Source organism: Bos grunniens, chromosome 17 (genome assembly GCF_055505025.1).
Source record: "Bos grunniens cultivar Pamir isolate PY7600 chromosome 17, Bosgru_T2T1.0, whole genome shotgun sequence".
Taxonomy (NCBI): Eukaryota; Metazoa; Chordata; class Mammalia; order Artiodactyla; family Bovidae; genus Bos; species Bos grunniens.
In genome coordinates this window covers 45636989-45781167 of record NC_141181.1, presented here as the reverse complement: position 1 = coordinate 45781167, position 144179 = coordinate 45636989, and the positions used below count along the sequence as shown (strand labels likewise).

The 144179-nt window shown below is 46.0% G+C and overlaps 1 protein-coding gene and 2 long non-coding RNA genes across 31 annotated transcripts; 1 reads left to right on the top strand and 2 right to left on the bottom strand.

The window, feature by feature from the left end:
* Positions 1-18655: 18655 nt before the first annotated feature.
* Positions 18656-26093, bottom strand: LOC147355287 (uncharacterized). Of its 9 annotated transcripts, none has more exons than XR_015143966.1 (5): positions 25639-26093; positions 21856-21951; positions 20926-21068; positions 19497-19637; positions 18656-18965 (listed from the first exon to the last, which is right to left on the bottom strand). It is a non-coding gene; the product is annotated as an uncharacterized LOC147355287 (long non-coding RNA). The 9 variants fall into 9 exon arrangements; XR_015143968.1 differs by lacking the exon at positions 25639-26093 and adding an exon at positions 24304-24508 and having other exon boundaries at positions 19497-19546; XR_015143964.1 differs by lacking the exon at positions 25639-26093 and adding an exon at positions 24304-24506.
* Positions 26094-54122: 28029 nt separating this feature from the next.
* Positions 54123-57049, bottom strand: LOC147355286 (uncharacterized). The gene is made up of 2 exons (XR_015144416.1): positions 55699-57049; positions 54123-54254 (listed from the first exon to the last, which is right to left on the bottom strand). It is a non-coding gene; the product is annotated as an uncharacterized LOC147355286 (long non-coding RNA).
* A 226-nt stretch (positions 57050-57275) lies between these two features.
* Positions 57276-138299, top strand: SFSWAP (splicing factor SWAP). 21 transcript variants are annotated; one of them, XR_015144412.1, is made up of 20 exons: positions 57276-57645; positions 60179-60348; positions 60930-61061; positions 65243-65328; positions 73380-73605; positions 74510-74622; positions 75510-75645; positions 95169-95409; positions 96358-96489; positions 97060-97153; positions 97910-98081; positions 104873-105103; positions 106154-106344; positions 117721-117785; positions 117977-118242; positions 122886-123028; positions 124283-124408; positions 136148-136303; positions 137578-137650; positions 137983-138299. XR_015144412.1 is itself a non-coding variant. In XM_086347229.1 (19 exons), exons 2-19 carry the CDS (start codon positions 60292-60294, stop codon positions 138046-138048), a joined length of 2607 nt encoding a protein of 868 aa, XP_086203355.1. In that variant the 5' UTR covers positions 57276-57645; positions 60179-60291; the 3' UTR covers positions 138049-138299. The 21 variants fall into 21 exon arrangements, 14 of the variants coding, with proteins under 14 accessions (XP_086203355.1, XP_086203352.1, XP_086203356.1 ...); XR_015144411.1 differs by having other exon boundaries at positions 122886-123041; XR_015144409.1 differs by lacking the exon at positions 117721-117785.
* Positions 138300-144179: the final 5880 nt, after the last annotated feature.

Sequence of the window (144179 nt, the reverse complement as noted above, 5' to 3'; positions counted from 1 at the left end):
CAAAAACTTTTTACAAAAGTCACATCCATGATAAAGCTAATAAAGTGGGCATGGGGAAACATACCTCAACATAATAAAGGTCACATATGACAAACCTACAACCAACATCACACTCAGTACTGAAAAGCTGAAAATACATTCTCTAAGATCAAGAGCAAGGCAAGGATGCCTACCATTACCACTTTTATTGAGCATAGTATTGGAAACCCTGGCCACAGAAATCAGAAAAGAAAAAGACTAAAAAGAACCCAAATTTGAAAGAAAGAAGTGACTATCACTGTTTGCAGATAATGATATTATTTAGAGAAAATCCTAACGATGTCACCAAAAATCTGTTAGAACTAATAAACTAATTCACTGAAGTTGTAGGATGCAAAATCAACTTACAGAAATCTGTTGTGTTTCTATACACTATAAATGAACTATCAGAGAAATTAAGAAAATAATCTAATTTACAACTGCATCAAAGAGAAGAAAATACCTAGGAATAAATCTAACCAAAGAGGGGGGAAAAACCTATACTCAGAGAACTGTAAGATATTGATTTAAAAAATGAAGACAACACAAACAAATGAAAAACTATACCATGACTATGTATTGGAAAATTTTATATTGTAAAAATGACTATACTACTGAAGGCAACCTGCAGATTCAACACAATCATTATAAAAATACCAATAGCATTTTTCACAGAACCAGAACCAATCATTCTACAGTTTGAATGGAAACACAAATACCCTGAATAGCCAAAACAAATCTTGAGAAAGAGAAACAAAGTTGGAGGTATCATGTTCCCTGGTTTCAAACTATACTACAAAGTTACAATAACCAAAAAGTATAGTGCTGGCACCAAAACAGATACATAGATGAATGGAACCCAATAGAAATCCCAAAAGTAAAGCACATATGGTCAATTGATCTATGACACAGGAGGCAAGAATATACAATAGGGAAAAAATAGGCTTTTCATAAATGGTGTTGGGAAAACTGGACAACTGCATGTGAAAGAATCAAACTGGACTACTTTCCTACACTATTTGCACACACACAAAAAAATCCTCTAAATGAATTAAAGATTTAAATGTTAAAATGATCTTAAACCATAAAACTCCTAGAAGAAAGCAGACAGTCTGCTCTTCAACATTGGTCTTAGCAGTATTTGTTTATATGTACCTGCAGACAAGAGGGGCTTCCCTGATAGCTCAGCTGGTAAAGAATCTACCTGTAATGCAGAAGACCCGGGTTTGATCCCTGGGTTGGGAAGATCCCCTGGAGAAGAGAAAGGCTATTCATTCTAGTATCTGGCCTGGAGAATTCCATGAACTGTATATAGTCTGTGGGGTCACAAAGAGTTCAACCCAACTGAGCCACTTTCATTTTCACTTTCAGACAAGAGAGATAAAGCAAAATAAATGGGACTACATCAAACTATAAAGCTTTTGCACAGTGAAGAAAACCAACAAGACAAAAAGGCAGTCTACTGAATAGGAGAAGACATTTGCAAATGTCCTGAGTCGCTAAGTTGTGTCCCACTCTTTGTGACCCCTTGGACTGTAGCCCGCTAAGCTCCTCTGTCCCTGGGGATTCTCCAGGCAAGAATACTGGAGTGGGTTGCCATTCCCTCCTCCAGGGAATCTTCTCAACCCAGGACCAAACCTAGGTCTCCCACATTGCAGGCTAATTCTTTACCAACTGAGCCACCAGGAAATAACACATCAAATAAGGGGTTAATATCCAAAATATACAAAGAACTTGTATAACTCAGCATTTGAAAAAAACAATTTAAAATTGGGCAAAGGTCCTGAATAGATATTTTGTCAAAGAAGACATTTAGATGGTCAACAGACACATGAAAAGATGCTCAACATTAGGGAAATATAAGTCAAAACCACAATGAGATATCACCTTAGACTTGTCAGAATGGCTGTTATCAAAAAAACAACAAATAAATCTTGGCAAGGATTCAGAGAAAAGGGAACCCTCATGCACTGTTGGTGAGAATGTAAAATTGGTATAGCCGCTATGGAAAACAGTATGGAAGTTTCTCAAAAACTTAAAAATAGAACTAACATATAATTCACCAATTCCACTTCTGGTTATTTTTTCAAAGAAACAAAAAGTCTAGTTCAAAAGATACATGCACCCCAATGTTAACAGCAACATTGTTTATAATAGCCTAAATATGGAAACAACCCAAGTGTCCATCGCCTGATGAATGGATAAGAAAGATGTGATATGTATGTGCAATGGAATATTACTTGGCCATAAAAAGAGTGAAATTTTGCCATCTGCAACAGTGTGGGTGGACCTGGAGGGTATTGTGCCGAGTGAAATAAGTCGGACAAAGAAAGACAATCATATGATTTCAACTGTATGTGGAACCTAAAAGCTCAGATAAGAATGAACACAACGAAACAGAAGCACAGACACAGAAAACAAAGCTGTGGTTGCCAGAGGGTAGGGTGATGTGGGGATAAGTGAAATAGTGAGGGAGATTAAGAGGTATTAACTTCCAGCCATAAAATAGAAAAATCACGATGACATGATGTACAGCATAAGAATATACTCAGTAACACTGTAATTACTGGTACGGTGACAGATTGTAGATAGACTTTACAAGGTGAACAGTTTATAATGCATAAAAGTATCAAATCACTATGTTGTACACCCAAAACTAGTATAATATTATGTCAATTATACTTCAATTAAAAAATAATAAGAAATCTCAAGAAAATAAGGAAATTGTGTTAGTCAACACTCAGTTTTACTTTCAAGTAGCCATATTCTTCTCTCTCCAAATTCTCTTTCTGTCTATGTGCAAACTTTGATTTCCTTTGCCTCATATTGACTCTTCCCCACAGACCACCTAAACTGCTATAGAGACTCACACTTTCAATATAATCCCTCAATATATAACAGATAAGATCCTTCCCTCCATGATTCTGATTCAGAGGTCTCTACATGTTCCAGTGGGTGTCAGCAGCCCAGCTTTAGACCAGTTACCACAGCTAGGAAAGGGAGTCAATTAAGAAGGCTGAAATTATGTTTAAGAGAAGCACCTTCCAGAATGAGGTGGTGTGATATCTTACTGCATCATGTATGTGGATGATAAATGCATGAGTGACACCCACATGCACCCCTTTCCCAAGAGTTTTTCACATGATATCCTATTTCATTCTCAAAACCTCACTGCCAACTACTTCAATTTTGCAGGTGAATAAATTAACATTCAGAGAGAAAAATTAATTTTCCATACTGATTAACCCACTGGGTGGTGGGGCTGAGATTCTAAAACACATCTGACTCTTAGTGCCACCTGCTTTCTGTGCCACTGATGACAAGAACAGTGACTAAACTTCTGCTTTCAATAGTCTTTCTAGGACACTTGAAAGTTATTTTTCCCCATAATGATGTTTCCTAGGTTCAATCAAAGGTCTCTTCTAAGATTTCTCATCTTCCCTTAGCATGTACATTGATGGCTTATTTGAAACATTTTCATGGGCTGCAGAGAATTACACTGTCAACCACATCTAATGGACCACTGCTCATCATATGCTTCTGTCACAGGAGGAGACAAGCATGTGACTCCTGACTTTGGAAGGAAAGGTGAGCTTTCACCAAATGCATACACACATAACACGCTCACATATAATCACACTCAAATATACATATACACACTCACAAAGACACATGTATGAACACATAGTCACCTTTGAGAAGTCACCCCAATATGCTCTTTGACATGCATCTTCCTCTCCCCACATCTCATGGAGCCTGGGTCTAGGCACTATGTCAGTTCTGCCCAGAGGAAAGAAGTCAGGGCACTTGTGCACATTGAGCTGAACACAACTGCATATTTCATTACGGAGCCTGAACAAGTCACTGCTTCACTCAGAAGAATGGCATCCTAGTAGTGGAAAGCTACCAGATGGACAAGGAGATCATTTTGATCAGGAGCTAGATCTTCCTTCTGCACAGCATCACACTACTTGGATTACGACTTATATGCCCTATGCAAAGTTGGTCCTGAATATGTGACAATGACACCTGAAGGGCAACCTACCATCCATGTGTATGACGTGGGTGAAGAGGAATTTCCAAGTTCAGCTGGTGTTCAGCTTTCCAGGACCATGAGATTACACATGGCTAAGTCCCTGGAGGGCTGTGGCATCATTACACCATCCATCCATCCATCCATATTAACCAAGCTCCTAATATGTGCAAGGAAATGCTACATTTTTAGGTAAGCAAATAAGAGGAGAAGAATTAGAGGTACAGTAGTCATAACAGGCTGAACTGTGCTGCATGAACAAGATCAAATTTTCATTAGTTTAGAATATTAAAGAGTTGTTCATCACTCATGCTACATGTTCATCATGAGTCATTGCAGGTGGACCAGCCAGCAACATAAATGCTGGCAGTTGCCAAGAAGAAAGAGAGTCCTTGAGAGTTTCACATTGGCAATTAAATGCTTTGATTGGACGGGCATGTGTCATTTTCATTCAAAACTCATTTGAAGTGCAGTCTCCTTGTTTGCAGAAGGGTGATGAGCAGATATACATGGTGAACATCACTGTGACATCACATTGGGACTGTCTCTTTTATCGTGGTTTTGCCCTCCAACTTTTCCAAGGCTTGCTTCTGGCTCAGACCTGGAGTTTAGGACATGGAGCATCTTTATTCACCTGTAGTTTTGTCCTAGGGACCTTTCTATGGAGAATGAGACTTGACATTGCTACTTCCCTGTATCCACCATCCTGTAAGGACTAGATAACAAATCCTTACTGATGATCTATAGATAATGAGTCACTCACTTGTGATGGAAACTTTAGCAATGCCCCACCACCCACTCTTGTGGTATAGGATTTCCTAAGATGCTCCTGAGAAACTACTTCTTACTGGAGGACAGGTGCTATCGGGTGACTAGGATGACCATATATATGGAACAATCTTCCAATGACTACGGACTTTCCTTAAGGCAGGCAATTCATCTGCGAGGAAGGAGATGAATTTGTAAATCTGAAAAGTTTGCAAGTGTCACATTTTTTAGTTCACATCACAATACTCGCTTTTATGTTTCTCTAGAGCACTAGTTTTAAAAAAAAATATGTCACTTTCTATTCCATATAAAGGGAGGTGGACTTGAGACTGAACATCATGGGATTTTATGTCCTAATGCTCTCCAGTATTTTGGTTGAGGTTTTTGGTTCACAGGTGTGGGCTCTCCTTCCATGGAAGGCAGCACAGGAGATGCCAAGCCCATTATCTCTGGAAGATATTCCCTCTTGGCTGAACAATGACTTTGGCCAATCTTATACAGGATACATGTGTGAAAAGCATAAGTCCTTGTCCACACTGTTTAGGGTTAATTACTTTATGACTTCAGTTTTCGGGGCTCCAAAATCACTGCAGATGGTGATTGCAGCCATGAAATTAAAAGACGCTTACTCCTTGGAAGGAAAGTTATGACCAACCTAGACACCATATTAAAAAGCAGAGACATTACTTTGTCAACAAAAGTCCGTCTAGTCAAGGCTATGGTTTTTCCAGTGGTCATGTATGGATGTGAGAGTTGCACTACAAAGAAAGCTGAGCACCTAAGACTTGGTGCTTTTGAACTGTGGTGTTGGAGAAGACTCTTGAGAGTCCCTTGGACTGCAAGGAGATTCAACCAGTCCATTCTGAAGGAGATCACTCCTGAGTGTTCATTGGAAGGACTCATGCTGAAGCTGAAACTCCAATATTTTGGCCACCTGATGCAAAGAGCTGACTCATTTGAAAAGACCCTGATGCTGGGAAAGATTGAGGGCAGAAGGAGAAGGGGATGACAGAGGATGGGATGGTTGGATGGCATCACCGACTCAATGGACATGAGTTTGGGTAAACTCTGGGAGCTGGTGATGGACAGGGAGGCCTGGTGTGCTGTGGTTCATGGGGTCGCAAAGAGTCGGACGAAACTGAACTGTGTTCATAATACCCATTTATTTTATATAAATGATGTCAGTGGTTTATACTCTTCTTTTTTAATATTAATTTATTTTTGGCTATATTGGGTCTCAGTTGCCACATGCACCATCTTCATTGTGGCACAAGGGCTTCTCTCTAGTTGTGGCATGCGGGCTTCAGAGTGTAAGGGCTCTATGGCTGTAGCTCATGGGCTTAGTTGCTCTGCAGCATGTGGGTTCTTAGTTCCCCAACAAGGGGTCAAACCCACACCCCTGCATTGGAAGGCAGACTCTTAACCACTGGACCACCAGGGAAGTCCCTATACTCTTCTTTTACCTTCCACACCATGGTTGGAAGAACCATGGCCCAGATACATATAGGTTCCATCTACAAACTGCACTTGCCCCTGAGTCTTGGCCAAGCCATCTAATATCTGTCGAGATTCAGGGTTCTCCTCTGATCAATGACATCATAACGCTTAGCCCTTGCGGCTGTGGGGAGGGTTAGCAAGGATGGGAGTGTGGGGTGGATTTCCATTCTTCTTCCTGAAGAAGAGCAGGACCCTATGGTCCTTGCCCCTCCATGTCCTCTGCCTGCCTTTTGCCTGTGGAAAAACTTCAGTCAAAAAATAAGTTTAATTAGAGAAGTGAGAAAATGCAGAAGCAAAATAAAACAGGACGAAATAATAATAGTTTAGCCATTAAGCATAGTCAAGAACTTTTAGTTCCTTCTCAAGGGCTAAAGATAATATTCTGAGCCATACCCTGTGAGCTGTCTTATAGATACTGAAACCCCCCACCAGGTGGAATAAATTAACTGCATGAAGACCAGACTGTAGCCAAGACATTAACTGCCACAATTCCAAGAACTGGCCTCAAAGAAATGGGAACAAACTGATCCTAGAACTGAAGATTAACTGTACTTAAGACAATCAAGAAAACACTGCTCAGAACACTGATGACCAATTTCAAGATGACAGTCAGAGCTGACTGTGCTGTTTCTGCATGTAGCCTTCTCCCTTTGTCTATAAAAGCTCTTGCCCACTGATTGTCATCAAGGGGCTGGAAGGGGTTGGCCTTTGGACATGAATTCATACTACCCGCCCCCACCCCAGTTGCCAGCATCCAAAATAAAGCAAACTTTCCTTTCCACCAACCTTGCCTCTTCATCGGCTTTTGAGTGGCAAGCAGCCAAACCCCTGCTTTCAGTAACGTTACCTGTGGCTCTGGCCTGAGAGGCGTGGAGGCTGTGGAAGCCCAGAGGTGATCCAGAGTCTCTTTTTGTCCATTTCCTCAGGAGACAAGACCAACTTTACCTGCCTGGGGTCAGGAACCTGGCTGGGATTCTTGGGCAGCAGTTGGTTTTTTTCTTACATGCTTTTCACCTGGCTAGGATTTAGGTGCATGGTTTTTGAAACATTTTTGGAGATTAAGGAGGAGTGCCATACAGGACACTATACCCATGCAAAGTTCCAAGAACTGAGAGAAACCCATTTACTGTCATGTTTCATGGTGAAACATCAGTGTTTTCCCACTGAAGTCAGGAAAACATATAATGTCACTGACATGGACTTTTGTTGAAGGATCTGGGTAATGAGTGGCACAAGAAAAAAAGTGGTAGAATACTGCAAAGGAAGAGATGCAACCATTCACATGTGCAGAATAGACAATTGTCTATATGCATGCATGCCAAGACGCTTCAGTTATGTCTGACTCTGTGTGACCCTGTGGACTGTAGCCTGCCAGGCCTCTCTGTCCATGGGATTCTCCAGGCAAGAATACTGGAGTGGGTTGCTGTGCCCTCCTCCAGGGGATCTTCCCAACCTGGGGATTGAACCCATGTCTCTTACTTGTCCTAGCATTAGCAGGCATGTTCTTTATCACTAGCGCCAACTGAGAAGCCCAACTGCCTGCACAGAAAACCCAATAATGTATTGTATACCCACGATTCCAAACCACTTTAGTTTTTATTACTTCAATAAACTACAATATAAAATGGTAAAAAAAAAAAAGAAAACCCAATAACGAATATCACAAATCATAAGGACATAAAGAAAAATTCAATATAAAAAATCAAGATTGTCCTCATTATTAGCAATAATCAATTAGAAGACTCAATGCAAAAGTAATTTTCAATTTACAATAGCAGTGAGATTTTAACATACATGAGTGAACCTAACTAATGTGCGAGATCTTTACAAAGATGATGGCACATCCCTGCAAGACACCGAAACTCCCTGACAGGAGGGAGCAGCAATTTGCTGCATCCCTAAATAGGAAGCCTCAACATTACATGGCTGACTTTCTTCCATTTTCATCTACGTGTTCAGTACAATACCAACCAAAAGCTCAACATAGATTTTTAGAGATATTGACAAAATTCATCTTGAAGAGAAATGGCAAGAACAGTAAAGATAAGTAGTGTTAGTCGCTCAGTCGTGTCTGACCCTTTGCGACCCTGTAGACTGTAGCTTACCAGGCTCCTCTGTCCATGGAATTCTCCAGACAGGAATACTGGAGTGGGTAGCCATTGCTTTCTGCAGAGGATCTTCTGACCCAGGGATTGAACCCAGGTCTCCTGCATTGTGGGCCTTTCCTGGTAGCTCACCTAGTAAAGAATCCACCTGCAATGCAGGAGACCCTGATTCAATTCCTGAGTCAGGAAGTTCCCCTGGAGAGGGGATAGGCTATGGACTCCAATATTCTTGGGCTTCCCTGGTAGCTCAGCTGGTAAAGAATCCACCTGCAATGTGGGAGACACCAGGTTGATTCCTGGGTCAGGAAGATCCCCTGGAGGAAGAATAGTCTACCCACTCCAGTATTCTTGCCTGGAGAATCCCCATGGACAAAGGAGCCTGGCAGAGTACAGTCCATAGGGTCGCAAAGAGTCAGACACGACTGAATGACTAAGTACAGCACAGCACTCCTGCATTGCAGGTGGATTCTTTACCATCTGAGCCACCAGACGGAAGCCCCCCAAAGATAAGAAAGGAAGAAGAAAAAGAGGAAGGTGGGGGAGAGGGAAAAGGGGGAGGATGGAGAGGAAGAGGGGGGAAGTGGTGATTCTCTCTCCAGGTTGGGCACATAACAAAAGTACATAAGAAGGAGTGGTGGAGCTGACTGAGTAGAGCAAACAGATCAAGCAGGCATAATGAGAAGTCCAGAAACAGATTCATTAACATACGTGATATTAATATACAAAAAAAGATATGTATCGAATCCTCAGGGATCAATGGCATTAAATGGTGTTGAGACACTTGTCTACTATTACGAAAGAAAAATAAAGTTAATCTTCAGCCTCACACCATTTCCCAAAGTGATTTCAGGTGAATTGCAGACCTAAATGTAAAACAAAACTATAAAAGCATTGGGCAAAATATAAGAAAGTATAACTTGGAGAGACAAAAGACCTCAAACAAGACACAGAAGATGCAAAGGCTAAAATACAGAACACATAAGCTTGACTACTTCAAAATTTAAAATCCCTATACGACTCAAGATACAGTTAAGAATTACCCACAGACTTGGAGAAAACACTCACACAATACAAAACAAAGGATCACAAATGGAACATGTCATCCCTTTCAAATAGTAATATGAAAAAGATAAGATAAGCAACTGGTAGAAATTCAGGCAAAGGATATAAACACACAATTTGTGAGAGAGAAATTACAAATGACCAACAGACATGAAAAATTCTCAGCTCAGTAGGAATGAGGGGAAAACACGTTAAAACAAGATATCCTTTCTCACCTATTTGATTGGCAAACCTGTGCAGGACAGACAATAGAATGTGTGAAACAGGATTCTCACATGCTGCTGGTGAGAATGTAGTTTGAATGGGTTTTTGTGGAGAGGAATCTGGGCACATCTATTGGCACAAAGACCTCACACACCCTGGCTTCTCCACCTCCCAGATCTAACCTGGAGACATGCCCATACGTGTGCAAAGTGGGTGAGAGAGCATTCCCCACGACGTTCCCTGAAGGAGTCAGAGCTCGGAGAAAAAATTAAATGTTTTGCAGCAGAATCAATGTAGAGGAATCTGGTGGTTACGGTTCACAGAGCCTCGGAAGCCTGGGGGAGGGTTTGCTGTAAAAGGATATGTGAGATAGTGTGGTTGTCAGGGAGGGGCGTGCAGCTGCCCACCCCCGAACTATGACGCAGTGAGGCTGGGTTGGGGGTCTGTAAGTCTCACAAGGTGGTCATCACTGCAGGATGGACAGCGAATCTCAGCAAAGTAGTGCCTGTGCTTCCCTGGCTGGGCCAGACCCGCCCAGTGGGCAGCGCCCTGACTTGTCAGTGTTTGCACCATACCGATCCTTGTGGTATTAGGTTTATGGGGCTCTCTCACCTTTCACAAGGATTAGCTGGTGTTGGACTTCAGAGACACAGGATGGAGGCTGTGGAGACATGGCTACCAGGTCCATGATGAGAGTGCATCCTGCCCACAGGGCACTGCAGCCTGGTTCAGTGTAGACCCCGTTCCTCCCTTATCACCAGCACATTGAAACATGCCTCCTGACCCAGGAGGCTGCAGGGGTCCTCTCCCCTTGCTGGTCCTGGGCCTCAAACACATCAACCTCTGAAGTTTGCAACCGAGAGAGATTGTTGAGTATATTTAGATTCTTCTCTGTGAATGCAGGTGAAATTGTAATGAGCAAGATTAGTGATGCATGGGGTATTGTGTGATGCGTACAGAAGAAATTACCCCTCTGCTAAGCCAGCTCTGTGCTTTCATACACATTGGATCGATACTGGGAAAACAAACACAGGCACCAGGCATCCTGGGGACCCATCCTGGGGGAGAATCCATGGCAGGAAATGCTGCACTAATTAGCAGAGGAAACCACAATGGTCTGTCCTCAGGGGTCCCTCAGGAGGCTTTGTGGAAAGGACCCGGGACATGATGGGTTACATGGGAACCCCCCAGGGTTCTGAGCATGGGCCCCGACCCACAGGGGAAGACACAGGGGTTGCTGAGCCCCTAAAGTTTTGCTACTCAGACTGGGGTCTGTGGACCAGCAGCATCTGCATCACCAGCAGCTTGTTATAAATGCAGATTCCCAGGCTCTCCCCTCCACATCTGCCCTATGGTTGGAAAAGAACCCTGAGCATGCTCAGGACACATGGCTGCCCAGGGTAAAGACCACACTTCCCAGCCTCCGTTGCAGCCTCAGAGGCCGTCTGACCAATGGATTTGAGTTCTGACCAATGCACTATGAGCAGAGGTCACAGGAACAACTTGTGGGATACCCTGAGAGGATGGAGGGGAGCCCTCCTCTCTCCCATTCAACCCATTCAATGGCTGAATGAGGCCCAGTCAGCTTGGGTCAGCTTATTATCCAGGCCCAGGAGGACCCAAGGGAAAAGGAGATTTTGTGAACTTTGGAGAAATGTGACCTGCTTCACGTGGTGATCAATTAGACCCCTGTGGCGGGGCTTCCAAAGCTGTGACATAGGGGTGATGATGGTGGTGGTGATGGTGATGGTGATGAAGATGGTGCCTTTTGCCAGGGAGATGAGGAGCTGTGATGAGGGAATGGCACAGCTTGGGGCAGGAGATGCATGTGGGTCCCCCAACCCTATATTACTGGCCTCACTGAGCCTGGGGTCCTGGAAGGTTCACTGACATAGCAAACCCCATTGCCTGCACAAGATCAGTGGTTCCCGTCATGCGTGGCTGAGGGGAATCAGAAATGGACATCAGCGGCAGGTGCTGGGACACTATGCTAATGGGGTTGATGTTCCCACCTCCTGGGAAGTTTCCAGGGAATGCATCAGAGCCATCCCTGCAAGGAGGTGGGCTGGGGGTCCCCCGGCTGCTGTCTACATTCCAAAGCACATTAGCCTGGATCTGGAGGCAGAAGTGTCACAGACCTGCCTGAGCATCTTGCCTCGTGTTTAATTGCACTCTCCAGTCCTTCTCTGTGAATGCCTATTCCTAGCATCCGCCCACTTCTTTGTCAGGTTTTCTCTGCTTATTATTGATTGGTGGAAGCCTCTTAGATGGTTCTGTGCCAAACCTTTGTCTGTTAAACATGACAAATGTCCTTCCACGTCTGCCCTGTGTCTTTGCCCTTGTGTGGGGGGTGGCGTTCTCCCTTGAGGATCTACAGTTAATCACAAGCTCTGTGAAATGAGTTTTCTCACCTGCCCCTCCACTCTGCTCTCTCCAGCAACCAGTGGACGTTTCTCAACTAAATTGAATTCAGGGCAAGGCTTTGGAGAACTCAAGCCATCAGGAGGAAGAAAGTCTAATAACACAATTTTCCTGGCAGTTTCTGTTTTGACACATTTCCCCAGGAGATGGATTCAAGCTGGAGGCATTTGTGACCAGGCCGATCTTTGCCTGGAGACTGGGAGGCACCCGTCCCTGCAGGCGTCCCTGGAGCCCCTCCCAGTGGAGGTGAAAGGCCGGAGGTGGAGCTTGGGGGAATCTTTGAAGACCCCCAGGAACACAGGCTCTGGGGTCAGAGCTGTGGCATTTAGGGGGAGCCCGCAGACCCCAGCTGTTTTCTGGGCCCTGACCTCCCTGCTCCGGGCTGCCCCTCACTGAGCATCCTGCTATCGGGGTCCAGGTCTGGAGGAGCACCCCTGGACTTGTGGATCTGGGGCTGTCTCAGCGTTCAGGTCTCTCCTAAGGACTGGGAGAGCAGCAGTCCTTCCCCTTCCTGCCTGGACCCCATCTCTGTAGGATGAATAATGCATTTCTCTAAAGCCTGTGATGAATGGTGAGGGCAGAGCATTTGCCCTGGGCTGTGAGCGGATTTGCTGCCCTGCGTGCTCATGAGAGAACCTGACTGAGAGCTGCGAGCTGGGCCTCCTGTGGGAGCTTGGGGGTGGGGTGGGGAGGGGAGAACCAGGAGCCCCAGGGACAACACAGAGCAGGGGGGCTGGTGGCCATCGGAGCCAATGTGCATGTCACCTGAAGGCTGCCCTCGCCCCCAGGGGTCCCTGTGCCCCTGCACCTCCTGGTTCCATGCCTGGGGGCCCCCCTCCACCTCTCTCAGGCCACAACCCCCGAAGTCAGCCTCCAGAGTAGCCTCAGATATGACCGTCCTCATTCAGGTGGCTTCCTGTATGACTCAAATGTTCATATTTGCATCTAAACTATTGTAAATATAAAAATGAGTAGCAAAATTTATGCTAACAACCTAAAATTTTAATTTTATTTACATACATAAAATAGCAGATGAAAAAGCCCATGGCAAGTCTAGAGCGACCATGGAAGAAAGAAAGAGCTCACATTTCAGTCCCAGTAACAGTGATTCTTCCTGATTCTAGAACAAGGGGCTCTGCAGTTCATCTTGCTTTGGGCCCACAAATCTTGCCCCTGACTACTCCTGAGAGCCCCTGGGGGGTTGCCATGTCCCCAGGCTCACCCTCACCCCCAGGCCTGCACCAGGCTCTCGGTGGGGTGGCGGGGGAGGCGCCAGTCCATGCCTGAACTGTGTCCCTGGAGACCCCACTTCTCTGAGGTCAGCTCTGCTGGCTCTGGGGCTTGGGGGATTGTCTAGGCTGCTGGGGAAAAGCTCTGCTGTTTGGGGCACGTGTGACCCTCAGAAGGGGCTGGGGGACTGAGGACGAGGGGTCCTGGGGGGTCTTGAAACAGGAGGCCCAGGGACAACTTGGAGGCCCCTCCAATCCCCACCCCTTGTGCTGAGGCCTCTGTGGGGCCCCAGGATTGCAGGTCCCTAGAAGACAGGGTGATCCTGCAGGAAGTGTGGGGAGGCCCTTGCAGAGCCCTGACAGGCTGCCCCTCCCCCTGCTGAGTACACTCACATTCCCAAGGGCTGTTTGAGCCAAGGGTAGCACTTAGCCCAGGTCTATGGACATAGGTGAGCAGAGAAGCTGGGAGCATCCATCCTGGGGTTCATGCTGTCCTGTCCCCAGGATGGATGCTCAAGGACAAATTGGAATCATCACCCAGAGTTGTTCTCCGCAGGGAGCACCCTCCCAAGCTCCTGTCAATCACACACAGTTTAGAAAGAAATGCATGAATTAAAACATTCGACAAGCTGTGAGTTATGCACATGGTGCCCAACGAATTGAAAAGAAAATCTTGAAAAATGCAGGCCTTACTTCATTCTGCACCACAAAAATGAATGTGCTGCTCAGGCTCATAAATTTTTGGAAAGGTATTTTTGTCAAAGAATCAGAAACATTCTATGCTCTCACAGCTATGACACAAGATCACAGCCTCCTCCAACCAGGAGAGACTCCCCTCAGTCCCTGGAGATGCCCAGGGACCTTCACCCATGGGACCACGTGGGATCCTCAGCATTGAGGGCTTGGATGGTCCCAGAGCTGGGATGGATTGAATTTAAGAGGATCCCTGGAATGCCAGAATTCATAGACAAGCTTGTTGATCGTGGAGAAGCCAGAGGTGAAACAGCAGGAAAATGGGGTGCCGACAGGTGACAAAGGGTGTCACACTCTGGAGCATCAGGAAGATGGGTCTTGCCCAGTCTTCCCTGTGTGAGTTCTTCCCACCGCCATGTACATGCCAGCTGTCCTGTGTGTCTATGGAAAGATTTATTGTGAGGAGTTGGAACAGATACTTGTGGAGGTCTGTGCATCCAAAATCTGCAGGGTAGGCTGGAGACCCAGGAGAGCTGATGGTGAAGTCCCAGTCCGAAAGCCATCTGCTGCAAAACTCCCCCTTGACCTTAGGGTGGTCAATCTTTTGTTGTATTCAGGCCATCACCTGATTGGATGAGGCCCACCCACACTAGGGAGGACAATCTGCTTTACTACTCAGCGTCCCCTGATTCAAATGTCGATCTCATCTAGAAATACCCTCACAGAACACTGACCAACTACCTGGGCACCGTAGCCCTGCCAGGCTGACACATAAAACCACACCTCACAGCCCCTCTCTCACATGTGCCCAGGCCATCCATGTCTGATGTCTCTACTGGGGAAACCATCCTGATGTGAACTCAGGACCAGGGGTAGGAAGGATGCAGGTGTGCAGAGGGTGGAGGGTAGTGTTGTTCCTGGCCTCAAGGTGTGAGCAAAGCAACATTACAACAAAGCAGTGTCCTGTTGGAGGTCCACAGGGAGGTCGGGGGTGAACAGGCCAGTGAAGAGGGCAGGGGCAGACATGGGGTGGAGCTCACGGATGGGGAGCCCTAGTGGATGTCAGCTCCTTCGGGCCCAGCAGAGGGGCCCCTTCCCAGGTGCAACTCTCTACCCTCCCCTTGGTTCATGGGGGTATGATTCTTTGTGTCCACTCAACCCCTGAGAGGTGAGGGCTCATCTACCTACCATGAGCGAAGCTTGTGGAGCAGGCAGGTGACCCATAGGAGCCCATTAGAGACAGGCCATATCTGAGTTAGAACCTGGGGAACCCAGGGAGCTCTCATCCCACTACCCAGGACCCTAGAAGGTTGTGGCTGGAGCTGCTGCCACCACCTCATCACCTTGGAGATTTTTCAAACTCATTAACAAGCTTTGAACAAGTAAATCGTGTTTTCTTTTATAATAGCAACAAACATTAAGGCCCATTATAAAAGTGGAATAGAGTCAATGTTCCATTGTAGAGAGGAAAAGATGACGGTTTAGACTTTCTGTAATAACCAAGAGTGTATAAACAAATATCATAATGATGTGAGAATTGCACTGTGCCAAGAGCATCGCTTATTTCCAGCTGTGGCCATTCCTGCTCCAGAAAGAACACCCCCCAACTGGTAACTGGCTGCTGAGGAGACCTCTGTGGCCTCTGCCTGAGAATTTACAAGGTCACTGTCACGAGCCGCTCGTCCACCTCGTGGTGTAGACAGGGTGAGCATAGAAGTGTTTATGCTGCTCTCAGAGTGACCTGCTAAGTGTGCATTAAATAACATCAGCTCGCTCTGCATCGCTTGCCTTGGAGTAATTTTAATAACAAGCTAAGTAGGTAAAACAAGTGGAGAAATGAGCTACTTCCTGCTCCCTCCCATCAGCTGCCCCCATAGCAGCACTGAAGTCTTCATTAAATCCATAGCTCTGGAACGCACTGAGGATAAAATCCAAACTCCTCCCCGTGACTGAGTCAGAACACACTGCCTTCCCCACCTCCCACATCTTCCTCCTCCTGCCCCCTCCCAGCCACACTGGCCTTCTGTCTCTGAGCCCCTGGGTCCCTGGCCTCAGGGCCTTTGCACATGCTCTTCCCTCTGCCTGAGCACTCTTCCTGCCCGTGGTCCGCTGGCTCCTCCTCACAGTGCAGGTCTCCCTCAGAGGAGCCTCAGACCAGCCAGGACAGAGACCCCGTTCTGCCTGCCCAGCCCCCTAGAGCCTTGTCGTCTTTCACTTCTCAGCCCTAGCACTGTGGATTTATTTGATGTCTGTGTGCATGCTCAGCCGCTTCAGTCATATCCAACTCTTTGTGAACCTATGAACTATAGCCTGACAGGCTCCTCTGTCCATAGGAATTTCCAGGCAAGAATACTAGAATGGATTGCATGCCGTCCTCCAGGGAATCCTCCTGACCCTGATATTGAACCCGCGTTGCAACAATTCTTCACCCACTGAGCCACCTGGAAACCCTGTCTAACGTCTCCATGTACTCATTTCCACAGGGTCCTCTACCTGTCCTGGAGTAAACCAGCACCCGGCACGCAGCAGGTGCCGCAACCAGTGTGTGTTGAGCGAGTGAACGCGGGCCTTGTTCAAGGTGACGGTGGGCTGTGAGAGGTCAGTTACCAGGTCCAACTTAGATACCAAGGCGAGCAGAGGAGGAGAGTCTAAGGTCATGGATTCACAGGTGGACCCAGAAAGACTGTTTCAGCTGACATTTACAGCATATCACAAACAGCAGGATATTAATTATTAAACTCTATCAAACTCATTTACCTTTAGGCAAAGCCAGAAATCAGGCTTTGCAGTCACCTATCCTTCTGTAAATTGCATTCTCAAGACAGCTCCCGAGAGCAAGTGAAAGCTCCATCCCCCATCACGTTCCTGTCGCTCTGACCTCCACCCCCAGTTCTGAGCTCCTGCTTTTGTCCACCTGGGATCTGAGCACCGCACACAGGACAACAGGTGGGACCAGGACTTCTCAGACACAGATGTGCGCCCGCCCTCCTGGACTCATGAGAACCATTCCTGCCGCATCGTGATCACCACCCCAGAGCTGTGGTGTGAGAACCCTGCGGGAACCACACAGCCCAGCTGGGCCCACATGCACCTGTCCTTCGGGCTTCCCTTCGGGTGGCGCTAGCGGTAAAGAATCCACCTGCCAAAGCAGGACACAAGAGACGAAGGTTGGAAATGGCAACCTGCTCCAGTATTCTTGCCTGGAAAATTCCATGGACAGAGAGGCCTGACGGGCTACAGTCCATAGGGTCACAAAGAGTCAGACACGACTGAGTGAGCACACACCTGTCCTTCTTTGACCCTCTTTTCTTTTCTTTCTTTTTTTTTTTTCTTTTAAAATCCCTGACATAACTCTAGACAGCTAACATGCACAAGTCCGTCGAGACCCGGGTGCGTCCTGCCCGCGCTGTGCACGCTGGCGGCTTAGTCAAGCTGGCCACATTGCTCTTTTCATCAATGTAGACAGCTTTTAGAACCAGTGCCTCAATTATTGGAAATCACAATGCACTCAGCTTAAATGACTGACGACTACGCGAGTCTGTCCTCGAGCCGAAGGGGCACCCGTCTTCCTCCACCTCCGGCGCCCGCGGCCCGCCTGCAGCGCAGAGCCTCGCGGCCCGGCCGCCGCCGCCGCCGCCGCCCTCCAGAGGGGCCGCACGGGCGCTCTTCGCTCGGCGGGACCCGCCTGCCGCCGACCCTCTTTTCTTGACACAGCCTCCTTGCCTCCAATGAACCCACGTCTGGCACCGACAGCCCTTCCTTCCAGGCAAGTGGGCTCCACTCCAGCATCAGACCCAACTTCCCGCTGTGCCTCTTGACCGAAAGGGACACTCCACCCACCAGCTGCCAAGAGAGCCATTATTTCCTCAAATAAATACCCTGCGCCTGGAATCACCCTGCACCCTCACTTTTCTCAGCAGGAATGTTGAAGCCGAGACCCCCTCCCTCCAGACCAGCTGTGCGGGCTCTGGGCTCCTGCAGCTCTGAGCCACCCTGCCTCTCCCAGGGGTGCACCAGGGCCAGGGCTGGGTAGCCCCGGGGAAGGTGAGCGCAGCTGGTGCAGGTTGGTCTGGGGAACAAGAAGCACTGCCTTTAGGAGGGGCGGATGCTGTTCTGTTCTCCGCAGTCTCCACCCACCCCCATGACTCACCTCCAGGCACCTGCACTCCTCACATTCCTGTGTGTCCCAAGGACACGTGAGTTCATGGCCTTGCCCTCAATCATTGTGGGGAGCTGTGGGTTGGAGCTGGACATGAGGGGCTGAGCTGCCTGGAAGTGAGGGTCCCACACTTTGTGTCATCCTGGCAAGATCCCCCTCTTCCCAGGGCTCTGAGCCTCCTAGATGGTTTTGGGTAAATTAGAAATGGACCCTTCCTCACACTTGTTACTGCCATCTGCCGGGAAACCATCCCAGTGTGTGTGACTCCTACATGACTGTGGTGTGAGCTGTGCTGTTTGAGTGACACAGCACGCAACCTGAACAACAGCGCCTGGCAGCCCTGCCTCCTCCTCTGCCGTGCCCCCTGCTCCTTCATCCTTCCCCAGGGTGCCAATCACCAGCCGACCTTGTATATTTTATCTAATAAATGTCTGTTTCACCTTTTGAATATATTCTCCATGAGGGCTGAGAGTTCGGTCTGTTTTATTCAAGATTGCGTTCCAGAGAATAAAACTGTCTAACATAAAGTAGGGACTCAACAAATATGTGTTGAATAAATGAACAAATGAATGCAGGAGTAAGTTCTCCTTCTTTCCCCTCTGCATCTTCCGTTGTCACCAGCAGAGACAGTGAGCAGAGGTCACTGAGTTATGTGCTGCCCTGACCAGCCTCAGGGATCTTGGGCTTGATCCAGGGGAGATGCTCAGAGCAAATTTGGAGCAAATTCCTGTTTGTAGAAGCTGCATCTGGGCACAGCTGCCAGGGACTCAATTATGCTGTTAAGTGAAGACAAAGAAAATGAACCAAGTTAGTTTATTAGGTTTGAATGACTGCACAGCTGCCGAGGAGCCACTAGTGAAAAGTCAAGCTTTGACAGAAGTTTTGACTTCTGTAGAATTAAATGTTTACATTCAATATTAAATTCCTGAGCAGTGGAGGTGGGCTGGGAGTGGTGGTGCCTGAGGGAGGAGATCACTTCCTAATTAGATGGAGGGAAGCTGATTCCATCTCGTGGGATCCTATTCTAATAACATAATCTCCACCCCATGACCTGGCGACTCTGTGAACCTCCAGAGAAAGAAACAGTTTATTTTCATTGCTTTAAAGATGATAAAATGTATAAAACATCCCACTTCTGCTCCAGTGAAGGGTCAGTGAGCTCAGGGGTCTGTCACCTCCTCCCAGGTTTATCCTGAGGCTTTTGCACACACAGGATAGGGGTGTTAATCCAGCAGTTGTTGGTGCTCAGACAGTCGTTGAGGGACAATCACACCCAAACTGACTTTAATCCCAGGAGTTCTACTCACATGACTGAAGCTGCAGGGGCAGGTGGGGGCCAGATTCCAGTTGGCAGGTCCTGGAGTTCAAGGGACGTTGTTACCGGGTCTCCCTGAATCAGACACTGTCTCTGTCTCCAGTGAGTCCTCATCCAGGGAGCCTCTCCCCTCCTGGAGTACACCGTCCACTCCCAGCTTAGGACTCATATGCTCTCTGCTGACCCTCCTTTCCATTGTTCCAGACCCTGGGGTCCCACATCACATGCCCAATGCAATGGTTCCTCATCCTGAGCCCCTCCCTGTGACCTGGGCCCTGGGGCCACTCTGGAGCCTGGCAGCAGACACGGGGGTAACAGTTCCACCCTAGGTCCACACACCAGACAGGAGGGGGACTGCCTCCAGGGATGGTGGGAGTGGACCGTGCTCACAAACCAGGAGACGCCAGCACCCAGGACCCAGGTGAGCAAACAGGGCTCCCAACAGGTGACTGAGCTGCTGGGCCACACGGCTGGCAGGAAGCAAAACTGGGGTCCCAGGGGCTTCCATCTGTCTATTTGTGTGCCTGCGGGGCCCTGTCCTCACCAATCCCCCCCAGGCTGTGTGTGCAGTGGCCACTCCCACTCGAGCATCTCTCCTGCTCCCTGAGTTGGAGGTAAGATGTCATGTGGATGTTCTGTGTATGTGAAGGGAAATGATGACAGGGACTCAGGAGGAGCTGGGCAGTCTGCTCCTCAGAGATGATGGAACGACATGTGGCCACAGAGTGAAACAGATACACGGCTCCTGGGTCAATGCAGGAACTTGCTGACCCGAAGCCCTCTGTCCCAGATGGACTCGCCCCCCCCCCCATCTCCTGGGGTGCAAGGCTCCGATGGGTACATCTTTCTGGTAGAGAAATGGCAGCTCCTGATTGACTGCTGTGCAGGCAGAGAGGGAAGTGGAAGGCACAGCAGGGACTTGGAAACAGAAATTCAGTAAGCACCCTGATTATAAAGGCGAGAGCTGAGAGTCAGGGGAGGGCACCCTGAGTTTGGCCACAGAGGAAACTACTGCCACAAGAGGGCTGGAGAGTGATTACTGGGAGGGGTGAGCAGACCAGGGGCTGGGTCTCCATCAAGTCCAGAGGGTCAGGCACAGGTGTCCAGAGTCCTCTCCCCGAGAAGCCACCCAAGAGATCATGCCAGCAGGTCATGCCAGCACCTGTGACATGGTGTCACCATGGAAGCTCATCAGACACTCAGTGCCCAGAGTTGCACTGGGGGCTGGCCAAGTAGCCACCCTCTGCCTGACATGTCCTCAAATCCCAGACCCAGGAGGGAAGCAGGTGCCCAGCATCAACCATGTTGTCTTCACAATGGTTTAGATGGGAGGATGGGCATGGGGGAAGTCCTCTTTAGCAATGAGAAAAAATTCCCATCCATATGGGGAACTCTCCATGGTCCTGCTCACAGGCCCTTACCCAAAACAACTTTGCCAGCAGCCTTTCTAAGAATCGTGGTTCATGTGCCAGGTTAACTCTTTTCTGTACATTTTCTCAACAGGGCTGTTCAAGGAACAAGATGGAGGTCCAGAGAGTTCACAGGCCATTCCCACAAGGGGACCCTGCAGAGAGTTAGTGCATCCAGAGATGAGGACAGGAGGGAGAAAGAGGAAGACTGCACCTGACTCCCCACAGAAAAGTCAGCTTGAAAACAACACACGGTCCACAACCTTCATGAGATGGTTACAACTGGGTGAATAGACACGAAACATATGGAGATGTCATTGTGACATGGATGAGATAAAGCAGCAGGGGGGTTTGTAAAGAAGTAGGGGTTTTATGAGTCTCCAGTCCAGGTTCGATGCACGATACTGGATGCTTGGGGCTGGTACACTGGGATGACCCAGAGGGATAGTATGGGGAGGGAGGAGGGAAGAGGGTTCAGGATGGGGAACACATGTATACCTGTGACAGATTCATTTTGATATATGGCAAAACCAATACAATATTGTAAAGTTAAATGAAATAAAATTTAAAAAAAGAAATAGGGGTTTTGTAGGTAACTGGAGGTAAGGTGTTATCAGTTTAAAATACACGGTTATGTCTATAAGATGTCTTCTGTAATCCCATTGGTAACCACTCAGAAAATACCTATGGAGGATGTACCCAAAAAATGAGAAAGAAATCAAACATATGAAAAACAAAACACAGTGGAAGGCAGTAAGAGACGAAAGTCACTAAAGACATACAGAAAACAATGTATAATGGCAATAGAAAGCCCTTCCCCATCAGTAATTTACATGTAATTTAATTACATGTAAACGGGTTAAACTCCCCAGTCAAAACGTATTGAGTGGCTGATGAATAAACAAACAAGATCCAAGTATATGCTGCCTACAAGAGTCTCACCTTAATACACGAGGATGGGGACTTCCCTGGTGGTCCAGTGGATAAGACTCTGAGGTTCCAGTGCAGAGGACATGGGTTTGATCCCTGGTCAGAGAACTGAGTTCGCATGTGTCATGCGATGTACCAAAAAAAAAAACAAAAAACAAATTAGACTCAGGGACAGACACAGGCTTAAAGTAAAAAGATGGAAACAGATCCTCCACCAAACAGTGACCAGAAGTGAGCAGGGGGAGCTATACTTATACCTGATCTCACATTATAGACTTTAAGTAAATACAGTCACAAGAAACAAAGAACATTGTATGATGATGAACGGTCAATTCAGGAAGACAGAACAATTGTAAAAATATATCCACGCAACACATAGTTCCAAATCACAGGAAGCAGCATTGGTAGAACTGAGGCAAGACATAGATAGTGATGCAGTGACAGCAGGAGATACAGCTCACTTCCAGTGAGTGATGGATCAGCTGGACAGAAGTTCAATAGAGAAACACAGGCTAAAGCAACACTGCAGGCACACGCAGAGCATTGCACCCAATAGTGGCAGATACACACCCTCCCCCAGTTCACATAGCGCATCCCCCAGCAGAGACCACACACTAGGGCACAAAATGAGCCTTATCCACTTCAAGAAAATTGAGATCATACAAGTATCTTTCCTGACCAAAGCGGAATGAAACTAGAAATTGGCAACAAAGAAAAGCCAAGAACTCACAAACACTTGGAAATTAAGACACAGTCTCTTTAACAATCCATGGGGAAAGAGGGAATCACAAGGGAAATTAGAAAATATCTCGAGATGAATGAAAATGGAACTCCTCATACCAAAACTTATTTGATCCAGCAAAAGCAGTGCTAAGAGGGAAGGTTATAGTAAATGCCTACATTTAAGGAGAAGAAAGCTCTCAAATGAGCAACCTAACATTACACCTCAAGGAACTAGAAAAAGGAGAGCAAATTAAACTAAAAGTTAGCAGATGAAATATTTAAGATTACTCCAGGAATAAATAAAATAAGAATAGAAAAAATCAATGAAAGTAAATTTGTTTTTTAAGAATCAATAAAATTGGCAAATGCTTAGCTAGAAGAAAAACAGAGAAAAGACTTAAAAATCAGAAATGAAACAGAGACATTATAACTGATGCCATGGAAATACACACAATCATGAGACTTTCTTAAACAATCACATCCACAACTTGGACAACTGAGAAGAAATGGATAAATTCCTAGAAACATACAACCTACCAAGACTGAATCAGGAAGAAATAGAAAATCAGACTTCCAATGAATAAGGAGGTTGAATCATTAGTCCAACATCCCAACAGAGAAAAGCCCAGGACCAGGTGGCTTCAGTGGTGAATTCTACCAAGCATCTGAGAATTAACACCAATCCTTCTTAAACTCTTCCAGAGAGTTCAAGAGGAGAGGACACTTCCAAACCCATTCCATGAGGTCCATGTTATGTTGTTAAATCCAAATCAGACAGAGATAGTATAGAGAACTAAACCAATATCCCTGGTAAATATTGATGCAGAAATCCCAGCAGGCCCTAAGATCCTCCAGAACCCCTGGAGAGAGGCTAGAAATGAGATGGCTGGGACCCACCTCCTTCCCATCCACCCCCCTTCCCTGGCCTCATGGGACCCCGGGGGCCCTCTTGTTTGGACAAGAAGCCAGCAGCATCTGATGCTGGTCAGGCAATCATGCTGCAATGAAGACTCCAATGGAGCTGATGAGGGGCCAGGTTGGAGGGGCACCTGCCTTCTCATTAGCTGGCCTAACGAGCCTGCACCCCATGGACCCCATCTCAATGAATTATCAGCTGCTAATCAAAGGGACAATTGCCAAAACCACCCCACTACATCGTGGGAGGGAGCGAGTGGGAGACTCCACCCCACCCCAGCCTCCAGGGACACCTCAGATGTGATTAAGTACATATCCTGAGACAGACAGAGGTGAGTGTCCTCCTCCCATCCCGACTCCCAGAGCCGAGAGGCCAGCAGAAGTGCCCAAGTCCACTGGTGCTGGATTTAGTATGAAAAGGTCTGGGCTGGGGGAGAGGTGGTTTTAAAGACAAACAGATTGTATAGCTTCCCTGCTCCACACCCTCCAGTGGTTTCTTGACATCCTGGAGCAACACAGTTTCAAGCTTGATTTTCAAGGCCCCTCTGATGCCCTCAGTTTACTTCCCCACTCCCCTCCCTTCTCTCTGTGCAGCTCCCACTTCAGGACTTTGCACCTGCCATGCCCACTCCCAGGACAGCCCTTCTACCATCCTTACCGACTCTCTCCCTGTCTTCTCCCAGTCATCTGCAAAGCACCGCCCCTCAGGAGCTCTGTCCTGACCCAGGCCCTGCCCTGCACACCCACTGCCCAGTCACCTTGCTCCCTTTCCCCATGCATTTCTGTTCACTCCCCTACACATGTATTGCTCTGTCTGCTCACGGATCTGGGCAGCTCCATCTCTGAGGTTCCTGGGACTGCTCAGGGTCATCCTTGGAAGTTCCCTTCCTGAGCTCTGACCCAGGAGGCTTCCCTCCGTTTCCCTTGCCTCCTCCCACAGACCTTTCCCATCTGCCTTTCAGGAGCCTGGCCCAGCTGCAAGAGCTCCTTAGCCTCCCTTGTTCCTCTGGTCCAGGCCACGATCAGGTCTGAACTTCTAGCTCTCCCTTCACTTGCTGGGCCCTCAGCCCAGGGCAGCAGAGCTAGTGGACATATCCTCTGTCCACTGTCACTTGGAGACAGGCGAGCCCTCACACCTGGCAAGGACTTTGTTCCTCCATTGCCAGGAGGTCACGCAGTGATGCTAAAAAGTCAACAGTATGGAACTGGCCTGACCATTTAGACTAAGATACTGAGGCCAGTGGTGGTGTTGATGGTGTTTGATGTCCCTAAAAGCTTTTTTAGCACAAGGGTCTGGGCAGGGTCATGTCCCCTCACAGCCAGGTCCTGGATGGTCCAGTTGCACTAAGAGCCCAGATGGAGTCTGCCATCCCAGGAGGGCTGTCACCAGGGCCTTAAAGAGCTGGAACCCTGCCCATCCTTCCCCAGGGGCAGCACAGCCACTGCGCCCTCACACCTGTAGGGGGCGCCATTCATACATGCACCCCTCTCCCCTTCAGATTCTCCCTCTTTGATGGAGAAACTACCAGGTTGCAAGATCCCATCAGCACCTGCCTCTGCTGCTCATTCTCACACTCACTTTGAAATTAGAACACGTATTTCTCTTACGACCGTGTCCATTCTTGGTTTGCAAATCACTCTGCAGAAACTCCCCATCCAGTAATTTCCCTGCCCTGCTTTTCCCTGGTAATGATCACCCACAATTAACGAGCTATGTTGGATTAAAGTCATAAAGAACAGAGCTCATGTGAGCAGGTCCTGGAGGAGTCGTTCCGTGAGTGAATGGAGCAGCCTCAGGGAAGGGCCCGCTGTGCCTGGGCTCCCTCCATGGGGAGGCTCACCCCCTGGTGGATGCGCCATTTCTGGAACTTAAAATCCCCACGTGGGTACCCAAGGGGCTGCTTCAAAGGTGGTTCTGGATGCCGGGACCTCCCTAGCCCCTCTGCCCAGCTGCCCCAGCTCCTCTCTGCCCCACCCTTCAGGTAGACCATGACTCAGGGACCCAGGACTGCTCCACAGGTGACACAGCTCCTGACACCCAGCCAGCTCATGGGAGCAGAGAGCCCATAGAAAGGCTGGGCTCCGAGGCTGCTCCTGGCTGCACTCGCTCTCCCGGCTGACCTCCAGGAGACTCCTCGGACACCTCGTGACCCTCACCTGCTCTCAGGGGCCCAGGCCTGGCCACGTGCACATCTCATACCCTGGCCGCCGCCTTCGGTTCAGGGCTGGACACAGGCCCCGAGTCAGAGAGGTGAGACGCTGTCGCAGACGTCTGCCAGGACTCTGATCACGTGGAGGGCCTGCTTTCTCCGGGGCTGGAAGCTGCAGGACGCCTGCCCGCGCTCAGTAACCGCGCCCGCTCAGGTCCAGGGAGACAGTCTGTGCGCAGAGATGGGAGGGGCGGCCTCAGGCTGCTGTCCGAGCTTGGTCACCCCAAGGATGCTCTGCCCGGGACTGTCAGTTACAGAAGACGGCGCTCGCTCTCTGCGCTCACCTAGTGTGTGATGAGATCCTGTGACTTGTGACCAAAACCTCTGGACACTTGACCGTTGTTAACATTGAACAATAACACAGTTTTATCTGAGCTGAGAAGGAGGAACTGAGGCCAAAGCAAGGAAGAAAAGCCCTCCCTGTCCCCACACCCCCTCGGGCCCCTCCCCTCTGATGTCACTCTTCCTGCAGGGACAGCGGGGACAAGAGACGCCTCTTCCTCCAGATCCTGTTTCCATCACCCCTCAGCTGGCCCTGGAGTCATGCCTCCCCACCCTCTGGACACAGCAAGTCAGCCTTCTCACAGGTTTGCAAGCTCAGAGGAGGGACAGGCTCCCAGGGGGACCAGCTGTGGCCCCACCTGAGAGAGAGGCTCCAAACAAAGTGCCATTGGGATGGGGTGGGGTGTGTTCCCTGCAGGGGCTTCTACAGACTGGTTATTAGTGTTATTGCTCAGACCCTGGTCCTGCATCCTTGGGGAGAAAACCACGTGTGTCCTTAAAAAAGACAACAGAAAGGTCAGGAAATCAGAGAGACCCCAGGAAAGGGGCATCTGCCTCAGGAGGACTTGGTTGAAGCCAGTTCTGGTCCTTCCCGGTCAGAGCTGGTAGCTTTGGGAGATTCAGGAAAATGAGATGGAATCTGGGGCACAGAATGGGAGGTGGGATGGGGCGGAGGAGCAGAAGGCTTTTCCTGTTTGCGTCACCTAAGCCAGAGCCGCTTATGCGATAACAAGATTCACTAGTCTTTTATGTGGTTAATCTGATACTGCTTGGAGGTGTTTGAGTAACAACTTCACTAAGTATTAAAAGAGAGGAATCAAGGACTTTCCTGACAATGCAGTGGTTAAGACTCCACCATTCCACTGAAGGAGGCAAGAGTTTGATCCTGGTCTGGGAGCTAAGATCCCACATGCCATGCAAGGTAGCCAAAAAAAATTTTTTTATAAAGGGGGAAGGGCAAAGAAATTTGTTGGCTTATGTATAAGGGCAATTCATGGGATGAAGGCTCTGGGCACAGCTGGACCTTGAATTTGCCCCTGCTGTATGTCTTTGTGTTCTCTGTCTGTCTTTGTGTCTCTCCTGACATTACCAGGCAGTTGTCTCCCTGTGTTCACACCGGGGGGCACCTAGCACCTTCAGGCTTATACTTCCCAGATCTCTCTCTCTCCTGAGGGCAGAGAAGGGGACACCATGGTCCAATTTCCCTGTGGACCACAGAGTGTTCCCTGTGCCCAAGAAATGGACTGTCCCCAGTCACCAGACTTGAATGACATGCCTCCTGCTGAGTGTATAGCTGGGTTCTGCCCCCTCGAGTGAGGGACTGAGAACATGGTTGTGGTTCCCGAGGAGATGCTGGGCGGGTGCATGTGTACACACGCTCATCTGCACTCACAAATGCCATGCACACATATGTACACACACACCTATTCCAGACGGAACAGAGAAAGCCCTGGACTGGGAACTGAGAGCTCCCTTTCTGATGGGGAACCCCAGGCCGGCACTTTCTGGGGGATGCTCACCGCCCACCTGTTTATCAGGGTGTGGTGAGTGTGGACTCTAACCAGGTGGGACCAAGATCAGGACAGGACAGGTCAGGCAGAGGGTGAAGGGCAAGTGGATGGTCCATTCTAGTTAAGCAAATGGGGAGCAGGGTGCAGGAATGTGACCACATGGCTTCTAGGTCAGCATCCACCCACCCTTCCCATCCTCCCCACTAGTGAAGAGCCACACCAGCTTCCTGTCCAGGGAGGACTTGGAGGGAGGGATGGGGCCTCAGGGGGATAGAGGCAGGGGCTGTGGATACTGAGTGGACCAGACTAGCCTCCAGCGAGTGAGGCTCAGGAGGACTGGCAGGAAGCCATAAGAGGTTTCCTCTGCTCTCTGATCCCCCAGGGAAGCTCTCTGGGGTACTAGGGGCACACACAGCTTTCCTGTGTGGACAGACAGAGATGGGAGCCCCCCAGGTAGGGTCCATGGAGAGGAGATGAGTGAGACCCTGCAGTGCACACCTGGCCCCATGGCCCTGGGCACATGTAGAGAGGAGGTCAGGGCCCTGGGTGTCCCCAGGAAGCGGGATCAGGGGACAGAGGTGAGGCAGAGGGTCACATTCCTCATGCATCCTGCACAGCTGACTGATGCTGGGTACTCCCCTCCACAGACACACAGTTGATGTAGGTCACTGGGCACCTGGGTACCATGGTGACGGTGCCATAGCAACCCCCACCCCTGCAGTCTCCACACCAGTGCAGGTGGAATTAATGAGTTTAGATTCATTTAGTAAAGTAATTGACCTGGGGAGTCAGAGTCTAAAGCCACTTTGGATGCTAGGCTCTGGCCATCCAGGACCCACCATGAGAGGACAGAGAGAAGACGAGATCACAGGTGGAATCAAGAAGGAGCCAGAGCTCCACGACTCCTGTCTGCCATCACCGCTGCCTCTGTGGCTGTGGGCAGGGGAAGAAGGAGGGGCCAGGGCTGAAGGTGTGGGGTATGTTTACATGGTCCCTGTGGCTGGCAGCTTGCACGTTGGGTGGTTCACACTTGGGACATCATCAGGACCATAGCAACCCCGAGTCCCTCCCAGGCTCCCTCCCACTTCCTCCCAGGTACCATCTCCTCAATCCTGCCTCCCACTTCACCGTGTACTTGTTTTTGTTTTAACCCCCTTCATGCATCCTTCACACACAGAAGTGACTGTGATCACTCTGCACATTTACGGGATGTAATCATACAGCCCTGATCCCCTGTGACTTGCTTATTGTGTTCAACTTGAGTTTTTGAGCATCTCTGTGTTAAAGGGCCTATTGAACATGCATTCTCAAAGCTGTATACAATTATTTGTACCACAATTTATTATCCATTCGATGGCTATTCATTCCGCACATTTATTGCTTTGTTCTGTGAACAATGCTTCCATGTAGCTTGTCGAGAAGATTAAATTCATCTATCTTATGTATCCATCCATCTTTCTGTCTACCTACACTGAGTGCCGTGCCTGCCAGACAGAAGGAGCCGCAGGTGTGTCATTACCATCCCTCACTGTAGGATCAGAGACAGTGCCTGAATTGGGCATTGTTAGCCGTGGCATGTGAATACACAGGTACACTAATTCACACACTCACATTCACCCTCACACAAGCATACACTCCATGGCTGGATGTTATCAAAAGACACCGTGGACTGATGTGGAGAATGTGGCCCCACCCCCCATCAGTCTCATCTCTGACCTGTGACAGCTACACAGGGAAATAGACCCCAAGCAAGTCCAGCCAGGCTCTCTGGACAGACAGAGGTGCAGGGCTCTGGCCTAGGGGAAGGGGTGAGAAGGAGAGGCTAGGAGAGGTTTTCTAGGGCTAGAGGGAGGTGAGATTTCCCCAGACCAGAGAGCTGGGATCCACGGGCATGAGGTGTCAGAGGTTTACCAGCTGTCCACCACTAGGGGAATCTGAGGGCTCCATGGAGACACACCAGCACACCTCATCCCACGGGGAATCAGTAGTGAGATGGCTTGCTGACCTCAGCATGGGGCCCCAGACTCATTCCCACAAGTCTGGGGGCCGCAGCCGGGTGGTCCAACGACCTCTGAGAACATAAAGATCCAAACACACTGCTCCAGAGTGAAGCTGACCCGAGGTAGCATCTCCTGACCTCCATCCTGCTTCGGTCTCCACCCCAGAAGCCAGAGCCCCTGCCCAAGTTCCCTAGAAGGTCTGGGGGAGGGGAGGAGTCTGGGGATGAGTGATTTGTTTATGAGCGAGCTCATTGCAGGATATTCTCCACAAAGTGGTCTTTTCCTGTTTTCCTCACAGATGTAAACCCACTGCTCAGGGCACCGTGGACACATGGTATGTAGTCAACATACCAGCAGGATGTGGCAGGACTCACAGGTCTCCCCTGGGAGGTGGGGCCCTGCTGGGATAGGGTCCAAGGGGCCAATGAGCAGGCAGGAGAAGCCGGCGCTGAGATCAACCCAGAAAGAGGAGTTCCCACTGTAACCAAAATTGGGGTCCAGCTGTTCACTGCGTGAAAGCCAATCAAGAGGCCAGGTTGGTGGAAAGGAAAGTTTGCTTTATTTTGGATGCTAGGGGTGAGAGCAGACTCCTGTCCAAAGGACTTCCACTGACCACCAGCGGGCAAGAGCTTTTCTAGGCTGAGGGAGGGGGCTACATGCAGAAACAGCATGGTCAGCTCTGCCGGTCATCTTGAAACTGATCATCAGTGGTCTGACCAGCATTGATTATTTTAAGTAGTTAATCTTCAGTTTCAGGGTCAGTTTGTTCCCATTTCTTGGAGGCCAGTTCTCAGAACTGTGGAAGCTTATGTCATGGCTACAGTCTGGTCATCATGTAGTTAATTTCTTCCACCTGGTAGGGGTTTCAGAATCTATAAGCCAGCTCACACGAGATGGCTCAGAATATTGTCTACAGCCCTTGATGCTGCTGCTGCTGCTGCTAAGTCGCTTCAGTCGTGTCTGACTCTGTGCGACCCCATAGACGGCAGCCCCCCAGGCTCCTCTGTCCGTGGGATTCTCCAGGCAAGAACACTGGAGTGGGTTGCCATTTCCTCCTCCAATGCATGAAAGTGAAAAGTCAAAGTGAAGTCGCTCAGTCGTGTCCGACTCCTAGCGACCCCATGGATTGCAGCCTACCAGGCTCCTCCGTCCATGGGATTTTCCAGGCAAGAGTACTGGAGTGGGGTGCCATTGCCTTCTCCACTACAGCCCTTGAGAAGGAACTAAAAGTCCTCTGTGTTGCTTAATGACTGGAGTGTTATTACTTGGTCTCCTTTGACTGTTTTCCTTTGTTTCTGTATTTTCTCACTTCTCTGGTTAAATTTATTCTTTAGCCAAAGTTTTCCAGAGACAAAAGGCAGGCAGAGGGCATGGTGGATGTTGGGGGGAGAACCATAGAGTCCTGCTCTGCTTCACTGGGAGCAGCAGGACTCAAGATGAGAGAGGGAAAGAGCACTCCTGCTGAAGGAGGCTGGGGTTGTGCCTGTGTTGCTTTAACGAGGTTATCTGTCTACTCCCCACAACTCAGTGATGCTAACATGATGGCGGTCCCCATTTCACAGATGGGCAAACTGAGAGTCTGGGCAGTGCCATCATTGTCTCATGTCTCAAGGCTGTGAGGTAGATTCTGGCTCAGGTTTGGGCAACCTCTCCACCTGTGCTTTTCACGTCCTTCTGCCCCAGAGGTGGGTGTTCTGCTGGCACCTCCTGGAGTCCTTGGCATATGGAGACCATGGGGCCTCCTATCCTGAATCCCAGGTTCTTCCCCACCCACTACAGCTGAGGTTCTGGCTTTTCTTTCCTCCCCCTCTCCCACCAGCACAGATGCAGACCTGGGGGCAGCAATTCATAATGTCAGGGGAAAGCCACCTTGGATGGCACCTGGTCAGGACCTTTCTGACTCAGTCTCCACAGACTCTACATCACCAGCAGATAAACTTTGGTGGGAATCCTGGGGCAGTAAACTGCAGTAAGCTCACTACCAGGAAGTAAGGGCACAACTATGGCTCCAGGGATGTGAACCTGAGTGACAGAGCAGATGAAGCTTTATCAGGAGCCCAGCATCCCAAGTCATCAGTCTGCAATCCAGTTCTCATGGGCTGAAGACTTAATTTGTCACTCAGGTGTGAAATAGGCAGGGCTTTCAGCCCTTTTTCCATGGTGTGGGCATGATGGATGATGTTTGAATGCACATCACTTTCCCCAGGGCTTAACTAAAGTCTGACAAGCCCAGAGAGCTTGTACAGAGGGTGAGTGGACACAGCAGTTCTTGAACCCCACACGACGACCTTCAATGAAAGTCATTCTCATAGAAACTAACAACATTGTAAAGCAATTATACTCCAAAAAAAAAAAAAAAACCTACAAACCACATTTAATGTTTGCTTAATTGAATCAAAATTCTAAAAGTCAAACATTATCACAGAGTTAAACTTTTTGCCCTCAAATTATCCATGTATTGCTTTCAAAAGTCAAATAAGTTACTTTTAAAAGGCCGAAAAATTTGAAAATATTATTTTCCTTAGTTTGGGGAACTCATAGTACCACTGCTGGTTTTGAAGTTGGTCTGTGTTTGTGCATGTACGAGCCAAACACAAGATCCCATGTGTGCTGTGCTCAGTCACTTCAGTCGTGTCTGACTCTTTGCAACCCCATAGACTGTAGCCCACCAGGCTCCTCTGTCCATGGGATTCTCCAGGCAAGAATACTGGAGTGGGTTGCCATGCCCTCCTCCAGGGGATCTTCCCAACTGAGGGATCGAACCTGTGTCTCTTGCATCTCCTGCATTGTAGGCAAATTCTTTACCACTGAGCGACTGGGAAAGCCCATACAAGAGCCTATAAGCAACTCTTAAGTTAAAATCTAAAAGAAAAAAAAAAAGGTTACTCTCCACCACTGGCTCTGAGCTTTTCCTCCCACCACCCCTCCACCTCTTTTGTGAATGGCTTTCCTTTAGGGGTTGACCCCCATATACCCCCCATCAGTTCAGTTCAGTTCAGTCGCTCAGTCGTGTCCGACTCTTTGCGACCCCATGAATTGCAGCACGCCAGGCCTCCCTGTCCATCACCAACTCCTGGAGTTCACTCAGACTCATGTCCATCGAGTCAGTGATGCCATCCAGCCATCTCATCCTCTGGCGTCCCCTTCTTATCCTGCCCCCAATCCTGCCCAGCATCAGGGTCTTTTCCAATGAGTCAACTCTTCGCATGAGGTGGCCAAAGTACTGGAGTTTCAGCTTCAGCATCATTCCTTCCAAAGAAATCCCAGGGCTGATCTCCTTCAGAATGGACTGGTTGGATCTCCTTGCAGTCCAAGGGACTCTCAAGAGTCTTCTCCAACACCACAGTTCAAAAGCATCAATTCTTCGGCGCTCAGCCTCCTTCACAGTCCAACTCTCACATCCACACATGACCACTGGAAAAACCATAGCCTTGACTAGACGGACCTTTGTTGGCAAAGTAATGTCTCTGCTTTTCAATATGCTGTCTAGGTTGGTCATAACTTTCCTTCCAAGGAGTAAGCATCTTTTAATTTCATGGCTGCAGTCACCATCTGCAGTGATTTTGGAGCCCAGAAAAATAAAGTGTGACACTGTTTCCACTGTTTCCCCATCTGTTTCCCATGAAGTGATGGGACCGGATGCCATGATCTTCGTTTTCTGAATGTTGGTTTTTAAGCCAACTTTTTCACTCTCCACTTTCACTTTCATCAAGAGGCTTTTTAGTTCCTCTTCACTTTCTGCCATACCGACCCGTATGTCAGTGCTTGTGGTCTAGGGAGGCCCTTTATGTTTTCCTACCTGTGAATCGTATGACTTGAGTCCAGGTAATAAATTAACAGCATCCCTTCTCACAGCATTATTTGGGGTTTGGGCATGTGACCCAACCTGGACCAATCAGAGTCTTATCAGGGCTGTTGCAGGAGCTATTTGGGGAAGTCAGTTGCTTTCTCTGGAGAGCAGATGAGGTTGGAGGACCTGCAGCATTGATGAGGCTACAGCCAGAGGGGGTCTAAGGGCCATCAGGGGACACTGGGGGACCTGAGGTTGAAACCCACACAGAAGGCAGAGCTCAGAGGATAGACAGATGACTTCCATATGGTATCTTCAGAGACACCAATGCAGTCACACCTAAGTCCAAGTAAAATACATAGATTCCTCTATTACATGAGCCCTCTAGCTACTGACTAGAGTCAGGGTTTCTGGTGCCTTCCACAGAAAGTGCCCTCTCCACAGCCATGAACAACTAACCTCAGGGTGGTGAGCAGATGTCACACTGGCTGGAACCTTAACCTTCCCCCACCCCACAAGACTGCAGATGAGTGTACAGCTAGTGAGAGCCAAGTGACCAAAAGTCAGTTACTCTAGTAAATCCTTTTATTCGTTAAAAACTAAAAAAAATTCCCAATCTTGATGCCTTGCTATATATAAAAAGTTGCTTTTAAGACTGCACAAAAAAGATAGTGACACAGTGGTGTGTTTTAGAGGTGGGATAAGAACAACTGAACATGGGACTTGCCTAGTGGTCCGGTGGTTAAAATCCACCTGCCAATGCAGGAGACATGGGTTCAATCACTAGTCCGGGAAAATTGCACATGCCGAGAGGCAACTAAGCCCATGCACCGCAGCTACTGAATCAGCGTTCCAGGGCCCCAAGAGCCACACCTAATGAGCCCTTGAGCTGCAACTACTAAGGTCTGTGTGCCCTAGAACCTGTGCTCTGCAACGAGAAGCCACCACAATGAGAGGCCCGTGCACCACAACAAGGAGTAGTCTCCTCTCACTGAAACTAGAGAAAGCCTGAGCAAAGCAATAAAGACCTAGCACAGCCATATAAAAAACAATTTTAAAAAATGAACAGAACCAGTTCTACTAGTAGAGTCTGACGCTGCTGTGAGCTGTGTCCTCCTGCTTCAACCATCCTTGTCCCCTGCTTCCCTGCAGGAGAACCCTGGCTTGATTACTGTGTCTCAGTGTGTTCCTACTTGGGTTTATCCTGCCTGGGACTCTCTGTGCTTTCTGGACTTTGTTGACTATTTCCTTTCCCATGTTAGGAAAGTTTTCACCTATTATCTCTTCAAATATTTTCTCAGGTCCTTTCTCTCTCTCTTCTCCTTCTGGGACCCCTATAATGCCTGTAATACCAATGGTGTGTTTCATATTGTCCCAGAGGTCTCTTAGGCTGTCTTTTTTTTTTTTTTTTTCATTCTTTTCTGAAGCAGTGATTTCTACTATTCTGTCCTCCAGGTCATTGATCCATTCTAATGCCTCAGTTATTCTGCTATTGATTCCTTCTAGTGTATTTTCATCTTTGTTTGTTCTTTACAACTGTTCTTTACAAAAAACAGTTTGACCTGTTCTTTGCAGGTCTTTGGTGAACATTTCTTGCATCTTCTCCATTGTTTTCCTGAGATCCTGGATCATCTTCACTATCATTATTCTGATTTATTTTTCTGGAAGGTTGCCTGTCTCCACTTCATTTGTTTTTCTGGGGTTTTCTCTTGTTCCTTTATCTGGGACATAACTTTCTACTTTTTCATCCTGATTAACTTTCATCATGATTAATTTAGCCTCCTTCTTAGATGCTAAGAGCCTTGTGTAAGCTTCCTGATGGGAGTGCCTGGCAATGGGAAACACTGGCTTTCTCTCCGGTGGGCAGGGCCTTGCTCAGTAAAACTTAAATCCAATTATCTGCTGATTGATGGGGTTGTTCAGCTCAGTTCAGTCACTCAGTCGTGTTTGACTTTCTGTGACCCCATGGACGGCAGCAGGCTTCCCAAGCCATTGCCAACTTCCAGAGCTTGCTCAAACTCATGTCCATAGAGTCAGTAATGCCATCCAACCATCTCATCCTCTGTCGTCCCCATCTCCCCCCCACTTCAATCTTTCCCAGCATCAGGGTCTTTTCCAATGAGTCAGTTCTTTGCATCAAGTGGCCAAAGTATTGGAGCTTCGGCTTCAGCATCAGTCGTTCCAATGAATATTCAGGACTGATTTCCTTTAGGATGGACTGGTTTGATCTCCTTGCAGTTAAGGGACTCTCAAGAACACCACAGTTCAAAAGCATCAATTCTTCGGCTCTCAGCTTTCTTTATGGTCCAACTCTCATATCTGTATGTGACTACTGGAAAAACCATAGATTTGACTATATGGACCCTTGTCAGCAAAGTAATGTCTCTGCTTTTTAATATGCTGTCTAGGTTAATCATAGCTTTTCTTCCAAGGAGCAAAGCATCTTTTAATTTCATGGCTGCAGTAGCCCACACCCATTTGTGGTGCTTCCCACCAAAGTGTCTAAACCAGCACACCTGGGTTTAATCACATGGGAGATGAGCCCCATGGTGCCTGCAGAGGCTTCTTGAGTGGGAAGCAGGAGGGTCGTTGGGTGAGCGCATGAAACTGCAGGAACAGCAACTGTTACGTCCTCTTGAAGCCTTTGGGTGGTATTTGGGGGGCTCTGAAGAGCTCCAGTACCACAGTCCTTTATGTCTCAGCACAGAAAAGATTTCAGCCAGAGGCAAAGTGATAGATAAGAAGTGATTTACTAGAAGAGGACACTTGTGAGGCTTACAAGTGGGCAGGTGAGGAGGTGCCTTGACCCAAGAACTTACTGGGCTACAGTTTTATGATCATGGGAAAAGTGGGGAGAAAAAGAACTTCATTGTCTTTCTTGTGTAGACATCATGCTTCCAACATCAGCTCCTCCTCCAGGTTAAGCTGAGTTTTCTTTTCCCTGCATGGTCATGCTAGGTCTGTGTACAAACAACATGTCCTAGGGATCATTAACTTACTGAGCAGGATGTGGGTCTCCTGCCACCATTGTTTTACTGTTTGGAGTGCACATCTCATGCTTCTGTTGCACAGTTTTGTTGCTAAGCAAGCCTGCTTGCTTGGTTTTGTGTTTAAATAAACATGCTTTTGGAGTAATCATTACCTTACAAGGGTCTCCCATATTTTTTCTACTTACAATCCCCTAATGAGAGTAACTATTTAATCATCTACTTTATCCCTTTATTTTGTCCCTATCATTCTGGCTTAAACAACACCATAAGTCACATCATCTAAGGGTCATTCAGATGGGGGTCTCCTCCCCTCCCCAGACAGGGGAGCATGGAGTTCACTCCCAGTGGGTGCATCCTTGTGCTCATTTCTGCCCTGTGAACATGGAAGTTATATTCACCTATATTATGCTTTAAATAGAGCTTGAAATGTGCCCAATTGAGGAAATATTTACACATGATCAAGGAAATGTGACAGAAAAAAAGGTTCAACTGCAGGAAATGGCCCTGTTCTTGGAAGGAATCCAGATAGGAGTGCAGGCCTTGCGTGATGAGGCCACTGCAGAGACTTCATCCTGCACCTTTCCCTTCCCTGCCTCTGGAGCCATGTCCTCAGGATGTGCTTCCTTCCTCTGTGTGGAATACCTGCTGAGCCATCAAAGAGAGGAAGGGTAGTGGGAGACGTGGCCACAGGTCCTTCCTGAAATGCCCCCCCATTCCCCTGAATGCCCAGAAGGTGTGCAGTGACCCTTAGGACCGAACACAGGCTGGGCAGGTGTCCTCTCAGGTGCCCCACAGGTGAGGGCAAGGGGCGATGACGGGGATGGGCACAGAGGCTACTCCACGTCCTGTTACTTCTCAAGGAGGAAGCTTTCCCTTCTGCCTGTGCCCAGTAATGGAGTCTGCACACAAAAAAACTCTACATCCTCTCCAAGACATGTCAGGCATCATGGAACCATAGCTTCCCACTGCGCTTGCTCGTGACACCAAACACCTAGTCTACGCCCATGGAATTGTCCACTTCTGGTAGCAAGCTGGCCAGCACATCCTCTCTGTGTCTAAAGGACATGGGGCAGCTCTTGTCGGTCCTGAAACTGATTAGTGTCATTTCTGGGGCCTCCAAAGAGCTCCGGTACCACAGTCCTTTATGTCTCAGCACAGGAAAGAATTCAGCAAGAGGCAAAATGATAGATAAGAAGTAATTTATTGGAATAGGATGATTGTGAGGCTTACAAGTGGGTGGGCAAGAGAAGGCATGCCCAATAACTTACTGGGTTACAGTTTTAGAATCAAAGGAAAAGTGAGAAGAGGGAAAATTTTTCTTTGTCTCTTTTGAGATGTCATGCTTCCATCATCAGCTCCTCTTCCAGGAGGAAGCTGGCATGGGAGTTTGGGCATGGGAGTTTTCTTGTCCCTACATGGTCATGTCAGGTCCACAAACAACTGTTTTTCATGTGTGCAGAGAGCATGTCTTAGGGACGGGATCATCACTTACTGAGCTTACTGGGCAGGATGTGGGTTTCATACCACCACTGTTTTATTGTTTTGGGGTATATCTCATGCTTCTACTGGAGAAGGCGATGGCACCCCCACACCAGTAGTCTTGCCTGGAAAATCCCATGGATGGAGGAGCCTGGTAGACTGCAGTCCATGGGGTCGCTAAGAGTCGGACACGACTGAGCGACTTCACTTTCACTTTTCACTTTCATGCATTGGAGAAGGAAATGGCAACCCACTTCGTATTCTTGCCTGGAGAATCCCAGGGACGGGGGAGCTGGTGGGCTGCCATCTATGGGGTCACACAGAGTCAGACACGACTGAAGCAACTTAGCAGCAGCAGCAGCATGCTTCTACTGTATGATTTTGTTGCTAATCAAGCCTGCTTTCTTGAGTAATTATTACCTTAACAGGGGTCTCCCACATTTTTTCTACTTACAATCCCCTAGGGGGGTTAACTATTTAATCACCTACTTTGTCACTTTACTCTGTCCCTATCAGTACCACAGTCAGAAGAGATGTAAAGGTGAATGAGACCTGAGATGCCTCCAGTAGGGATGGAGGCAGGACCAAGATTATATGAAGATCTCCCAAGACCCCAGGGGCAGCTGCTGTGGATTGACCTGGCTAGAGAGGGTTACCAAGTCTAAGCTCGTACTCCTTGCCACACAACAGGCCAATAATTGAGAGAGGAGTTATTGGGACAAGGAATAGTGACTTTATTGGGAAAGCCAGCTAATGGAGGGAGAAGATGGTAGGCTCATGCCCCAAAGAACCATCTTGCCTGAGTTAGAATTCAGGCTCCTTTTATACTAAAAGTGGAGGAAATAAGGTCAAACACTTCATGGTTCCCATCAGCCTCCGGATGGGCTGTGTTAATTACGTCCTCCCTGCAGTCACTCACAGGTGGACCTGATCAGGCTATTTCTTGTGAGCCAAACATAAGTACTTTAGCTTAATGCTCATTGCGTGGGAGCTGGGGTGCCCAGAGATGAGCCATTATGTAAAATTTAAGCTTATTGGCAACATCCCCTCAGTGATTATCCTGTAATAGAATACAAAGCGTTCTTCCCTATTACAAGAGGACAGGAGAGGGAGGAGGTGGTGAGCCTGGACCCCAGGAGGTGACTGGTAGCAGAGACAAGGGAGTGGAGTCATAGAGGGAACTCCTGGGAGGGTGAGCTCCCCACCCCAAGCTCAGGGGGTGAGGGTGAGATCTAATGCACATTTTCTATCAACTGATTAAATTTATCTCTTAGCTCCAAGCAGCAAGGGACACTCACTGGTCCAGCGTCCTCTGTATCCTGCTTCTCCTCCTGCATCATGTGACCTCACATGCCACAAACCGAAGCCCACAGCTCACAGGGGATGGAGCAGGCATGGTTTCAGTCTCTCTGACCCTAAAGTCACTGATCACTTCCCCGCCCTGGTGGGGAAGCAGGGACTGGACATAGTGGGTCCATTGGTCTATGAGGACAAGGGTCCAGGGCTCCTGGGGAAATAGCTAACTCTGGGGCTGGAGCAGGAAACACACAGGTGAGCGGGTAGCCTCTGGTGGTGTCAGAGATGAAGGAAGTGTGAGCACATGTGCACACACACATAGGCCCATGTACATAATCACAGGACAGCACAAACGGTCCACTGGAAAGAGCTCCCATGGCCAAACTGGCAGAATTTGAACAAGGAACGTAAACTTATATTGCCTTGTAACTCAAAGTTTGAAATAAACACCATGAATTTATACTGATATTGAGTAAATAAATGGTGAAGGATATTCAAATCTCCAGTGCAGAAAAATCCCCAATAAAGTAAGTAGATCTCCCTCCTCAAGCAGGTGGACTTTTAAGTGTGGGCTGAGTCAGTGACTTCCTTCCAAGGAGGACAGTGTGGAAAGGAGGGAATGGTAACTGTACAGGAGAAACCCTCAGACACTGCCTGGCCAGGCAATCAAGGTCAACATCAAGTGATGAGTCATGCTGATGGGAGGTGTTCTGGCTGATGGGATGGGAGGGCACTTCATCTCTGTACACCCATCACCCCAGGGTAATCATGAGAAAAACACCAGACAAATCCCAGCATGAGATGTCCCACAAAGCACCTGACCAGCGCTCCTCGAAACTATCCAGGTCATCAAAACTGTCCAGGTAATCAAAACAAGGAAAGGGAGAAACTCTGAGCCAAAATAAACCTAGGAGACACATTTAAATGTAGTGTGGTCCCTGGAAGGGATCTGGGAACAGAAAAGGGACATTCGGGGCAAGTGAGGAAATCTGATGAAGTGTGGAATTCAGTTAAAAATGTATCCATGTGAAGTCAACTATACTCCAATAAAAAACTATTTTAGAAATTAATAACAATATCAGTTGCACCAAAAAATGCATCAATGTTCATTCATTGATAGTGACAAATATACAATGTCAGTCACTGCAGAAGCTGGCTTGCAGTAGATGGAAACCATCTGTACCATCTTTGCAATAATTCTGTAAATCCAAAAGTGTTCTAAAATGTAAAGTGTATTAAAATTATATGAATACATACAGTGGGCACTGGGGTTGTGGAAAAAAGGGTGAAGATCCATGACCCTTGAAGTTCATTTCCAGCATGAAGTTGGATGTTGCCATGAGAACCCCAGTCCTGAAAGATCTGCTCATCTCCCCAAGGCAACCAAAGCACTCTCAGCACATTATACTTGTATGTGTGGTTATGCTTCGTTTACTTCCACCCCAAATGAGGTATGTGATGCTTGAAAGCATGGAGTATATAAAGGGATTCAGTAGGGGGACTTTCTTCTTTGTTACTTTGGCCACAAAGCCTCCTGATAGCCTCATTGGAGATAGTCAGGATGTAAACAAGTTTATACATATATATGGATGTATATCTATAGGGCTTTCCTGCTGGCTCAGATGGTAAAGAATCCACCTTCAATGCAGGAGACCCAGGTTCAATCCCTGAGCCATGAAGATCCCCTGGAGAAGAGAATGGCCACTCACTACAGTATCCTTGCCAGGAGGATCCCAAGGACAGAAAAGCCTGGTGGGCTACAGTCCATGGGGTTGCAAAGATTCAGACACGATTTGAGCAACTCACACACATACATGTGTATCTATACATACGGTTTGTCTACAAATGGTAACACATATATATTTGTATACTATACAACCTTCCTTTTCTCAATGAACAAAAATCTCAAAGATTCTTCTGCATTAGAACTACCTGGCCATCACTATGGTCCAAGCCTGCAGGGCATCCATGGTTCAGACGCCCACGATTCACTGAAGTGATTTCCTCTCTGCAGACATTTCTCTCTGTCTTTTGTTACAACAGACAAGCCTGCAGTGAACATCCTGGCACTGACGTCCTTGTGCGCATCACAGCACTATTTTTAATGCCTGCTCAGAGAGCTGCGGGAATATTGCATGATCATTTATATAATGGATCCCTGTTTTTAAACATTTAGATTGCCTCCAATTTTTCCACCATTATAAATAGCATTGCTATGATCATAAATCTTCATACACACCCCGGAATATTTCCCTGGGATGAATTTCTAGAAGGAGGTGCTGAGTAAACAGGTTTTAACCTTAAAGCTGCTTCAAGTTCATTTCACAAGAGCTGAGTCAGGCCTGCTTTGTCTGGTGGTGCAGGCTGCACACTGCTGGGAGGTCTCAGAAGGAGCAGGAAGGAGCCCCTGGTCCACTCCTCAGGTATCCAGGTGTCCCCTGGAGCAGAGAGCTTTTTCTCATCTGCACAAAGCCACTGCAGATGCTAGCAGGGCTCTAGCTGAATTGTCAGAGTTTGAGGTCAGAGGAGCCTTCTGAGTGGAACCACCTGCCTGGGCGCCAGAGCCCCAGGGAGTGGGGTCAGTGCCAGCAACTGGTCTCATTTAGGTGGCCCTGCGCATCACCTGGGGTGAGGGGCAGTGAGATCTCCCTTCTATCAACAGCCCTGGGCCTGTTACCAGCAGCAGGCACAGAGTCCCCCACTGGTCCCCAGCTGAGCGATGCTTCCCTGGGTGCTGAGGGCTTGCCCATCCCCATAAAACACCCCACGTGGACTGTCCATGTCCTGTGGTCCTGAGAGCCTGTGGACCCCAGAATGGAGGGCAGGGCCTGGGCAGCAGAGCGATGGTGCTGGGGGCAGTGGGGAAGTCCCTGCCCCTGACACGGGGGTTGGATGGATGGGGCTGGGGGTGCCACTGAGCTGTGGGGCCCCGGTCATGCCCAGCACAGGGTGAGGTGTCAGAGTCCCGAAAGCAAGCTATAGAAGGGAAATCAGGGTAGTAGGGAGATGCAGACAGACACTGTTTTGTGAAAACCCAGTCCCCGGGCTGGGGAGCCACCTCTGCCTCCAGGGGCCTGCTGGGGGTCACCCAGCACCTCTGCCATGAGGGTGGGTGTCTCAGCTGAACTCTCCCAAGGTTGTCATGATTATACTTTCTAGTAAAATCCTGGCAGAGAGGCAGCCTCCATCCACAGCAAATAACAGCAGTCACCTAGGAGCAATAGAGTGGATCTAAGTGGATGAAAATACACTTTGAGTAACCTCTTCTATGACGATGTTCCAGACAGGTTTGCAGGGTCTGAATGAAAGCAGCCCTTCCAGGCGACCCTGTGATGGGAGAGTCAGGACCATATTCACCGCAGAGGCAGCAGCGAGAGTTCAGGAGCTTCCAGCAGCCTTTGATTGCAGTTAATGCACTGACCTTGTTCGATTTCAAACCCCTGCTTGGTGCAAAAGCGGCTCTTCGGAGACGATGGGCTTTTAATGATCACCCTTGACCTTGTCAGTTCTGTGACTAAATTTACGAGAGAGAGAGAGAGAGAGAGAGAAACAGAGAGAGGGAGAGAGAAGAAATGGCATCAGGACTGTCTTCTGGGAGGTGCAGGGCGGCCCTGCCAGGACCCTAGTCTCTAGTCCTGTGAGGTGGAGTCTGGGCAGGGGAGAAATTGGGCATTCTCCTTTTTCCTTCCTTTGCAAAGAGAGGAGGAATGAGAGCCAGAGGATGGGGGCGGAGAGAGGAAGAGAAACATCTCATGTCTGCTCCGGGGTCGGGAAGCACTGATCCCAGTGGGCACGTCCACGGGTACCCCTGATGGTGTCAGACCGGATCAGGGAGAGAGCAGGGCAGCTGGGCAGCTGGAAGGGTGGTGCTCATGACACAGTCAGCTGCCACCACCTCCCAACCCTCCCCGCCCAGTGGCTTTGAGCTCACCTGGCCCCTGACAATTGTTAGCGTTGAAATAACATGAATGAGTCTCCAGATGTGGTGAACAGGTACTGCCCCAAGTTCCCTAAGTGCCCAGCCTTCTGCCAGGCTCCCACATAGATCCCTCAGGACCCAGTGACTAAGGGGTTAATGCCTGGCGAGACTGAGTCAGGGAGGGTTTGGGGAGGGACACACTGAGTCCCCAGGGAAAGCTACTCCCCAGCCCCACAACAGTGTTTCCCCACCAGAATCACCAGAATGTGGCCAAACATTCCAGTTCTTTGAGAGTAGTTTCCAAATATGTAAATATTGCTTCAGACTTTTATGTACTTTTTTTTTTTTTTTTTTTTTGGCCAAACTATAAGGCATGCAGAATCTTAGCTCCCCGACCAGGGTGAAACCCATGCCCACCCCACCTGCAGGCCCCCAGCAGTGGAAGGCAGAGTTGTAAGCACTGGACCATCAGGAAGTTCCCAGATCTAAAAAAAAACCCTCTGTGGATCAAACTTGACCCATTCCAGACTGAATGCAGACCGTAGGCAGCAGGGAGAGCTTTTTGGTCCAAAACCCACCTATGTCTTCAGTTCATTTCAGTTCAGTCGCTCAGTCGTGTCTGACTCTTTACGACCCCATGAACCACAGCACACCAGGCCTCCCTGGCCATCACCAACTCCCGAAGTCCACCCAAACCCATGTCCATTGAGTTGGTGATGCCATCCAACCATCTCATCCTCTGTCATCCCCTTCTCCTGTCCTCAATCTTTCCCAGCATCAGGGTCTTTTCCAATGAGTTAGCTCTTCGCATCAGGTGGCCAAAGTATTGGAGTTTCCACTTCAACATTAGTCCTTCCAATGATCACCCAGGACTGATCTCCTTTAGGATGGACTGGTTGGATCTCCTTGCAGTCCAAGGGACTCTCAAGAGCCTTCTCCAACACCACAGTTTAAAAGCATCTGCACTCAGCTTTCTTTATAGTCCAACTCTCACATCCATACATGACCACTGGAAAAACCATAGCCTTGACTAGACGGACCTTTGTTGGCAAAGTAATGTCTCTGCTTTTTAATATGTTGTCTAGGTTGGTCATAACTTTCCTTCCAAGGAGTAAGCATCTTTTAATTTCATGGCTGCAATCACCATCTGCAGTGATTTTGGAAAATCACTGCAGAAAAATAAAGTCAGCCACTGTTTCCACTGTTTCCCCATCTATGGGTCATGAAGTGATGGTACCAGATGCCATGATCTTAGTTTTCTGAATGTTGAGCCGTCTGCTGCTGCTGTTGCTGCTGCTAAGTCACTTCAGTTGTGTCCAACTCTGTGTGACCCCCATAGACGGCAGCCCACCAGGCTCCGCCGTCCCTGGGATTCTCCAGGCAAGAACACTGGAGTGGGTTGCCATTTCCTTCTCCAATGCATGAAAGGGAAAAGTGAAAGTGAACTCGCTCAGTCAAGTCTGACTCTTAGTGACCCCATGGACTGCAGCCTATCAGGCTCCTCCGTCCATGGGATTTTCCAGACAAGGGGTTGAGCACCTCCTAAATTCTGCAGAGCTTCAGGACCCCTAAACCCACCAATTTTCATTTACATGGGGATTCAGACTTGGAAGCCCAGTGGAGCCAGGGCATTTGGGGACATTGCCCAGGGGGTGCTCAGGTGGGTTTTCTCCCTTTGACAATCCCCTCCCCCACTCATTCAGAAGACCCTGATTGGGCTCCCAGGGCCATGGGCAGGGCTGTGAAAAGCCCAGACAGGTTTACTCAGCACCTTGACAGAGTGAATGTGATCCCTGAGATTTAACTCTGGGAACACAGCAGTGCCCCAGATACAGAAAACACTGTTTGTCACCATTTCTATGCTATTCACTCACCAACCATCATTTATATGCTAATCAGCCTCTCAAGCCTGTTGGACACCAGGTATTACTTGCCTCCATTTCTGTGTCTGGTCCCAGCACTGAAGTCACACCTCTGGGCTTCTTAAATCAGAACTTCCGGGTTTAGCCCACACCCCACTGCTTGTTACCACCTCAGAGTCTGCCAGGTTGGGTGCCCTGGCTGCCAGCCTCTTAGGCAGGAGGTAGATGGTTCCCACTGACCCCCCCTAACTCCAGGCCCTGGGAATCAGAAGGCAGAGGCCAGCTCTCTGTGGATTGGGCTCAGATTACGAAGACTGTCCGTGCACGTGCTGGCCTCACTGGCCTTTACTGGGTGAATACCTCCCTAACAGATCCTCCTAATGGCAAAACTACACAGCGCTGGTAGTGCGGGGGCAACAAATCCACCTGCCAATGCAGGAGACGCAGGTTTGAATCCTAGGCAGGGAACTAAGATCTCACTTCAAACCACGCCCACTGCTGTCTCTCTGAGATCAGATGCATCATCCAGCAAGGAGGGCCACTGGGAGGACATTTCTCTTCCTGGAGCCCCCAGAGGAGGCAGCCATGGTGGGGGTGAAACAGTCCCACTCCCTGAGGAAGCACATCCCTACAGGGCAATCCAAGGGGACAATTATGGGGCAGACGCTCCGGCTGTTCCAGGGGTCTGAGAAGCACTGACCCCCTCAGGGTCCCCCTGCCAGAGCCCCTTCATTAAAGCATGATTTGGCTGGCTCAAATCACATTTAAAAGCATGTAAAACAGAGATTGCAAAGTGGTGACCTGAAGGAGAGATGTTTGTTTGGCCAGCTTCTTCCGACTTTAAAAAGCAGCAAAAGAGGTTCACATAACACCCCAGACTTTTCACCTGCTCATCAGCAGCCCTGGGCTAAGGTCCTCTTCAGCACTGTGGCATCCTCATTGGCGTCATATGCCTGACATGTTTCATATTCCAGATGCAGAGGCCAAGACTATTTGGAGATTGCTTTTTTAAATAAAATTTGTATTGGAGTATAATTGCTTTCCAACGTTTCTGCTGTATAACAGTGTGAACCAGCTCTATGTATACATATATCCCCTCCCTCTTGGACCTCCCTCCCACCCTGCCATCCCACCCCTCTATGTCATCACAGAGCACTGAGCTGAGCTGCCTGTGCTCTTCAGCAGCTTCCCCCTAGCTGTCTCTCACACATGGTAGTGTATATGTCAATCCTAACCTCCAACTTGTCCCATCCTCCCATTCTTCCCATGTCCATGTGTCCATTCTCCATGTCTGCGTCTCTATTTGTTTTGCAAATAGGCTCATCTGTACCTTTTTCCTAGATTTCACATATATGTATTAATATATGATTATTTGTCTGTTTCTGACTTACTTCGCTCTGAATCACAGACTGTAGGTCTATCCACATCATTACAAATGACCTAATTTTGCTCCTTGTTATGGCTGAGTAATATTCTGTTGTATATATGTACCTGATTTTCTTTATCACTTCATCTGTCAGTGGACACTTGGCGGACTCTTAAAGAACCAGGTTGTTTTGGGGGTTTTAAGGTTTTGAGGCTTAGAAAAGATTTAATATGGGATAGATCAGTGAGTGGATAGCTGATTTGCCAAGACCACCTGCTCCTTGTGGAAGGAAATCCACTAAGAATTGGTCTCAGTGTCTCAGGGAAAAAAAAACATTTTCCCACTTTGCTTCTGCCACTGATTTGGAGCAGAGTCTTGAGTGAAAGACAGGGTCTTTCAAGAATGACCCTGCATGAGGGCAGTTTAGTGCCACCATTTTCATTCTTTCAGGGCTCATTTGACAGGTGGCAAAGAATGTTACTTGACAACAGCATATTAAATGTTCTCATGCCTGTTTCACAAATCACCAGTGAGCCTGCAAACACTTTATACATTATGTCATGCCATGCTCTGCTGTGCTAAGTCGCTTCATGTCTGACTCTTTGCGACCCTATGGACTGTAGCCTACCAGGCTTCTCTGTCCATGAGATTCTCCAGGCAAGAATACTGGAGTGAATTGCCATGCCCTCCTCCAGGGGATCTTCCCGACCCAGGGATCAAACCCCATCTCCTGCAGCTCCCACATTATAGGTGGATACTTTAGTAGTGAGCCACAGGGGAAGCCGGCTTGTACATTATGCATGCCCCAAAATTAACCCCACCACCACCACCACCGTGAGGGGCTGAATGCTGCCTGCAGTGTCCTGGGCTCAGAGTGCCATGGAGCAACTAAGCCCAAGGGCTACAACTACCCATGCTCCACAACAAAACAAGCTTCCACAATGAGAAGCCTGAGCACCACAACTAGAGAATAGCCCCCAATCTCTGCAACCAGAGAGAAGCCTGTGCAGTCAGGGAGATCCAGCACAGTCAAAAATAAATACATAAATAAAAATTTTTTTTAAAAAAAGGAACTATGTCAGTATATCACAATATATGGAAAAGGCCATGATTTTTATATGAGCAAAAGATTTTAATAGGCACTTCACCAAAGAATATATCTGAATGGCTAAGTACATGAAAAGACACTCAATATTATTCATCATTAGGGAAAAGCAAACTAAAGCCATAATGAGGTACACACCCCCTAGAATGGCTGTGAAATCAAAATGATGGACTATGGAAAATGATGCAGCTATTTGGAAAACAGTTTGGCAGTTCCCCAAAAGTTAAATACAGAGTTACACATGTCTTCATTTCCCACTGCTGCTGTAACAAATGACCACAAATTCAGTGGCTTGAAACAACACAAATGTATTGTCTTACACCTCTGGAGGTCAGGAGTCTTAGAGGCTGAAGCCCAGGTGCCAGCAGGGCTAGTTCCACCTGAAGTCTCCAGGGGAGACTCTGTTTCTTGCCTTCTTCTCTTCTAGAGGCGTTGGCATCCAATCTGCTTCCATGTTCAAGGCTGGCCCCCCTGACTCCCAACTCCCTCTTATGTGGACCCTTGTGACCACACTGAGCCCAAGCGGATGATCCGGGATAATCTACCTCAAGATCCTTAACTTAATCCCATCTGCAAAGCCTCTCTGGCCATGCTAGGCCACATTCACAGTGAATGTGTGGGTACTGACGCTGAGACACATCTAACAGGAAAGGTGAAATGGGTGTTCCAGATAATGGCTGGGAGGCACGAGACAGCTCAGGGTCAACTGCTGACGGATTTCACACAGGAAACCACTTCCCTTCTTCCCGACTCTCACAGAGCACCTCAAGCTCTGACCCCAAATTTATCACAATGGCTCGATTCAGATGAAACAGTCCATGAATGATACCAAACAGTGAAACTGGAATACAACTTCAATGGATAAAATGATGACAGGTAACAATTTGGTTGAGGGTAAAACGGATATCCTCATTTTCTTTAAGATTTTTAAAGTAACATTTTTTTCTTAAAAGCTAATATGTGCATAACAGGAAACCAAAAAACAAAGGCATTCATATCACAGGCAGTTGACCGTCTGATGTATCCTTCTAGGTGTCATTTGCGTATTTTTGAAACTAAGAATCCATTTTTATGCAACTAAGATCACACAGTTATGTATCAGGCTGTCCCACACATCATGAATATTTACCATTTCAAAGTCCCAAAGCTATGAATATTCTGATAACCAAGAATATACTATATCAACTCAATCTGGAAGGAAAAAAAAAAAAGCAATCCTGCCTTTCTTGGTGACAAAAATTTCAGAAAACACAAAAATGGCAACAGGCCTCTAAAGATACTAGCAGAGTTATGACTAAAATATTATATCCCCTTAACGTTCAATTAAAAATGAGACATAAAGCAACAGAGTACAAAAAGAATAATGCCTCCAAGAGGATTCATTATCTGATCTAAACTGTTAAAATGTTAGCAAAAAGGTACGTTTCCATTGAATTACTGAACAATGAACTCGTAGCACAGCCAAGAGATGTGCACACATCCATAAAGTGAAGTCCCTCAGTCATGTCTGACTCTTTGCGACCCCATGGACTGTAACCTACCAGGTTCCTCCATCCATGGGATTTTCCAGGCAAGAGTACTGGAGTGGGTTGCCATTTGGTCATCATCAAAATATAAACATGAACACATCCACACACACCCCTCCCTTATACTTCCTTCTGCCCTCTGCCGCTAACCTAATAAACAAGTCCTGACATACATTTCTCAGAGACAGTTTAAGAATTCCATGTCCAAGATGTTGTTTTTTTTTTTTTAATCAATTACAACAAAGACAGTTGGGCTTCCAGGTGGCTCTAATGGTAAAGAACCTGCCTGCCATAAGAGACACGAGATGCAAGTTCAATCCCTGGGCTGGGAAAATCCCCTGGAAGAGGGCATGGCAACCCACTCTAGTATTCTTGCCTGGAGAATCCCATAGTCAGAGGAGCCTGGTGGGTTATAGTCCATAGGGTCACAAATGGTCAGACACACTTGAGGCAATGTAGCACACATTCACAACAAATACATTTACAAATTGGTTAATTTACTAGCTCAACTTATCATACATTGTCACTTCAGGACTTCTAACAAGCCAAGATGTTGCAAAATAAAGAATGAACCTTGTCCACAATAAACTAGGTACTTTACAAAAATGCAGGTAAGACCTAAAACTGTCTTCTAGATATGGACATATTAGCCAAGAGCCCTTTCCCTCAGTGTTCCTCTTACCCCTCCTCCAGCATTTCAGCAATGTACCAGACAACATCCAGCTCCAAGACACTCCCAGGAGACACAGCCCTTCCTAACAACAAAAGGACATCTCTGAAGGGGTTATTTTACTATCTCTGCTTTTAATGCACTTTGGGCATTGAAAAGAAAAGTGGGAAAGGGCTTCTCTGGTGGCTCAGACAGTAAAGAATCTGCCTGCAATACAGGAGACCAACGTTGGAACCCTAGGTTGGGAAGATCCCCTGGAGAAGGGAATGGAACCCACTCTAGTGTTCTTGCCTGGAGAATTCCATTGACAGAGGAAACAGCAGGCTACAGCCCATGGGGTTGCAACGAATCGGCAACAGGCCTCTAGATAAAGATATTGGCAAGAGTTATGATTAAAATACATTTCCTTAATGTTCAACTTTGGGCATTAGGACTTGCTTATTCTTTAATACACAGCAATATGAACTAAAATGCACAAACAGAACAATGGCTAGACAATCTGAACTTGTCTAAAGGCTAATGGGCCCTGAGAGCTTCTCTCTGCACTTCCTTCCCTGTCCCCCACTCCCACCCTCCCCCCCAGTGAACAGCCAGCTTACTCTCCAAGACTCGCTTAACAAGTCCACTCCCCAAACATAACCATTCCTGTGAATTAACAAAATACATACTTAAAAGATGCTACTTTAACTCTCTACTTCCAAAATAGGCTGTGTACTTTTACACATCTAGAAAGGCTAGATGTTTCAAATAAGGACTTAAGTTTGTCCAGTATACATACACGTAGCAGCAATGAGTACATTGCACACAAAGGCTATCTAGTCCAAAGTGTCATCTAAATAGAACCACTCTAGCCAAGAACCACACCCCTTCTCATCTCTAGCAACCCAGTGGACAAATCTAATAAGCATCTGTAATGCTTAGAAGGGATTTTAACAACTTCACTTCCACCAGTTGTTTTTGGAATCTTTCCTATGAATTTTAATATAAAATGTACCCAATGTATTTATTTGCTATTTTTTGTCACACACTGGCAATCTCTTTATAGATGTTGTAAACTTGGACATTTATGCCTTATGTACAGCAATGAGATCAAACTAGTCAATCCTAAAGGAAATCAACCCTTGGAAGGACTGATGATGAAGCTGAAGCTCCAATACTTTGGCTACCTGATGTGAAAAGCTGACTCATTGGAAAAGACCCTGATGTTGGGAAAGACTGAAGGCAGGAGGAGACGACAGAGGATGAGACAGTTGGATGGCACCGACTCAGTGGACGTGAGTTTGAGCAAGCTCCAGGAGATGGTGAAGGACAGGGAAGCCTGGTGTGCTGCAGTCCATGGGGTTGCAAAGAGTTGGACACAACTGAGCAACAATACTTCAGTTCAGTTCAGTCGCTCAGTTGTGTCCGACTCTTTGCAACCCCATGAATCGCAGCACGCCAGGCCTCCCTGTCCATCACCAACTCCCAGAGTTCACTGAGACTCACGTCCATGGAGTCAGTGATGCCATCCAGCCATCTCATCCTCTGTCGTCCCCTTCTCATCCTGCCCCCAATCCTGCCCAGCATCAGGGTCTTTTCCAATGAGTCAACTCTTCGCATGAGGTGGCCAAAGTACTGGAGTTTCAGCTTTAGCATCATTCCTTCCAAAGAAATCCCAGGGCTGATCTCCTTCAGAATGGACTGGTTGGATCTCCTTGCAGTCCAAGGGACTCTCAAGAGTCTTCTCCAACACCACAGTTCAAAAGCATCAATTCTTCGGCGCTCATGTATACTATATACACAGGTATGTAAAACAAAATGCAGAGACACATAAGGGACAATGGTTAATCTTGCTTCACTATAAACATACTGGTATAAACGCCCTGGTACTTTCTTTTTCCCTGAACCAGCACAAATAAAATAATGTGTATTGCTCAGAGAGGTGGTTAAATCATTCCATTTCTTAAAAGACAGTAATTCATATGAATTTTTTAAAAAGGATATATCTACAAAATATATTATTTCATGACCTCTATTTTTAACATACTTTGTGCACTTTTAAACATCTAGAAAGACTAGATGTTTCAAATAAGATGTTTCAAGTAAGACTAGATGTTTCAAACTTAAGTTTATCCACTATACACACAGTAGTGTTGAATAAACTAGACACAGGTAACAATGGCTATATTCAAAAGTGTCCTCTACAAAGGAATATTCTAGTCTAGAATCTTTCATTTCTCCCAATTCCTCCTTTTCACCATCCAGCCAACAGTGGGCGGTAAACACAGGCACATATGTTACTTAGATGTGGTTTACAATTTCACTTCCAAAGGTCCTTTTCAGAAGACAGCCTTTCAATGAATTTTAACACAAAGTGTACAAAATGTGTTAGTTTACTAACCCTATTTTTGTCATTCACTGGCAATCTCTTTAATATCTAGAAACTAGATATTATAAAATTGGGACCCATTTCTCCAGTATATATACATCAAAGTTAAAGGAATACATTTAACATAAACGTTAAACTGAAATGTTCTAGTACACATCTTTTGCAATCTTCCCTCCCACCTCCCTCAACCCAATGAAAAAGAACAGAGTATACTGTTCAGACAAGAGGTTTAACAATTCCATTTCCAGTAAGTGGTGGATCTGTGCCATTCACAAATGAAGGTGACCACAGCCTCAGGTGTGATATGACCAAGTCACACAGCAAGGAACAAAGATCTATCCGTCCAGCGTGTTGACAGCAGGAATAGAGATCTCCCCTTACACATCTGAGCCAAGCAGCGGCCCAAGTAGGAAAGAAATATGAAGCTGTTTACAAAAGTGCTTCACTGTAACTGCGTAGAGGCTTTCACTCTGAAAATTAGATTTCAAAGAAATTTAGGAGAAAGGCTAAATCAAGAAATATACTAGGGAGTTACAGTTCAAGATGATGGAGTAGAAGCACATGAGCTCATCTCCTGCGAGAGCACCAAATCACAACTAGCTGTTGAACAACCATCAACAGGAGGACACTGGGACCACCAAAAAAAAAAAAAGATACCACACGTCTAAAGACAAAAAAGAAGCTGCAGCGAGACAGTAGGAGGGGAACAATGATGATAAAATCAAACCCCATGCCTGCCGGGTGGGTGGCCCACAGACTGGAGAATAGTAATACCAAAGAAGTTCTGCCACTGTTGTGAAGGTTGTGAACCCTAGGTCAGGCCTCCCAGGCTGAGGATCCGGCAAAAGGACTGGGAATCCCCAGGGAATCTGACCTTGAAGACCAGTGGGATTTGATTACAGGACTTCCATAGGACTGGGGGAAACAGAGATTCCAGCCTTGGAGGGCACAAACAAAATCTTGTGCACACCAAGACCGAGGAAAGGAGCAGCCACTCAACAGGAGACCGAACCAAAACTACCTGCTGGTATGGAGGGCTCCTGTGGAGGCGTGGGTCAGCCGGACTCACCACAGGGATGGGGGCACTGGCAGCAGCTGTCCTGGAAAGTCCCCATTGGCCTAAGCCCTCTTGGAGGTCACCATTAACCCTATCATAGAGCCCTTAAACCCAGGGCTGGGTCACCTCAGGCCAAACAACTACCAGGGAGGGAGCACACCACCACCAATCAGCAGATAATTGGATTAAAGCTTTAGTGAGCAAAATCCAGTTTTTCCCATCACCAGCCTCTTAGCCTCCTCCATCAGAGAGCAGACAGAAGCAAGAAGGATCATAATCCCACAGTGGCTACACATTACACAAAGTTAATCACAAGAAAAAGGTAGAAAGTTATGTCCCAGATAAAGGGACAAGATAAATCCCCAGGGGGACAAAAAAAAAACAAAAACCTAAATGGAGAGAAGCAATCCTTCAGAAAAAGAATTCAGAATAATGATAGTGATGATCCAGGATCTTGGGAAAACAATGGAGAAGATGTAAGAAATGTTTACCAAAGACCTACAAGAACTAAAGAACTAACTAACTGAAATAAATACACTAGAAGGAATCAATAGCATGTACGAACTTCCACTTACTGCATCACTCTGCTTAAGCCCCCAAATTGTATGTAATTATTTTATATTGTTATAGGTTAATCATGTTCCCATTATGGCTTTCAACTGTAATCATTTTATTTTTTGTCTGGCTACTGATTGTGAAATTTGATAACCATCTTTTGCTACTGTGATAATGTTAACTATTACCTAATCATGTTATATCATGATTGGTCAACAGAAAAATAATAGAATTCTATACCACCAAACTATCATAGTTTAATCTGTAATCACTTTTTAAAATCCAGATGCATAATCAGAATTATCAGATAATCAGAATTATCTTGGAGTTTTTTGAAAAATACAAATGCCCAAGTATTGGTTTTTTCCTCCAAAGCTTCAGATATGTTTCTGATGAGCAGCCATGTTTAAAAACAACTGGACTATATGAGGATCTTGTAATTTTACCTAGTTTGTTTCACTTTTTCTACTTCATATTCAGTGCTCTCACTTCATTTAGTTTGTTTTCCAATTTCTCTATCTCTTCTATGTTCTTTCTCAAGTTTTTATCAATTGTAGTAGAAAAGCTTTTGAATACATATATATAAATAGTATGTATAACATATATGTCTAGAAAACTTCTGAATTTTTGCCTAACTAAAAAATAAAGAGAACTCTTTACATTAAAAAAAATTTTTAATAGTACTGGTGAAGAGAGATTAAAAAAATAAGAGATGTTTGTTTGTAGTCCAAGTTTTTGTTGTTATTTTTTGCTAAGAAATGCTTCTCTTCCTGAGGTTCCAAAGCTTCTGAAAATAACAAAATGGAAGGGATGGGGAAGAAATTCACTTGTGAACGGTTAAATATATGGTATCTTTAGTCTTTAAATAAAAACAAGATTCCGTCACCAACCCACACACTACTGTACTGCCACAACACTATATTTTTTTCCATCTTCAAACTAGGTTATAAAATATCCAGTTGAAGGAGACAAGCCCGGCTCACACTGTAGACAAGACGCCTTCATGTTGAGAACGTAATAGCAGAGGTGGACTGGAAGGGCATTCTAACATTCAGTGTATAGCATGAGAAAGCATCCCCATAAGAAATATCCACTTACAAAATATTCCAACAGAACAGATTTATCTTTACATGTCTGTCTCCCCACCTTGATCATGAGCCTTTCAAAGACAGGGAACATCAACTCTCTTATTTCCAGTGCTGAGCACATTCGGCCTGGCAAGACAGTTGCCTTGATGGGTAGGAGCACAGGCCCTGGGGGCATGCAGCCAGAGATGTGTGACCTTGGACAAGTTAACGAACATCTCCAGGTAAGACTGAGATCACAGGACTTCCATCAAAGAATAGAATTCAACTGAGCAAACCTTAAAGATCTCACTGGTTTATTCAATGATTCATGTATCAGGTAGCATCCAAATTAACATACAGAAAGAAGCACCAAGAAGCTGTACAAAACAACTTTTATAGGGGACTTCCTTGGTGGTCCAGTGGTTAAGACTCCATGCTCCCAATGCAGGGGATCCGGGTTCAATCCCTTGTCAGGGAACTAGATCCCTGCATGCCACACCTTAAGACCCAGCACAGCCAAATATATATAACCTTTCATAGGTAGAAGGGAGCAAGAACAAGAAGTCATACTAGCCCCCAGACAGGTTGGTTATTGCAAGATTACTCTCCTGGAGGAGGTGGCAAGGGTCTAAAAAGCAAGTCACCTAACTAGTGCTAACTAGTGTTTATCAGGTGAATCCTGATTTGCTGATTTAAGATTCCATTTCTAGAAGAGCCAAAACTATAATTAAATCAAGTCTTAGTCTGATGACTTAGCATCATCAACCCCATTTGGGGACTGTTGTCTTGTTTCTCACCGGGTCTCATGAGGACCAAATGGGTCCTACATGTGCTCGGGAAGGCACCTATCTGCCCTCATGACCACTGATGCCCTTCCATTCAGTGTCACAAGAGGCTTGGCCTGCAGGCTGAGCATACAGGCTTCCAAGCCCACTGGCTTCACCTCCGGACAACAAATGCTGTTTGGGTGCTGGAGGGCAGAGGCTGGTGTATTTGTCTGCTTCTCTGTTTTATCTGTATTTTCTTCCTGATTCTAGGTCTCCACTCAGCCCTTCTTTCACAAGCAAAGCAGGTACCCCACCCCAGCTCTGAGGAAGCAACCAACTCCAGCCTCCACGGTAGTGGGGGTGCTAGCTTGTTGGGCTCAGGGTTACCCCCACCTACCTGTTTTCAGCTCTTTCTAGACCTTTATTGGAGAAGGAAATGGCAATCCACTCCAGTATTCTTGCCTAGAGAATCCTGTGGACAGAGGAGCCTGGTGGGCTGCCGTCTATGGGGTCGCACAAAGTCTTCGCACAAAGTCTTCGGACACGACTGAAGCGACTTAGCAGCAACAGCAGCGGACCTTTATACTAGCTCAGGGTATTAATTTCCCTCTGCAGAACCACCTTTGTTTTCTTAACTGAACCCGGATTCTTAACCACTGAACCACCAGCGTGCTCCATTTTAGCCTAATTTTGACTGAATTTTAGGATTGGAATCACAAAGGTACTATTTGCACGTTTCGGTCTTGCTTCCTTTGCTCAAAATTGTTTTCCATTCATCCAGTCTCTTGCTTGTAACTGCAGCTCATTCAGTTTCATTGTATATTCCACCGTGTATATAACTACACTACAATTTATTTGAGCATTCTGTTGTCGATGGACACTTGGGCTGCTTCCAGTCTGGGGCCATTCAAGAAGGATGCTATAAACACTTGCGTCCACGTCTCCTACAGCTTTCCGCGCATCACACGGAGGGTACCCATCAGGGTATCCACGGACAAATGGAACTGCAGGGTACAGATAAACACGTTGAACTTCATCGGAGTGACAGTCTCCAAAAGTAGTTGTACCAGTAAACTAAACAAATAAGAGTAAGAGACGAAACAAACCAAAGCAAAATCACCCCGCAAAAACAGGTCTCTACAAACGGAGTTCCCACCACTTTCCTCCCACACGGGTCCCCAGGACCAAAAAATCCGTCAAGGCAAGAGCCTTCGCATCTTACTAAGATCTCTGACAATTGCTGAGGAAACCTTCCGAGGTAGGCGAGACCAGGGTCATGACCCCCAGGACCAAGAGCTTCAGAAAAGCCATGCGACCTGCTCCCAAGGCACACCCTTGTCAACCTCCCGGGCCCCAGAATCCCCGGCCCAAAGCACTCGACGCAACGACCCATGGCCCCCCTGCCTCACGACCCCAAGACCCCCAAGCACTCGACTCCACGGTCCCCGAGCCCAGAGCACCCGACCCCAAACAGCCGACTCCACAACCCACGCCCCCGAGTAACCGACTCCACGGTGCTTCGGTCCCAGAGCTCCCGACCCCAGAACACTCAACCCCACGACCTCATGGCCCCACGGCCCCCAAGCACCCGACCCGACGGTCCCTGGCCCCAGAGTGCATGGTCCAGGGCCCAGCTGACAGAAAAGCCTCTCCCAAGAACCAAGGGCACCCGCCCCACCAAGCCGCGTACGCAGCCCACGAAGCACCCGCCCTCCTTCCGCAGGGCCGGGACGCGCCCGGGTGTAGGTAACGCACGATCCGAAGCCGCGCTTTCGCCACAGCTCTGGACTGCCGCTGCAGAAAATCCACACCAAAAACGCGCTTTCCTCTGATAACGGAAGTTCCTAAGGTGGCGGCACCTCCGAATGCGAAAAGCTAGAGTCAAATATTTTCTAGAGGCTCAAACGACGCGAGTGGATTAACTAATCAGTGGAATCTGCTCGCCGGAAGTAGGGCTGCACCTCGCCGGAAGTTGCGCTCCTCCATTTTATTGCCCGCAATGGCGGCAGTGTCTAGTTTGGGGCCGGGATGCGGCGCTCTTGACTGAGCGGGTAGGCCAAGCGGAGGCTTCAGGGACATCGGCCGCGGCGCAGAAGAAAACCAGCCTGGACGCCGAGGACGCTGTCATGTACGGCGCGAGCGGAGGCCGCACCAAAACCGAGAGGAAAAGCGGCGCGAAGGAGGAGACCGGGCCCGGCGGTGCCGGCGGTGGGGGGAACCGAGTGGAGCTGCTGGTCTTCGGCTATGCCTGCAAGCTGTTCCGAGACGATGAGAGGGCCCTGGCCCAGGAACAGGGACAACATCTCATCCCCTGGATGGGGGACCACAAGATCCTCATCGACAGGTCGGTTCCTCCCCCCACCCGCCGGTCCTCCCCTTCCCTCGCCCGCTTGATTTCGTCTGATGTTGACTTGATGGCCAGGACTGAAAGGGGGTTTTCTGGAGTCATCGGGGATCTGGGGGACACCCCTTCCCTGTCCCCACATCCTCCTGGTTTTGGGGGGGGAGGGGATGGTGAAACCTGCCCTAAGGCACTGGCTGGAGCTGCGTGCCGCGTCTGTCGCCGGAGGGATCGTCTCTGCTCCCGCAGCCCCTCACGACCCCTCACTCTTGTCGCTGGGTTGCAGTTGCCACTCCGGGCAGTGGAAGCTGCCCGGGCCCTGGGCCTCTCCTGACCGGCGCTCTGGGGCCCTCCGTGCGCCCACAGCTCCGTGTGGTGGGAGGGCAACCAGAAACGCCGCAAGCTGATGTCGCGATTAGAGACCTCTTGGACCCCAAGAGTTGGCTTTGAACCTCTCTATCCCCAAGGCTCTCTGTGGAGCGCCGGTATTTTGCCGTCATGATATTTGATCTCCCCCCCGCCCCAACCCATTCCTCCCCCTTCCTGTGTTGATCTGATGAGTTTCACAGATTGAGGCTGAAGTTGCCAATCATTGAAGGCCAGTTGACTTTTTGCAGACACTGGCCTTGCTCTTAGAGGTACTGTTCTTAGGGCTGGTTTCACTGTCTCTTAAAACTGAAGGATGGAGCTGAGACAGAGGTATGTTCTTTTCAAATCAAACATGCTTTTAGGTAGTCACTCTGGAGGGTGTTTGGCCACTTTGGACGGAGGGGTCCTGGGACTGGAATTTCTAAAGATGTTTGATTTGAAAAGGGTGACCTTACATGATGTAGGTTGTTTGCTCCCCTCCCCTCCCGTGTTTTCAGTCCCTCTTTCTCCTTGGGATTTTTGTTTGTGGGTTTGGTTTTTGCCAATTTGGCAACTCTGCTTCTGGGGCCCAGACTGAAAAGTAACCGTGACCAACCATTAAACTGTGGAATAGTCTCTCCGAGTGAAGGAAGCCCATCGTTTGAGACAATTAAAACTGGATTCTACAAAGCCCTGGAACCTGACTATAGGGATGACCTCTGAGCTGGCCAGAATGGACACATTAATGACCAAACGCCTTTTCCATCCCCGACGTTTCCACTTGGAGTTAGATCTAGACAAGAAGAACTCGTGGAGGGAGGGTCGCCAGCTCAGGTCTGGACCTGAGGGCCCCAGCACTCTGTTCAAGCATGCTGTACCTTCAAACCATGGTTTCTATTGAATGATGCTGCCTGAGTTGTCAGGCGGCTTCCTTTTGAAAAGTGTTACTTGTGGTATTGTTAAAGTTTGATAAGCGAGTAAGTCTGAGCTTTTTTACAGTTTTCCATATCATTCTGTACATGATGTGAGTTAGGTCTTCCAAAACCAGTGGGGAGCAAACGCTACACATGTAGATGTGTAATATTTTAAGATAATGATCTACATTTGTAAGTTAAGGAGGTTTACAGCGTAGTAAAAATAATTTTTAAATTTAATAATATGCAATAACTTGGCTACCCTGAAATATTTGGCCGTTTTTCCTGTAAATGTCTTTTTCCCCCCTGTATTTTCTAGTCCTCATTACAAAAGTCAGCACTAAAAAATTAAGCAGACTTTTGTCTCTCTACATCTGTTTCTGCAACCCTAAATCTTGAGTGTTTTAAGTAAAATTCCCTAATTCACTCATTATCTGAGAGTTGCACTTTGACAGCATCTTCATTGAACTTTTTGTATTTTAAGCATAGCAGAAAGTGCTTGCTTAGTCTTCATCTGGCTAACATACCTATGGGTCCGCGCAAGTGCACATGGATGTGTGTTCATGTATGTTATATCCTGGGGGCGTAAAGTTTAGAAGCACATATTTTATGCTGCGTCTTCTAATAGTTTTGCTCTGTTTCTAGTGAACCTCCTTAAACTGCACGTATATGTCACTGTTCCTATGTATGTGTGTCTCTCTATCACATAACCCAGCACTTATTTCCTCAGCCAAGTGGCTAGGGGGCGAGCCTAGCCAAGATTTTACCTCCAATGGACGCAAGTTTCTTTGGTGAAGATCTCTCCTGAGAGTTCGGGACTAGCAGAAAGAAGCGAGGAAATTTCGACCGTTTGGTTCTTACGGATAGGTATTTATGTATTCGGTTTGTGTGAATGTAAGCTATGATATTTGACTTTTCAGAAAAAAAAGTTTTTTTTCTTTTTTTTTTTTCTTACAAATGGCATTGAATGGTTAACCAAACCATAAAGGGTAAGAACTGCCACTGATGTGGATACCATTTAAGCTATTAAAGGATTGTTTACCTTTAATTATAAGTTTTATCATATGTTAGAAAGGAATTTAGACTTTGTTAAGATAACTTGAGTTTAAAAGTAGGTGAGATATGACTAGCCAAATTAAATATAATGAGAAGCATTTTTATGTTTGCTTTAATATTTTTATTTATTTTAATTGGTAAGTATACATAGAAAACGTCACACACGAACCAACCCAAACGTTAATTTCTTCCCATTGACCAGCATGTTCATATTACAGATATGATGGGCGCGGTCACCTGCATGACCTTTCTGAGTACGATGCTGAGTATTCCACATGGAACAGAGATTACCAGCTCTCCGAAGAGGAGGCACGAATAGAGACCCTGTGTGATGAAGAGAGGTATTTAGCCTTGCATACGGACTTGCTTGAGGAGGAGGCAAGGCAAGGTACTGCTCAAGAAAAACTTACTTAAGCAACAAACTTTTTAAAAAAATTTTAAGTATTTAAAAGTTTACTCCCATTCATTTTTTTATACTCACTCTTTCTGATATTATCTTGACAGTACCCAGTGGATTGGAAAAACAGCAGTCTTTGCGTTCTGAGAGGACCTCAGGATAGTTTATATATAGAGCCACAGAGAATTTTCCCAGCTTTTGAGGGCAGACTGGGATTTGAAAAAACAAAAACCAAACTCTTTAACTGTTCTTCTTTAACAGTATCGTATAAATTAAAATTGATGTTCTTGTCTTTGCCATAACAATCTTTAATACAGTTCTTACTCCCCAAGTTTCTCACCAGGAAGAAATTTTCCACAAAAGACGTGTAATCCGCTGTCTGTGGTAAACATGTACTGGCAAAAGTACATATTGATAGATGTGAAGTGTGAAATTTTAAAACATTATTGCCTCGAAAAGAGGTTGGAAAAAGTGTGTTGTATGCTTTACTGATAGCCACAACTTTAGAAATATATAAAATGTTTCTCAGTAAATTTCTGCTTCTGTTAACATAATTCTCATTTTTGTTCAAGAGGAAGAATACAAGCGGTTGAGTGAAGCACTGGCAGAGGACGGGAGCTATAATGCAGTGGGATTCACGTACGGCAGTGATTACTATGACCCATCCGAGCCCACGGAGGAAGAGGAACCTTCCAAACAGAGAGGTGAGGTGAGGGGGCTGCCCGGGTGATGATGTTGGGCAGGCACTGCGTGTAACCATAGAGTCTTCAGAGCACGATTATGGGCACTAAACAGCCGCAGTGTCACCGTGGGACAGAGAGGAAACATGATTGATGTTAGGGTAAAACAAAGCTAAGAAGTAGGAAAGGAATTGTTGTTGGAAGTGGGGAATGAATTCAGAGTTCAGTTATCTTCCAAGGATCTGGTTGCCTTTTCCTTTCTTTCTTTTGGATTTATGGAGCAGGAAGTTACTCTGGATTCTGTGTTTCCAGATGGACAGTGTATGTGTTGAAATGCACAGTAACTCATTCACAGGGCATTGAAGGGACAGGCGTTAACCACCCTCCTGCTAACCTGCTTCTTCATAGCCACTCCATGAGTGAAATAATGACAGGTGTCCAGTGGAAGGACACCTGTGGAGTCAGTTATTATCAAGCAGAAGATAGCACAGGGTGTCCTGGTTAGGCTTGATAGGCCCTAGGACATAGACTTACCACAGTATTTTAAAGTAAGTAATATTTACCTAGAAATAAAGATTCTAAATTTGTGCCTTTTTGGATTAACTCTGAATATTTTTTTAAATAAGCGATAGTGCTACTAAAAAAAACTGGAGCTGTGCAGTTCAAAAATAAAGTCCATATTCACTTTGGTAAGCCCTGAGAGCACCTTTATTACAGCCCTGCATTCATGATCAGTCATGAATCATCAATAATGATAACACACTTGAAACATTAAGAGTGGATCACTTTATTCAGGATATTCTGTTTAAAGAGAAGAAGAACTTCAGAAACCTATTCAAATGTTCGGAGTAATGAACTGGAATCACATCATAGAGAGATGGAATTCTGGAGCTAGCTGAACCTGTGATATGGACTTACTTAATTGTTTTATCCTCAAGTAACAAATCTTCTGGCAAGTATGAAGTGACTGTGGCAGTTAATATTAAAATGCCGTCTGCCCTGCAGCCTCTCTAGGGTTCTCCCAGCTTCTTCACCACGGGGCATGACAGCAAGATGTGGGGGCCAGCTCATACAGACACTTGCCTCATGGCCCTTGCTTTCATTCTGCTCATTACTTTATGGGCATAAGAATCACTGTTACACAGCTCTGTTCTGCAAGCTTCTCAAGAGTTTTCCCAGATGTAATTTTAATCATACTGAGTTAAAGCCTAGTTAAGGTATTAAACACCTTCTAGCATTGACTTTTGAATCTGAGCAGACCTCAGAAGTTAGGGTGCGGTGGACGTGTTCTTGCAGGTTTGAGAAGTATACACTCATTCCCTAATCTAGAATAAGTCGTCCATCTTAGGATTCCGGACAGTTCCAATTTTGTTGTCTCTGAGCCTTGTACATTCCGTGTGCTTTAAATATGCAGTGTTTGATCAGAAGGAAGGAATGCACACTATCTCCATTTCACAATGGAAGAACTGAGATTCATAGAACCCAGATGTCTTTTGCAAGGTCAATCGACTATTTTGGGAAAATCTACAGTAATATTTTCTTAACGTTTTAGATTGGGGATCAGCAAACTATGACTGAAGACCCAGTTGGCGCATTTCTGTGAAGTTATATTGGAAGAGCCATGCTCATTTGTCCCTGTTTTGTCTGTGTGGCTTTGCACTTCATTGACAAAGTGGAGTAGTTGAGACAGATGCCACCTGGCCAAAGAGCCAGGAATATTTACTGTCAGGCTTTTTGCAGAAAGATGTCGCAAACGCCTGTTCTAGGTGTTGGGCACCTGTCTCAGTGTAATTGTTGGGCTACCTGATGTCAAATATGGTTAGATTATTGAAAACACTTCAGTATTCTTGCCTGGGAAATCCCATGGGCAGAGGAGCCTGGTGGGCTACAGTCCATGGGGTTGCAAAAGATTTGGACACAGCTTAACAACTAAATAACAACTCTGGATTTTAAGAACTTCAATGTGGCTTAGTTTCTCTTCCAAGTTTTACTGTGTTTTCTCTTTAATGTAAATTCTCCATATTTAAAATCTTGTTTCTGTAACCACATTCTCAGAACTTTGCTTTGTGTGCTGATTAATTTTTTTAATGGAAGTTGGGGCCCTGTAAAACTTACAGCTCAGCTTTTAATTTACACTAGTATAAATAAAATGCCACATATACAAATAACATGTACGCATGCACATGCACACATACATACATACTTGTATGTGTACCTATGTATACACACACTTTTTAAATAGAATAGTTTGGTACCCTGTACCACTGCCAACCAGATTGTACTTTACTGCTGCATTATCTTACAGTCTAAAATTTTAATTTTGGTTTCTTTTTCTGAATCACCAACATGTCTCAATATTCCTTGATTTCCAAAAATGCCATACAGTTGACCATTGAGCAACACAGGTGTGAACTGGAGAGGTCTGCTTATTTTCAGATTTTTTTCTTCTTTCAATAAAAAGCAGTACTGTGCTGTTGGTCAAATCCACAGAAGTGGAGCCACAGATACAGAGGACCAGCTCTGGGACTTGAGCATCCCCGGATTTTGGTGCCCCTGCAGACACTGAGGGGCGACTGCACTGTCCTGGTGTTCGACTGCTGTAAACCCTTGTGATATTAACCAGAAGCCTTTGACGGTGCCTTTAGTTCTGTGTAACTTTTCTCTTCCCTTTCTGCAGCTTACTGTTGCCAGCCCAGTTCCATCCTTTATTTTCACAGGTTTTCATCATCATCTATCCCTTTTTTTAACAAAATATTTAAATTTATTTGAATCTGAATGAGCATTACAAAAGTTGGTTTTTATTTTGTGCTACTAAAACCATTTTTCTGTGAAGAAAAGTATGTGTAAGAACAGAGCAAATCTGTAACCTACCTGTTCCAAATAGCTCTTTTGCTCCAAGCTCCTTTATTTTTGAGAACAGCTTAGCACTAAGGAAAGGCTATTTGAACAAAGTTTATACCACTTTGTCATTTTAGGGAGATATGGTAAAGTTATACTTTTATATATTCACACCTTTGGCCTCATTCCCAAAGAAATTTGGGGGTTTTAAGCTGTTACTTGGCATGTTGCAAACCAGTGTTTCTAATCCTAACCAGTTCTGCTGTGTCATTTGGTTATTGGAGCTGAATAGAGGGGTTGCTGATTACAGGGAGCTTTCAGGCCATAGCAAGTCTTCAGTTCTTGGCAGAGAGGAAGGGTATGTGAGCTTGTGGGACAGCGGTGAATACTCCTGCAGATCACTCTGTGTCTTGTCAGACTGCAGTCAGCAGGTCTTTGTGTACTGTGAAGCCTATATAAAATTCCTTCTTGGCTTCGCAGAATTAAGTTTGAAATTGTTGTCTCTTCAATAGAATCCATTATGTACAATGGAGATATTTGTTTTGATGAAGACTTACTGTTTATTTCACATCATCTTTTTTGAAGAAATAAGTAGATGTGAAATTCTTAAAAATGTTAGCTTGGTTTTCTAGTATGTTTTCATACATTTCACTATATCCTCTTAAATTGTTCATTAAATTGAGATGTATATAGGTACCTTAGAATTCAGAAAGTTGCAGTGTGTAGTGTCTTGTCTGACTTCCAGTAGACAGATGTTTGTTAAGTGAACCGTTAAACAAGAAATGAAAGTAGACATACATCTGATTATTTGTGAAGAGAGAGGTGGTTTGCTTGGGTGGAGAGGTCTTGGCAGTTACACGCAGGGATTTTATGGTTCAGTGATGAAAACGGTCGTCTTGCAATAGAGCACCCTGTGCTGTGCCTGGCCTTCTGGGGAACCCACCCAGATAGTTTGGGGGGTGGGCTTAGCAGATCAGAGGGGCTGGGAAGGAGGAGAGCTGAAAGTGTGTCACACGCCTGCTACGTGCAGAGCCTTGGGGTGGAAACAGTCTCATGCGTTGTCTCCCTGCACCCGCGCCATGGCCCTGGAGTCCACGCTGCCACCATGTCTGTACTAGGAGGAAACAAACAAGAACAAGGGAAGCATGAGCCACCCCAGCCCCTCTGGGATCTGGTGAGGTGCTTTTGCCCACAGGTGGTACAGTGAACACAGAATAGAGTGGAAGTGTTTCTGGGAGCTGATGTACAACAAGACCACGAGGGGCCAGGTGATGCTCCTGCCGCTGTCCCCTCCACTGTTGCTTACTGATGGTGGCGCCCTCTTTTCAGGTTGTGATTCTGACGTTTTACATTTTCTTTTTATACAGAAAAAAATGAGGCTGAAAATTTGGAGGAAAACGAGGAGCCTTTCATTGCCCCATTAGGACTGAACGTGCCGCCTGATGTGGAGCTGGTAGGTCTCTTTGTCCTTCACAATGCTATTCACCGCTGTTAGCACTTACCGGGAAGTACTCGTGTGAGAGCCTCACCACAGTCACAGCCGCCTTACAGTTTGTGTGATGCTTTACACTTATTTTTGAGTTAATGGAGGAAAAATCATCAAACACCACCTACTTTTCTCTAAAGAAAAAAAGAAACATTACAGTAGAGTCACTAGACCAGAGCATCGGGGGCTGGGGGAGCTGGCTCACTCTCAGAGACCATGTGGTTGAATCCCCAGGTTTTACCAGTGTGGAAAAACCTAGTCAGAATTCCTGGTGAGGGGACTGTTAGCCACGTTTAGGTGTAAAAACCCTCTTACTCTAAGCAGCTTGGCTTCAGTAAAGTTGCTTTGCCCTATCTTTCTCTACTGTAGTTTTTGTGGGCACTTAAGATAAGTGTCCAGAGAAGGCGATGGCAACCCACTCCAGTGCTCTTGCCTGGAGAATCCCAGGGACGGCGGAGCCTGGTGGGCTGCCATCTTTGGGGTCGCACAGAGTCGCACACAACTGAGCGGCAGCAGCGGCAAGATAAGTGTCTTCACCTTGACATTCCCTTGGCACACTTCCACCTGGTTTTCCTCTCTAGTATGTCAAGACCCTGTGGTATCTCCAGGCAGCCCCTGCACTCAGGAGGAACATCTGGGTGGCATCCTGTCCACCTTAGTGCCCTGCAGCTGGTTACTGGCAGAGTTGGATTAATCTCAGCTCACCTGGCTATTTCAGCTACATTTGGTTAAGGTTACATTGTAACAGGCCTCATCAAGGGTTTTCCACCTATTACCTCATTTAATGCTGGTGGTCCTATGAAGTAGCTTCCTGTTTTGTCTCTCTTTCACAGATAAAGAGAAGTGAAGAAGTTGGGTCACACACAGCAGGCAGGAACTCTGACTCACAGTCTTTTAACTGTCGGGCCGTCATAAATTGCTATGCTTTGTAGCATCCCTACATGTTTATTAGGGATGTTTAAAACATTTTTGTTGCATGTACATACCCAGAAAAGGGCTATTTGTGCTCACTGTAAAGATTTTTCTTTGGCATCTTCCTACCATGGATGTGGGTATTCCAGGAACTTCTGTGTGTCCCTCTGTACCATCACTGAATAAACAGTGGACACTGAAAATTCTAGTCTTTCGCATTCTGCTCACGTGTGCATGTCACCTCCCATATTTAGTGCAGCATAGGTTTGATGATTCTTCCTCTTCAGTTTTGGTAATACAGAGTTTTACTATTTTTCTGTTGACCAGTCATGATACAATGGTATTGAGTAATTGTTACATAATCACAATAGAAAAAGATGTTTATCAATCAATGATCAGACAAAAACTAAAAGATGATTACAGTCGCAAGCCATAATGGGAACATGATTAACTTCACAGTATAAAAAAATTACATACAGTTTGGGGGTGTCAAGCAGAGTGATGTGGTCAGTGGAAGTGCATACGTGCACATGTTTTCAGCTGCCCAGTCAGTCTCTGTCTTTTGGTTGGTGCGTTTAATCCATTTACGTTTAGGGTAGTTATAGATACATATGATCCGATTACCATAGTCTTAATTATTTTTGGTTTATCTTCTGTAGGTCTTTTGCTTCTCTTGTGTTTCCTGCCTAAAGAAGTTCCTTTAGTATTTGTTGTAAAGCTGGTTTGGTGTTGCTGAATTCTTTTAACTTTTGCTTGCCTGGAAAGCTTTTGATTTTTGCATCAAATCTGTATGAGAGTCTTGCTGGGTAGGGAAATCTTGGTTGTAGGTTCTTCCCTTTCATTGCTTTAAATATATCTTGCCACTCCCTTCTGGCTTGTGGAGTTTCTGTTGAGAAATCAGCTGATAAACCTGATGGGAGTTTCCTTGTATGTTATTTGTTGTTTTTCCCTTTCTGCTTTTTATATTTTTATCTTTCTCTTTAATTTTTGTCAGTTTGATTACTGTGTGTCTCAGTGTGTTCCTCCTTAGGTATATCCTGTCTGGGACTCTCTGCTTCCTGAACTTGGTTGATTGTTTCTTTTCCCTTGTTAGGGAAGTTTTCAGCTATTTTCTCTTCAAATATTTTCTCAGGTTTTTTCTCTCTCTTCTCCTTCTGGGACCCCTATAATGTGAATGTTGGTACGTTTAATAGTGTCCCAGAGATCTCTTAGGCTGTCTTCTTTTTTTTTTTTTTTTTCCATTCTTTTTTGTGTATTCTGTTCTGAGGCAGTGATTTCCACCATTCTGTCCTCCAGGTCATTTATCTGTTCTTCTGCCTCAGTTACCTCAGTTATTCTGCTATTGATTCCTTCTAGTGTATTATTCATCTGTTAGTTTGTTCTCATAGGTGTTTGGTAAACATTTCTTGCATCTTCTCCATTGTTTTCCCAAGATCCTGGATCATCTTCACTATCATTATTCTGAATTCTTTTTCTGGCAGGTTCCTTCTCCACTTCATTTAGTCGGTTTTCTAAAGTTTTATGATGTCCCTTCATCTGGGATATAACTCTGCTTTTTCATTTTGATTAACTTTCTGTAATACGGTTTTTGTTTTAGCCGCTTTGGGACTGTGCCTCTTATTCTGTCTGTCCTCTGATGGAGGAGGCTAAGAGGCTTGTGTAAGCTTCCTGATGGGAGGGACTGGCATGGGAAAAACTGGATCTTGGTCTGGTGGCCTTGGCCTGGCTTGCTGCTGCTGCTGCTAAGTCATGTCAGTCGGGTCCGACTCTGTGTGACCCCATAGATGGCAGCCCACCAGGCTCCCCCGTCCCTGGGATTCTCCAGGCAAGAAAACCCAAGTGGGTTGCCAGTTCCTTCTCCAGTGCATGAAAGTGAAAAGTGAAAGGGCCTTGCTTAGTAAAGCTTTAATCCAATTATCTGCTGATGGGTGGGGTTGCACTCCCTCCCTGCTAGTTGTTTGGCCTGAGGCAACTCAGCTCTGGGATCTGCTAGCTCTATGGTAGGGTTATTGGTGACTTCCAAGAGGGCTTACGCCAACTGGTACCCTCCCAACCTGATGCTGCCAGTGCCCTGGGCCCCGCAGTGAGCCCCTGCCAACCCACGCCTCCACAGGAGGCCCCCCAGCACCAGCAGGTAGTTTTGGTTCAGTCTCCTCTGGGGTCACTGCTCCTTTCCTCTGGGTCTTGGTGTTCACAAGATTTTGTGCCCTCTAAGACCAAAGTCTCTGTTTCCCCTAGTCCTGTGGAAATCCTATAATCAAATCCCACTGGCCTTCAAGGTCAGATTCCCTGGGGATGCCCAGTCCTTTTGTCAGATCCGCAGCCTGGAAAGCCTGACGTGGGGTTAAGAACCTTCACAACAGTGGGAGAACTTCTTTGGTATTATTATTCTCCAGTTTGCAGGTCACCCACTCAGTGGGTATAGGATTTGATTTTATCGTGATTGTGCCTCTCCTGCAGTCTTGCTGCAGCTTCTTCTTTGTCTTTAGATATGAGGTATCTTTTGGGGGGGTTCCAGTGTCCTGTCAATGGTTGTTTAACAGCTAGTTGTGATTTTGGTGCTCTCGCAGGAGATGAACACATGTCCTTCTGCTCCACCGTCTTGAACTGGAAGTCTGCTCTCTTCTGATGTTATTATATAATGGTCTCTTGAGCAGGAAATTGCTCTGTGTAGAAACCAGTTGTGAGTGCTCACTGGGTCTCCAGTGGACAGCTTGCTTTTCCTTTATGGTGATGTCAGTAGTGGATTTTTCATAATCTCTGTGAATTGGAGCAGTGATCCGCTGTGTGCATTATACACTGTCGTGTCCACATTAGTGGAGGAGCTCTAGTAGACAGATGTCTGTGTCATATATTCCATCTCGGTTACTAAATGTTGAAACTGCTGGCATGTGTTTATATGGACGCATGCTGCCTGGGTGGGCAGGGGCTTCTCTAGCTCCTGGCCATGCGGGGCTGGGGATGGTAAAGAGAGCAGGTGCTTGGTTTCTAAATTAAGCTTTTGGTTTAGAACCCAATGGCTGCAGGGGCTCTGGGGTTTCGTGTGAAGGGTTGGGAGCAGTTAAGAGGTCACGGCACCCTGGGGACGCATGCTGCTGCAGGCTCAAGGCTGGCCACTTGTTTCAGGTCCAGCCCCTAGACTAGACTCAAGCCCTCAGGTGGCCTTACAGCTCTATTTTAGCTTTTTATACTGCCTCTGTGGGGCTACTTGTATGTTTCTTGGGAATTAAGGACCTAGTTTTTGCCAGAATGTGTAGCCCAATGCTTGTCTTAATGGTGTTTTCAGTTACCTGTTCCTTTCCCAGGCTTTGTCACCTCCTGAGTTCTGCACACGCCCAGGCCCGTTTGTGGTTGTGTTGTCTTGCACTGCAGGGAAGGTAGAGGGCGTGTCTCAACCTGCTCTCTCACCCATCTGAGATGCCATGGACCTTCTGGGCCTGTCTGTTCTGTACTTTCTTGCGTTTCCTTCAAGCCATGGGACCAGAAGTGCTGCTGCTCAGCACACCCATTTGAGTGTGTTCACATGGGAAATGCGCTTTGTTGTTCAGTCGCCCAGTCATGTCTGACTCTTTGCGACCCCGTGGACTGCAGCATGCCAGGCTTCTTTGTCCTTCACAATCTCCCAGAGTTTGCTCAGACTCATGTCCATTGAATCGTGATGCCATCCAACCATCTCATCTTCTGTCATCCCCTTCTCCTCTTGCCTTCAATCTTTCCCAGCATCAGGGTCTTTTCCAATGAATCAGCTCTTTGCATCAGGTGGCCAAAGTATTGGAGCTTCAGCTTCAGTATCAGTCCTTCCAATGAAATGTGCTTGTTTAACTTACTTTATGGACAGAAGGGAAAGGGGGAAGGATTCAGTGCACAGTTCCCATCATGGGCTGGGTTTCCGTCCAGTAGGTTAATAGCAATAGCAGCTAAGGAGTGTTCATTAAGCAGGTGCTGTGAGCCAGGCACTGTGCAGCTCGGCTGCTCAGTCCCCCTGACACCAGTATATCTGTGATGGGGACACAGGCTAGAGCTGTCAAGAGCAGCCGCCCCAGGTCATCTTGTGGGTCAGGCCTGCACTTGCAGCCCAGAGCCATTGCAGAACTTGGGGCCACATGGTTACGCTTTGCTGAAGGTTGTTCTGATTAGAGCGTTCTCACCATGTTCAGCTGGTGTGTTGCCATGGGATGGAGGTGGGGGAAAATCTCATTTACCCATGTCCGTGTGGAGTTCGTGTGTTTTCTCAGGAGATTGTGAGGACTGTCCGTATATGATAAGCGCTGACTAACCCGTGGTCCAGCACGTGTTGTGCATGTTTGTTCTTCTGTGCTTTGTCTCTTAACTGTTTGTCCCTCTTTCCATGCAGAACTTAAATGTATTTGCAAAAACACATATGTCACCATGTTCCTTTCTGGCTTCAGGATTTTGAATCTGGTTTCAGTAGACCTTTCCCCCCTGACAGCCCTATATTCCCTGCTGTTACATCCATAGTTTTATTTTTACAGTGCAGTTCATGACTCAATCTGATATTTATTTGGGGCTGTGATCACAGAGGACTTCCCTAATAGTTCAGTTGGTAAAGAATCCACCTGCAAATGCAGGAGACCCCAGTTCGATTCCTGGGTCAGGAAGGTCTGCTGGAGAAGGGATAGGCTACCCACTCCAGTATTCTTGGGCTTCCCTTTTGGCTCAGCTGGTAAAGAATTCTCCTACAATGCAGGAGACCTGGGTTCGATCCCTGGGTTGGGAAGATCCCCTGGAGAAGGAAATGGCTACCTACTCCAGTATTCCTGCCTGGAGAATTTGATGGACTGTATAGTCCACAGGGTCGCAAACAGTTGGACACAACTGAGTGACTTTCACTTTCATGATCACAGAGGAGGAAAGGGCCAGCCCAGCTACCCCTGGGGTTCCTCACTTATTCACCCCATGTGCCACCCAGTCTTACCCCTCATTCTCCCCTGGCTCCTGGATCTGAGCTCCAGTCTTCAGAGCTTTTCGGAAATCTCATACTGGTGCAGGTTTTCTGAACTCACATACTGTTGTCCCATTTTCAATTCCTACTCTGGAGTTCTTAGAACCACATTAATTTTGGGGGATCTGGGAGGTGTTAGCCCCCCTTCTTGGGCTCAGTCACTTTCTTAAATTAGAAAATCATTTTCCCCCGTATCAGTCTTTGTAACATGCGTATTAAACATTGAGCATATCCTTAAAATCTCATCTTTTAGTGGGAATGATTATATTCTTAAATGGAAAAGGATTTTTCTAAAACTGACATGATAGAGCAAAGAATGTCTTTCTCCAGACCAAGCATTTGTCTTATATATACTTGCTTCAGTAGCAGATCTTGAAAGGACATTCATAAAGTACTTTGTTTCTCTATACTCATCATCGCTTTGTGAAAGTACCTGTTTCTCTGTAACCACTGTAGCCGTAATACTGCCCAACACGTGGGTGGGTCATGAGAGAATATCTCTACATGTGGGGGCAGATGGGGTTATATTTTCCTATAAGAGTCATTATTCTGAAGTAATCATAAATGATTATATATGCACTGACTCAAAAATTAATCTTCCTGTTGAGGCAAAGCCACTGAAAACATGCATCAGCATCCAGACTTAAGTGCCCAGTGGGCCTTTAACATGGCCTCTGGTTTATTTTAGGATCAGTAAATAGCTTTAATTGTAGACATTTATGCTGTTCAAGAGTGAAGGACGTCATTAGTTCAGGAGTCACATTTGAGAATTAAGGCATTGGTACTTTGTGAAGGATTCAGGCCTCAAGTGACAATAAGCATCTTGACTGTGTGTCATTAATGAGAGGTCATTTCCCACTTTATTTGCATGTAATTTTCTAGTGTTAATCTTTTCATTGATATTAATAAAAGTATTTCAGATGTGTGGCTTCCAGCTTCTGGTCTGAGGGGCTGTCTGTGTGGGTAGGAATTGCTCAGCTCGGGATGTGGTAGAGGTAACTTAGCAGCAGGTGCAGGAGAGAGGCGGGGTCTGATTCCTAGTAGTAAACTCACTCTGAGGCAACAAGATGATTCACCCAGTAAATGTGGGTGAAACCCTCCCTGTTCTGGCCAGACCATACCTTGCTGTTCAGCTGCTAAGTCATGTCCAGTTCTTTGCAACCCCATGAACTGCAGCACGCCAGGCTTCCATGTCTTCACTATCTCCCTGAGTTTGCTCAAACCCATGTCCATTGAGTCAGTGATACCATCCAACCGTCTCATCCTCTGTCACCCTCTTCTCCTCCTGCCTTCAATCTTTCCCAGCATCAGGGTCTTTTCCAGTGAGTTGACTCTTTCTGTTACATGACCAAAGTATTAGAGCTTCAGCTTCAGCATTAGTCCTTCCAGTGAATATTCAGGGTTGATTTCCTTTAGGATTGATTAGTTAGATCTCCTTGCTGTCCAAGGGACTCTCAGGAATCTTCTCTAGTACCACAGTTCAAAGGCATCAATTCTTCGGTGCTCAGCCTTCTTGATGGTCCAGCTCTCACATCTGTACATGACTGCTGGAAAAAACTGATTTTGACCATATGAACCTTTGTTGGCAAAGTGATGTCTCTGCTTTTTAATACGCTGTCTAGGTTTGTCATAGCTTTTCTTCCAAGGAGCAGGTGTCTTATAATTTGATGGCTGCAGTCACCATCTGCAGTGATTCTAGAGCCCAAAGAGAAGTGATTCTTAGATCCTTGAAAAGCTTGTTGAAACATTCACCCTCTCCTAGAAATATGCATGTGTATGTGCCGAGTTTACGTACAACTTCCCAGAAGATTCATAACCCTCTGAAGCCTGTCTTGGAACCGTGTTTAAGGGTGCCCAATATACGGAAACCTGTTGATTTTTTTTACAGAAATCTTCCCCCTGTCAATTCAGTACAAAGCTAGAATGTCCTGCCTCAGCATGGGAGTTTTCTCCTCACAAAATTCAGAAACTGGGTGTCTTGTGACAGGGGCCAGTGTCACTCTGTTCAAACTGGGCTCTTACCATTGAAATGTCTATAATTTCTTATAGCTGGCAATAAAAACCAGGGTCATTTCTATGTTTTGAGTCATGTAGTCAGTGAACAAGAGAACAAAATGACATGAATGTGTGTGTTTTCTCATAGCCACCAACAGCCAAAATGCACGCCATCATTGAGCGCACGGCCAACTTCGTGTGCAAACAAGGTGCACAGTTCGAGATAATGCTGAAAGCCAAGCAGGCCCGAAACTCTCAATTTGACTTTCTACGCTTCGATCACTACCTCAACCCTTACTACAAATTCATCCAGAAAGCGATGAAAGAAGGACGGTATACGGTACTGGCAGAAAACAAAAGTGAAGAGAAGAAGAGTATGTGAGACCGTTTCTGTCCTGCGTTGGTTGGGGTGGAGTGGGGCAGGGGTAAGGGGGGACCCTGGAGAAGTGTAGGGAGAGTCATCCTCACAAATACAAGCTTGAAGTCTGCACTGCAGAACCTCCAGAACGTTTATGAAGTCCTGCTGCCAAGGCCCGAGGATTAAACCTGCTGGTGCTCCGTAGTCTAGTGTGACACTCTTCCTGATAAGTCTGAAAATATGTTAGATTCTTAATTAATATTTTTATAGATTGGTGATGTAGAATTAAATATTGATGCCATCAGAGCATATCCATGTAGGTTGGAAATAATTCCTTCCTTTGGGCTGTTGAACGTGTCACAGAGAAAGCAGCAGGCTCATGTTTTGTGGATGGTTCTAGGGTACACGCCCGGTTAGGGCGTAGGGTTGAGTGTCTAAAGGTGGAGTTCTTACTGCAAAGGCTAATTAAGTATTTCAAATAGCATCCTGAGACAGCAGTATATCTGTCTGCCATTGAATTTTTCTTTCAGCTGAAACATGATTTTCAAAATCAGCTGTGTCAGTCTTACTACAGACCTTACCTTCTCCATATTGGTCTCCTGCAGGTTTCTAAAATACCTGTTGCTGTTATTTTACCTTCATAAATCAGTAAGATTTTTGCCTCTTTTGTAAAAAATGTGAATATTCAGTGGCCCCCGACTGGTAAATGCCAGAGGGGAGTTGCCACTGGGCCACACCTTTCTCACCACTTGCCTTGCTGTTGAGTGACTTGGGGGGCAGTGAGATGGGGAGTATTTCCCAGAGGGATTATTTGGACAGATAACCAAGGAATGGCAGCACATAGTTCTGCCTCTGTCTGTTCCTACATTCCCACACAATATACTTGTGCCTTAAAGTCTTGAAATGTGCTTTGCTTTCAGAGTCGGGCGTCAGCTCTGACAATGAAGATGATGACGATGAGGAGGACGGCAGTTACCTGCACCCGTCCCTCTTCGCCTCGAAGAAGTGCAACCGCCTGGAGGAGCTCATGAAGGTGCTGGTCTCCTTACAGAACAAAACTGCTAATTTAACCTTGGGAAGTTGTTAAGCATGTTTTTGTGTAATAGCTCTATTTCATTTTATGATCATTGAGGTATATTTCACCATTTTGTTTGACTTGGCAGTAAAGGATTTGGTCCCTTTATTTCTTACATGTCCTGTTTTATATAATCACAAGCAGATTATTTTCATTTTATTATATTTGGGATTATTTTTACTATTTGGGATATTTAGAATGAGTAAAATGTTGGTTAAGACTTAGAAAATGGGTTTTTCATACAGATTTTATTATGAGAGGATTTCATAGGTGCACAGAGTATGTGCTGCTTGAAACCATCTGTCACAGGAAACATAATGTGTTACCTAAAAACCTAAATTTATTTTTTCATCCTTATCATTAGGAGTTAATCCACAGCCCTCATGCTGCCATTTGTGATGTGAGAAAACAGGTCCCTCAGACCTAAGCTTATCTTTTCAGCAGTCACGCAGTGCGGCTGATCGATTGGACCTTAAAAGCTGTTGGTGATTAAAAATGAGAAATTGCTTTGAGGAGGGACACAGTTTGAGATTTTGAGTGAATTTGGAGGCTGACACTTTTCTCAGCAGCAGTCTAGTCCTATCTCCCGTCCTTACTTTCCCTCATGTCATTAGGAAGAGTGAAGTGATTCATTTATTCAGTTCCTCTGGATCTCACGACCGGCTAGAGCTCTCAGCCAAAATTAGTCAGGACCTCCTTGTGTGCACGCATGTTTACATGCATGTGCTGAGGTTTTTCTGAAGCGTAGATACTGTTCTAAAGTTGAGATGAACCTTGCCACAGACGGGTTCTGCGTGACTCAGAATGCAGGAAATGGTGTGACCTGGCATCTTCTCTCTCTGCAGCCTTTGAAGGTGGTAGACCCTGATCACCCCCTTGCAGCACTGGTCCGTAAGGCCCAGGCCGACAGCCCTGCCCCCACCCCACCCACGGCGGATGGTGCAGCCGTGCAGCCCTCCCAGGTGGAGTACACCACTGACTGTGAGTATTTTGTTGTGCGCTTCCCAGCAGGGTGTCAAACAAATCTGAAAGCTGGCGGGCAGGTCTGGTAGAGGTGCCATGAGGAACCTTTATGTTGAGCATCCTTAGCGTGTGGCCTTATCCTCTTGCTGGTTGCTTCATTTTGGCAAGATGGCTGCCCTATCCCCAGCATCAGCCCTGCATTCCAGGACAGATGAAGAGGAAGGGCAAGAGCAGAAAGCAGTGTCATATGGTCTTATCCTACAGCGTAGGCTGGGGAATGGACTTTCATTTGGACACATTGCTGACCTAAATAAAATCAGTCCTGTTAAGAAGAGCAGGGAGAACAGACATTGGTGGACGTGTAGTGTTGTCTGCCATGGTCACTTTGCTGAAAAAGGGCTTAAAACGGGGCTTAAAACAGTGTCTAATGTGCACCTTGGAATTGTTTTCGGTTCCTACTTATTCTCTCTGATTGCTACTCTTCTTAATCTTAAGATTACTAATAGAATGCAAATCTTCAAGTTTTATTCAGGAAATTATTTGAAAGTATTTAACCTTGGTCTTACTACCAGGTCTTTTTAAAATTATTTTATTCAGAGGTTAAATATTGAATTAGAGAAGAACCTTTAGCAAAGCCACAGGAATTCTGTTCAGCCTACATCTGGTATCTGATACAATGAATCCATCTATAAAGCTTGTCACTCTCAGCCATTAGAGGGTCAGCCTGAGGTTAATTCCATTTTATAATGTATAAAGTGCTTGTTTTGGGGGAATGAAGCTTTTGTTAAAAATGATAACTGTGTCCTTATGCACTTCCTGTCTGGCACTGGCATGCAATAATGTGTAATTTTGATGTGCTAAATTAACATTTTTAGACTTCAGAAATCAGTTGCTTTAGTGAACTTAATGCATATGTCCTTATTAAAAAAAAACTCTTAGAGAACTCAGGTAACATCTTTAATGCTTAAATCAAGTCAAATGAAATTTCTTTAAATGTTCAAATCAAAGAGCAGATCTGGCCCTGTTTCATCTCACCTGCTGGTTAGGGTTTGGGCTTGGGGTGTGGTGGACCTGTCCTAATAAGCAGAAATGCCTGCAGCACTTTGTAAATCACTCCCCAGGGGCTTTCTGTGTAGACAGCCCGCACAGGCGAATCTACTGCTGCCTCAGCCCAAGGTGCAAGCCCGCTGAGCGGACGTCTCCAGTTTACTTCTTCCTTGCTGTCTCTTTTCAGACCCGTCCTTGAATTTCCTTAAGTTCAGTGTGCTGTCCCTGCACCTCCACTAGATTCCTAGAACTATCAGACTTCTTTAAATTGGGAAGGAATAGAAATTCGGGATTGAGTGGCAGTTACCTGGTTATTCTCACTGCTTATCACTAGTGTACATGCAGTTAACTGTGATATCGGTAATGGCTCAGTGTGTCTAGAGACCCTGTAGGACTGGGCAGGGGAGTAGCTGAGCGAGAGAAGCTGCTCAGTGACTCAGGATTTCACTGCAAAGTCCCGTGGTCTGGGCCAAGTAATGGCAGGTGAAAGGTGTGGGCAGGTCCCAGGGAGCCCATGACTTCAGTCCCTTCTGCCACCCACCAGGGGCCCCAGAGGCCAGGGTGACTCATGGCAGCCTCTTCCCCCAGTATAATCTCACCCTTGCTCTCTGCAACTTCTGTGAACCAGTTCATAGGTGAGAAGTCTTGGTTCCCTGCCTGACCCATGACCCCAGATGGAGATACTCCAGTCAGGGGGCACCATTAGTAACTGGCTCTTCCCCTCAACAAAATAGTTGTTTTGATGGTCATCATTCTCTGGTGGCCCAGCTGGCAAAGAATCCACCTGCAATGCAGGAGACCTGGGTTCAACCTCTGGGTTGGGAAGATCGCTTGGAGAAGGGAGAGGCTATGGACTGTATAGTCCATTGGGTCGCAAAGAGTCAGACACGACTAAGCGACTTTCACTTCACTTCATCTCCTACACATGTGCAAGAGTGACAGACATGAGTAGGAGAGGGCCTTTGGGGGGTCTTGCCTGGGCACACCCTGCATCAAGGGCAGCCTCACATCTGCCCAGGCCCGCAGAGATGAAGGAGTTGGTGCTGACAGAACGTGTGGGTGATTAGACATGGCAAGGGCAGGGACCAACTTCTAGGTATTCCAGAGAAGCAAGGAATCTAGCATGTTTGGGTAAAACATCTCAACTCACAGATGTTGGCAGTGAATTCATACCTTGTAAAAATATAAGGCAGGCCAGCAAAACATGCAGCAAGCCAGATGCTACTCACAGGTGCCTGTATCAAACCTCTGCTGTGGGTGCAGGAGGGATCATAAGCTGTGGGTCAGAGGGAGGTCACAGAGCTCCTCTGTGGAGACTGCTCAGCAGTAGTCAGCTCTGCCTAGAGGCTGGGGAGCAGGCTCTGAACATCCTTCAGATTTCACACAGATTTAAATGTAATGTTCGAGGAGCGAGACCAGTTTTATTGAAATGAGGAGGACAAAAACCAGATTCCTTCCTGGTAGGAAGTGAATGGGTGGTGTGCACGACCCCTTGGCCCCTTCTTGGAACTTGCCATGCGGGGACAGCAGGTAGTGAAGGAAACATTCCCTGAGAGCCCTCCCTCCAGGATCAGACCCTTGGTTTCCCATGACAACAGCCCATCTAGCATCCAAGAGTCTTAGGGTAGGAGAGGTGGCCTGGGTATTCCCAGGAAGAGCCCTGGGCTGGAATTTGGCTCTGGATCAGAAAAATGCTTAGAAGAAGTAAATACAGATAGCTGTACTTGGGTTCTCAAGTTTGTTTTTATTTGTGGTTAGATTCTTAAAAATTAGCGAGCAAGAATATGAAAAATTAGAGGCACAACAAAGGGCCACATCTGATGTGGCCCATAAGATTGCCGGGAGAAATATCAATCACCTCAGATATGCAGATGACACCACCCTTATGGCAGAAAGTGAAGAGGAACTCAGAAGCCTCTTGATGAAAGTAAAAGTGGAGAGTGAAAAAGTTGGCTTAAAGCTCAACATTCAGAAAACGAAGATCATGGCATCCGGTCCCACCACTTCATGGGAAATAGATGGGGAAACAGTGGAAACAGTGTCAGACTTTTATTTTTCTGGGCTCCAAAATCACTACAGATGGTGACTGCAGCCATGAAATTAAAAGACGCTTACTCCTTGGAAGGAAAGCTATGACCAACCTAGACAGCATATTGAAAAGCAGAGACATTACTTTGCCCACAAAGGTTCGTCTAGTCAAGGCTGTGGTTTTTCCTGTGGTCATGTATGGATGTGAGAGTTGGACTGTGTGCCGAAGAATTGATGCTTTTGAACTGTGGTGTTGGAGAAGACTCTTGAGAGTCCCTTGGACTGCAAGGAGATCCAACCAGTCCATTCTGAAGGAGATCAGCCCTGGGATTTCTTTGGAAGGAATGATGCTGAAGCTGAAACTCCAGTACTTTGGCCACCTCATGCGAAGAGTTGACTCATTGGAAAAGACTCTGATGCTGGGAGGGATTGGGGGCGGGAGGAGAAGGGGACGAGAGAGGATGAGATGGCTGGATGGCATCACTGACTCGATGGGCGTGAGTCTGAGTGAACTCCGGGAGTTGGTGATGGACAGGGAGGCCTGGCGTGCTGCGATTCATGGGGTCGCAAAGAGTTGGACACGACTAAGTGACTGATCTGATCTGATAAGATAATCAAGTGACATGTTATAATAGAAGTCTGAATTAATTGGTGATTTAAGGAAAGCGTGTGATTAAAACAGGTCTAAAAATGCGTACCTGAACGTGTGCCCCTGTTGACTGACTTTTGGTATGGGCCACACCCTTGCCTCTCACGGGCGTACTCACCACGGCCAGCCTGGGTTCTGTGAGTTGAGGTGAGGTGAGGTGCACGTCAAGAGCAGAACCGCAGGCTTCTGGTATCTTCCTTCTGCACTTTCACAGTTCTTTCTCCCTCCTTAGGTTCCACAGCAGTTTTTTGTTGTTGTATTTTAAGCAATTGGTGTTTTAACCCATCTTTTAAAGGATTCAGTTTCATTTTCACAGAAACAGCCATTCTCTTTTCCCACCCAGATTTCATCTGTTTGCATACATTTTAATTAAATACCTACATTCCAGTACATTTAACTGGAAAATGTTTAAAAGTTAAAAACTCTGCTGGTAAAAGCAGAAAGGCTCAGCCTTCTAAGGAGGAATGTCCTGGCCTGGTGTGTTAGTGCCTCCAGCACAAATCCTAGGACACTCTTCAGAGGGAGAGGATGAATGAGCCCCCCAGAGACAGGTTCAAATGAGGAAGGGCTGGCTTATGAAAAGCATGGTGTCAGGAAAAAGCTATTCAGAAAAGATCCCATTAAAACCTCGCCTTTTATCTAATAGAATCGCTTCCAGGTTTAAGTGCCAGATGTGAGAGTCTCAGGAAAGTAAGTATACTTTAACAGATAAAGAATCATCTATTTAAACCAACAGACATGATATTTAACTAATGGAAAAAAATAAAGCCATCAAGAAAGCAGAGAAAACTAATAATACACAAACAGCTTTTACAGTCAAGTAGGAAAAAAAACAGTCCAGTAGAAAAAATGAACTGTAGTATGAATAATTCACAAAGGTAAAAATGACCATACAATTTGATTTTTTAAAGGTTTACCCTTGCTGCTCACTCAAATGGCATTGTATCTGCTGACTTTAGAACCTAACTAACCTCCACAGTAAATAAAATCCAACATTTCTTTTAAATCAGGCTGCAGCAAATATATGAAGAATCTGAGACTTCATTATGATAAAAAAATATCCATTTTCAAGCACATGAGAATACTTTGAAATTATATATCTTAAGATAAAATAGAAGTTTCTGGGCTATGGAAAATGTTCTTTTGAGTATACCTTTTTTAATTGCTTAGTAATCACAGATTAATTAAAAGAGATGCAAATGACCCTGCAGTGACATGCCGGTTTTCAGCTGTCACATAAGCAAAGGACAAGGCTGACAGCACTCACTTGTTGCTGGTGAGAGTGTAGGCTTATATCCAGCAGAGTGGGGGGCAAGTGGACAGTGTAGACCAGAACTAAAACGCACCTGCCTTTGACCCAGAATTTCTCCTTTATTTCTCCTATATTTCTACAAATATATGTGTAAAGATTGAGCTACAAGAATGTTCACTGTGGGACTTCCCTTATAGCTCAGTTGGTAAAGAGTCTGCCTGCAATTCAGGAGATCTGGGTTTGATTCCTGGGTCAGGAAGATCCCCTGGAGAAGGAAATGGCAACCCACTCCAGTGCTCTTGCCTGGAGCATCCCATGGACAGAGGCACCTGGCAAGCTGCAGTCCATGGGGTCACAAGAGTCGGACACGACTGAGTGGCTAAACCGTCACCAGCACCTGGTGGCCCAGTGGCTAGGACTCTGTGCTCCCAAAGCAGGGGGCCTGGGTTTGATCCCTGGTCAGGGAGCTAGATCCCACATGCTGCAGCTAAGACCCAGAGCAACCAAATAAATAGTTTAAAAGAAAAAAAAAGAATGTTCATTGTAAAAAAGGATTTTTATTAGTAGCACGAGGCTGAGCTGCCCTCTGTGTCCTTCAGGGAAGACTAATGGAATAAGCATCAGGGCATGCATGTGTGTGGCGGGCTGCTGAAGTTAGAGAGGAGCCGGAGGCCCTGCCTGGGGCACTTGGCGTGGGTGAGGGCAGAAGGCCCAGGACTAGGTTTTGGTGTGAGACCATCAGCATTCAGTTCAGAAGTGGAAAGACAGGTTAGAAACTGGTACTCACGGTGCCCTCAGAAGAGGACCTGGAAGAATAAAGTGCAGGGCAAGGAGAGTGACTCCTTCCTTGGCCGTTTGTACTGCTTTAAACCTTCTCAGAAAAAATACAGATTTGGGTGAGGCTTATTTTGAAACACTGGTATCCTGAGTTAATTCTTTGCAGTTCTGTGATTTAATGACAGGACTGTTTTGTCAGCTCTCCCTGTATTCTGTTGAGGCTGAAGCAGTCCCGGTGGCAGCTTTTATCCCAGAAAACAAATGCTGTGGTGCCCACCTGCTGGGGCCTGTCTAGGTAGCTGGAGTCTCTAAGTTTTTCTGTCTTTTTACATGACTTGGTGTTTAATAACCTTAGAATGTACTCAGTTGTCCTTTGTTATTTACTTTCTGCTGATCAGAGATTTCCCTAGATTTGGCAGTCTAGGAAGAAAAGCATCTGTTTTTATTTTAAAAGAATTTTTTCTCAAAGTTCCTTAAATATAGATACATGAAACTCAATCTCTTTCACTTATTAGTCTGACAGTGAGCTGTCATTCATGCTGTTAGCTGTTCTTATTTGGCTGTCCTATGCTGTTTAGCTATAAATCCTTACCAAAGAGCATAATAAATAAAATTAATTATGCAGGAAGCAGTAATGCTGAAATACTACCCACTATTATAGCATGTGGTTTTTTTAAACTAAAATGCCAACTCAGTTTTTTTAATGTTCTATAAATAGCTTAAGTGAAATTAAACCACATCACGTGGCTGCAGTAGATATTTTCTTGCTTCTTCCCAGTTTTTAAAATGTGATTTTGCTGTTGCTTTTAGCATTTTTTTCCCTGCAAAGTCATGACCTTGAAATGCTTTACTTACCTTCCAAACTCTCATTTAGAAATAGCTTTATTATAATTCAAGAGAAGTAGAAGGGGAAAAGGGGAAAAGTAAAAGATGCCACCATCCAGAAATAGCCATTTTTAACACTAGGTGAACATCATTGACAGTGGAAAAGACTGAGGTAATCATGGGGACAAAGGGGGAAAAAAGAAAGCTCACATCTTTAGGATACAAAGATAATTTTTATGAAAAGTTGTTTTTAAAAACTTATGTGTAGATAGAAATATTTGTGTTAAAGTGGACATAAGCTTTATAATTTTACTTGAATTTGGCTGAAGAACCTATAATCAAAATCAAAGTGAAGTAATTCCTGAATGTCAGATAAAAGTTTCTTCCAAGAATTCAGTTCTAAAGCTTAAGAGAACATTAGAGTGGTTGGAATTGTAGGGTGTGGGTTTTTTTTCTTAAGCTTTTTATTTTTTATCTTAGACATTATTAATCAACTAAGTAGAGAAAATTAAGTCCTCATTAAAATACCTTCCCTTCACCCCTTCACTAACTCATTTTTTGTTTTTGTCTTTTTAAAGAAATATGCTTAGATTGTGAGAGTTAAAAGTAGGGTTTATGTTCAGTTTTGTAACCATAATTCCCTGGTTGATTATTCTGAGTTCTTTGGGTTAGATTTTTTGTCAGAGCATCTCTGTTTGAGTTCTTTATCTGATTCATTTCTTGGTCATTAGAATTTCATAAATAAGTAGTTTTTTTGCAAGGTTTCTATTTCATATATACTTTAAAAATACCTGCCTTTGACCCTGGTGTAGAAAGGAAAAATTGTCTGGGTATAAAATTCTTGGGTTGCGTATTCTTTCCTTGAGATCTTTGTAAACTGGAATTTCACATGGTTCTTCCTCTCAGTGAAACCTAGGTTGGCTGACTTTTGCCACTGACTAGTTGTGTAGGTAAGTTGTTTGGTTTTCATTAGTTGCTCCTGGTTGCTGTTCTCTGAGATCGCATGTTCGTGTTGTCTGTGTTGCCCTTTGACATAAATAGCAACTTGGCTGAGAATAGTTCACTTACTCACACTTGCTTGGAACTTGGGAGAATTGCTGAGTGTTGCTGTGAAAAGGGAGAGAGTGGCCAGCTCCATCTCCCCCCTTAAGAGACTGCTTTTTCTGACTGAATACCTTAAGAATTCTTTCTCTGTTCTTAAATTTTAATAACTTTCAATGAAGTCCTCAGTTTTCCTGGAATTTATTGCATACCCTTTTCAGTTGAAGATTCTGTTCTCATTTCAGGGAAATTATTTTGTACCTCTGAATGTCTTTTAAAAGATGCCACCTTCCTTATTTTGGATCATCTTTTTCTTCCATGTCTGTATTTTCTCTTTTTTGTTTTAATCTCAGTTTCTCTTTGGCATTCAGCATGATCACGTCCACCTCCTGTCCCATCTTCTCCTTACTTTGATTTTTTTCAGCTGTGACTGTTCTGTTCCTTACAGTTTAAAATGTACCAGCTTGATAGCAGTGGTGTTTGGGTCCTCGGTTTATTTTCTAAGCTCTTCAGCAAGGTTTGCAAACCTTTCCTGTAAAGGTCCAGGCATAAGTGTTTCTAGTGTGGTGACTGAGTGCACTCTGTGACCGCTGCTGGTGGAGTGTGAAAGCTGCACTGACTGTTGGGAACAGAGGCGTGTAACGGTGCCTGATAGAGCTTGATTTATGGACACTGAAATTTGAATTTCGTAGAATATTTGCATCGTGAAATGTTGTTTTATTGGGTTGTTTTTGAACCATTTGAAACTGTGAAGCCATCCCGAGCTCTCCCAGGCTGTGCTGAAGCAGACACACAGGGCTGGTTCCTGACCCTGCTCAGCATGATCCCTTCCATCTCATTGCTTGCTTTACTTCCTTTCTTTGTGCTCGATTGAATTCCTGTCTCTCCAGATTCTTCTGTGGCCCAAAAACTCAAAAGGTTGCTTGGGTTCTGTTTCCTTCCAGACTCAGTTCCTTGCTGTCTACCTGTCATGTTCCTTGCTGGATTCCTTTTGCGGGGCCTCTTCCTTTTCACCTTCCCCTTCACCCCTCACCCTGCTTACTTTGGCAGCTCTGTCCAGACCTCTAGTCCCAGAACCGGGCGCCCCTCCTCTACACCATTCACACCTGCTCTGAGATGCTTTGTCTGCCCTCACAAGTGCAGCTCCTCTGGAGACTCCATTCTCCTCTCTCCTGGGATCCTAACAATGCCCTGGAGCAGATGTCCTTCCCCAGGTCGCCCCCCATACCCCCGCAGCCTCGCCTCACCTGGGCTCCTGGTCACACACTTGAGCCTCCTGCCTTCTCCACCCAGACTCTCCAGAATCCATTCTTATGTAACTTGTCTCCAGAACCGAAACACAGTATAAAATATTCAGATCATTTTGCTTGAGGGTCACTGATGAAGACTTTAAGTAATGGTTGGAGACAGGGCATCCTGAGAAATAACTTGTATTTGCAAAAAATAGAGCGATTACTTTTTAACACTGGCCTTAAAGTTCCAGAGTCACATGTTCACATGTCTAAAACTGATCCCCTTGAGTGGTTTCTCGGCTTTACAAGTGAGATATTCTCAGCGTCACTACAGAAGTCTTCAGATTTTCCTCTTCCAGTTTGATGACAGCAGAACAGGTCTCCTTTTGTTCGGGATTTTTTTTTTCCCTTGAACACTGGGCTGGGAAGTTTCCTGGCGGTCCAGTGGTTAAGACTCCATGCTTCCACTGCAGGGGCTGAGGGTTCCATCCCTGGTCAGGGAAGTAAGATCTGCAGTTGACTTTTTTAAAACAAAAATTCCACTTGTGGAGGGGAAAGCGTTTTAGCTTCAGAGTAAATAGAAAATGCTAGGTGTGTGACACTCTCCCAGGTGACATACCACAACCCGCAGACAGAATCCAGCCCACCACCTGTGTGTGTGACCATGAACTAAGACAGCTTTACAGTCATCTTGGTGATGGGGACACTATGAACCCCAATTCAGTGAAAGTTTTACTGTGTAAAAGGAATTGTATTCTTCCTGCTAATGGACCTTTGCCCCTCCCCCCCAAAAAAACTTGCACTCAATTATTTTTACTGTATTTTGAATTTCAGCCATTTAAAAATATGTGGGAATTTTGTTTTTACTCACTATTAAGTGCTTGTATGATATCCTCGGTGTTGCTGCTTGATCCATGACCCTAACATAATTACTACCTGAGTTTCTATAGGGAAAATTTACCAACCTTTGGTCTATCCCAAAATTACTTAAGAGACTTTACCTGAATATGAGTATTCTTATTTTATTTACTCCTTTTTTATTAGTATGGTAGCCCTACAAACTTTAACATTATAGCAAAGACCTGTTTCGTTAAGACTCCAGCATTTACAGTGTATTGTTGTGGTAGGAAGTGTCTGTGTGTTTCCAGCCCCTGCCGCACCTGCCTTCTCACCATCACCCCTACCCCCTAACTTGAGTGCATCCAGAGCAGGACTCTCGTCTTGGCCCCCCCATGCCCCTGTTTGAGGGCACAGCACCAACCTTCACTTTGTCATTCAGGCTAGAGCATCAGGCGTCACCTCAGTTTTCTCTTCCCGATTCCCACATCTTGCTGCGCATCCTTGGGGATCACGTTCAGGGCCTCTCTCGAATCTGATACTCCTCACCACATAACACTACTGTCTCTCTGGCCTTGTCATCTGTTGCAGCCCCTGTCAGTCTTGGGGAGCCTTCCCGTAGCCTGTGCTTCCTGTGGTGGTCAGTGGAAGCTGCCCTGGCACCTCCCTACGCAAACCGTTCTCTTGATTTCCCATGCCATTTAAATCCCGGAAACTTGCCTCCACTCTCGCCTTGCCCTGCACCGTCACACTGTGCTTCCTGTGCGGTGGGTTCTGACCACAGGGCTCCTGCACTGGCTCCTCGTCAGCCTGCAGTGCTGCTGCTCAGACCTGTCACTGCTCAGGTCAGGTCTCCCTGGCCTTGCACAGTGTCCTTTCCTCTAGTTCATCCTCTTCTCACATACCCTGTTCTATGTTTCCATAACCCTTGTCAGAACTGGAGCTTACTTTGTTTATTCCCTGGTTTACTTTCATACTCTGACTTGCCATACAGAAGTTCCCAGAGGGTGGGGTTTGTCTGTCGTGGGTACTGCTGGATCCCCAGCTTCAGGTGCCTCTCTGACGCAAATATTGGCTGGATGGACCGAAGAAAGGAAAGACTAACCATGAAGTAATACATTGAAGAGGAGAATGAATAATGTTGAACTCTGAACTCTTTGGCCTGAGCTCAGACTATGGTAAATAGGATAAATTACTTATCTCTTTGATTAAAATAATTTTTAAAAGTGTCCCAAAGTAAAACATATTTTCAAGTCAAATAATAAATGCTTTAACTGTTGCAAGTTTTTGAGGATTCCTCCATATCTCTGAATAATGCATTTATAGCACCGTCTCTGGATTTATCAGCTCTAGATTTTCTCTGACATCTCTCTTGCTATGACAAATGATGATTCGGCTCACTTGTGCCCCTATGAAGTCTGCTCTAATACCCTAAATTTTGCTCATATTACTCGTTTAGTTTTGGTTTTGGCTACTTTGTAACTTTAATATATTTCAACCTCTGTTTCCTAATCAAAATTCAAAAGGGAGCAATTCAGAAATAGTTTATTCATGAATCCTGTGCACCAATTCGATTCCTCTACAAAGTTTTGGACCTGTCTCTCTGTCCTGATCTCTGTCAGAGGAGCCCCAGCTATCAGGTGCCAGGACAGTCAGCCAGGTCACTGCTTTGACTTCCTCGCCTCCAGTTTGCAGAGACAGTGAGTGATGCGGGCACTTGCTAATGGTGCCATCTTTTTAAGCGAGTCTTGATGCTGGATGCTTCGTGTTTGCTTCTGCGGCAACTTCTCTGTGATATTGGTGGTTGCATTCACGGTCCGCATTGTGGTGACTGACAACTGTGTTTCTGAGCTGTATGCCTTGGGTACCAGTCTAGACAGGCCCTGTTCCCAGCCTGCAGCCCAGGATGTTCCGGTGACTTCCAGGCATTGCTTTCCTGTGTTAGGGCTGTTTTCTCCTGGTTGGTTTGTTTACTCCTGTATTTTACTAGAGTACATCCTCCGGTAGTTTGCCAAGAAAGAAAGGGTACACAAGAAGACCGATTTTTTTATTTTTTTAATCCTTGAATGTCTGAAAATGTCTGGATACTGCTCTCAAACATGATAGGTCATTTGGATGGACCCAGAATTGTGGGTTGAATATTGCCCCTCAGAGTTCAGAAGGTTCCAGAGTTCTGTCTCCTAGAAGTCTTTGCTCCGTGTCATTCCAGTTTCTGCTCTTCCTCTTGTGATTTATACGGTCATTGAACAAGCTGGCATCGTAGGCAGCCGATGCTGGGGATAGCCGTAACAGCGTTTCCTCCATCGCGGAGCATCACAGAATCAACAAGAGCCCTGGGGGAGTGAGTGCACAATGCTGGCGGATGGAGCCAGGGAAGCCCTTGAGCCAAGGCTTTCAGGGCCCCGAGGCCTGAAGGCAGGTGCCTCACAGAAGGGGAGCGTGGCTGGGGACCTGTTGGGGAGGGTTTCCAGCAGAGGAGTAATCTGGCTGGGTGGGCAGGGAGGGCTCTGTCTAGTTGAGGGAGGGGACCCTGGAGCTTCCGGGGCAGCAGTCAAAAGAGATCTGATCCTGGGGAGTCGGATGGGTCTGAGAGACCACTGAAGCCAGGATGACCCAGTGGGAGGAGGCTTGACGTAGCTGCAGGAAGCAGGAGATGTCCATGTGTGGGGACAACCCTGTTCTGGACACAGTCCACCTGTGAGGTTTATGAGACGTCCCAGTGCAAGTGTTGAGTAGGCACTTAATGTACTAGTTCAGCTCGGGGCTGGAGATGGCAGTTCTGGAATCAGCAAGTATAAACAGGATTTAAAGTCATTGAACTTATTAGAAAAGTCCTGGGATGCAGGCTAGGGGCCAGGCGCTGACCTTGAGGGGGCGCAGCTGCTGCTGCCCGGGCCCACTCAGCTGGTAACACAGTGCTGCTGCTTCACATTCTCATGTGAATAGAGTAGATCGATTTTTTAAGAATATACTCATTTCTCCACAGAACTCGGGAAAGCTATTTTTATTTTTAATACAAACACATGTTTATCTTCCAGAATTGACAGCAAGTATTGCTCACCAGGTCTCTAATCTCCAAGAACCCTTCCAGTGCTGACGTTCTCTTCTGAGAGTTAGATTTATTTATATGAGATTTAAGGTTGCATACAGGTATCAGTAAATTAGCTCTGATTTTTGCAAGAAGCTAACTGAATAGAAGGGCTTTGAAGTAATTAGGCAGGTCTCTGTGACCCTGGGTTCCACAGCTGTCTAAGCACGCACAGTATCGAGGAGGAAGTGCTTAAGGATGTGCCTGGTGCTTTTAAGCCACTTGATTTTTTCCATACAACTATACCTGCCTTTGGAAAGTGTAGACCCTCACTGAAATATCTCTCTTGGGTTTATTTGGAGTAGGTGTTTGTGGTACTCAGTGATTTTTATTAAAATCACATCAATATTTAACTTGGGGTGAAATCCAATCCCCTCTTGGAAAATTCACAGAAAATCCTGAGATCAACAGCAGACCTAGTAAGGAGGAGTCTGTCATGGAAGCTCAGGGGGAAACGGAACTGCAGGGGCCCTTTGGAACCCTGCACCTTCCCTCTGCCCCTGCCGCCCGCCCCAGTTTAGTCTGGGACACGGTGGTAAGTTCCCAGGAACCAGACCTCTGTCTGTTCTTTGCTCCATCTGGTCCAGGCATTGTCAAAACTTAGAAGAATTTCTGACTTGGGAGCTATACACAAAAACATTTGTGCTCTAGTTGGTGGTCATTTTAAAGGGTTTCAAGGACTTAAAGAGCTGTGAAGCCCCACAGGGCAAGTGCACGTCTTGAGCGAGTGTTGTGGGGTGGTGTCGGGTGCCCAGCTTCTCACTCTTGCAGAATGTCTCAGCCCAAGGGTCTTTAGGAGGCGCATGCGCCCTGCAGTCAGCAGGCTTCACTCTAAACATGTCTCTGGTGCTTGCTCTGTCCTGGGAGCTATGCAGGTGGTCTGGCACGGCCCTCTGTGCCAATAGCCCAGATTGCAGAGAACAACCCCAGCAATGTGTGTTCAGGAAGGCAGAGCAGAGCCTCCTGGGGCAGAGGTGTAAGTTGCAGGTGTTCAACATAGTGATTCACAATTTTTAAAGGTTATATTCCATTAATAGTTATTATAAAATATTAGCTGAGTTCCCTGTGCTGTGCAGTATGTGCTGGTAGCTTATTTTTTTAGTAAATTTTTTAAATAATTTTTTAAATTTTTATTTATTTTTGGCTGCACTGGGTCTTTGTTGCTGCACATGGACATTCTCAAGTTGCAGTGAGCAGAGACTACTCTAGTTGTGGTGCTCAGGCTTCTCATTGTAGTGGCTTCTCTTGTTAGAGAGCACAGGCTCTCTGGCACGTGGGCTTAGTTGCCCCACGGTTTGTGGGATCTTCCCAGACCAGGGATCGAACCCGCATCCCCAGCATTGGCAGGTGGATTCTTAACCACAGGACCACCAGGGAAGTCGCACTTATTTGTTTTACACATTATAGTTTGTACCTCTTATTAATCTCCTATCCTTGTCTTGCCCCTCCCCCCTTCCCTCTCCCGACTGGTAACCACGAGTCTGTTCTCTCTGTGAGTCTACTTCTTTTTTATATTCACTAATCTGTTGTAGTTTTTAAAATTCCACATGTAAGTGATGTCATATGGTATTGGTCTTTCTCTGTCTAACTTATTTCACTTATAACATAATGCCCTCCAGTTCCACCCATGTTGCTGCGGGTGGCAGGATTCCATTCTTTTTTATGACTGAGTTGTAGTCCACTGTGTATATATACTACATTTTCCTTATTATTCATCTGCTAATGGACACTTAGGTTCCTTCCATATCTTGGCTATTGTAAACAATGCTGTGAAAATTAGGGTGCATGTATCTTTTCAGGTTAGTATTTTCTTTTTTTTCCAATATATGTTTATTTGATTTTTAGTTTTTTGAGAAACCTCCATGCTGTTTGCTACAGTGGCTACACTAATTTACATTCCTACCAACAGTGTATAAGGGGTCCCTTTTCTATACATCCTCATCAGGGTTTATTATTTGTTGGATGTAAAAAAAAAACTAGGAAGGACTTCATAGCAGGCAGAAGACACAGTTTAGAGGTGCCAGGGTCAGAAACGAGGGGCAGTGCTGTTCACCATAAACTGGGGGGCAAGACAGGACAGGCATGGGTCTTTGCTGAGTTTGGCCCTGTCACATCCACCCAGACCTCAGTGTCTGTGGTGAAAAGAAGAGAAACAACTTTCTCCCTAAAATCTTTTCATCTGTGACATTCCATGCACAGAGAATCTTGGAGAAACGGCCTCATAATTGGCCACAGTGTTGAGTCCTCAGCTGTGGCATTGCCCCAGCAGGCACCTCGCAGCAAGCAAGTCTGCATTCTCAGTTCACCATGCCTCCGATGTTTCATTGCCATCAGGGTTATTTTTGGATGTACAGGGATTTTCAAATTCCTGTTCACCTTTGCAAGGTATAATTAGAATTTATTGGAAGGGACTCACAGAGTTCTTGTGTAAGAAGCGAGAGGGCATCCTGGACATGTTGTCCCTGGGTTTCTGATTCCAGTCTGTCCTCTGCAGGACTCCCCAGAGTGGGTCCTGGGGTGGCCCTAGGGTTTGCAGCCTGAGCCCCGTTTGCAGCCTGGGAATCCCCACATCCTGAGTAAGCCCAAGGCTTAAGAGATGCCTTCGGGTTTGGAAGCTTTGTTTGATTTTCACACCTGGAGATGGATTCTTTTCTTCTTTCTGAGCTCAGCTATGCATTTTAAATTTCTCCTTTATTTTAGCACACGTTTTTAGACGTTTGTAATGGATGAGTTCTTGAGTTCATCTGCCATTTCTCTGGCAGGCCTATTTTTAGTCTTTGTTTTAATTTAATATGATGGGTAGCTCAGGTATAGACTGATGGTTAATCTGCATATTCATATCAAACTTTCAAAGGGATGTTACTCAGTTTTTAAAATAATTTATTCACTTCTATTACATAAAGGATGCATTAAATTATAATTGCATAATATATAATCAGAACTTAATTACAGACTTTTTTTATTTCATATTTGTTTCATTGGTTATGGCTACATTTTTTAAATGTATTTTGACTTGTTTTCAGGCAAGAGGCTAACTGTCTGGAACAGGACGTGGAGTGTCCTTTCCTTGAGGTGTGACATTTTGGACAGCACTTGCTGTCCCCTCTCCCTAGTATACACAGGGGTGTGCTCTGTCGGGGGGTAGGGGGCAGGGCACACTCTGATCTTGCTGATGCTACCTCATTCCTCCTCTGATGGTGGCTCTGCCCAAGGGGTGAGAAGAAAGACCCTGGTAGCTTGATTATCTGAAGGGGATGAAGGGAAACATAATTCCATTTTTTCAAGGTTATGGTTTATCTCACAGAGGTTTCTCTTCATATTCAGATACCTCCTTTGGTTAGGAAAAGCTTGTATGTGAACGTCCTATCAGCTTGTCCACCCATCAAACTCTGTGTGCTGAGTGCTGGGCTTAGAGAGCTAACCTCCCTTTCCTCCCTCAATGCCCAGCCCTTTGTGGTCTCATCTCTGCCTGCGCCTGCCTTCAGAGGTGTGGTCTGAATGTCTCCATGCTGAAGATCACGTAGAGAGGATGTTGAGGCCACACACACTGCTCTGAAAATGTGGAATATTGTTGTCAACGTGAACGGTGGTTGGTGCACAGCATCAAGCCAGAAAGTCACAACCTAGGAATTGAGACGTGTATAATTAACAGAGAGTAGGTCATTAGCATCTGCGGATACACCCGCAGCGCATGTGAACTATGCAGTCGTTCCCGCCGAGGGCGGCAGGGCTCTGATCCAGCTGTTAGGAGATGTAGGGAGCTGCTGCACCTCCCGCATCTTCCCTGCATGGCCTCCAGTGCTGGACACCACGGGCAGTGAATAGGTCTTGCTATTTGTGTTTTTGTCTTAAAGTAAGTTAATTGAAAATCAAAATATAATTCCTTACTTAGAAAAATCTTTCACCATCCTCTAATGAACAGGAAATTAAATCTCTGTAGTCAGAACCAGTTGCTTATCTACAACAGGATTAGAAATTTAAATGCTTAATTATATCATTGGGTCTTCTGTGGTTTGCTGGTTTTGAATTTTTTTCCCTCACCAAAAAAAAAAAGAATAAACATACAGGAATTTTTATTGGGTTTTTTTGTTTGTTTGTTTTGTTTTGTTTTTGCTGTTTGTTTTTAAATAGGCTCTGTCTTACAGATACTAGCCTGTGTGGGCTAAATATGTAAGAAGTTATTGTACGTCACTGTTTGTAATAATAAAGCCCCAAAGTGATCTCAGTGTCCATTAGGACTTCTTAAGTAAATTGCAGTGCATCTCTGCGCTGAGGTGGGGACGTGCAGTGGTTACAGAGCAGCACGGCTTTGTAGACGAGATGACTTACTTCCAAGACGAATGTATGTTTGTTTATTTTTGAAGTGTAGTTAATTTACAGTGTTGTGTTAGTTCCTGCTGTACATCAAAGTGATTCAGTTTTTTATATCTACACACACACACACACACACACACACATACACACACACAGATGTATATGGGCTTCCCTGGTGGCTCAGATAGTAAAGAATCTGCCTGTAGTGTGGGAGACTTAGGTTTGATCCCTGGGTTGGGAAGATCTGGAGAAGGGCATGGCAACCCACTCCAGTATTCTTACCTGGAGAATCCCCATGGACAGAGGAGCGTGTGGGCTACAGTCTATGGGATTGCAGAGTCGTACACAACTGAACGACTAAACACACACATACGTGTATATACATGTATGTATATGAGATATGTATCAGATTTGTTTATTATATCTATTGTATATGATAGATGTTCTTTTTCAGATTCAGTTCTATTATAGTTTATTAAAAGATACTGGATAGTTCTCTGTGCTATACAGTAGGACCTTGTTGTTTTATCTATTTTATATATAGCAGTATGTATCTGATAATCCCAAACACCTAATTTATGTCTCCTCCTTCCCTCTTTGATATTCTTTTCTATGACTGTGAGACTGTTTCTCTATTGTAAATAAGTTCATTTGTGTCATATTTTGGATTCTGTGTGTGAAAGTCACTCAGTCATGTCCAACACTTTGCGACCCCATGGACTGTATCCATGGAATTCTTCAGGCCAGAATACTAGAGTGGGTAGCCTTTCCCTTCTCCAGGGGATCTCAACCCAGGGATCGAACCCAGGTCTCCCTCATTGCAGGCGGATTCTTTACCAGCTGAGCCACAAGGGAAGCCCAGGAATACTGGAGTGGGTAGCCTATCCCTTCTCCAGCGGATCGTCCTGACCCAGGAATCAAACTGGGGTCTCCTGCATTGCAGGCAGATTCTTTACCAACTGAGCTATGAGGGAAGCGCATTTACATTCTGCATGTAAATGATATCAAATATATTTGTCTCTCTTTCTGACTTAGTTCACTAAGTAATAATTTCAGGTCCGTTCATGTTGCTACAGATGGCATTATTTCATTCTTTTTTGTGGATGAGTAATATTCTGTTGGGTTTTAAGAATCCACCTACAATGCAGGAGACACAGGTTTGATCCCTGAGTCAGAAAGATCCCCTGGAGCAGGAAATGGCAACCGCTCCAGTATTCTTGCCTAGGAAATCTCATGGACAGAGGAGTCTTGGCAGGCTACAGTCCATGGGGTCACAAAAAGAGTCAGGCACGACTTAACAACAATAGTATTCCATTGTACATATATATCACATCTTTTTTATCCATTCATCTATTGATGGACATTTAGGCTGCTTCCATATCTTGGCTATTGTAAATAGTGCTGCTTTGAACATTGGGGTGCGTGTCTTTTAGAATTAGGGTTTTCTCTGGATGTAGGCCCAGGAGCGAAATTGCTGGATCATAGGGTGGCTCTAGTTTTTTAAGGAATAAGGAATCTCCATACTGTTCTCCATAGTGGCAGCATCAGTTTACATTCCCACCAGCAGTGTAGGAGGATTCCCTGTTCTCATACCCTCTTCATCATTTACTATTTAGACTTTTTCATGATGGCCATTCTGACTAGTGAGAGGTGATACCTTGTATTTTTAATGCATTGCCCTAATAATTAGCAGTGTTGACCATCTTTTTTGTATGCTTATTGGCCATTGTGTGTTTTCCATGGAGAAATGTATTTGGGTCTTCTACCCATTTTTTGATTGGGTTGTTTGTTTTCTTGTTATTGAGGTATATGAAGTTTTTGTATATTTTGGAAATTAAGCCCTTGTTGGTCACATCATCATACTTTCTCCCGTTCTGTGAGTTGTCTTTTCATTTCATTTATAGTTTCCTTTGTTGTGTAAAAGCTTATTAAGTTTTATTGGGTCACATTTGTTTGTTTTTGCTTTTGTGTCTGTTGCCTTGGGAGACCTAAGAAAAGGATTTATGCCAAGACAAATTTTTAAAAGAGGAAAGTAACAAGTGTAAAGAGTGGAGAGTTGTTGTCAAACAGGGAAGCCAGTGGAGGGGTTTAGTCCTCAGATGGTCGTCTCACAAGACACACAAGGAGGAGAGTTGGTGTACTGGACGGGGAAGTTTGTCCTAATCTGCCATTCTGCAGTCTGTGTAGGCAGTGAGCTTCTCTGAATGTCCCCATGCATGTTCAGATTCCATTGTTCCTGGGTGTGTGTCTGGACATTGTCCAGTTCTTCCAAATTGTGTTGCCCCCTGGGCATCCTTTCTTATATCAGAAAAATAAAGAAAATACATGATTGACATTGGACAGAAGGGACACTGCATTTGAGCAAGTGTCCCTTTCTCCCTGCATTGTGTATTCTAGCCAACTGGCCCATCATTTGCCACTCTCATGCCCTCAAAATGTGTCTCTTCACAGCAACGGTGGCAGCCATGTACTACAGCTACTACATGCTGCCAGACGGCACCTACTGCCTGGCACCTCCCCCTCCAGGGGTTGACGTTGCCACTTACTACAGCACCCTGCCTGCCGGGGTGGCCGTGTCCAGCTCCACTGGAGTGACTGCCACTGCCCCACCCCCTCCAGGGACCACGCCACCTCCCCCACCAACCACGGCGGAGACGAGCAGTGGGGTGACCTCCACCACCATCACCACAAGGTATGCTCTCCTGCTGACCACCTGGAGCATGTGTGTTCTTGGATTGGGCTTCTTTATAATGTGGGTCACACAGAGGGTCTCTGTTATCTGAGTATTTATTATCTAAGTCCCCACGTTACAGGGTTGATCATGAGGCACTTAGAGCAGTGAGATTTAACCAACTGAGAAAATTCCCTCACTGTTAGCATCCCACACCCCTCCCCTGAGCCCCAGCATCTGTTCTTTGTGTCACCATCTCAGGTAGACAGTATAGGGCATAGTCAGTATGGAGTCCAGTTATTTGCCAAAAACCCGGATTCCGTAAAGTTGATGCAAGTGGGAAACGGGAACCTGGCCGTCAGCCCAGCAAACCATTGACTCACAGAGCTAGCACGGCAGGGACTAAACCCCCAGCCCTTGTCAGGGGTGGTGTGGAGGGGACTCTGAGTGTCTCAGTTGACCAGGCACTTTGTAAGAGGCACTGGAACGTGCTGAAAATATGCTCAGGAAACTTGACAGAACACTTGGGTATTTTTGTAGAAATGACCCACTTTCTGAATGTGCTAGAAAGTCAAAGATGAAACTATGGGTGATGAATTATGCTAGCCAGCATTTTTAAGATAAAAAAATCCACACTTGGTTTATTCTTGGTTACTTCTGAGAATTAGCAATTGGAGGGAAACGGGAGGAGATGATCCTATTTTCATGACCTTAAGTGTCACTTTGAGTAAAACCCCTATTTTCACAATCAGCAATGATATTTCAGTCCCTGTTTCAAGTGGGTTGGCTTTGATTCGTTTTCTGGAGTCCCAGTCATCTCAGATAAGCGCATCCCTGTCTCTGTGTAACTTACCTATTGGTGGGAACTGAGACAGTGCAAGTCCTCCTCCAGCCGCTGTGCTGGCTGCCCCGACCAGTGATCTGGGGGAGGGCCTAGTGCTGTGGGTGTGACCCTGTTCATCTTTGCAGTGCACTTGCTCCTGTGGCCACCATCATCCCCCCACCCCCCGACATCCAGCCTGTGATTGACAAGTTGGCAGAGTACGTGGCCAGGAACGGCCTTAAGTTTGAGACCAGCGTGCGGGCCAAGAATGATCAACGGTGAGTGAAAGAGTTTATATGGGATAGGTAGATGGTATTTGAGGTTTAGTTTAGCTTCTTTTTTTAACCTAGCTACATAATTCTTTATATATATACATATATATTTAATCCTATGTTTAGATAAATACATCTTGTTCAATTACTTTGAGTTGGGGTGGTGGTCTTCTTTATTGTTACAATTTTTTATTCATTCAGTTTGTTTTGCTTCATTTTTTAAAAATATTGGACCTGCCTAAAATAAAAGTCAGTAATTCATGCTTTTCAAGAATCTGCTGTTGAAGTTTAGACCCAACTTCACCTTGTGTTTTTAATCAAATAATGTTCCATGCTCAGATTGTTAACGTAAAAACAGGAGGCTGTGGTTGCAGCATGATCTTTGTACCGTGGATGAGCTCTCTGCCCCTGTCTCCCGGGTCTGTAAACTGAGTGGGGGGTGTTGTGGCTGCCACAAGGGGTTGTTGAGATCCTAGGAGTCAGTCACTGTGAAGTTGGAGCAGGTGTGGTTGGTCAGATCTGAGGTGTTGCAGTGAGCGTGTCTTATTGAATGGCTCAACCCTTCTCTGTTGCTAGGTTTGAGTTCCTGCAGCCTTGGCACCAGTATAATGCCTATTATGAGTTTAAGAAGCAGTTCTTCCTCCAGAAAGAAGGGGGTGAGAACGCACAGGTATGTGTGGGAAGAACGGTCTGATTCTCAAGATGTGTATTAATAGGGCTTATACATTTTACACTTGCTTTTAGGTGTAATGGATGTCTTGCTTTTACTGACTTACTTTCTCCCCTCTCTCTGTTTTATACCTGTTAAAACCTTTGACCACATTCACAGTTCGTTGATGATCATTTGTCCAGTCAAGGGTGCTGCCCACCATTGTCCTTGAGGGCCGCCTGCTAGCAGCTCCCTTCACAACTTCCCTCCCTGCAAACGGCCCCACGTTTGATTCTTAGGTACCTGTTGGAAGCATTTCTTCCTGTCCTTATAATCCTTCTTCTGCCTCTCCTCTCCTCTCCTTATTTACATGGACACCCTGATGTTTTTCAAAACCTGTTTTGGTAGAAAACATATCAGTGGATTTCCTCAGGTTTTTATCTCTGACTCCTCAAACTGAAGAAAACCGACTTATCTGCAGGTTCCAGGCATAATTTGGTGTTCTAAATGTGTTCTCAGTGATCCATTTCCACAGAAGTTGTGGGCATTTGTTCCCAAAATGGTGTTAGAGGGGAAATATCTCCTTATACGCCTCTTTTCGGTCTGTTCTATCAGAAAATAGTAAATCTGAGTTAGAAAGTATGCTCCTTAGTGTTACTTAGGCAGTAACATAGCAGTGCTATTGTCCCATGAAATATACACACACTGTGTCTGTTTCCTGACAAATCCTGCGTCACTTCCGGTGAGCAGTTCAGAGTCATGTTGTAACCTCTGCAGGCTGTGTCAGCGCCAGAAGAGACTCCTGCAGAGCCTGCTCCTGAAAAGCCGAGTGACGCTGGGGAAGATAGTGTGTCTGAAGACGCAGCCGACGCAGGGGGAAGAGGTGTCTCCTCGGGGAAGAAGGAGGCGTCGTCCAGCAGAGCTGTCCCAGACGGGAAGCTTGTGAAAGGTACGCTGCCCTCACTACCGAGAGTTCCATTCTTGATCTTGTACCTCGTAGGTGTCACTTTAAATTAACAAGGAAGAGTGCTAGACCACTCACGGTCAGCTGCCTTCAACCACAGGACAGGAGGGAATGGCTGCCCCTTTTAAGTTGCTGTAATGAAACTTGCTTACTTCATAGCATATGGGTTAGCCAACAAGTTTGTTCAAGTTTTTCTGTACTGTCTTATGGAAAAACCTGAACAAGCTTTTTGGCCAACCCAGTACTTTCTTGATTTTGAATTTGGGGTCATTTGGATACAAACTCATCTTAGGTATACATTTGGTTAACAGTCTGTACTTGTGTTAGGGCTAATGGAAGCGTTTAGAATTTTTCAAATAATATTTTGTACCCCCTTGGACTTCTGAAACTACATTCAGACTATTGTGCCGATGGAATTAGTTTTCTTTATTTGTTAAGGCAGTTCCCTTGAGGGTCTTTACCAGGCAGTATTCCATTCAGGTATTCCCAATGTGGGAGACCTGGGTTCGATTCCTGGGTCGGGAAGACCCCCTGGAGAAGGAAATGGCAACCCACTCCAGTATTCTTGCCTGGAGAATCCCATGGACAGAGGAGCCTTGTAGGCTACAGTCCACCGGGTTGCAAAGAGTCGGACACGACTGAGCGACTTCACTTTCACCAGGCAGTATTCCATTCACTCCATTCCAGTTTCCCTTTATGTTCTTGGGAGGAGTTTTTCGTCTACCAGGACAGACATATAGAAAGAAAAAAGCTGACACAGGCACATTAGCAGAGAACCCTGTGTGGGTAGAACATGCGAAGAAGCAGTGAATTCCACCAAGTGGGAACAAGAAAGGGCGTGCAGAGGGAAAGGGACTCCCAGAAACAGGCTCACACCCAGGCATGGGCGGTGCCATCTGAAACGCGTGGCTGGTTCAGAGATGGGAAGCGGTCCGAGCGACTCAGGTGTCAAGTGGGGCATCCCCACCAAGGTAGCCTCAGCCAGCTTGTGGGGCTCTGCCCTCCCGGTGGGTCCTGAGGCTCCCGACAGGGGCAAAACACCTTACAGCTTAGATCAGAGGAGTCTCTTTGCCCCGTGTGGGGAGTGTGTGAAGCAGAAACCACGTGGGAGGTTTGCAGTGAAGCTGATGGCCTCAGGTGGAGGAGGGGCACTAGAGCTAGTGCTGGGGCGAGAGGAGAGGCAGGAGGTGCAGGATGGGCCAGGACCACAGGAGGGCCTTTCCCAGCAACCAAAGACAAGGTTCTCAAGAGTGACCAGAATGACCCAAACGAATAACTAGGGAACCAGTGATTTAGGAGAGTAGGAAAGCATCTGTAAGCCTCTCAGCATAGGAGGTTCCCTGAGCATGCGTGTTTCATCTCTCACCCCTCCCAGCTGTCTTCAGACTCTCCTTGGAATAACCAAAGGAATGTAGTAAGTAGAGAGTAAAAACCGTTACTAGTAAAGCAATTATTCTTCAATTAAAAATTATAAAAGGAGGGTGGGGTTGGTTACTGCTCCAAAAGCTGGGGGAACATGCTTAAGAAAGACAAGCCGGCCCATCTGGACTTTAGTTAATAGGAACAAGCCGGACATTTGGGGAGTCAGTGGCAGTGACCCCCAGGAGAATCCACTGTCAACCAAAGAAGGGAGCAGGCCAAAGACCAGAACAGCCAGGAGCATCTGAGGGCAGCTGGGCCCTGTCAGTGTGATCCAATGCAGTGGGTCAGCCCCTCAGCCAAGGTTACTGCCCTCCATGAGGCACCCTCCACTCTCCTGTGAGTGCCCAGTAATTCAGCAGATGAAACCATGCTCGCCTCCTTGCACTCTCTGAGCCTGAGACGCCTGAGAGCTGCAGGTGTCTAACAGAACCCACCCTGCCCGAGACAGGTCACTGCACCTGCAGAGAAGCAAGAGTTCAGAAGGACATGCATCTGAGCCCTTGGAAGCAGTTACTAAGTTATAGAAAAATTCTTTTACTCTCTGATTTCTATTCTCACAGAATTAAAAGGTACTGTAAAATTAGTGTAACTGATAATCCAACATCTGGAAAAGATTTAGAAAAAGATTGCCAATTTTTAAAATATAATAAAGCACTCAAAATCAGATTGGATGAGAAAACAAGTTCAGAATTTTCCTCAGATTTCCAAGGAAAAGGATAAAGATGGAAGAAAAGCCATCTAGAAAGAAAAATAGGTTGTTCTCCACAGGGGGAAAAAAGCAGGCTGGCACATTAGACATGTATCTGTGGCATTAAATGCCAGGGAATTAAGGTATATCAGATTCTGAATGCAAAGTATTCTAAACGCTGGAGCAGAGTTTACAGATGTGGCATGCCCTAAAATAGTCAAAGAAAGTGAAAACGACTATTATCAAAAAATTATCAAATGTAGTGAAAACTTAAAAGAAAAACCTATAACTTCTTATGCTTGTGTTGGTAAAGAAAAAATGAAAACAAACCAAGCATTCAACTCAAGAACCTAGGAAGAAACTATAAAATGCATGTAAGGAAAGCAGAAAAGAAAATCACTAAAAAAAGCAGAAATCAGTGAGGAAATACTAAAAGACCAGTAAAACTTTTCATCATTGTGCAAGTTTAATACAGTGTAGAAAAGAAAGCAAATGCACACATAATGAGAAAAAAAGGAAGAAAAAAACTTATTTTTAAGTACACAGAAACAATATATATAACTAAATTTGAAAATTTTGAAAATAAATGATAAGATTGTCTAAGAAAGTATGAATTGCTAAAATGATCTCCAGAGAGGCAGTAAAATAGATCTATAGGCCTAAAAGAATTTAGAAAACATTGGTCAATGAAATACCTCTAAAATCAGGCAGGCCAGGACAAAGTCAAGGTCAGGGTAATTGTGATTTAAGCTCCTCCAGAGCCCAAAGATCGAAAGTTTAAAAGTTCATGAGCCCCAGTACCTTAGCCTCACAAAGCCTAGCAATGTGCAGGCCAGGAGCCCTGGGAAGCCCAGGTGTTAGCTTCTTAGATGGAAGCAGGTTCGGAAGGGCAGTAAGAGCAAGTGTGGGCAGGTGGGGTTCCTTGCAGAAGTCCCAGTGTGGCACCGTGCCACAAAATCTCCCAGTACAGCCAGTCTTAGCACCAGACAGGTGCCGGAACAGCACCCACAGTTCCCGAGATGCTTATGAGACAGCTTCCCTAGTATGACAATAACTGATGTTGAAAAAACAGGCTCTCCATTTGAAAAAAATTAGACTATTACACCCCACTTGACAATAAATAATGATTCCAGACAAAGTGTTTAAATGCAGAAACTAAAACCATGAAAGGAGAAGAAAATTAGATAGTTCTTTCCTAGTCTTTAGAGTTGGAAAGGACTGCCTAAGAATTTAAGCCATAAATGATAAAGAAAGATTAATAGGTCTGACGGGAGCTGGGCCCATATAGAGTTGAAAGACAAATGTCAGGACAGCAGTGATTGCTAATAATAACAGAAGATAAAAGGTCAAAATCCTTGCTATATGAAGAGCTCTTGTGAATCAATAAGAAAAGTCACTGCAGTAGAAAAACAAAGGGCACGAAAAGATAGTTCACAAAAGAAAAATAGGTGGTACGTGAACAGATTTTTAAAATATATCTTCACTGACAAGATACTGTTCTTTGCCTCCACTTTGGTAAGTTAAAGTAAAAGAGAGGGTGTGGGCGGCTGGGCCCTCACACACCGTCCGTGGAGTGTTGTTGATAAGACCTCTCTAGAGGAGGAAGCCTGATGGTGGAGACCCACCTTAAACACAGACGCCCTCCCGCTCCTGGAAATGGCTGGTTCCCCAGGCTGTCTCGGCCAGGTGTTCATCACAAGGCTCATGAGCTTTCAAAAATAAAAAATTGGGAACAGCTGTGGGAGATTGAAATAAACTGGCAGGTCCACACTAAGGATATGACTGCCATTTATTAAAATGATGTATGTTGACATGGAAAGATGTCTACACTTGTTAAGTGGAAATAATAAGCGGGCTAAAACCTGTAAAGCATGGTCCCATTGTCCTGTATTAGTGCACATGCGTATGTTTGTGCCTCGGAACCATCCACTGATAATATTCAGATCGTTTTTTTCCCATATCCAAATTGCAGTTGGTCTTTCATTTTGTTCACCTGTGTTTTCACAATTTCCCACCAAGAACATATTTTACCATAGAAGTTAAAAGTTATTAATGACCTTAAGAAAGGAAGCATATCTGATGTGGAAGGCGGAGGGCCAGACACTGTGGGTTCACGCACAAGTGTTTCCTGAGAGTCGGTGCAGACCTGGGCCACATTAGTGCTGCAGTCCTTGCCTGTTCCAGGCTCCAGGTGAGCAGACCACACACTCAGTACAAACTGTGAAGAGTGGCCTGAAGGAGGAGAGGCCAGCAGGCCCTGCCGAGGAGAGGCTTCATTTGAGGAGAGCCGAGGAAGAAAGCCAGGCGAGGAAAAGCGGGCGACAGCTCCAGTCGAAGGACAGGGCTGGCCTGGAACACAGTGGGAGAGGTGGCCAGGAGCCTGGGCTGCCTCCTAACACAACAGGACACTGAAGGCTGTAAGAAGTGCTCTTCACATGTTATGATGTGACTTGCAAATAAGCTTCCATGTAGAAGCAATAGTTGTAAATTGAATAATTCTACAAAGGAAGTAATTCCTAATCGCCTGCTTTCTGGCTGAGCTACATTGGGAAAGTTACTTCACCTTTTTAACCTGCTTCCTTATCTGTAATGGGGAGGCCTGCTCATTTCTGTCTCTTCCTGGGGTCGCAAATGTGAAGTGAGGTGAGGCGTGTAGACTGCGTATTAGTCAGTTCTCTTATTTTAAGTCACTTTAAAGTATATGCATGGTGTTGGCGTGCATTAAGCTGTGTTCCAGATGTTTTCCTTTTAATGTATTTGTTGGTTGAATTTATTTTAGTTTGGAGGCCTGAAGATGGGGAGTAATTGTTTTAAAATTGTTTTATGATATAGTACTTTAGCCCCAAGTTAACTTGAGTAATTCTGATTAACAGTTAACTGAAGTTTTCTTTTATAGTGACATGTTTCTTTGACTTTGATTTATTAAAGAGACCTAGAGGCAATACAGGGTTAATGTTATGATACTTTTTTCTTATGAAAAAATTTCAAACAAGTGCAAAAACAGAGTCTGGCAGAATAGTCACCACACACACGTGCAGCACTGAGCGTCCAGCTCCCGTGGCCAGCACGGACTGATTTTATCTATACACTCAGTCCAGCCCACCCCTAGGATATTCTGAAGCAGATTCCAACATCTTGGCGTTTTATCCATCAGTGTGAGTGCATGTATCTCCAAAAGATAAGGGCTGTTCTTAACCACAGCGATTAATATTGACTCTCCCAACAAAGTGTATTTTTCCTTCTGTGTTCTTTGTCTGGGGTTTATTAGGAACGTGCACCACCCTGCACAGTCCAAGTGCATAGCATTGCATACTCCACACAGAGACTGATTTTGCCCCTTTGATTCTGACTATAAAAAAGCACTTTGTGTGTGCCTTAGTCGCTCAGTCGTGTCTCTTAGCCACCCCATGGACTGTAGCCCGCTAGACTCCTCTGTCCATGGAATTCTCCAGGCAAGAATACTGGAATGGGTAGCCGTTCCCTTCTCCACGGGATCTTCCTGACCCAGGGATCAAACCCGGGTGTCCTGCATTGCAGGCACATTCTTTACCATCGGAGCCATCAGGGAAGCCCACTTCACCAACATTGAACATCTTAGAGTGTGCTTTGTAGCTTGAGGTGATTATTGACAAGAGATGATTATATGTTGCTGAATGGGTTATTTGCCAGCTTCAAGTCACACATGGATTTGGAACCATAAAATGCTGAAAGTGGGGATGCCTCGGGGGTCAGCTGAGTCAGCTCACCCTCACAACCCCAGCCACTTCAGAACCTGCCTTCATTAACCCAGATCCACTTCCTTCTCAGAGTCAGCCCATTTGTGCTGCACTTAAAATCACCCTTCATTGAGGTTTACTTGAATAGCTTCATCAGTAATAACACATGGTTTTTAAAACAAAGTATCTTATTACAACCAATTAGGTGTCCTTAGGAGCCATTTACCTAGTGTCTGAGGAAGAAGGGACCCAGTGAGTGAGTGATGAGTGGATGGGGGGAAGGGGAAGAAGATTGTTTCCTTTTGGGCCTTTGTATTTCTCTTAAATTAAAAATTCCAAATATTCTAGGAGAGAAAAAATTTGAACCACCTAAATTTTTGTTATCTTTGGTTTAAAATTGTCTTACAGGTTCAGAGAATAGTTTGACATAATGCCTGGCACAAAGTAGGCACCCAGTCAAATGTTTGCTGAATAAAGGAAGAGATTATCTTGCTTTTGTTTAAAAAAAAAAAAAAGTTTATTTTATATAGTTGGGATTTTTTTTTTTTAGAAGTAACTTTTAATAGTGGAGTCGCATCATATGCTTACTTACAGAAACTCAGCTATGTGCTGAGCCCAGAAAAAGAAGGAAAATATCAACAAAAATTGACCATTTGGCCCTGAAGTGACCCCAGCTGGCACTCGGTGTGTGCGTCCTGACGTGGCCCGAGTTGGAGCCAGTGCTTTGCAGTGCCCTGCATCTGGCCTGGGGTGTGTGACATCCTTCTAAAGGCTCTCTGACATCTTGGGCACTACCTACGGCCCCTAGACCCTCCCTCTGCGTAAGATGTGGCTCCACTCCAGATGTTGCTCCCACCAACTGATGCTCATGTGAATGGTGGGGCCGAGATTTTTGCTCTGTGCTTCCAGTTACTTAAAAATGTATTACCATTTTCACCTTTTCTCAATAGCTTCATTTGCTCCAATAAGCTTTGCAATCAAGGCCAAAGAAAATGATCTACTTCCCCTGGAAAAAAATCGTGTTAAGCTAGATGATGACAGTGATGATGATGAAGAAAGCAAAGAAGGCCAAGAAAGTTCTAGTAGTGCTACAAACACTAACCCGGCAGTTGCCCCACCCTGTGTAGTTGTTGAGGAGAAGCGGCCTCAACTTACCCAGGAGGAGCTAGAAGCAAAGCAAGGTTTGTCAAATGTTTTAAACTTCTTAAAAGAAAAGTATGTACATACAAGATTAACCTACTAAGCCAAAAGTGCGGGACTGCCGACTAGAGTCTCCAGCCTTTGGAAGCCGACCACTGGGGAGCTGTGTGATGTTTTTGTTCAGCTGAGAAGCTCTCAGTCAAGTGAGGAGCACTGCTGTTCATTAAGCTCAGATGCAGTGCCCTCGGCGATTTGTTTTCCGAGGAGGAGCTGAGAGTGGCCAAGAGTGCTTTAATAGCAGCCCTGGGGCAAATGCTCAGCCCATGTTCCCAGCTCGGGTTAATGTTTTGAGCCAGCAGGTGCCCTTCTGTGAGGCCTCTCCCTACAGAACCATCGGACCCTTGAAGGGGCCGGGGCCCCTGCTGGTTTTCAGACTGCGGCTCGTCTTTATGGGTCACAGTGTGGCCGCCGCTCGCCTCTGATGCATGACCAGCAGTGTTCTACCCTTCTTTCAAAATAAGCACTGTTCTTCTGGTTTTGTGAATTGCTTTTTCTATGTATACACAGACAGATCACATAGCATTGATAAAAGATAACTCTTTAACCACAGGAGGTCCTAGAACTTTCGATATGCTGTAGTTCCTCTCCCCAGCACACGTGTGTTCATGCCTGTGTTGCTAAATCTACATTTACTGCGTGTGAACTCAACTGTGTGTCGGTTCATTTGGCATAAAACACTTTTCACAGAGTGTTCATTGCCTGGTATGGCTGTTTGGGCACTTGTATATGAGAACCATTCCAAGAGTCTCATCATTCCAGGTTTCACTGCTATGGAACCCCATCAGCTTTCTGACTTTGAGTTTGAAAGTAAATTTATGAAAAGTACTAATAATAAGCATTATAAACTAATTCTCTCAGAAATCTGTTTGCCTGATTTGTTGACCTTTCCTGAAATCAGTATCATGTTCATGTTTTTAAAGTAACTGCATTGTATCTCATGGCCATGCTACTGCCCGTGAAAATTAAGACAGCAAGGTATTTATACAATACTGCTTGCTCTAAACATCTTTTTTCTTTGTTTATTCCTTAAGCAAAGCAAAAGTTGGAGGATCGACTGGCAGCTGCTGCCAGGGAAAAGCTGGCCCAAGCGTCTAAGGAATCAAAGGAGAAACAGCTCCAAGCAGAACGTAAAAGAAAAGCCGCTTTATTTTTACAGACCTTAAAAAATCCTCTGCCAGAAGCAGAAGTCGGAAAAGTTGAAGAGAGTCCTTTCAGCATAGAGGTGAGTTTTAAAAGGGTCCACATCAGTGCTCTGAACTAAGCACCATTGGTAGAAGTACCTGCGTGTGAATCCTGCAGCCTCTCAGCTCTCGAGCTGCGTGAAGGCTATGAGCAGCCCCTGCGCTTCTCCCCGGTGGGATGGAGCGCCTGTCCAGGCAGACCGTGGAGGGACCATGGAGTTCAGTTCCAGACCTGGCAGCAAAGTGAGGCACGCACATTTCTTGGTTTCCCCATGTGTGTAACAGTTATTACACTATACCGTAGTCTCTGAAGTGTGCAAGCACATATGCCTGAAAGATAAATATATACTTTAATTTAAAAATCCTTTGATGCCCAAAAATGCCAGCCATCATCTGAGCCTTTAGCAAGTCGTAACCTTTTTGCAGTAGTAACTTCGCTGATCACAGATCAAATAATGAAAAAGGTTTGAAATAATGCAAGAATTAACCAGACTGTGACACAGATGTGAAGTAAGCATATGTCGTTGGGAGGATGGCCTTAATAGATTCACTTGGCACAGAGGTGCCACAAACCTGCAATTTGTAAAAAAAAAAAAACAGTATCTGTGAATTCCAACAATTTGGGAAAAAACAAACCATAGTATCTGTGAAAATGAGGTCTGCCTGTACTGTATAGCTGGCGTCAGCAAGAGTCTGATGAAAATTCCCATAACTCACATACACACACCACATTCTGGGTGCAGGGTCAGAGTCCAGGCCTCTGGGCCCAGGTTGGGAGCCTGTGCTTTGTGGTGACCTCACAGGAGCAACGGAACTTCACCTCGCACCCACCTCAGGCCTGGACAGACCCACCAGAGCACTCATGTTCCTGCCGTCACAGCAACCCTGAGCTCACACTTAGGCTTATGGTCTTACTCAGGGATCTGGGTTACTATCAGCACTTCAATTAAAAGAAAAGTTAGATAAGATACGGTCACTGTCATCTTCTCTTAAGACAAGTTGTGAGGTCAGAGCCTCACAACTCTTTCGTAAGCTGTAGGACCAGAACTTAGCCCCCTGGCCCATTTCCTCCCTTCAGAAGGCTGTGGAGGGGGGCTTGGACCACTCAGAGCAGGGCTCACGCCACTTCACCAAGTGTCCCCGAAATGTCTTTTGCAGCTCTTTCCCCTGTAATGTAGAACGGGCCCTGTGCGTCTTTTACTTTAATTACGTTGACATTTCTAAGAGTTTAGAGCCATTATTCACAACTGATTTTTGCTACATGTAGCCACAGGTTTATTTGTTTCTCCGTGGAAAGCAGCATTTTTCAGCATTGTGTTGAAGGTCAAATCGGCTTTCTCACCTCAGGAGTCAGTCAGAAATTCAAATCTGGCAGGAGGCCTCAAAAATAATAGCTGGATCAGACTGGGGAGCAGCGAGCGCTGGCTTACATGGCACCTTCAGACGCGTCCGTCCCCCCTTGGGGAGGGCCTCGCTGCCACCAGCCGGGCCAAAAACAGGAAGGCACCCTCGGTCATCGCCCAGCTTTGGGAGGACCTCTGGACCAGTGCAGGGGTGAAACTGGCAGCCACTAAGACTGCGTTAGATGTAAAAGGAAGAAGAGGCAGGATACGGAGTAGCTCCACTTCTATGGTTGCAGCTGTAAAAATTATGCATATAGCACCAGGGCAGGGAACTTAGGAAGACAGGGAACTGCCTCCACGGGAGGGGTGTGAGTGGCTATTTTCATTTTCCTTATTGTTTGGATGTCACTTGGGCAGTGAATAAAGGACTGAATTAAAAGTTTTCCACATACATAGATACTTTAACCAATTATTCTACATGGGTGCATCTATATTTTCTAATAAAATTGTGTCTAAATGCAAACTCAATCACAGCCAGAGTCATTCATCCTTAATCCAGTTTTTCTGTCTGCTGTACTGCCAGTATTGTCACAGGTACCAGAATCGCTTCTCTATAAACACAAGATAGCCTGAGACTTAGGTTCGTACCCTGTTTGTCTTTTTTGTGGCATCTCCCACTGTGTTCTTTTCAAGTATGTATTTTAAATCTGTAGTACCTTAGAAATGAGTGCTTATGCTTCATGTTTAAATCATTGGGTCGATCTTCCTGGACGTCTAGTGGGAAAGATTATAGCTACTAAACTATTTCAACAAAAATGTTAACAGTACTTGCAGGTGGTGATATCTTTAATGACTTTGAAACAAAATACGTGAATTAAATTGGCAGCTATCATAAATGAGATTCACACTTGAAAATATTTTCAGTCTAAAGCAGTTTCTGGAGACAGGTGACCCTGACTCTGTTGACCATTTCCTGTGCACTTAACTCCCAGGCTGACATGTCCGACCCCACTGCTCAGGTGTATTATTTCAGTGTCCAGGGGACTTGGAGTTCAGTGGCGTCAATTTTGGTTCCAGCTTGTGCTTCTTCCAGCCCAGCGTTTCTCATGATGTACTATGCATATAAGTTAAATAAGCAGGGTGACAATATACGGCCTTGACGGACTCCTTTTCCTATTTGGAACCAGTCTGTTGTTCCATGTCCAGTCCTAACTGTTGCTTCCTGACCTGCATAGAGATTTCTTAAGAGGCAGATCAGGTGGTCTGGTATTCCCATCTCTTTCAGAATTTTCCACAGTTGATTGTGATCCACACAGTCAAAGGCTTTGGCATAGTCAGTAAAGCAGAAATAGATGTTTTTCTGGAACTCTCTTCCTTTTTCCATGATCCAGTGGATGTTGGCAATTTGATCTCTGGTTCCTCTGCCTTTTCTAAAACCAGCTTGCACATCTGGAGTGATGCTTGGTATGTAATAAACACTTGGTAACTGTTCATTGGATGCATGACCATCAGTCCTTTCACACATCAGCCCTTATATCAAGCTAATCTGCATGTGCTGTGCGCTGTTCACTCCTCCCTGCTCTCGGAAGCACGGGCCCTACTCAGGGTTTTACTGTATGACGGCTCCTGTGACTTGTGCGCTCACTGAGGTGAGTGTACCCACAGAGTAAATCCCTGACCGTGGAATTGTTATTACATTTCCGATTTTTAAATTTAATTCACCATTAAATTAGGCCCTACAGTGATTATTGCGGTCCCGGACTGGGGTGGGACTTTTTGTTTTTTTGTCTCCCTTGTGTATGAACATAGCTTTGTTGCCTCCCTGCCAGCGCTGGTTATCATCCGCCTTAATTCTCAGTCTGACAGGTGGGAAAATATGTTATCTCTTTGGTTTAACTGCATATTCTAATTATAGGGGACATTGAGTAACTTTTCACAGGTTTCACGGCCTTTCTGTTCTCCTGCTGAGAACACTCTCTATGGCCTTTGCTTTTCTCCTGGCTGACTGTCTGTCTCTGCTGTTTTTGTGTTAGCTCTGTGTCATCAGCATTACCAACAGTTTCTTTTTTGTCTTTTAATCTGCCCCACTGGGAATTTACTTCACTTTGAGGAGCATATAGCTAGGCACAATACAAACCACTAAATCACATCTTTTCCCACTAGTGTAAAGGGCTCCCTTTATTGTATACTAAATTCCCGCTTGTGTTTGGTCTATTTTTACATTCTTGTCTGTTAGTTCCATTGGTCTCTTTGTTAGGAGAGGTGATTTTATGTTTAGGTATAACTTTTAAGGATGTCTTGAAGTGTATTTATTGACATGGACAGATACTAGTTACGTTAAATGTTTAAGCGGTGTATAAAATATATACAAACCTGTTCATGAGTAGCACTTGGAAATCTGTGTATATACCGTCCCATTTTGTGTATGTGTGTCTGTGCACACGTGCACTGTTAATTCAAAATGAAGAGAAATCAGAAGTTTTGAATCAAGTCTCTGTTGAATCATGGCATCATTTCCGTGGTAACAACAGACTTCAGTACTTTGTTTAGATGCAGTAACTTTTTTCAGGTTAATGATCCTGCCAGGTTTAAGGTCCAGCAAGAGTTTGAAAAGAAAAGGGGAACAAAAATAACCCATGTTTGCTGAGCCTCTGTGATAATTCCGGGAGCTTTGGAGTATGAATTAGAAACCTGTTTCTCATAACCAGTCACTTTTGAGTGGTTGGCATCTACACGTGAACATTTCTACCACACCGGCCCTGTAAGGTGCAGAGCAGCTCTGAGTGTGTGGGTGAGGGCCCCGGGCCCCCAGGACAGCAGAGGGGGCACCGGGACTGTGAGGAACCTGGATCATTTGGAGAGGTGACAGTAGCGAGGAGGCCCAGAGGCTCACCTGTGGGGGAGGCCGGTGAAGCCTGTGCAGGCAGTGATAATGCCTGCAACCCTGCATCGAAGGGTCTGTGGAGGAGGCGCAGAACAAGTCAGTGACACAGGCAGGTCTGGGAGAGGCTGGACCACTGGCTGCAGTACAAGTGGGACACTGACGAGCTAAAGCAGTGTTTCCACGGGAAGGATATGTATGGAGTAGCATTGGCAAGGCTGGCAGCAGCACGCCCAAGCAAACACAGCTGATGAGAGGGGAGGAGAGGGTGCCAACAGAGTGGAAAATGCAGGGTCATCTGGACAGAGGCCTCAGCAGTCAGACCTGGGCCATTGCCCTGCTGGGAGGGTTGCAGGGCATGCCCAGCACGGGTAGAAATTTGCAAATACAGTTCTAGAGGATGCATTTCAAAGTCTGATTTCAAACGTTACCTTGAGTCTTTTGCATGATTATCCCATTTCCTAGTTAATGTAGTGTTACTTCAGAAATAAGATTTTATTTTAAAATGTGTGTTAGTCTGCTTTTGAGCAATTTGTTTTCCCACAGCAGGAAATAGTAGTTGCTAGTTTGTGTGTTAACTTGTTGACAAATACTTCATTGTGATCAAAGACAGATTAATATTTTTCAGTGTTAGCAACAAAAGGGATGTCAGTTTTTAAATACGCCTATGAGTATCTGATCTTTCTAAAGTTCCTTTTGATTTTGCCCGCTCACAACTCAAACCAGCCTATGCTCTCCCCACTGCCCATGATGATTTGTGCCTTAGTCATCCTTGTGTAATATTAACATTCTGTCCCTGAGAGGCCGCTTTGCTTGTTTGGCACTGGTTGCCATGTGGTTCTGTTGCTGTGTCTCCTGTGGGCATCACGGGCAGCTTCTCACAGGTCACTGTGTGCAGGGCCTTAGCCAGACACCTTCAGAAACCAGACACAGGACATGTGGGGCTGCAAGGAAGGTCTTGACTCAGCAGTGGCTTAGTCTCTCAGGTTATTCATATAATTTATAGTATAAATTAACGGGTCATTTGCCTCCTTCAGGATATACACTATACAGTATGGTAGCTGCTAACCACATGTGGCAATCTCAGTTTTGTTTCTGTTAAAGTTTTTTTTTTTTTTTAATGTAGACCATTTTTAAAGTCTTTATTGAATTTATTACAGTATTGCTTCTGTTTAATGATTTGATTTTTTTGGCCAGGAGGCATGTGGGAGAGACCAGGGATCAAGCCTGCACCCCCTGCATTGGAAGGCAGAGTCTTAACCACTGGACCACCAGGGGACTCCCTGGCAATTTCAGTTAAACTTAATTAAAATTTGGGCTTCAGGTCCTTGACCACATTAGCCATATTTCAGGTGCTCCATAGCCACACGTGGCTGGTAGCTAAATGCAGCAGATGGTGCAGAAACAGAACATTTCCACCACCACAGCACGGTCTACATTACAGAGCTAGCTGGGTTTTCATTCTTTTTTGCCAGTAGTTTAAAAATCCATATTGCTGCGTCAGTCAGGGCTCTATATTATACATGCTAGAAACCTACCCTACTGCCCCCAAACGACTTAAGCAAAACCACTAACTAGTTGGGTTTGCTTTCTGAGTTGTGAGGGTAGCCTAGCTCACAGGACGTCACAAGGCATCTCAAGGATGCATCCACAGGCCCAGCCTCCCCTGGCTGGCCACACTCTCCAGCTCTGTATTGTGACAGCTGTCATAAAATCAGTGTGCATTAAAAATAAATAAATAAAAATTGATAAACTTCTGTGTAGCCATTTTAATACTGAAGATGGAAGAAAAACATTTTTGGCATATTATTCTTTATTATTTCAAGAAAGATAAAAAATACAACTGAAATGCCAAAAAAGAAAATGTGTGCAGTGTATAGAGAAGGTGCTGCAGAAGATCAGATGTGTTAGAAGTGGTTTTTGAAGTTTAGTGCTGGAGATTTCTCACTAGACAAGGCTCCATAGTTGGGTAGACCAGTTGATAGCTTTCAAATTGAGACATTAATTAAGAACAATCAGTGTTATACCACCTGGGAGATAACTGACATACTCAAAATATTCAAATCAGGCACTGAGGATCATTTGTACCAGCTTGGTTGGGTTAATCACTTTGATGTCTGGACTCCATGTAAGTTAAGCAAGAAAACCTTCTTGACCATACTTCCCCATGCAATTCTTTACTGAAATGTAATGAAACAGTCCATTTTTAAAACAAATTGTGACAGGTGATGAAAGTAGATACAATAATGTGGAACAGAAGAGATCATGAGGCAGGCCAAATGCACCAAAGGCCAGTCTTCATTCAAAGAAAGTGATATTGTGTATATAGTAGTATTGGAGGTGAGTCCTCTATTATGAGCTACTTCCGGAAAACCAGACAGATTAATTCCAACAAGTACTGCTTCAAATAGACAAACTTAAAGCAGCACTCAACAAAAAGCGTCTGGAAATAGTCGACAGAAAACAAATAATCCTCCATTGGGGTAACACAAGATCACGCATTTCTTAATGATCAGGCAAAAACCACCTGGCTGAGGAGGCAGCTGTTTCCTTGGCTGAGAAGTTCTGATCCATCTGCTGTATTCACCAGATATTGCACCTTCAGATGTCCATGTATTTCAGTCTTTACAAAGTTCTCTTAGTGGAAAAAATTTCAGTTTCCTGAAAGACTATAAAAGGCACCTGGCTCAAAAAGATACAAAGTGTTGGAAAGATGGAGTTACAAAAGTGAGAGAAGTCGCTTAGTCACGGCTGACTCTTGGCAGCACTGTGGACTGTAGCCCACCAGGCTCCCCTCCATCCATGGGATTTTCCAGGCAAGAATACTGGAGTGGGTTGCCATCTTTTTCTCCAGGGGATCGTCCTGACCCAGGGATCGAACTCAGGCCTCCCACATTGCAGGCAGACTCTTTACCCTCTGAGCCACCAGGGAATCCCTGGGATTACAAAACTGCCTGGAAAACAGTAGAAGGTAGTAGAACAGAATGATGAGTATGTTGTTCAATGCAGTTCTTGGGGAAAATGAAAAATGTATCTTTTGTTTTTACTTAAAAACCAAAGGAGCTTTTTGGTCAACCCAGTAGTTCCATGGCTTGTGTCATAAATATCCATGAACTACTTCCTCTGTGTTGCTGGAGTGTGTACCCCACCGCCACCTGTGCACACAGGAACGCCTTTGGTGTAGTCGGAGAGGCCAGGATGCACCCCTGCCCTGTCGTGTGCCACGTGCTGGGATGCTCCCCGACACTGGAGGCCAAGAAGCCCACCTCCGGAGCAGTCATGGGGGCCCTGGGAGACCAGGTCCTCCTGCTTATGTTTGGGTAGAGCACCTGCATCTCTGCAAGTCTCTTAAACTCTGCATTTTTACTTACATTCTGGGCATAGGTACCCCTGTGGGCTACACTGGGCTTCTCCCTTGACTGCTGGTGACCCTGCATGAGAGGCATGACCTGAGTCTGTTTCTTCAGGTGCGGTCACGAGAGCCACTGCCCTGGGCTGTAGGATGCATCTTGAAGTTTCTGGGTTTCAGAAGCACTGGCATGTTGCGGAGAACGTACATCTCCAGACTGCTGAGACATGCTGGCGCATACAGCCTGCCCCTGGAGCCACCACTGTGGGGGCTACCACTTGGCATGTAGGATTGGTTATCCCGTTCTGTTGTTATTCTCAAGTCTAACTGCTTGGTTTTTAATGTCCTCTTTGTATTTTTAAGCTGAAAAAACAGTGAGGTCATCAGAATGCGTCATCTTAATTCTGCCCAGCCAAGCGCCACCCCCACCCCCACCCCCAAGTTGCTGATTTTTACTTTAATGGTGAAGGGTAATAGATCATTTTATTAGAATAAATGGATCTATGACTTAATTGCAAGTTATATTTTTAATATATTGATTTACTTATTCCCTCGCCTCAAAATGAAATAAACGATAACCACAGTGGTAAAATAAGTGTTACTAACGATGGGCATTAGGACAAAGGCAGCAGAAGCAGTAATGAAGCTCAGAGATACAAATCATCAGGCTGGCAGTAATGTATAAATAGGGATTCATCTAATGAGCTGCCTCTCCCCCTCCTGGCCTGGTGTGGCTGCCTGCAGCGCCCCGTCCCCCTGGTTCCTGTCCTTTGCAGATGTCCTTAGGGGGACATATTTTCCCCTTCTCCCCCTCCTAGTGCAGCGCTCATTATCACTCGTCAGTGCCATTCTTCTGTCCCCTGTGCTGGAGAAGGAGAAAGCCATCCTGTGTTTCTCTTCATTCAGCCATCACTTAGATAAAAGATGGAGTCTCAGTTCTCCTAAAACGGGCTCTCTGGTTCCCAGGGAAATTCCCCACAGCAGCCCCGACTGCCCTGCATTCCTAAAGGCCCTGGACCTTCAGCATTACCTTCAGCATTCCTAGAGGCCTCACGTGTGCTGGCCTGGAAATTCTTAGTGGTGACTTATTACCCCCAGTTCCATCTCACTTTTTCATGCGGGGGGTGTGTGTGTGTGTGTGCTCAGTCGTGTCTGACTCTCTGCGGTCCCATCGACTAGCCCACCAGGCTCCTCTGCCCATGGGATTCTCCAGGCAAGAATACTGGAGTAGGTTGCCATTTCCTCCTCCATGGTATCTTCCCGACCCAGGGATCCAACCTACATCCCTTGCATCTGCTGCATTGGCAGGTGAATTCTTTAGTGCCACCTGAGAAGACCTACATATATTCCTAATTTAGAGTCCATGGTTATTGGGGTTTTTTAATGCATTAAAAGCTGGTTTTCCAGCCTGGCAACAGCAGAGTTCTCTACAAGCTGATGGATGTGGGGGTGAAGGGGGCAGCATTTCCCTTCCTCCAACCTCTAAAGTTAGAAAACTCACTACATTTTATTAGTCTAAATTTATTGTATCACTTTGTATGTGTGTTTAGAAGTGCCAGAGTGGGAATTAGGTGTTCTTATATATAAAGTTTTGTGTCTACATGTTAGAATTGTTTAACAACAACCAATTATTTTAAAATTTAACCTGAAAAAATATTATTGCAGGACTTCCCTGGCGGTCCAGTGGTTAAGAATCCTCGATTCCACTGCAGGGGGCACAGGTTCGATCCCCAGTTGAGGAACTAAGATCCTTCAAGCCATGCCAAGTGACACCAAAAAAAAAAAAAAAAAGGAAGAAACAGATTACTGCACTAAAATAATTTGAAGTAAGAAAGACATTTTTGATAAGAAGAACTGTCTCATGATGAAATGGTTTCCCTGGAGACAGTTTAAGCAAAACCTTAAAAATGCCCTGGGCCGCATTGCCACGATGGAGAAGAGTGAAGGCCGGACAGGAACACCAGGCGGCTATGTGCCCTTCCACAGGGGGCCTGGTTACTAAGAGTATTTTCATGGGAATAAACTGCTTTGGGAGCAGGGCATATTGTTCTTGAGCAATTCTCAGCCCCACTGCCTCTCAGCTCACAGTGAATGAAAGATGTGAAGACAGTGTGTTGTGAGTGTAAACGACAGGAGGCTGGCAGGAAGGCAGCCCTGTTCTCTGGGCATGCCCGTATCGGAGGGGCGATATCTTTGGTGGCTGTCCCACAAGACCACCATCACGGTTCCTCTCAAGTCAGGGGAAGAAGCATAGCTTCAGAAGAATCATTTGCACAAAGTGTTGTTTTGCCTCATCCAGTTGGCCTTATCCAAATGGACCCAAGGAGAAGGGAAGCCAGGCCTGCTAGAGCCCACCATCCGCCAGCAGCTGCACCCACTCGGGGCTGCAGCCCCTGCCTGGGATTTTTTTTTTTTTTTTTTCATGAACCTTAACAGCTTGAAAGTTCTGAGGCACAAAATGATAAATTCCAGATTCTTCGGTGTCTCTCTGTGTATGGTGTTTACTGGCTGTAGTTAAAACTCACGTAAACTGAATCAAGGAAACGACCTTGCTCAGGATGAGGGAAAGGGGCTGAAGGGGGTGGCTGCAATTGCAAATATGAAATGCGGTTTGGGGGTGTTTTTTTGTGGTTTTCTTATGTGTGGCTTTTTTGTTTTTGTTTTTTGTAAATTCTTTTTTTTTTTTATCTTACATTGTGACATGGACAATGTTAATGTCAATAAAATAGGACTACCACATCATTTTTAAAGTTGAGTAGTAATTGCCTTCCTGGTTGGACCGTAGTGAACAAGTTCTGGAAATGGGACTGCTCTGGATGCACACTGCTGAGAGTGGTGGCTCCTGGATGTATGCGCTGGTATCTTGACGTGAAAGTTCAGTAGGCAGCAGCCCTAAGATCTGTGCACTCTGTGTGTCTGTCATACTTGGATACAGAGGTCTGAAGACTGATAACCCATTAAGTGAAATTCCTTGCTGTGTTGATACATGTGGAGTAAGGCTGGGTTGCGTTGATGGGATTGTCTTGTCTGTGGTTCCTGTTAGTGGCTTTATTTTTTTACTTTCAGTTTTACTGAGGTATAATTGTGTCACCTGAGAAAAGGTGCACATCAAGTTTTATTTGGGACAAAAATGAGGATGATAGCCTGGGGAGACAGCCTGTCAGACCTCTGAGGAACTGCTCTTCAGAGGTGGGGGGCAGGGTCCGTGTATACGTGAGTTTGGTGAAGCGGAATGTGCAGTGAAACACACGTTTTGGCGGAAGATGGCTGCTTATCAGGAGGAGCAGATGTCTCTTAGTAATGTTAGTGCTTTTCCAGGCATGAGGAGGTACAAGAATCGCTCTTAGAATCTTCTCCTGTAAAGGTCTAACTATCTGAAGGCACGTTCTGCCAGTTTTTCCCAGAGCACAGAGGGCCTCTTTCCTGATCTCTGCCCTGAACTTCTTTCAGGGTGTCAAAGGTCAGCAACTCCAGTGACCGGTGACTTCATCCTTGTAGCACCAGATGGTGAGGGACCATTTTCCAGTTAGCCGTTGACATGTAGCACTGTGTGTTCAAGGTGCATGGCATGATCTGACTTACATAAAATACACAGTAATCGACACAGTAAGTTAATATCCACTACCTCATACAAAGAAAGAAAGTGTTCTAGTAACAAATAATTTTTTTTTTTTTTAATCAAAAAGGAACCTCTTTTGGTTCAGGCAGAGCAGAGATGCATAAAAACCTAGTGCTAGCAATTTGAAGAATCTCCTTTTTAGTGGAAAGTCACAATTATTTAGGAAAGAGCAGGTGGGGCTCGTTTCCTAACACAGCCCTCCATGTGCCGCGTTTCTTTTCTCAGATCCAGCCTCCAGAGCCTGGCAGGCTGGGGACGGGACCCTGCACGGGAAGGCTCGGCCGTGAGAGGTAGGCATTCGTGCTCTTGGCCTCTGAGGAGCCATCATTCTCCCAGAGATGCCGGGGGTATATTTAGAGCCACAGACGGAGGCATGGGCTGCTCTAACAGATGAGAGAGCGCCAAAGTCGGAATCTTATACACACATTTTGAAACAGCCTATCTTCCTTGCTGAGATCCGGACGTGTGCTTCTGTTTCCAGGAGGCTGGTACCGTGCCCTGTCCTCTACTGGCTGGAGGCAGACCTCTGCCAACTTTAGACGTGAAGCCTCCAGAAGGGCGCTCGAGCCGAAGCAAAGACCCGCCGAGAGAAGAAGAGAGAGAGAGGAAAAAGAAAAAGCACAAAAAACGGTCTCGAACAAGATCGCGGTCTCCCAAGTATCATTCGTCGTCCAAGTCCAGGTCTAGGTCTCACTCAAAAGCAAAGCATTGTCTTCCCAGTGCCTATCGGACAGCGCGGCGCTCGAGGTGAGTGTGCAGGGCGCTGCCGCGGCCGGGCGTCGGGTGCGGGGCGGATCCCGCTGCTCCTGCTCGCCAGCAGGGGGCGCGGGGCTCCCCTCCCCCGGCTTGCCGCAAGCACAGACCCACACACCTGCGTGTCTTTACGCAGAGATGCGTCCTGCAATCTCTTTTCAAAATATTTTTTAACCTGACTTTCCAAAATTCATCAACTATTGCCAGGTTTTTCTTAGAAGAGAGGTATTTAAATTTTTAACAGGTCTTGGGAGCAAGCCTAGCGTATTTGCTGAAAATGTGTGGAAAATTCACAGGGTCGGGGGCGTTTTGTTTGGTGAATGAGTCGACTTTCCCAAGCTAATTCCTTTTGAATGTGTATCTGCCAACACGAGAGACACGTGCACTGTGGCTGTGTTCAGCTTCACTGGCACAACACCTGCAAGTGCCCGTAAAGGAGGAAACACAGGCACAGATCTGCTTTCTCAATCAATCTGCTTCTCCAGCCTCCCACTAACAGTCACTGTTCCACCAAAAGCCAGCTTCTGAGGAAGCAGCTTAAGGTTTTATGCAACAGAAATAATAAACACGAAAACCTGTAAGGATCACAGAATTGAGGGCTTAGTGAAGCAGGTGCTTTTCTGATTTTTAAAGCATCTGACTTACAGGAGGTTTAGAAAAGCAAGTTTCTAGTTTTAAAACTTACCTCACGCCTTCTGATTTCTTACTGAATGTCAGTTGGACTTAGTTTCTCTAGCACAGCACTTGTGCTAATCTACTTCTACAATTGATGTTTTCTTTCCTTTCCATGTGAAAAATGCAGATGGCCCTATACTTTTTATTTTTTATGTTTAAAAAAAACTGTACTGTATACACATTAGCCTTTCTTGAATATACCCTAAAACAACATGCTTCCCAGTTTTTACCTAGACCAGACCTTCAAGGCTTGACAAGTATTTACCCTTGTCTACAATGAAATTAGGCTTACCTCCACGATAAATAAATTTGATCTTTGGCTCTGCATTTTTGCTAGTTCTTTATATGTTCTATCCCTTGCTCTCCCTCTCTCTCCTTCTCCCTCCCTCTCTCTCTCTCTCTCACACACACACACCTTGTTGTTTAATTAAATGAACAACTTTGCTGACATATTTCCAATTTTTGAAAGTCCCCAGGAACTTGTATGTATATATCAAAACTAGGGTTTCTTATTTGAAAAAATTTCTTATAATATAGTGGAAGTAAATAGACCTGTACAAGCCCTATGAATAATAACCATACCCAGTAAAATCCTTTGTAGATTTCATTTATTTCAGGGCTCAAAGAGAAGAAATTATAATCTACTCCTAAATCCCCTTCTAGGGGCCTGATAATGCTCAGGGCTCCTTAGGTCGCTTCTTATGTAAGAAATGAGTTGGTTTTCGTGGTGCATGCTGAGACAAATGGTGCGGGTGCCTGGTTCTTAGGTGAACCCATCTGGTCAGACCTGATGGCCACAGACTTTTCCCCAAGTTGGTCTGTTCAGAACTAGAAGTGTTCATGAAACACTTGGAATTTCAACTCTCTAGGATTTCCATGGTTTTTATTGACTATCTATAGTAGAGTAAGTCATTGTGTATATTATATTAGTATTTTTAAAATAGCTTTTATTTTAGAATAGGCTTACATATTTTATATGCAAGTGTATTTTATATTGTTTAGACTTACATATTTTATATGCAAGTGTATTTAATATTGTTTTCATATATTCAGTGCTGACAAGTGCAAGAAACAAAATCCTAATCCTTAGTGTATAATTTTCAGTTAAAGAAAAAGATTAAAAAATTGTTAATATGAGTTCTGTGATGGCAGGCCGACAATTTTACCTTAATTTTACCAACAAAGTATTTTATGTGTAAAGAGAGCTGAGTATTCTCATAATTCTCAAACTTTTAAAAAAATCTTAGTAGTATCTATGAGGAAAGAAATGGCGACCCACTCCAGTATTCTTGCCTGGAGAATTCCATTGACAAAAGAGCCTGGCAGGCTACAGTCCATGGGGTTCCAAAGAGTCGGACATAACTAAGTGACTAAGACACACACACAGAGTAATATCTATGTGATACTTTCAGTTAATTTTAGTTAAATCAGCTGACTTTAGTTAAATCAGCAGATCTTTGGTGTTTGATTTTACAGCTTAAATAAAGTATCAAGGCAAAGTGCAACTTTATTATAAATTGTTTTTTAAAAATACTATTAGAAAACAAAACCTTCAAAGTATTTGTCCAGGAAGTTTTGCCTTGAAAGCTTGTATGTGACAGTGATGCTGCTTGAAATCAGACCACCTCTGAACTCAGGGCGCTGAAGTGGGTTTCAGGTCTGGTTGGATGTATGGAGGAGCCCACCTGTCCTGTGGTTGGTCTCTGGGTCCCAGCGACATAAGTTACCTTCACCAAGTAGGATCCTGCCTCAGCTCTTATTTCTGAGAAGAGTGAGTTTTATCTGATAAAACTATATATTTTTCTAAGCTGGTTATAGACCTGCTTTCTTAATCCAAGCTCACATTAATAATTTCTAGGGACCCAACTGAATTTCGAATGCAGCAGTTATGAAATGAGGGAGGTTGGTGTTCTTGGTAATATGAATTGTTTGAAATGTAAAAGAAAAAAATTAAATTTTAACCAAAATATTGAGGTTGCTAATGATAACTATCATAATTATTTCTTTAACTGTCTTTTCAGATAGAATAACCCATTACAGACATAATGTCTACATAGGATATATCAGACTGTTTCTTGGGCCTGACACAATTTAATCGATTGTTTTAAAAAGACTACTGCCAGCTTCAAGTAAAATGACTTTTGTTAATATTTCTGCTTGGGGTAGGATGCTACAGTTGAAATATATTTTCTTTTGTATATTAAATTACTAAAGTCCTATGTAAAATGTAGAAAGTTAAGATTAAAAAGCTTTACTATCATAAGTAATTTTTATGTTAATATATTAATGCTTGTGTGGTTGAAGTCCCATTTATCAAGTATGTCTAAATTACTGATGACTCGGGCTCTCCAAAGGTGAATTAGTCATAGAAAAATCTTTAGTTTTGGAAATCAGTCTGTTGCTTCTCAGAAAGCACAGTGATTACCGCAAGGCAGTATTTAGTGTCTTTTAAATCAACATTGATTAAAGTATAAGACTTCTTTCTCTGTTGTTTTCTGCTTTTATATCACATTAGGTTTTATATCTTAATGGGATAAAGATGTATTCATGCAATTTACTGCCTAAAATTAAAATCCAGTTTTAATAGTTTAGGTATTTTAAAACTAAACTCAATGAGACTAAAGCTTGAAATTCAATTTATTTGTAAAGCTTTTAATAAGATCACCTGTGGTGTCATTTCATTGGTTAGTTTGTGTCTAAGGGGAGGTTTCTAGGTAGAACTCTGCACCCCCACATTTTGGGGTGTTCTCTGTGGAGGATAATGGGCCCTTGTGTCACTTCCTGAAGTAAAGTTCCCTCAGGGCTTTCATTCAAGGAGAGGCTGGAGGTTAACGTGGCTTTTGTAACAGTTACATTTAATGTTCAAAAAGAACTCAGGTGGGCCAAATTGGGGTCATATTTTAGTTTGAAATTTGTAATTCCTCACTTCTTCCACTGATAAACTGCATATCTAGTCAGTGAGTGAGTGGTTTATCTCCTGATCCTCATCGTTGAAGGAACGTGGGGCACTGATGTTCCCACGAGGAGACAGTTCACATGCTGGTTTCCAGGAAGTGAGTCGTAACCCCAGACAGAGCCACAGCCATTGATAATAGTGTTGGGGAGAAAAGCTGTGGAGACACTAGCCCCTCAAGAGAGGAGGAAGGATTTGTGAGTGAAGTTGGGTCCACAGTTCAAAAGTTAAAAGAAGTAAAACCTGGGATCCTCTTGGTTATTCAAGCCAGTTGGTGCCGGATCCTTGCTGCCAGGGCACCAGTGACACTCGTTGGGTTCCATGAGGACCTGTGAGCAGTGAAGTAACAGGAATGGAGAAGTGGGTCGCAGATGTGGTTAAACACTGGTAGAAGCAGCTATTTATAAATATCTCATCATTCAGACAAAAGGTTTCCTTATGCTTTTATTTGACAACAAACTGTTATTATTATTTAAGAAAAAAATATCCAAGTTGCATTATGCTTGAAGTTTTTTGAATTCAGACTATTGCATCTCTATAAGAAGGCCTCTGGTCACGTTATACAGATGATTTAAGGAAAGAATGGAATTCCTGTTTCTTGAACTGTGTCGTGGTAGCAATATTAAGAGCCTACTTAATAGAATAAAAACATTAGAGCTTCTTTAATCAAAATAAAACCCAAGTGTTATCTGGCATAGCTCATGGCCCATAATTCTGAGATGGGCTTTTTTCCCAGATAACTTGAAATCTACTGGTAACAGCCTCTTCACTTTAAAGAAATCTAATACTCATAGCCACCGCTAAATGGTATTGTATTTCAAAGTTACGAATTTGCAAACATTAAAAACTAATCCATTTTCCTGATTATTGAGTTTATTGTAGAATTCTGCGTCTGAGCGTTCCATAGGTGCGATAGTTTTGATTAAGCAGAGCCCTTTTTCAGGGTTCTAGTGCTGCCCAGCTCAGCACATTTTATTCTGAATGTGAAGTGTGTACCTCCATATCACAGACCCACAGCCTCCCCAGGGACGCTGAGCACGGAGCCTTGTCAGAGCAGCTCGGCAGTGGCAGCAGCAGCAGAGCGGGACAGTTATCAGGCAGCTTCGACCACGAGCAGATTTGCCTCCTGGAGCTCTTTTGAGGGGAAACCTGGTAAAATGTCAAGGTGTCTGACTGACCTCACCTTTGTAATCTGTTACTTAAATCTTAGGAAAGGTCTGGAAAATCAAAACCGCTGTATAAGCTGAGAAGCAGTTGTGTGGGAGGAGCCCCAGAGTCGAGGGGAGTTGATCCCGGAGCAGGTTCATTCTGTGGTTGTGGTGTTTTTTCAGGAATGACTCAGGGTTTTCTCCATGACACAGAGGGTGGAATGTGATTACAGGCTGATCTTTGCAACAACCATGTGTGTTGTTTGGGAGGTTTGGTTGTAACTGGAATGATTCAGTGTAGAATATTTTTAGATGACAAAAATCAAAACATCTCTTCTTTACATTGGTTTTGAGTGTGTTGTCATAGAAACAGAACAGAAATAAATTGTTTTGGTTTTGGGGGGTTTTTTTTGTTTGTTTGTTTTTTTGCTCAGATATCTGCTTATTTCAGATTTCCCCAAAATAGTATTTTCACTGAATGGACAAAAAACTTAAATAAGAGTCCTAACCCTATTATTAAAGGTCTCTTCTTAAGGACCTGACCCCACAGGTGAGGGTCTGGAGTTGGAGCTCTATGTGCTGGTGTCTGTGGGACACTGCATGAATAGAATAGTCCTTTTCCAGGCACAGGAAAGGGGAGAGTAAAACATTAGAAATCTCAGAAACAAATGATTTAGCCAAAATTTTCGCGGGAATGGCATGGTCTGAATTGGATTGAAGGTTTAGGCTTCCTGCCAGTGGGCCTGCAGCCTGTTCTTCATGCTAAGAGCCCATAAGATGAGTGCACACAGGAGAAATTTCAAGTCACCTTCTAACTTTATTCTTTTTAGTTTCTTCCTCTTGCCAGTATTCAGAACAAGTAGAAAAACTCACTAGAGTCTCAATGCCTTTCCATCCCTAATTTTGATAGAAGTATCAGTGAGCTGAACTTTTTAGGGCAAAGGCAAGAGGGAGGAAGAGCAGCAGCAGGCCCGCGTCCACCAAGACCTGCAGGGAGACGCCCAGTCGGGGAGCTGGCCGCTGCCGGCCAAGAGCACATGGCTCCAGCCTCAGCATTAGTTGTGCCCCGGTTAGAAGTTTAGCACTGGCGTGACAAGCACTCTGCCCCTGAGCCTGGATCCCATTCTGGGTCGGCAAGAGTAGGGAGGTTGGGGGCGGGCCTCAGAGGACAGGCCAGGGCTGGCCGCCACCTCAGTGGTGGAGGTGCTCCCCTGCCCCCACACACAGAGAACTGAAAGGCCCGCCTTCCTCTGCCCAGGTCCCGGTCCCGGTCCCCTCGGAGACGAGCGCACTCCCCCGAGAGACGACGGGAGGACAGGAGTGTCCCCACCGCCTACCGGATGAGTAACAGCCCTGGAGTCAGCAGGAAGCGGACCCGGTCCAGGTAGGCAACCAAGCTTTCGCAGACGTGGGACCTGTACTGGGAAGGTGGGGCTTCCACATCCACAGCACAGAGCTGTCGGGAACCAGGGAAGCAGTTACTTTGACTGATCCTGAGTCATCCTGGCAGCGTTTCCACTGCTCTGGAACTCTCACAGGCAGAGGGGAACTTGCCATGCTAGAGCCAGGGACCATCTGTCTTTGCAGTGGGTCATGGGGTCTCCATTTTCCCCAAGTCTAGGTGCTCCTCTGGACCCCCCACACACAGCACCTTATCCTCTACCTGTCGAGAAGGGAAAGGACAGTAGGGATGAGTGTCAAGGAAAATCAGAAGTTCAAGTCTCAAGTAGGTCCCTGCTGCTCAGGACCAGGCCCCAGCTTCGGCTCCCAGGAGTGGGCCTGAGAGCAGGGACAGGGTCCGTCCTCTGACCCCTTGACCACTGGAAGAGACCTGTCGAGGAGGGTGAGAGAGCCAGGTTCCCACATCACCGCCGCCCCTGGTCTGGGCCTCTGACACTCAGCAAGCCAGGGCCCCCGCTCTCGCTCCCTGGGAGAGAGCTCTAGGGCTGACCTCTGCCACCAGAGGCCCCAGTACCACCACTGACTTGAGAAGACACAGAATCCAAGCCAGGAGCAGGGCTGGTGGCTGGTGGACCAGTGGGCGTTTCCCTCTCAGCTAAGCATTGCCATCTGGAGACCATCCCGTCCATTGTGGGAGGTGCCACCTGAATACTTTAAGTCACTTGGCTTCTGTATTTCCATTTGCCCCAGAAATGAGGCTTGTTGTTTTTTGTGCCCTGGCTCTGGAATTAAGCAGGCCCCAGCTGTTGTAGGTGGACAGGAGTATTGCTGTCCCAGCGACTGAGGCATCCAGAAACAGGCAGGATGCCATTGTTGCCCATCGTAGTCTCAGATTGCATGAGACTATGCTGCTTAGTGTTTGTGTGTGTCAGGACATCCAGAGTTCCAGAACCTTCTGGAGCCTTCCAGAGGACAGATCTGAATTTCAGGTGTCTGCCATTCTTGGGCAAATGAACCCAACCATCACCCAAACCTGCCTCAGAGACCCGCCTCCATCAGCACTGCCCTTAACAGGAAGAGTTCTAAAAGGCATTGCTAGCCAAATAATGTTCCTGCAGTCTGGCTAGTTATGTGATCGTTCCATTAAATGATAAAATGTCATCTCATTTTCTTAAAACAGTAAAAACAGAAAAATCAGAAAGGAGCTGTGAAGCTAATATATTTCAGCAAAGGCTTCATGTACAGACTCATTCCGTCTGTTTATAAATTTCATTTTGTGCCTTAGAAATCCCTCACTAAGTGTACGTGACTGTTCCAGGATAACATGATGAAAAGTGAAGTCCATTTTAAATTTTATTCCTTATTCAAGTAATTGACATTTGAAATTTATCATCACCCTTGGTATATGTAAAGGGCATGGTCTAAAATTAATTCCTTGTAGCCGAAAATCTCTCCTAACAGAAGAGTTCTTGCTTTACCCTCAAAATTAGCCATTGCATTAAAAGAGCTATCACTTGAGACTATGGTAATTATATTAGGATTCATCAGAGCTTGTGTTATCATCAGAACTTTAAGTCAGACAAAAGAAGTCAAGATTCATCCCACTACAGGGCCCAGCTGCCCTGCCCTGGTGGATGGGATTAATCCTGTGACCTGACTCTGAGGGGCTGTGGGCAGTGGTGGATTCAGGGGGAACCCAGAAGAGTTGAACATGTGCATGATTACTGGTCAATTTCATGGTGGTGATTATAAACTGAGTTGTCTCCCAGTTCAGTTCAGTCACTCAGTCACGTCTGACTCTTTGCAACCCCATGAACTGTAGCACACCAGGCTTCCCTGTCCATCACCGACTCCTGGACCTTGCTAAAACTCACGTCCATCGAGTTGGTGATGCTATCCCACCATCTCATTCTCTGTCATCCCCTTCTCCTCCTGCCTTCAATCTTTCCCAGCATCAGGGTCTTTTCTAATGAGTCAGTTCTTCTCATCAGGTGGCCAAAGTATTGAAGCTTCAGCATCAGTCCTTCCAATGAATATTCAGGACTGATTTGCTTTAGGATGGACTGGTTTGATCTCCTTGCAGTCCAAGGGACTCTGAAGAGTCTTCTCCAACACCACAGTTCAAAAGCATCAATTCTTTGGCACTCAGCTTTCTTTATCGTCCAACTCTCACATCCATACATGACTACTGGAAAAACCATAGCTGTGACTAGACAGACCTTTGTCAGCAAAGTAATGTCTCTGCTTTTTAATCTATCTAGGTTTGTCATCACCTCATGGCAAATAGATGGGGAAACAATGGAAACAGTGACAGACTTTCTTTTCCTGGGCTCCAGAATCACTGCAGATAGTGACTGCAGCCATGAAATTAAAAGACGCTTGCTCCTTAGAAGAAAAGCTATGACAAACCTAGAGTTGTCTCTAGGTCCAGAATATGTTTTTTTAGAGGGCAAGTTATATAAACCCAACAGTCAGGCTGTTCCCTCTGTCCTTCTACTCAGAGTAGCTGCTGGGGCGGAGAAGGGGGTCTCTGCTTCAGTACAGCAGCAGGTAGCTAATTATGCACCAAGTCAGGGCGACTAATCCCATCAGGTCCCCCAACTGAGGGGAAAGTGCCTCCTCCCAGATTTGAAGGATTATTCCTACAAGCTGATCATTGAATGCAATGCTTCTTTCACTGACTTTTTTTTTTTAATTTTAACTTACTAGAAAGTTTTTAATTTACTTAGAAATAGTACAGTGAACAGCCATCTGCGTGAAGCTTGTAGCTCAATTCACTGTTAATGTTTTTCCCACATTTGCTTTCCTCTCTCTCTCTGTCCCTCCCTCCCACCTTTCTATGTATGTATTTCATGACTTACACGAGTCCAGGCCAGTCCAGGTCATTGAAGACCCCACACTCTGGGTTTGTCTTACTTTGTCCTCTTGGCTGTGTTGCTGTTAAGTATCTGCGGCAAGAGTACTGTATACTGTATAAATGTTGCTGTGTGACTTCCCATGGTATCACACAGATGCACACGTGTCCCTTTGCCCCGTTACTAGTGACTCTGAGTTTGATGGCTTGGTTAAGGTTGCACTTGCTTTTGCCTTTTCCTCTTTGAACTGGCAGGTAGTCTGTGGGCGGCGCTGCACAGTGTGAATGTCTGCTGCCATCGACTTTCTCCTCATTTTTTCTCTAAAGACATCCCACCCTTTGTTTAGTATCATTGTGGATTTGGGGTTTGGGGAATTTGTTTTATATTGGTTGCATAATAATCCATTGCCATTATATTCCATTTGATGGTGACATCGTCTCACATTTGACCCCGTTGTTCCTTGAGCACTTTGTCACTTTTGACCCAAGATACTCTAGGTTTAGCTGTTGCTTCCCCTACCTCGGACCTGGGGTCAGTCATTTCTCCTAGGAATCATGGTTCCTTTTAGTGAGTGTTTAGAAATCTAAATTTGGGTAGAGTGAATATTTTTTAAAGTAAAATTCATGAAAATGTTTAGCCAAATCATATTACCATATACTCCAACAGGAAGTCCCCGTTACTTTATAACAGTAAATAGTTAGTGATTGATTGGGGAGGGGGTGGTTAGCATTGAATTCCTCCAGCTCATCACTGCTCTGAACACATCAGTAAATGTTTATCAAGTAAGTGGGAATATACTGCTGTTCTACAGTTCTTACATCATACATGCTGCTGCTGCTAAGTCACTTCAGTCGTGTCCGACTCTGTGCAACCCCATAGACGGCAGCCCACCAGGCCCCGCCGTCCCTGGGATTCTCCAGGCAAGAAGACTGGAGTGGGTTACATCATACATGAGATGTTATTAATTCATTGTAGACTATGACTGTTAAAGGTTGTAGAGCAACCAGTTAAGAAAGGCTAAAAATCTAATAGAGACTGTTAAAGAGAACATTAAAATGCTTTATTAATGCAAAAGAAAGCAGAAAAGTGGGGAGGGGAAGGGAAAAGAACAAATAGACAACTGGAAGGCAAAAGAGATTGTTAACACCATCTGTACAAATAATTACATTAAATGTAAGTAGACTAAAAGCTCTAGTTAAAAGGCAGAAATTTAGACTACATTAAAGTGCAAAACCTAATACTAAGCTGCTTAAGGGACACCTGAAATACACAAAGACTTTGAAATCTAAAAGACTGAAAAAAGATACACCATACAGGGCTAATAAGAAGAAAGGCAATATGGCTGTTTTAATAGAAGACCACATAGACTTGAAGCAGTGGTGCTAGAAATCAAGAAGGCCTTTTCATAATGATGAAGGGATCAGTTCTTCATGAGCACATAATGTTTTAAATGTGAGTGTTGAATAAAAGCTTTAAAATACTTGAAACAGAAACTGAAAGAATTAAAGGGAAAAAGGCAGGCAGTATAGCAGTACAGATGCAGCAAACGTGAGCAGAGCATCAACCACCTGAACACTACGCCCTGCAGTGAGGCACGCACTCTCATGGCGTGTGCGTCGTGGCGTGCTCGGGCCAGTCACCAAGCTAGACCATTCTCTGTACCACTGAATTAGTGCCAGTACGTTCACATAACACAGAGTGTGTCTTCCGACCACATGACTAAGTGTGTGTGCGTGCTAAGTTGCTCAGTCGTGTCCGACTCTGTGCAACCCCATGGACTGCAACCCACCAGGCTCCTCTGTCCATGGGATTCTCCAGCCAAGAATACTGGATTGGGTTTCCATGTTCTCCTTCAGGGGATCTTCCCAACCCAGGGATTGAACCTGAGTCTCTTATGTCCCTGCATTGGCAGGCGGGTTCTTTACGACTAGCACCACCTAGGAAGGCCGACTTTAAGTATAAAAATCTGTAAAAGGATATCTGGAAAGATCCCAAATATTTGAAAATTAACATATTTGAAAATTACCCATAGGTCAAAGAAGAAATCACAAGAGAAAGTAGAAGATAGTTTGAAATGAATAATAATGAAAATGTGACACTCAAGTCTGTGGGGTGCAGTTGTGCTCAGAAAGAAGTTACTAGCTTTAAATGTTTATATTAAAAAAAGAGCAAAGTCTAAAAACTGTGATCTAATCTTCTGTCTTAAGCTAGAAAAAAGAAGAACAAATTAAACCAAAAGTAAGTAGAAGCAAGGAAGTAATAAAAGTAAGATCAGAAATCAACAAAACAGAAAACAGACTCACAGAGGAAAATAGTAAAACCAAATGATGGTTCTTTGAAAATGATTTTTTTAATTGATTAATCTGTTTTTAGATTGATCAAGAATGAAAGACCCAATAGATATTAAAAGAATAATAAGGAAATAAATACCATGCCAATAAACTTAACAGTTTAGGTGAAATGGACAAATCTCCTTGAAAGAAACAAACTACAAACGGACAACAGAAGAAATGGAAAGTCTAAATAGTTCCATACCTGCTAAAAGGATTTCATTTATAATTTAAAACTTCCAAAAAACTCAGGCCCAGATGACTTCTATCAGTAGAGTCTAACAAACATTCAAGAAAAAGGAGAACACCAGTTTTATAGACACTTCGAAGGAAACAGAAGAGAGAACACTTCATGAGCCCACCCTGAAGCAGATGGCCACGTGTGTGCACATCTGTGTGGTGTGGAGTGTGTTTTGTCAGGGGGTGTAGATGTAGTCATGAACTAATATTCTCAGGAAAAGAAATGCAAACATTCTTAACAAAATGTTAGCTGATTTGAGTGTAGCAGTTTACTAAAAGGATAATAACCAATACATCGGGACCAAATGGGATTTGTCTCAGAAGTGCAGAGTTCTTTAACATTCAAAAACCAGTCGTTGTAATTCACAGTGTTGACAAAAAAATTGAAGAGAATCATATGACATCTCAATGGATGCAGAAAAAAGTATTTGACACAGTTGATCACCCATTCATTAAAAAGAAAAATGGAGGGGGGGGATATTTTTGGCAAAAGCAGGAATAGAAGGAAATCTTTTCCATCCAATTTTATTTTTTGCTGCACCCAGCAGCTTTTGGGAACTTAGTTCCCTAACCAGGGATTGAACCCTGGCCCTCGGCAGTGAAAAGGTGGTGTCCTAACCGCTGGACCACCAGGGAATTCCTGAAGGGCATCTTTGCAAAATCTGCAACTAACATCACACTTCCTAGTGCCTTCCTCTGAGATGAGAGACAAGGCCAGGGTGTCTGCTGTGTAATAGAATTCATAGCCATGACAGTAAGGCAAGAAAAAGAAATAGAAGGCATAAAGATTGCAAAGGAAAATGTAAAACTATCTTCTTACATAATTATGTAAATCTTAAGGAACCTCTTATTTCTGTATACTAGCATAAAACACGGAGAAGGCAATGGCACCCCACTTCAGTACTCTTGTCTGGAAAATCCCATGAACGGAGGAGCCTGTTGGCGTGCAATCCATAGGGTCGCTAAGAGTCGGACACAACTGAGCGACTTCACTTTCATGCATCGGAGAAAGAAATGGCAACCCACTCCAGTGTTCTTGCCTGAAGAATCCCAGGGACGGGGGAGCCTGGTGGGCTGCCATCCCTGGGATGCCACCTATGGGGTCGCACAGGGTCGGACGTGACTGAAGCAACTTAGCAGCAGCAGCATAAAACAATTAAAAAATGAAGTTAAAAGCAATACCATCCATAACAGTATCAGAAAAGCAAACTACATATGGATTAGTGTAAGGAAACATGTAAGATCTTTCTACAATGAAAAACCATAAAACATTTCAGAGAAAATGTTTAGGAAACTTAAAGAAATGGAGAGAAACTCCGTATTCATGGATTGGAAGGCTTGGTATTAGTCAGATGCTCTTCTCCACAAACTGATCTGTAGACCCAATACAGTCCCAATCAAAGCTCTCATGGGCTTCTTGTAGGTATTGGCAAACTGACTAGCAGTCAGAACAACCTTGAGGACTCCCCTGGTAGTCCAGTGGTTGAGAGTCCTACTGCCATTGCCAGAGTCACGGGTTCAACCCCTGGTCCAGGAAAATCCCACGTGCCACAGAGCCACTAACTCCACGAGCCACAACTGCTGAAGCTCACACTCTAGAGCCCACGCTCCACAAGAGAAGCCGCAAGCCTGCTCCTCAGCGAGAGAGCAGCCCCTGCTCGCCCAAGTGGAGAAAGGCCCGCGTGTAGCAACAAAGACCCGGCGCAGCCAAAAACAAAAGGAAATTAGAAAAGAAAGAAAAGAAAAAAACTTTGAAACTAAATTGGAGGACTTTTACTACTAATTCAAGACTTACTAGAAAGCTTCATCAATCAGACAGTATGTGCTGTACACCTTTAAGAGGTAAAGAGCCAAAATAGCGCAGTGAGGAAAGTCTTTTCAACAAAATTTGCTTGAATAACTGGATACCAAAGTGGAAGAACAGTGACCTGTACCCCATATACCAAGTTTAACCTAAGGTGTATCACAGACCTAAATGTGAAAACTGAAACCATTCTGTGTGTGTGTGTGTTTTTGTTTTTTTTTTTTTTAAGAAAATAAGGAGAATACATTTAATGAAGTGCCAGAGAATCTTGAGGATATAGACAATTCCACCATAAGAAAAAAAGATTATAAATTTGACTTCATTGAAATTAAAAATTTCATTCAAAAGGCACAGTTAAACTGCATTGACAGGCCCCAGATGGGGAGAAATATTTGCAGTGTGTATCTTTGACAAAGGCCTGTGTCAGTACCGAAAAGACAACCCCATAGAAAAGGGGCAGACTGCCTGAAAGATGTTTCATGACAGAATATATTTAAGGGCCTCGTCTCCATCAGTCTGGAAGGACGTTGTTGTTGAGCTGTCAGGGAGAAAAACTACCATGGCTTCCAGTTCTCTGATGGGCGCTTGGATGCACAGCCTTCTGGTCAAGCATCTGCGACTTGATATTGCTGTAGCATTTACTGTGTGCCTGGGAGTTGAGTTTTTCTCTTAAGTTTGCTGTGGGTGAATCAGGAAAGAAGGCATACACGGTTTCCTACACAAATTGTGATTCCATAAAAGATCTGGAGGAGATGAGGAAGGCTGGTGTCTTTCAGAGTGCAGAGTGATTTGGGAATGTAAAGGATTTCTTTGGGTTGAGTTCCGTGGTAGTTAGTCACTTGATCTGTGTTCCTAAAGTATGAACCATGAATATCTGGGCTACGGAATAGTTTCTCTTGATAAATAAACAACTAATAAATACTGTGCATGAGAAAAAGAATATATTTAAATAGCCAGTGAAGATAGGGTATGAAAAGATGCTTAACTTCATTAGTCATCTGTTAGTGAAATGCAGATTAAAACCACAATGCAGTGCTGTTTACACTGACAGGAATAGCCGGAAATAAGCAAGCCCGGTATTACGTAGTAAGTGTCGACAAGCGTGTGAGCAGCCATAATCCTGAGACGTAGCTGCAAGGCGGGGGCAGGGTGGTACAGCACTTGGGAAACAGTTCGGCGGTTTCTTACAGAGTTCCGCATGTACTGCTCCAGGGCCCGACTCTGCTGGTCCCAGGTGTCCACTCCCCATAAACATTTGCCCGAAAATGCCCACTTGATTCGTAATTGCCAAAATTGGCAACAACTCAGGTATCGGTTAACAGGAGAAAGCCTAAACTGTATGAAGGCAGATTCATACAGTATATAATCAAAGTAGGAACCATTATAATCAACACATTCTTTTGCCAATGAGAAATAAGTTTGTCTCTTCTTATAGCATAAAAATCTGTGCTTCGGGATTCAACCAACTCTTGGAAAGCATTTTCTGTGTCTTGCTGGTTGCAGAAGCATGTTCCCTGCAAAAAGTTGTTGAGATGCTTGAAGAAGCAGTAATCACTTGGCAAGAGGTCAGGTGAATATGGCGGATGAGGCAGAACTTCGTAGCCCAGTTTGTTCAACTTCTGAAGCACTGGTTCACAGCGTGCGGCCGGGTGTAGTGCAGGTGAACTGGGCCCGTTCTGTTGACCAGTGCCGGCTGCAGGTGTTGCAGTTTTCAGTGCATCCCATCCATTTGCTGAGCATACTTCTCAGATGTCATGGTTTTCACCAGGATTCAAAAAGCTGTAGTGGATCAGACTAGCAGCAGACCACCAAACAGTGACTATGACTTTTTTTTTGGTGCAAGTTTGGCTTTGAGAAGTGCTTTGGAGCTTCTTCTTGGTCCAGCCACTGAGCTGGTTGTCGCCACTTGTTGTATAAAATCCACTTTTTGTGGCATGTCACAGTCCAATTAAGAAATGGTTCATTGTTGTGTACAATAAGGGAAGGTGACACTTCAAAAGGACAATTTTTTTTGACTTGCAGTCAGCTCATGAGACACCCATGTAACAAGCTTTATCACCTTTCCAGTTTGCTTCAAATGCCAGAAGACTGTAGAATGGTCAACACTGAGTTCTTTGGCAGCTTCTCGGGTAGTTGTAAGAGGATCAGCTTCAGTGATCCTCTCAGTTGGTCGTTGCCAGCTTCCAACGGCCGCCCACTGCACTCCTCATCTTCAAGGCTCTCCTCTCCTTTGCAAAACTTCTTGAATTACCACTGCACTGTGCTTTGGTTAGCAGTTCCTGGGCTAAATGCATTGTTGATGTTGTGAGTTGTCTCCGACGCTTTATGACCCATTTTGAACTCTAATAAGAAAATCGCTCAAATTTGCTCTTTATCTCACATCATTTCTAAAATAAATATAAATAGCAAGTAATGTCATTAGCAAAAAAAAACATAAAGCAAGAAATGTGTGTTAAAATGATGTATATAACAAAACTGCATTTTTTTAAGAATGTATTCCAGTGTCAAACGGCAAAGTTCAGCAGTGCAAAACTGCAATTACTTTTGCAGCAACCTAATACATGCTAGAAATCAGAGCAGCGGGTCCTGTGAGGGAGGGGAAGGGGTGCAGATGGCAGAGCGTCAGTGGAAGAACCTTCGGGATGGCGGGGTGTCCCTGATTGTGAGGGGTTTCTGGGTTTCACCATGTCTGCAACTTGGCCAGAATCAACAAATAGCGCTTCAGACATTTGCATTTTGCTGGATGTAAAGCACACCTCAATTTAAAATAATACTATTAATAATTAGATTACTTAATTCCTTAAGCAAACACTTGGAAAGTTTTGTTATGAAGATCAAGTTGTAGTGATTTACAGGTCAGGATTGCTAACCTACCTTTATTTCATATCAGCAGCCCCAGGAGCTTAACTAGATTTGGGGTTGAGGTCACTTTTTTTTTTTTTTTTAACCCTGCTTCCTTTGAAATCCTAGACATTTGTTTATAGACAAAAATTCGCAAAAACCTCTGCAGTATAAGAAGTAGGCCTGTGGTATTATGCACTTTCCACCTCTGTGTCCAGCCCCAGGAACAGCCTCTTCTTTCTCGACCACTTCTCTTCATCCAGGCCTGCACAGAGGCCACCTCCCCACAGCCCAGCTCACTGGGGGACACTTCCCGCAGCTGAAGTCGTCAGGCTGTCACCACCCAGGGCCAGACCCTGGTGCTGTGGTTGAGGCAGAGCCAGAAAGCTGTGCCCTGCCAGACAGGAGGATCGGCTTGCTTCTCTGGCTCAGCAGTCTGCTACGCCAGGGGCCCATGGGAGCTGAACCGGGGCCTGGACTCAAGCACGAGCCCCCTCAGGTGCCTGGGGTGGCCCTGCCTGTACCCCACACTCTGCTACCAAGGCGGATAGGGGCACCAGGGAAATAGGTCGGGTGGCAGGTGAAATGGTGAGAGGACGTGAGGACAGACCCTGGGGTGTCTGCAGGTTGGGGAGGGCCTGCAAGCTACCTGAGTCCTGAGGAGCCGGGAGGAGTCTGAGCTGTACAGGCGGTGACCTGGGGTGTCCGTGTTTAGAGCAATAAATATTTTCAGGGGTCACTATAGCACTGGGAGCCTGTCATCCACCCTCCAGCTGGCACCCTGCACAGTTTGGGCATCAGGCTCATGAAATTCACAGTGACCTGTGTCTGCAAAGAGTCTCCCAGAAATGCTTGGTCACAGCAAGAGGGCAGGCTGCGGAGGCCCCTGTGCTGTGTGCCGGGGTGGGCTTCTCAAGGACTGGCAACAGGTGGTCTTTGAGAGGAAGCCCGGAGGAGGGGCTCAGTGCCCGTGTGCACTTCCACGCTTTCACCATCTACACACGTTCCCTCTTTCTTCAGGCGTTTTAGGGGCACGAGAAGGAGGGTCACAGGGCAGAATGTAGCACGAGACCTTCGGGAAGCTCAAGGATGTCTTCTCTGGGCGGGGGAGGGTCTGGAAAGGGGAGATGGAGCTGGGGGCACATTTCTGACGTGGGATTGCAGGCCTTAGTGACTCGGAGCGTGTGGGCTAGTCAGCGAGACGTGGCCGTGGGGACCAGCGGGAGCACAGGCAGCCCCGGAGCACTGTCCACCTCAGGCCAGGACACACTGAGCTTTTGTGTTCACAGAGCTTGGTTTTAATCATTTTCCATTTCTGGCTGGAAATTCCCGTTAAGTCAGCATAAATGAACAGGAAGCATAAACAGCACTCAGTTGCTTATCTTGAGTGTTTAAATGCAGATAAAGCGCTGAGTGTGTTATAAACCCACAGGCATCTGACTTCAGGACTTCTGTCTCAAAGGTGGTCTACATTTCACTTCTTGCATGGCTTTTATATTGTTACACCCATCCAGGTTTCAAGTTAAATGTACATAGTTCTTAAAAAGAGTTAATGTGTATAGAAGGGGGAAGTTGCCGAATTCTCCTGGAATACACCCAGCACTCCTTCAGAGCCAGCGCGGTGCCTTTGTCTAACACTGCTTTCCTTCCAGGAGCCCCCACGAGAAGAAGAAGAAGAGACGCTCACGGTCACGGACCAAGTCCAAGGCCGGATCTCAGCCAGCCTCCCCGAGCAAGCAGCCCGCGCGCCGCCACTCGGCCAGCATCTCTCCTGTGGAGAGCCGGGGCTCCAGCCAGGAGCGCTCCAGGTAGCCCCGCCGTGACCCGCCCCGACCTCTGGGCCGCGCAGGGCAGCTGAGACGGGGCAGGCTCGCTGGCAAAGCCCCAGACCCCTGCTCCCACGCCCTCCTCTCTGTGTCACTCAGGCTCAAAATGAGCCTAAGGTGGACACAGAGGTCAGAGAACCTAGGCTGCCTCCTGCACCCCGCACCCTGGGCTGCCCCCACCCCCCACCCCCGTGAGCAGGTGGGGGGCCTCCCCTCCCAGACCTGGGTGCGAGTCCTGGGGAAGCGCCTGCGTCAGATGTAATGTGGCAGCAGCCGTTCCCTGATGATGGCACCTCTGTCCTCACATGGGCCGTGTGAGGTGGGAGTCGCCCCCGCTGCAGAGCCTCTGTGACCACGGGAAGGGAGCAGGCACAGGAGTGCACGGTGACTGAGCCCCAGAACCCCTGTCAACCCACTGCTCATTCTGAGCCGGAGCAGACGGGTGAAACTTGCTGAGCACACAGGCTTCAGGGCCGTGGGAGTCCACACTGAGCATCACAGTCTCCCCATGCCCACGAGGTGGCTCCCCAAGGACTGGCTGCCCTGGCTGTTGGGAGGTATCTGCCAGACAATACCACTTCATAAAGCCGCCCCCACCCATCCACCCAGAGGGGCGCTGGGATCATGTCCCCTCCTGCTTGTAGACCCACTGTTTTCATGAATGTGAATTTTGGCCCATCTCCCCTAAAACTGGCGGGTGAGTGGCAGAGACAATAGCTCAGTTGCTGCTGCTACTGCTAAGTCGCTTCAGTCGTGTCCGACTCTTAGCAACCTCATGGACTGCAGCCTACCAGGCTCCTCCGTCCATGGGATTTTCCAGGCAAGAGTACTGGAGTGGGGTGCCATTGCCTTCTCCATAGCTCACTTGGGGTGAATCAAAAACTAAGCTGTGGCTTCTTCAAAGGTGAGACTGAGTACAGGCTCCATCATCACTTGTGTGTCACATCCATGCCCCCAAAAGCCCAAAAAATGGGCCGGAGGTGCCCACTCAGGTTATGGTCAGGTTCTGAATGCACGCCAGCTCTCTGTGCTGCCCTCCTTTTCTTCATCATTTTGTAAATGTGTCTTACATGATGTTTATATGAAAATGTCTTTTGAGTTAGATTACATTTTATGAAATATTTCAAATTTCTGTTACATAAAATAGACAAGTAAAATACATACATTTATAAGGTTGCTTTATTTTTTAAAGATACTGGAAACAAAATGGCTTGAAGTATTTTTAAGCCCCCGATTTCTCTTTCTCTTTGCATTAGGGGAGTTTCTCAGGAAAAGGACGGTCAGATCTCCTCAGCCATCGTTTCTTCAGTGCAGAGCAAAATCACTCAGGTAAGGTGGGAATGGGTCTCTCTTCCCTCCCTTCTTTTTATGAAGGGGCTAGCCTTCACTTCCTTCTCCTCTCGTGGGTGCTGATGGGGGTCCTGGGCTGCTTGCCTGGAGGTCCCAGGGTGGCTGAGCCCTGAGCTTCCCTCTCCGGGCAGCCCTGCATCCTCCTTCCCGGGTGACCTGTGTGGTCGACTCCTGGGCCCTGAGCCTGTGATCCTACCTCGGGTCCCAGCAGCGGGGCTGGGACGGAGCCCTGCCCTGAGCACATCCACGGCCCCCAGCACGTTGCTCCCAGTCTCCTCTGTCTTCACCTCACCTTGTCTCTTCTCACACAGGACCTCATGGCCAAAGTAAGAGCGATGCTAGCAGCTTCCAAAAACATGCAGACCAGCGCCTCCTGAGACACAGGCCTCGGGCAACTGGGCGACTGGGCTCCCAAAGCCGGCAGAGCAGAGAGCCCCGACCTGCACAGACCATCCCCCCCGGGGCTCCTGGACAGTTGGCGGGTTTTGTAAATTACTTTTTGATGACATTTTCAGTTTAAGATTTTTGACCAGCAGTCTCTTACCTGTATATTTGTAAATAATATCATGTTTCTGTGAAAATGTATTATCAAATAAAATGGGAGGAAAACACCTTTTTTAGCTAGTAACTGTGGGCAGTTTCTTCCTTGTCTGGCTTGTGAGTTTTTTTACTGTTTGTCGTCTATCATTGGCCTCTAACACTTGTTACGTGGGCATCAGGGGACGTGGGGATGGCTGTTGGTTTTGCCAGTCTGACAACACCCCTACCAGGCATACAACCACCACTACCCCCGACCCCTGGCTCCTGCACCCCCGACTGTGGTCAGAGCTCAGCACTCCCTGCACCAGGGCGCAGGGCCACCGCCGTCTCCGCTCCCCGCAGAGCAGGAGAGGCAAGCAGCCTGCCTCTGCCAGGCAGGGCATCGCTGTATGGGTGGGTTCCTATCTTTAGCACCTGTGTCCTCCACGTTCGCTCAGATGGATGGTGCCGAACACAGCTATCCTTTCACTGAACCCTGCTCGCTTGGCCCCCATACCTCGTATTTTCACCCCACTGTAGGCTTCAGCCACAGCCATGAGAGGCCACCTTGCTTGTGTCACGTGGGCCTTTCTCTGCAGAGTACCCACGGCCCCGGGTGTGCGCAGATGCCTGTGCCTTATTTAAAGTGCCAGCAGCGAGGGCCTGCTGTCTCTTGTCCATGGTTTGACCTTCATCCTCCCAGTAAGAAGGTTCCACACCGTTCACTCACACACCCCCCTGTGCCAAAGTCGGAATTCATCCTGGTTATGCCAACCTTCCAGAACCAGAAAATGGATCCTTGAGATGTTCCTTCTCAGAAAGCAGACGCCTTTCCAGGGGTCTTGCTGAGGATGGTCAGGAAGAAAACGACACACCCCTGGGAAACGACTGTCCAAGGCCAGGTTGGAGGAGGACGCGGCCGGGGCGCCGAGCCCGGGTGCGCGCAGAACTGAGGGCGCGGAGCCACTTCCCGCTGCGGCTGTGGTCCTGCTGCCCGTTGGACACGCATGCACGCCCGTGTCTCACACACCTGTCCCTGTGCGTGGCAGTGGCGTGCTGTGCTTTGTGGAGTTCTGTACTTTGTCCTACGGGCTTGCCTTGTGACGGTGCCCTGTCAGCATTTAAGGCCCCACCTTGGCCACCACCATCCAGCAGACACAAGCCTGGTGCACAGACCCGGGGCTTGCACGTCGGGGCGTCCTCTTTTTTTCCTGCTGTCTGAACAGTCCCCGCATGACAGCCACACTGGACATCCTGGAACAGACATCACCTAAGCACACAGGTACCACGGAGTCTGCAGTGGAAGTCTCAGGGTACATACCCTTTTGATTTTGATGCAAATAATTGTCCTCCAGAAAGGGCTCTTTGCAGTCAAACATGAGTGTCTTTTCAGCATCTGCATCAAAGCAGTGTGACTCACACGTCACCTTGGCTGAATCAGAGAGATGAAAAGTTCTCACATTTTCATCTCGTTTCTTTAATTATGAGCAAGATTGAGCAACTTCTGTATTTATAAATCCCTTTGTATTTCTCCTCTGCAAACCAGCCCTGTGCTTTGGCTCTTTATTGCTATTGAGTTGCTTATTGCACAATAAGCACCCCTTTCTGTATTATTTACTTTGTAAGTAATTTTCTCCCAATTTGTCACCTCTCTTTTATAGGTTTTTTTGAACCTGCAAAAATTGTTTTGTTTTTACATGGTCCTTCATTTTCTTCACAATATCTGGGTTCTGTGTCCTTAGACCTGTGGGCACCGACCGTGACTTCCATTCTGTCTGCTATTTGTACGCCTCTGTTGCTGGGTTCAGGGCCACTGTTTAGCTGTTCCACTGTGAAGGAACTGCGAGCATGAGCCAGACAAAGATTCTTGGCAAGAAAAGGATGACTTGGACCAACGCCAGCAGGACACCCACTGACTGAGCACTGTGGGGTGGGGTGTCCGTCGTGGGCCCGCATCCTCTGATGTCCAGAGTCATCCGTGAGGGCAGCCGCAGGAAAGCGCTGGCAGACGATGTCAGGGCTGGGGCTGGGGCCTTCGTCCAGGCGTCTGTCAGGCCCCGTCTAACACGTTGGACATTTCTGTTTGCAACCAAGTGCTCCAGGTAATGGCACGCAGCCTCGTCTAGAGGCTCCGGGAACATGGCAGGTGACATCGAGCTGTCAGGGGAGCATCGTGGTATGGTGAGGAAATACGGTCTTTACACAGATGTCCCCCAGACGACACCTGTCATGGACTCTCTGTCTGGGGTCCACGAGACTGGCAACCACCATCACCGCAGCGGGAACGGGAGGAGAGGCCCCGGTCCAGCACGGGTCTGGGCGGGAACCCCGCTGTGGTCTTCCTCACCGGCTCAGCTGCCCCCGGTCGGAAGACCAGGCAGCTGCGGCAGCCCCCGGCCCCATCCCCTCGATGAACAGCACTCTCTCGCATCCTACAACTGAAAATGTCAGGATATCAAGCCAAAAAAACCTTTCTCTCCTCATCATGCATGTGCAGTATGGATCCGGATCATCTCTAAGACTCTTAACATGCAGTAACATTGCTCAAAACACACTCCCACCTGTTGTCAGTAATGCTTTGTCTCAACATCCCTACAGCCCAGAGGTGGGTGTGGCTCAGGTCCGAAGGCCCTGCCCTCCACCCCCCACCCCCAGCCAGACCATTCCACTCCCCTGACCCAGTGAGAGCTCAGGGCCCAGCCACTCTCGCCACACTCCCAGAAAGAAACAAGGCTGCTGGGGAAGGCGCTTCATCCAGGACAAGGGGCCAAGGGGAAGCGTGGGTGGGTGGGGCAGGGAGGCCGGACTGCTGCCGAGAAGACGTGGAAACTCAACCCCACAGCCAAACATCTCAATCCAGCAGGTGGTTTTCAGCAGAGTTTGCGGTTTCATTTGTGTTGAATTAAGTGATCATTCGTATGGTTAAATGTGAATGATCCTGGTGCCTCCTTCCAAGTTGCTCTTTACAGCTACAGGGAAATAGGAAGTTGTGGTCTCCTTGGGCTTCCCTGGTGGCTCAGCTATAAAGAATCCGCCTGCAATGCAGGAGACCCGGGTTGGATCCCTGGGTCGGGAAGATCCCCTGGAGAAGGAAATGGCTACCCACTCCAATATTCTTGCCTGGAGAATCCTATGGACGGAGGAGCCTGGTGGGCTCCAGTCCATGGGGGCGCAGAGTCGGACACAACTTAGCGCTGTCTGTCTTTATCGGTTCACTGATGGTGACAAGGCACCACAGCACATGCGGTGTTTACAACAGAGGGAAGTAGGTACAGGGTCATCCGCACTTCTGTATGGTCTTCACAGTTTTTCTATACATGTAAACTGTTCCAAATTTTAAAGTTTTATTTATTTGGGAGTTTTGTTTGTTTGTTTGTTTTGAGCATGAAACATCTTAGTTCCCCAACCAGGGATCGAACCCATGCCCTCTGCAATGAAGCACAGAGTCCTAACCACTGGACCACCAGGGAATTCCCAAGGTTTATTTAAAAGACAAGAAGAAAAGAGAAACTCAAACACAAAAACTCTGCCTTCTAAAGCTGGGACTAGGAATGCCTGGTTTTGAAAGCGTGGCAGCTTGAAGGATGAGTGCACATGAGCTATTGAACCTACTGACAGGGGCTCACTGGGAACCCTGGGCCTGAAGTCCAGCAGGGAGAAGACAGGAGGAGTGGCCTCAGTCATGGGCGGCACTGCCTGCAGAATGCCTGGGGGGCACCGTCTCCCACTGCCAAGGCTGCCACCAAACACAGGTGCCCCACGACTGGGCTCCAGAGCTAATCTTCCACGACGTTGTGTAAACCGATAGGAGAGTATTCCCTCCACCACAGAGCACTGGAACCAGGGGACTGAACACTAACAAAGGAATATCTGTTGACTTCAACAAAGTCAAGGCTTAGAGACACATTGCCTGTTCTCATTATCTGTCACAGGCTTGTTCAGAAGGAGCATGCGTGCATGTGCTAAGTCAATTCAGTCGTGTCTGATTCTGCAACCCTATGGACTGTAGCCCACCAGGCTCCTCTGTCCATGGGATTCTCCAGGCAAGAATACTGGAGTGGGTTGCCATGCCCTCCTCCAGGGGATCTTCCCAACCCAGGGATCAAACCCATGTCTCTTGTAGCTCCTGCATTGCAAACAGATTCTTTACTGCTGACCCACTTGGGAAGCCCTCAGAATGGGCACTTTTGGTTAAAGACACAGTAAGGACTTCCCTGGTGGTACAGTGGAAAAGAATCCACCTGCCAGTACAGAGGACATGGGTTTAATCCCTGCTCTGGGAAGATTCCACATGCCACAGAGCAATGAAGCCCACAAGCCACAAACACCGAGCCTTCATGTTGCAACTACTGAGCCAGTGAGCTGCAAGTCCTGAAGCCCAAACACCTAGAGCCCATGATCCTTGACAGAGAACCTCTGCTCACTGCAACTAGAGAAAGCCTGAGCAGCAACAAAGACCCAGCGCGGCCAAAGTGAATAAATAAAGAGTAAGCTACTCTACAGAAATAACAACCATGCCCAGGTTCATGGCTGCACCCTCCACAGAGTCAGGGGTGCAGGGTGGGGGGAGGTGAGGCACCGAGTTTGGGGACATGTGGGGGTGCCTGCCGTGGCTCACCCACAGGAATGTCCAAGGAGGAGGCTGTCAAACAGGAGCCACAGGAGTCAAACAGGCCATACCCTTGTGCCCACAGGGTGTGGCTGGTCACGGAAGTCTCCAGGGTCAGCTGAACAGGAGAGAGGGACCCAGGATCAGTCAGTGGGGATCCCACACTGAGGGACCGGGAGACCAGGAGACGCTGGACATCTGGAACCCCGACAGTGGTTGGTCCCCTCAGCCTCCTGACGGTGGGCTAGGGCAGCCCCCGCTCCAAGCAGAGGACCCTTTCTGAGACCATCGTGGTGCTGCTGGGAGACCATGAGGGCAGGACGGCAGTGCCTGGCCTTGGGGGGAGCCCAGAGTAAACATATGAGAATGGACCAGAGGGCAGGTAGTAAAAACTGCATGGAGAAAAAACCAAACGGGGAGCAGGGGCAAGGGCAAGGGCTGCTTCGCAGAGGCTGCCGCACGGAGCCACCTCTAAGGAGGTGACACAGGACAGAGACCTATGGAAAGTAGTGAGGTTCGGGAGGGACACGGGGGCTGGGGGTGCGAAGAGCAGGTGCAAAGGTCCCGTGGCAGAAATGTGCCTAGAGGGACAGGAGATGGGTCCGGCTGAATTAGGAGAGTGTGAGGGGAGGGGGGACTGGGCAGGGCAGAGGGGACAGGACCGGCAGGCCAGGGTGACGACAAGGAAGCCCCTGACGGTGAGACAGGCAGCACCAACCCTTCCCGGACAGGGAAGGTGGCCCTGGCTCCAGCTTAGGGAACAGCAGGAAGGCAGGGTAGGCACAGAGGACAGTTAGCAGCTGTGTCAGGGTCCTGGGCAGCTGCCCAAACCACCATTTTGCTGTTGTTGGTGGTGTTTAGTTACTCAGTTGTGTCCGACTCTCTGAGAGCCCATGGACTGTAGCCCACCAGACTCCTCTGTCCATGGGATTCTTCAGGCAAGATTACTGCAATGGGTTGCCATTCCCAATCCACCAGGTTCTGGGTGGATATGGATCTGGGGAGACCCCACTCACCCCAATGCATAGCCTTGGAAGGAAACCCCAAACGCTGTGGAAGAGCAGGCTTTAGCTGTGAGGAACGCAGGGCTGAGTCAAGAGCAGTGGGGGCATCAGACCCTCCCCTTCTCAGCTGCATTCCAAGAGAGCTAGGCTCCTCCGTGGACTATTTCAGAAGGCGCAGGCTTCCTCCCCCTTCCCCTCGCCCAAAAAGGACAAAGCCCAGCAGACAGAGCACAGACCTGACAGTGCCTCCAACGCCTCACCAGCCTGCTTTACTTATGTTGTTCCTTTAAAAAAAAAAAATTTTTTCTGGCTGTGCCATGCAGGATCTTAGTTTCCCATCCAGGGATCAAACCCGCACCCCCTGCAGTGGAAGGGC

Coding starts and splice junctions, on each gene's coding strand:
- SFSWAP (XM_086347226.1), top strand. CDS start 57,428: ATGTACGGCGCGAGCGGAGGCCGCACCAAAACCGAGAGGAAAAGCGGC. Junction 61,062..65,242: donor GGAACCTTCCAAACAGAGAG/GTGAGGTGAGGG, acceptor CTTTTTATACAG/AAAAAAATGAGGCTGAAAAT. Junction 65,329..73,379: donor TGCCGCCTGATGTGGAGCTG/GTAGGTCTCTTT, acceptor GTTTTCTCATAG/CCACCAACAGCCAAAATGCA.